The sequence below is a fragment of the Amphiprion ocellaris genome, chromosome 8, assembly GCF_022539595.1.
Source record: "Amphiprion ocellaris isolate individual 3 ecotype Okinawa chromosome 8, ASM2253959v1, whole genome shotgun sequence".
In the NCBI taxonomy this organism is placed as follows: domain Eukaryota; kingdom Metazoa; phylum Chordata; class Actinopteri; family Pomacentridae; genus Amphiprion; species Amphiprion ocellaris.
In genome coordinates, this window is record NC_072773.1 from 5,595,189 (window position 1) to 5,739,367 (window position 144,179).

Here is a 144,179-nt window from a genome sequence, read left to right on the forward strand (position 1 = left end):
TAGTATGATGCATGACTTCTGAAGGTTTCTCAGTGGCATTATAGTTAGTACTTTTAATCCGTCTTTCAGAAGGCTTGAATCACTAGTTTACAATCAATCAACAAGAAAAACACTCAGAGAGGGCAGTACTCCGTCAAGGCTGCTCAGTTGTTGCATCATTTCCGATGGACAAAATCTTTAGTAAAAAAATGACCTTACGCTGAGCACAGGCGTGCGTTATGCATGTGTACGTTATGTATAGATACCGAGTCACGTGACCTAAATATGTAGCAGGTGGCGGAATTTGATGGGACTCGGAAACACCCCTACAATTTAATCAATTGTTCCTTGTTTCAGTTCTGACGGACAAGTCCTGATAAGCCCGCGGCAGTGGATTCGTAGTCGGATCACAAATATGTGATGACGTAGTGTTCACTTGTTGTCATAGTTACAGTGACGTCATCTCGCAATACAGAAATCTTTTACAAATCTGTGGATCCAGACTATAAGCCACATCACTGCCAAAATCTAATCACTTGGTCCTTGTGGCATTTCTGACTTTTCCTGAAAATTTCATTCAAATCTGTTAGTATCTTTCTGAGTAATGTTGCTAACAGACAGACGGACAGACAGACAACAGACAGACGTACGCTGATCGTCACAGAACTGTGTTCCTTGGTGGAGGAACAATGAATCACTGAGATTTTAACAATTTACTGTTTTAGCTACACTTTCACGGCTGTCATTAGCATCGTTTTCAGATGCAGCAGCTCTTCTAGTAAAAGTCACAACAGAAATCTTAAACGGTCAGACTTAGTAAAACTTTTTCTGTCGCTTTAAAGATGACAAAGTCAGAACAGCTAGCGATCACATCAAGGGATGGCCAGGAAGAAGTGATATATTAAGCTAATTGCATGACTTCTGAAGGTTTCTCAATGAGTCACTTCATGATTTTCACTTTAATGTGCGTTTAGTGCTTCTAAAATCTAGTTATGTATTAACAATGAATGATGAATGAATTTACCAGTTACAGTATTTGGGGCACTTTCGCTTACAGTCATTAGCGGCTATGGAAAACTCACCGTAGACTTTCCTTGTTCCAAACAGCAGACAAAATTAGTAATACAGTAGTTGGTAAAGATTATAAGGCCCTTTTTGTTAATCTGACGGCATCTGGACGTGTCGGCTTCATGTTTGAATGAGCATACTGGTAACTTTCTTGTAAAAATCGCAACAGAAATCTTAAAGTTGGGCTTAATAACATTTTTCTATCACTTTGAACATGACTAAAGTCTGAATCTTCAAGTACTGTGCATCAATCACATCACTAATACACAATACGATGATCAATCAGTCGCTTCATAATTTGTACTTTAATGTGTCTATAATGCAGCTCAAATCGCTAGTTTTGTAACAACAATGAATCACGCAAACCCACAGAAAACTTCTGCAGAGAATTTTCCCAACTACTGTTTTATTAGCATCATTTCCAGATGCAACACGTCTGCTAAACCCACCATACACTTTCCTTGTTCCAAACAGCAGTAAAAACAGTAATACACTAGCTGCATGGCTTTCTGTTAATCTGATGCGTGTCTGAACATGTCAGTTCACGTCTGAATTAGCATCCTGCTAACTTCACAGTAAAGTTCGCAACAGAAACCCTCATAGGTCATTTCAACTTGAGAAAAGTCTGAACTGCATTCAATCATATCAGGAGATGGACATGCAGAAATGATGTATTTGAAGCTGTGTCAAGTGATTTAGGGAAGACATTTTTTCCACATTTCAGCACCGACTTTGGTCCAGAAAATTTCTCAAATTGCTTTTTTCATGCACTTTGCTCTGCAGTTTCACATCAATCACAAAAAAACTAGAGAAGCACTAAGAGAGCGCAGTACTTCGCCAAGGCTGATCATTCCCTCATATGGCATTGTCAGAAATGCAGCATTTTTTTTTTTGAAATGCAGCATTTGTTTATTAGTTATTGATGATCAGAAATCTCAGCAACATAGATTGTGGCCATTTAATATATATGTATCCACAAACAAAATGACCTTGTGCTGAGCACAGGAGTGTGTTATGCATGTGTACGTTATGTACAGATACCAAATCATGTGACCTAAATATGTAGCAGGTGGCGGGAATTGATGGGACTCAGAAACACCCCCACAATTTAATCAATTGTTCCTTCTATCATTTCCGACAGATAAGTCCCGATAAGTCCGCAGCGGTGGATTTGTAGTAGGATCACAATCATGTGATCGTCAGCAGGCAGCTGATGTAGTATTCGCCTGTAGTCATGGTTACAGTGATGCTGTGCCGCTATCTCACAATGATACAGAAATCTTTAACAAATCCGTGGATCCAGACTATAAGCTGCATCACTGCTGAAATCTAATCACTTGGACCTTGTTTCATTTCTGACCTTCCCTGAAAATTCCATCCAAATCTGTTTTTGAGTAATGTTGCTAACAGACAAGCAGACGGACGAACATACGCCAATCATCACATAATTCAACCACGTTACTTGGCAGAGTAACAAATAAAATTTTACTCCAATGAAAACCAACCACCTCAGATTAATGAGACTCACAAATAAGAAAACCAATCAAAAAATGTCAACAGGAACCAAAGTTCAGTTTGTTGCTTCCAGCTGTTTGTAGGAATCTTTCCTCTGAGTTTATTTAAGCTGCAGAGTTTAATCATGCATGTATAAGAACACTGTGGACATCCACCCGTCTTCAATGAACAATAACATTTCTGTAATATAATGTTTAAGTAGAGACTTTATTTATTTGGTAGTTGTAAACTGTTTTTTATTGGACATTTTAATGATTAACTGACAAACAAAAAAACAGCACTAAAATTCAAAGATAACATACATTTTTAGCAGATTTCAAAATTCTTTGGAGACCAAAGACTAGAAAGCTGAAGCTAAAAGGAGAATGAATATTGAAAAGAATGTTAATGTCGCTCAGTAACTCCTGGACATGTAAATAAGCCACTGTTTGCTAACACATTCAACTTTGTTGCATGAATGAATTTCAGATTTTGTCTACAGTGCCAAAAATCAGTAGTACCCGTTTAAATGACTAAACTGTTTAACATCCCAGAAATTTGGTGAATCATAGGAAGTGGTTCAAAGCCCTGTACAATCACCGTGACTCATTTATGTATAAATGGAAACAAGACTGCAGGAATGTTTGCCTCACTTTCAACAGCAAAACAAACATGACAACAAGGCAATGGAATGTGTATCCTCTTAAAATAAACTGTACCGTTCACGATCTGTTGCAGGCATATGGCCACACACTCTCCACAGAAGACCCATCAGTGCTCGTTCTGTGAGAAAATGTTCCACCGCAAAGATCACCTGAAGAACCACCTGCAGACGCATGACCCCAACAAGGAGGCCTTCAAGTGCGAGGAGTGTGGGAAGCACTACAACACCAAGCTGGGATACAAGCGCCATGTGGCCATGCACTCGGCCACGGCGGGCGATCTGACCTGCAAAGTGTGCATGCAGAGCTACGAGAGCACGCCGGTTCTCCTGGAGCACCTCAAGAGCCACTCGGGGAAGTCCTCGGGCGGCGCCAAGGAGAAGAAACACCCGTGCGACCACTGTGACCGTCGCTTCTACACCAGGAAGGATGTGAGGCGGCACATGGTGGTGCACACGGGCCGAAAGGACTTTCTGTGCCAGTACTGTGCCCAGCGCTTCGGCAGGAAAGACCATCTGACGCGTCACGTGAAGAAGAGTCACTCGCAGGAGCTGCTGAAGATCAAGACGGAGCCTCCGGATATGTTGGGTCTGTTAGCCTCAGGGTCTCCACCCTGCTCCGTGAAGGAGGAGCTCAGCCCCATGATGTGTGGCATGGGGCCCAACAAAGACCCCATTATGGGCAAACCCTTCCCCAGTGGAGCCCCCTTCCCGATGGGCATGTACAACCCCCACCATCTGCAGGCCATGTCTAATTCTGGGGTGGGTCACTCACACCCGTCCCTGATGCCCGGTTCCTTGTCTGCAGCTATGGGCATGGGCTGCCACATGGAGTCTCCTGCATCTCTTCACCCACACTCCCACCACCACCACCATCACCACCACCACCACCACCACCACCATTCCCCTCCACTGCCCCCACACCATCAGCCTCCGGCTCCCCAGCAGCAGCACCAGCCCCAGCCAGCCCCCAAATACCAGCTGGGATCTACCTCATACCTGCTGGAAAAGCCCTTGAAAGTGGAGATGGAGAGCTTCCTCATGGATCTGCAGAGCGGCTTACCAGGCCCGGTTCCCTCTGTGGAGCCCCACACTGCTGCCTCGCCCCCCAAGGACGGACTGGAGCCCACCTCGGGCCTGGCGGATGAGCTCTGCGGGGATCCCCTCCTGTCCAAGAGCCCTGTGGTGATCGCTGAGTCTCTGTGTGCTGCTAACATGGACTTCTCCCACCTGCTGGGGTTCCTGCCCCTCAACCTCCCTCCCTACAGTGCCCCCATGAGCACAGGAGGACTGGTCATGGGCTACACCTCATCCGCAGCCTCCTCCTCTTCTTCCTCCTCCTCTTCCTCATCTCTGCACGCTGCCGAGCCCCACGCCGCAGCGGTCGCCGCGGCAGCAGCTGCCGTCGCCACGGCACCTCTTACCTCTTTGCAACCGCAACCTCAGGAGCAGCAGAGCTCCAGCGGGGGTCTGGGCCTCGGACCCCTGCACCCCCTCCCACCAGTGTTCAGCTCCAGCCTTAGTACCACCACACTGCCTCGCTTCCACCAGGCCTTCCAGTGAAGCGCCACTGCCCAGCCAACATGGCCTCCACAGCAGCCCGGCTCAGCTAATGGATGCTTTGGGTTGTGATTCTTTACAGGAGCCTGAAGAAAAAAAATTGGAGAATTAGAGTAAAAAAATAAATATAATTGAACACTTAGAAGCCTTAAATGAAAGTGCGCACAAAAGCTTTTGATTGAGCCTTAAAAGGAAGTGAAACGCCTTTGAGCAAAACGGAAAAGGTGAGAAAAGAAGTTGAAGCAGCTTTTATTTGGGCTTTTTTTCTCCTTATCCTATAGTTTTAATGATGTATTAACCCATGTTTTTTTTTAAATTTCCATTTACTTCCCCTTTTTATCTCTTCTCTCCCATCCCCTATTTAGTAGTATAGAGGGCAGGATCAGTAGGCCAAAAGGCGTGGTACTGCATCAGTAATAATGTAAAGAAAAAAAGAAAAAGGAAAAAAAAAATCAAAGATAATTTTTAGCGAAGATTATCTGTCTTGTTGTGACCCAGAGAAAAAAAAATAGTTTGAAGTGGATTATTTTGTTTTACTTTATTTTTTCCTTTTCCAAATGTAAGAACCTGGTAGAATGTGTCTCATCTCGATATTTCGAACCACCCACGCTAACACCCTAAACTGTCCTGTTTCGTACAGAGAGGAGAGAGATCAGTGAAGGAACGAAGAGATGAACATGAAATCTAAAAATTCTCTACACGATGGCAGACGCAGAGCCACCAACCCCCGCCTTATCAAAAAAAGTGCTCTTCAAACAAGAAAAAAAATATATTTAGCTGATGTGCTCCTAGAGTCGGGTCAGTTGGATTTAAAATAGCTTAATAAATGAAAAACTGGCTCTTATCGTGTGATTTGATAACCTGTCTGCTGCCAAACACACACGCATTTTTAAAGAAAAGCAAAAAGAAATGTGAAAAAGTGTACTTCACACTTTTTACTGTTCCTCAAGAGAAGCACTTTTTTTGTGTTTGTTTTAACAGAAGGCACTTCACCTTTTGTCTTCCTCACTCTTCTTCCTTCACCCATCTTCCTTCCAATAGTTACCTTTAAAAGTTCCGACATATCTATGAAAAATATCTTTATTTTTTTTTTGGGGGGGGGGGGGGGGGGGGGGGGGGGGGGATATAATTCAAAAACACATCTTTGCGCAGTCTTTTTGAAAAAGACTCATCGTCATCATGGTAATGATGAACCCTGACATATGTGAATGGCAAAAAATATAAAATAAAAAACAAGCGAATTACAGTGACAGATGAGGAAAAAATGTGTTAAAGAATGTTATTGCAGTGTACGAAATATCTCAAAAATGAATATTATAATTGCTTTTATCTCAGTAAGGTGTATTTTTTAGGTAGACGTATTAAAACTATGATGTTTTTTTGATGTCTGGCAGGTTTACATTTGTGTGTATCTTGCAAACATTTTTTTTTCTTTTTGTTGATCAAACAAATGGATGAAGTATTAGCTTTTTCCCTGAGCTTTCTCTCATCATATCCAATCTTTACCTTTACATGTACTTGAGTTAGTGTAGTGGAATCAGAACTGTGGATGGGAAATATTTATAGAAGGCTGTTAGTGGTGTGATAATCGATTAGGATTTGAATTAGGTAGATTGTGTCATTGGGATGCTGACATGGATGGACGATGAATCTCTGGTATATATATATATACACACTACAGTTCAAAAAATGTGGGGTCACTCAGAAATGTCCTTTCCTTTCTGATTAATTTAATATAACATTAAATTAATCAGAAATAGAGTGCAGACATTGTTAATGTGGTAAATGACTATTGTAGCTGGAAACAGCTGATTTTTAATGGAATATCTCCATAGAGGTACAGAGGAACATTTCCAGCAACCATCACTCCTGTGTTCTAATGCTACATTGTGTTAGCTAATGGTGTTGAAAGGCTCATTGATGATTAGAAAACCCTTGTGCAGTTATGTTGGAACATGGATAAAAGTGTGAGTTTTCATGGAAAACATGAAATTGTGTAGGTGACCCCAAACTTTTGAACAGTAGTGTATATATAAATATATAGATATGCACTAAATTGCCAGTTTATTAGCGACACCAAAATGCCTAAATGTTAAGTTTTTGTTGAAACACCTTAAGGGAGATGCAGATTCAACTGTATGATCATTTTCGTGGTCATATTTCGTTGCAGTCTAACCTCACGGATAGAAACTAGGTGGTCAAAATAATGGAAATATGTGCCGAACAGCTGAATCTACAGATTTCTCAACTTGTCTGAACAAAAACCGAACGTTCTAACCTCCATTAAGCTGAGATTTATTGCAGAACTGGTGCATTAGCATCCGCTTTAGCTCGCTGTTTTTAATTAACTGGCTACCGAGTGTATAACCCCAGCGCAGCGATGACATCCCGTCCGACTTTTACTCCGAGCTCTGCGGTTCTGGATGTCTCGGAGTTCTAACCCTTCACCACCAGCCTATAAAGACCTGAGCCCAAAGTTAACCTAAGCCTCAAAAGTCAGACAGGTGCTTCTAGTCTTGAAGGACGATCCTGAAGGTTCATTTCAGCCGCAGGATTTAAAACTAATGCGTCTGTTGTGTCTCTGTGGTTCATGTTGACGTACTTTCCACCAACGCTGTAAAGATTCAGGAACCAAAACTTCCTGCAGCTTTTTTTTTTTTCACAAACACGATTAGTTGTTTGAAGGAAAACACAGAAATTAGCCACCTGGATTGGCAATTTTGCAAACTTAATTCTATTCCAGTCACCTTTATACATGTGGTCATGCTGCTTTGGAAGCTGTGAATAGCTTTAGCATGCGTTTGCGTCAAAGAGATTGCAGAAAAAAAATGACTTTTAACTTCTTGTAACAGCTTTTACTGACTGTTTAAGGAGCTGAGAGTTTAGTCTGGCCACTGTTGGATTTGGTGGAGGTGAAACAGCATCTCCAGGATGTTTGTCAAAGCTACAGATTCATTAGTTGTAGTTCTACAGCTGTTAGATTTTCCAGATTTACCATTTTTAGTTCCCACTTGCTGCAGATTTACTTTCCTTTTCAGTTTCCATGACATTTTTCTGCCTCCATCCTGAGTTTTGAGAGCTGAGAGTTAAATCCGGCTGCTGTTGGATGTTGTGGAGGTGAAACAGCATCTCCTAGATGTTTATCAGAGCTGCAGATTCATATGTTGTAGTTCTACAGCAGTTAGATTTCCCAGATTTAGTTTCCTTGTCAGTTTCCGTGACATTTTCCTGCCTCAATCCGCTGAGTTTCAAGAGCTAAGAGTTCAGTTTTGTCACTGTCGGTCTTCCAGTTGATGTTGTGGAGGTGAAACAACATTTCCATGATGTTTATCAAAGCTGTAGCTTCATCAATTGTTGTTCAAAGGCTGTGAGATTTTCCAGATTTACCATTTTAAGGTCCCACTCTTTGCAGATTTAGTTTCCTTGTCAGTTTCCATAATATTTTTCTGCTTCCATCCTAAGTTTGAGAGCTGAGAATTAAATCCAGCTGCTGTTGGATGTTGTGGAGGTGAAAAAGCATCTCCATGATGTTTGTCAAAGCTGCAGATTCATTTGTTGTAGTTCTACAGCTGTTAGATTTTCCAGATTTAACATTTTAAGGTCCCGCTTACTGCAGATTTAGGTTTCCTTGTCAGTTTCCATGACGTTTTCCTGCCTCCATCCACTGAGTTTCAAGAGCTAAGAGTTAAATCCGGCTGCTGTTGGATGTTTTGGAGGTGAAAAAGCATCTCCATGAAAATAAATTTTCCAGATTTACGGTTCCTGCAGATTTAATTTTTTTGTCAGCTTCCATGATATTTTTGTCTGTCTTCTGAATTTCGTCTTCCATTTGCTTCCATTAGCTCCTCATCTGTGCACAACCGAACATCGCACTATGACTTGTCTGGCTTTAAACTGGGTGATCCTTCATTGCATTTAGCCGTTGAGTCTCCAGAACGTTGGCAGGTTGAGCAGGTTTCCAATTGAGATTTGCAAAATTTCTAGCTGCTAATTTCTGAGTTTGCTTGACGAAACATGTAAAGATCAGCTTTTTTGGAAAGCTAAAGCTGCGTTTACTGCCCAGATACTTGACGTTCTACTTTGTCTTGTGGTATCTGTGGAGCCGAGTTGTAGAGTGCAAAGGTAGCATGATCCATAGAACCACAACAGACACATCGATGGTGAAAACAGGTTGAAATGAGCCTTAATTATCCTTTATCGTTCTGTCTGACCAACACTGACAAATCTGCATGTTCATCACACATTTTTTACTAGCTCGCTTTGTGCAGCAGTCTCGTTCCGGCAGTAGAAAAAGACTTTCATCGAGCTCCACCCAGCACAAAGTGAAAAACAAAGAAAGAAATAACTGAAAAAACAAAAAAACAGGAAAAAACATAGCACATAAAAATGAAAAGTAAAACACGTATTGCTGCTTGTAGCTACGGTTGCTGATGGACGCCAACTGTAGACCACTAGAACATTTCAAAATTTTACTTTTTTTCGTTGTTGTTTTGCAAGATGGACAGCAAGCTGAAACATGCACAAACCGAACCGACAAAGTGTTCATCTGGCCCCCTCTGTACTCCTCCACAACCTCCTCCTCTTTCAGCTGCTTCGTAGAGTCAAAGGAAAAGGGTCTGAAAAACGTGGCGACGTCCGGACGAATGCGCTCTCCGAATCCCTGCTGCTTTGACATTCAAAGCATCGCTAGGGTGGGACACATGGAGCGACCGCACGACTCCTGGCGTCGCCCTCTAGTCATATATTTGTTTTGTTTGTTGTCATATGATTTATATTATTTTCTGTTTGTATAAAACAGGACCTCGAAAAAAACAACACAACACATCACCTCATTTTTTTTTCTTTTTTTTGTTTATTTTTCTTACCAAAACCTCGGGAGAAGAAATTTTTGCACAATTGCTTGTTACAAAATGCTACGAGTGTTATCCGATTTTTTTTCTTTCTTGTCTTTCTTTTTTTTATACTGTAGGATATGAAACCCTGACGATGAGCAGCTGATGTGATAAAAACCCCTTTAAAAAAAGCAAAAAAATGAATCCAAATAGGAAGGCAGAAGCAGCTGAACATTCAGAATCAGCCGGCACTGTTGTAGAAAAGCTTCCCCACACAGTCTGACTGTTCGACTTCATCACTAAAAGGTTTAAAACTAATTCGAAGCTTATTTTCACACTTCCCCTTGGAAGGTCATTATTTTGTAGTGACTTTTCTAAAAACGATCAAACTTCTGATTGATCCTAAAAGCTATTGGCACCTTTTTTGAGACTTTATAATAAAATACAATTTAAAAAAGGCAAGATTCAAATTTGATCTTTATTATGAGCTTAAAAAAAGGTTGTTTTTAAGAAAAACCCTCTTGGCTTAAGCCAAAATTTGTAGCAATCAAAGTGAGCATTTATATTTTTGTAACAAATACTCATTAAGTCCTTAAAAAAAAAAGAATAAAAATGGAAGTTTAGGAAAAGCTTTTGGCATGCATTAAGTTTGTCCTCCCTGGGTTTCTGTGAGCTAATCTGAATTCTAGCACTTTCAACCTTTAAAAAGAGTATTTTTTTCTTTTAAAAATTTCAGCTTATATGTTCATATGTTTTTAATTTTGTATTGATCTTGTATATGTATGTGCCATTAGTTTGATGTGTAGACTTTATCAACCTTTGTGTATTTCTCTGCTCCAAAAGAATAACAGTATTTTTGATATACTTTTCACTAATATCCTCCTACATAAGAGCCCCCTGCCCCCTTTTTCCTTTCAGAGGTTTTTTTTTTCTGTGTGTGTTTGGGAAACCAGCTTTGCCTTTTTTTTCTCTCATAAATTTAATCAAACTCTACGGCCGTGAAGAGGACGGCAGCAACCGAGCTGTTTTAAATTTTTTTTTCTTAGTTTTTTTTCGGAGGCGGTGACAAACTTGACCGTTGTCAGCAGCCACAAACCCGACCACAGCTGAGGGCCTGTTGCGACAGAGACCCATCTGCAGGCCGTTTTTAGACCACGTAACTGAACAAAAATGAAGTCCGGGGCAACCCCAAAAATATAGCACTTAAAGCTTCCAGCCGTGGTCACAGGGCAGGTTTGGTTTCTGCCAGAAGGAACAACTCCATCCTGTTAACGTGTAAGAATAGTGCCAAGCTGCTGCAACAACCGTCGTTTAATCCCAACGTGGCTTTGAATCGATGCCGCTGAGCTAAATGTCTAGAAGCTAAAAAAAAGGCAAAAGATAATAACTGAAAATTGATTTGTTGCATCAAAATTATGAGGCACAAAGTGAGACAAAATGGGATTAACATAACAGAATCAGGCTTGAAATCACATATTTCTGGTAGTTTAATATGATTCTAGACTGGATTTTAAGCTCTGTGACATTACCAAATCTGTTCTGTAAAAGATCTGGACAAACAGTAAATATGCATCATTTTTTTAACCTTAAATCTTCTTAAACTTTCAGAATTTGCTGGAGAAACCTCAGATTTTTAAACTTTTCTTCAGCATCACACTAATGCAGTGACTTGTACACCCATTGGTGCATTAAAATAGAATATTGCATATTTATAATATCACCTGTTTGACTTATTCTATAAAAATACAGGCTAATAATTGGGCTCATGAATGCAGCTAACATTAGGTAAATTGGTTCCCATTTGTACATGAAAGTTGAATCGTGACTCGGTTTAAAATATATTGAATAGAACTACAAAGAACAACGGGTTTGCAGGAAAAGGAAGTGATTTCAGATGGAATCATTCCCTGACAGCAGGTGAAAATTTACTTAAAAAAGATCCAGACTGGATTAAAATTACTGTCACAGGTTATATTAGGATCAACCCACCTCCTCTAGAGATGTAAATCCTTTCTAAATTAGAATCTGAATGTAACTAGGCTAAAATATTACGTTAAATCTGACTTGCTGTGTTTCAGTTTGGAATAACAAATAGCAGTTATACAGAAGTGCATTGAAATTACCAAAGAAAAAACATAGGAGAGAATACAAAACAATGCAGTGTACCCTGATCTTGTAATTATGACTCCAATGATGAGGAAAAACTCCATGTAATTATCAATTATTTCTGCTTTAGTGGACAAATTAATGGCAAAGCTTGATTTATGTAATCAGTGAGCCCGAAAATCAATGTTTTCCTCTTTTTTAACAAGGTGTTTTGAAAATGTCACACTAAAAGTCTCCACCTGTGTGTAAAGACGTAAAATTTTAGGAAAAAGAGGAATTATTGTGATGACAGATCGAGGAATGTGCACTGTTGGCTGCAAATTGAGCCTGTTTTTTAAAAAAAAAAAAAAACATACTTGTTTTTCAAAAAAAAAAATCTATGCCAAATTCGCAATGACCGCTTCTTTATTGCCGTGCTTCACATCATGATGCTGCCACCACCGTGCTTCACAGTGGGGATGGAAAGCCAAAAATAAATTGGCTACAATTCAATGTTAAAAAACAATTAAAAGGGAAATCTTCCAAATTGAATCAATACTTCATATAGGACTGTAGCCACTCGTGTCCGTCCCTCCAAAACAACTTTCACTGAATTACTTTAAAACTGAAGAAAACTTAAAAACACAATAATTCTAAGGCAAATTCTGAAGTGTTCCAGTTCCTGCTGCATCAGTTTATTTGACATTATCTTGAAACTGTGAGCTAAATTATGAAATTAAGTCTCCAGTTTTTGTTTTCTATGTCCATGCTGTGTGTTTTTACTTACTAATAATCGCAATTAGAAAATGTGAATCTTGACTCAGGTGGTCAAAATGGCCACTTTTTACCACAAGCTTGAGTCAGTAATTCAAATTTAACTTCTAGCATTTTTTAATTCTGACTCACTTTGTCAGAACTTATGAATTGAGATGTTTTTTAATGTCATAATTTAGACTTTCAGAAAAGAATGTCTTACTTTTTGCATGCTCGTGTCTCATAATTAGTATTTTTGCTATTTTTTTTGGCACAGATGGGCCTTCATAGTAAAAGCTGACGTTAAATCAGTCCAATCGCTGACCTCCGACAGCAACGTTGCTGTTTTCCTTCCTCTCGGCTGTAGCTCCATTACCTCGACCTGCACCTACTAGGGATGCACTTATCCTCACCTTTTCCTCTTTACTAGTAGGTGCAGAACTCACACACGTATTTTTAAGGGAATTTCTTCATCAGTTTAAACCTGAGAAAAGCTGATTTGATTTTAATAATGCTCTCTTTTTCTCTCTTTCATTGCCCTCTTTTTTTTGTTTCGCTTTTAGTAAGAAAATAAAAACCCTGGGTACTGTCTGGTGAAGGCAACATCCACATGTAGTTTTATATATTTCTAGCTCAATGTAAGTCTTGCATTCCAACCTCTTTGTGTATCTTGTTTAGTGACATAGCCCATTTTGTTTTTATCACTCGATATTTTACAGCCACCTCTGGATTAAACAAGGTGAAAAACAAAAAAAAAAAAGGTGAACGAAAAACAGACTATTTGCATCTTTAACTCACACTATGTTATATAGCTCGGAGTTTATCGACTACAGGGAGAGTTCTATAAATGATGTGCTTTGGAGAAAGAAAGACGAGAAGTCTTGCTTCTTTTTTTTTTGTTACATATCTCACATGCAATCAGTTGCTGCAATGTTAAAGTGACAGATTTGTATATTGGTTGATCCAAAGAGATGATGAACACAACAGAACTATTGACTTATTGTACAGTATAGTGTATCTTGAGTTGTCATGTGTTATGTTGAAATGATTAAAAGACAAACCAGCAGTTTCATACCCTCTTTGCAATCTTTTTTGGATTTGGAAGACTTTCTTATAGTTTTTTCCCTCCGCAAAACATAAAAATCCATTAAAAATACTACCATATCTGTATATTATTAAGTAATATTTTCATTAGTAAGACATTAAACATGGCTTTTACTTCCACTTACAACACTGTGGTTCTTTCCTCAGCACTTTTAGCTGCTTTGGCAGTGTGAGGGAAATATTTAATGATAAAAACTTCAATTTTTTTTAGATCAATTTTAAGACTTCAGTGGCTCAATAAAAACATTTTTGGGGAACTTTATGTAGAAAACAGTCTTATCTGGCATTTATTGTAGACAAAACAGAGACAAAACTCAGAAATACTAATTTTAGTTGGAGTTCTTTGAGTCATGTTAAGTTTACAGGCATTCTAGTTTCATTTAAACAAATTAGGATTGTTTTCTTCTTTCATTGCAATGTTTTCTACCCCAAACTGGATGATTCTTTCAGAGGAAGAGCTATTTCCTGCATTCTTGTGCATTTTTATGCACATATTTGTCCTTCTCTGCATCAGTTTATGGTGAAAATAATATGAATGACTTTAAAAATAGAGTTTACAAAGTGCTTTACAGACAGGCCAGAACAAAAACAGAAGGCCAGTCATGCAAAAAAATACATTTAAATAACATAATAACAAATAAAATAATGAAAGCACCCAATATTCATCCATCCATCCATTTTCTTCCGCTTATCCGGGGTCGGGCCGTGGAGGCAGCAGATGAAGCACAGGTCGTTCCAGACGTCCCTCCCCTCAGCAACACTTTCTAGTTCTTCTTAGGGGGATCCCAAGGCATTCCCAGGCCAGATGAGATAAGTAAACCAATAGACCCAGCGAGTTCTGGGACTACCCTGGGGGCTCCTCCCAGGTGGATGTACTCAGAAAACCTCCAAAGGAAGCCTCCCCAGAGGCATCTGAATCAGATGTCCAAACCACCTCAACTGGCTCCTTACGACGCAAAGGACCAGCGGCTCTACTTTGAGCTCCCTCCAGATGTTCGAGCTTCTCACCCTATCTCTAAGGCTGAGCCCAGCCACCCAACAGAGAAAACTCATTTCGGCCGCTTGTTCCCGCGATCTTGTTCTTTCGGTCACTAATCAGAGCTCATGACCATAGGTGAGGATTGGAACGTAGATGGACTCGTAAATCAAGTTGTATCGAACCATGACGGTTTGATACAGCAGTTGGTGTTGCAGTTGCTAGCCATTACTTGATAGGATGGACATGTTCCAAGATGACGATGCTAGGATTCATGGGGCTCACGTTGAGAATGAGTGGATCAGGGAGCATGAGACGTCATTTTCACACCTGGATTGTCCTCCACAGAGTCCAGACCTCAGCCCCAGTGAAAATCTTTGGATGTTCTGGAGAAGACTTAGTGCAGCGGTCCGACTCTCCCATCATCAATAGAAGATCTAGGTAGAAAATGAATCCAACTCTTGACAGAAATAAATGTGACACTGCAGAAGCTTATCAAAATGATGACACAGTGAATGTGTACCATTCTCAGAGCTAAAGGTGGTCCAGTTAAATATTAGTGTGCGACTATTTTTTTGGACAAAGAGTGTATGTATTTTTGAAACACCAAACAATCTTTTTCCACTGGTTGAACTTGTAGGAACAAACTCCAGTCCATCCATCACTTTCAATTAGAAAATGTCTTTTTTCCAGGAGACTAGAATAGTTTGACCAGCTGCAGCATTGTTGTCATTCACCACCTTATTAGAAACAGGAGTCAGAGTAATATTATGTGTACTTTACTGTATGTTAGCTACAAAAAGTGGAGATTATTACATATAAATTACAAATTGCTGAAATATTCACAGTATATATATGAAGGTATCTTTAAAGTAACACAGTTTAAAGGGAATTTCTCATGTAAACAGCAGCTTAGAATGCCATCCCAGAATATTTGTGGCCTGTCAGACTGGTGGTGAGTCTCATACTGGACCAGGGTCTGGATTATGTCTCAAAGCTACCCCAGTGATCCTGCATACATAGCTGAGTGTCAAGACGGCCCTAATTATAGTACCATGGAGCTAACCTATACTTACATCAACTGGGGCTGACTCTCACACATACACTTATGGGATGCCAACTGTGCCATAACTCAGGAATAGAAACTCTTCTGGTTTCGTCGAAATTTCTTCGGGGGGAACCTGGAGAGCTCGTAAAGCGGATTTTAAAGCAGCGGGACGCCACAACACAGAGTTTGTCATGTGATCTCAGCCGACCAGACAGTGAACGTTTCAGAAACAGAGAATTACAAACCGGTAATTAACACTTTGACAGGTGCACATAGACATAACAGGCATCTCCCACAAAACTGGACTTGTTATGTCCCTGATATACATGTAGATGCTGGTGGAGTGAAGCCACAAGTTGGAAGATTTACTGCTGAGACCATACAGGGTATATAAAGATGGATGGCCACCATTTATCCATCCATTTTCTTGTTAGGGTTCAGAAGAAAATGTAGAGTATCCAGGGTTGGATCTCGCAGTTTAAGCAGGCCTATCCACACATTTCTCTCCCCAGCAATGTTTTTCCAGTTCCTCCTGGTTGATTCTGAGACCTTCCCAGGCCAGATCAGATGCTGTCCCTCATGGTAAGTTCTGGGTCTACCCCTCATCCTCTAAACGATGCTACATTTCATTACGATTCATCTCATGAATATTTAAAGACAAGTTGTACTGCCACTGGGGATAAAATTCTGGACTGTATGTGTAGAATTAATGGATGGCCATGCCTTTCCCCACAGCAATGTATTCCAGAACTGCCTAATTGACCCCAAGGCGTTCCCTGGCCAGATGAGATATGTGATTCCTCCAGTAAGTTCTGGGTCTACTTTGGGGTCTCCTCCCAGTTGCATGTACCCAGAAAAGGAAGACACCCAAAAGGCATCATAAATAAATATCTGAACCACTTCAGTTGGTTCCTTGTGATGTGAAAAAGAAATGGTCCTCATCCAAGCTCCCTTCACTGGATGTCCGAGCACCTTACACTATCTGTAGTGGTTCATTTCCACAGGTGTGTTTTTTGATGCAAGAAATCATGTTGCTTTCCAGCATTGGATGCTTGATGGGTGTATAACTCAGCGGTGTACGATAGATGATTTATAACTGGTTTTCAACAGGAATCAACACAGGATTTACCTGCAAATGGCCAGTTAAACATCATCTGCACCTAACTGGATGAACGTGTCACTTGGTGGTTCTCTATTGCCGTATTTAAAATCAGATCAACATGGCAGCTTTACCCAAAAACGTTCTCTTTTATTATGAAGGCAGTTCAGCAAAATCTGTTCCTGACAATAGTTGAGGCAGGGAAAAAACAATGCAGTTGCTGAAACTGTCTTGGTTAGTTAAAAAGTTTTTTGGAATTCCCGTGAGGTGTTGGACTTGGCCTGACGCTCCTTGTTTGCCTAAAGTAGCCAAGACCTCAACTTTATACATATGAGGAGTGGGCAACACAACACTAGCAGAATGTGTATTTCACATAGACAAAGAATGGGAACTGTTGAAGTGACGGCTCCTGTGGACACGTAGCGCAAGGCTGAACGAAACCACGCTGCAGAGGAAACTCACTTCAGCTGCTTGTAGCCTCATTCATTCAGTCACTACCCAGAAATCATGACCAGAGGTGTAGGATAGAACAAAGACCAACTGGTAAATCAAGAGCTTTAACTTCTGGCTTAGCCCCCTTTTCTCCATGACAGACATACCATACCTGCTTCCCTGCCACCAAAACAAAAAAAATGAAGCCGAAATATTGCAAACTTGTTATTTTGTGCTGGTCATGCTATTTGACCATTGTCTGTGCATTAGTGACCAGAAGGGGATTTCAGGGGACGGATCGTAAAATCTGGCCCACTGCACAACCGCTCAATAACAGTACAAGTACATATTACAGATTCATTTCTGGTCTGCAAACCATCAAACTGTATATTTGGGCTAAACACATTACGAGCGTGCATCAGGTTTGGCCAAAAGCTGGATGGTGGGGTGGGGTGAGTCAGAACATGTAGGAACATCTGGTCGGTTAATCCCAGTGACCTAACTGGGATATAAAGATGCAAGAGTTCTGCTAAGTAAGGTGGATCTCGCTACGTCTAGATACCAACTCCAGCGAGCGCAGCACACCATAAAAAAAGCCACTTCGGCTGCAAACAAATCAGTTGTACTAGAGGACAGGCAGGTCCTAACTCTTACCATTTCTCCACATATGTCTCGTGCTTGGCGATCATGAACAAAGTAGATAAAACAGCAAAGCAACATAAAACACCACTCCAAGCTGATGTGACGGCGCCATGTTGCTTCCTTCACAGCATGCTAACATTTGCTAATTAGCTGAAGTACTTCTGAAGGATTTCTTGTAGATATTCAAAAAAACAAAAGATGAATTATCATTTGGAACGATGATGGTGCTAGATGAAAAGTCAGAGGAATACCAAAGACATTTTATCCAGAAGTGAACATTAAAGTGGACATAAAATTTGTAATATTTCATTCAACACCATGAATGTGGACCTCAAGACGGCGCCAGAGGAAGGGTCAGGGAATCAGCCCCAATATTTGCGATTCCTTCTCTGAATGACAACAAATTAACAATCCATTAAACACTGAAAAGTTGTGCTGCTACTGGGGATAAAAAATTCTGGACTCAGTGGAGAATCAGTGGATCGGCCCTTCAAAAACACATGGGAAGCTAATTTTCATATTCAACTTTGTCATCACTTTATTGTTTTGCCATTATACAGTTTGTAATTGGACATTCTGTAAAAGAAACAAAGAGAAAAGTAACAGAAATTAGGTTCCTTTTGAAAGTCATCATGAGCATCATGCTTTTGGCTAAAACGATGACAGGAATCATTACAGAGAGCGCCACAAACAGCGAAACGCAACAAATACAAAGCCGTTTTCTTTTTTTATTTACATTGTAAAACCCTCCATCATACATACGCACGCATGACTCGGGCCTCTTAAAAGTCTGTCTGTAAAAAAAACTCCCCTGGCACGAGAGGAGCGTCGGTCTTTACATAAGAAAGCAGCCAAGAGTCAGAGCTGTGAAACTCTTTGACATAATAGAGAAGGTAGAGAATGGAAACATATCAAATGGTAACGGTCCGCTCTTTTTACTAGGGCAACGTCTGGGGTTTTACCAAGCAGTCATTTCCTGCAAAAAGTGGCGGGGAGAACTTAAAATATTTGGGCTTCATCTCACTTTCTTCAATCAGCTCATTCATAGCTTAACAAGTGTGGGAATAATGAAGGAATGAGGCTATTCTGGCCCTGGAGAATCAGGGCTGCTCTAGGCACCTGTCCCTCCTCTCTACAGCCTCGCACTGAAACATCACCTGGACTTCTGTGCAAAAATGTCTGCCACTAAGAAAAGCATTATGTGACGCACTTCAGTCATATCCTAAAGTCAGTCCAGAGTGACACAACTGCAATAAATACGCTCATGAAGGGCACAGAGAGTCGTTTCCTGCATGCTGTGTGGGTTCACTCTTTCACTATAAAACTACAGATTTGTTTAGGAACTTGTGATGCTTGATGGAGAACGAGTAAGATGTTGGCCTGTAACACCCACCATTAAATACAGTATACTGCCAATATATTTTAATATGATGCCGTATACAGTCTGCTAGCCTGGTATTCTGCAGGTTTTAACTGTCTCAAGGCAGCAGAGAATGAGAACTGACCTGTACATGAGATACAGAATGCAATGAGACCGATGCTGATCTGCCTGTGTTGTCTTAGATGGATTATTTGGACATTCTGGGACACTTCTGTGCTTTCCTGCTGAGCATTTGACGAGAAGACTGACACCAGTCGTGTCTGTAAGTTAAGTAAGAAGCTACTGTAAGCAACTGGCTAATTTAGCTTAGCATAAAGGCTTCCAAGTCTGAACATTAAATAAAAAGCTAATTCATGCAGCTGGTTAGCTTAGCACCAAGACTTTCATGTCTGTACATTAAGTAAGTAGCTTCAGCTAGCAAATGCCTAACTTAGCTTAGCATAAAGGCTCCCATGTCAAAACATTAAATTAAAAGCTGTTGCTGACAGTCAGCAAGCTAAGCTTAGTAGGAAAACACACATCTGTTCGCTAAGTATGCGGCTGCGGCTCGCAGCTGGCTAGCGTAGTTCAGCACAAAGGCTCCCACGTTAGACGGTACAATAAATAAAAATATAATTCTCGCAGCTGGTTAGCTTAGCAAAAAGATGCTCATGTTTGTTTGATAAGTAAGAAGCTGCTTAGCATAGCACCAAAACACTCACATCTATACACTAAGTGAAACTAATGTCTAGCAGCTGGTTAATTTAGCTTAGCATAAAGGCTCGCATGTCTGCACATGAAATAAAAAACCTAATTCTAGCAGCTGCTTAGCATAGCAAAAAGACTTATGGCTAGCTTAACTTAGCACCACAATGCTCATGTCTGTATGTAAAGAAACTACAGCTAACAACTGCCTCATTTAGCCCAGTATAAAGGCTCCTATGTCAGTACATTAAATAAAAAGCTAGCAGCTGGTTAGCTAAGCACAAAGAAAGAAAGAAGAAGAAAGAAGCTACTGCTAGAAGTCAGCTAGTTTAGCTTGTCACAAAGGCTACAAATAGAAGCCAACCAACCTGGTTCTGTCTGAATGTGAAAACCACATCTAACGGCAACAAGCTACGTCTTTATCATCATTTAGTTCCCTTTGGACAGAGGTGGCTTATCTGCCTCCATGATTTTAATCTATGCTAAGCTAAGCTAACCAGATTCTTATTCAACCACTAAGTGGAATCAATCTTCTCATGAAACCTTTTTCCAAGAAAGCCAGTAAGTGCATCTCCCAAAATGTCAAACTAGTTCCTTAACGTTCTAACTGTGGTTTAACTGGATTAATATATATTATTCTGCTACAGTTAAATACAGTGGTTGTCTATGGGAAGCCCTTAACTTGAGTTGCCTGTTGAGCAGTTTTTTTTCCATCAGGTTCCACCAAGTTCTAAATGCATTCTAAGTTTATAGCTGAAAAATTTATACAATTTGAAAAGGAAGGAAACATGAGCTGTGATGCACAAATATGGGTATCAGGCTACACGACACACAGACTGTACAGATCTAATAAGAACACTGTGGATTACATTTCAACGCTCTGCATCCCAAAACACTGTCAAAATGTCTGCCACCACCAGCAGCAACACAAAGCTGATCTCAGCTGGCTTTCAAAAAAACAGTTACACCCAAAAACGTATCATACATCAGGTTCAAACTAAAAAGAAACGAGGCATTAAGAAATAACCTCTGCAATTTGCACTTTCTTTCCATTACTGCATAGTTCAGCAGGCTCTGCTAAGGCTACACTGACGGTGTGGTTAATGAGCGGAAAAACAGTTGTGTTGTAGACTCTCAGATACAAAAGGTTCCTCCTCCTCTGTGAACCCGATGCTCCATCCACTGCCGTGGGGCGTCGGGTTCAACTTTAGTACCATTTACAGCCGTTCTCTGTCATTTACAGCAAATGGAGCGATGATCTGACATGAATAAGAGACCCACTGTTCTGGAAGGAGAAGCTAATATTTTGATTATAGTTGTGGTCATTGCGGTTACACCAAGACATGGAAACTGAAGTAAAAAATAATAGAACATTTAATTTATCCTTTCTTGTGTTACAATGCAGAACGTCCCAGCAGAAATTTCCATCCATATCAGTTCAACACAACAAACACCACAGTTAGACCCCCCGATCCTTCCCTGATGTGTGAAAGTCTCTGAAACGAAAAGTCACATCTGAAAACAGACAGTGGAGAGAGAGTAAAGACAGAATTTATGTGAGGAAATTTAGAGGAAAAATTGCCTCCCAGCAGATGATTGAAAGAGATGAAGTCACAGAGAAATCCTGCGATGACGACAAAACAATAATCTTAAAAAAAAAAAAAAAACCTGGATAAGTTAGACTCAAAACACAAATGGAAAAAAACTAAATGTGCAGAAACCATCGTTTGACAAGCTTTGGCCCGCTGCGTTTGTGTGCAAGGTGAGACGACAGAAGACATAAACGTCCCGGCAGAGGAAGGCTGCCTCTGGGTCTCTGTCCCGGAAAGGGTGAAGAAGCAAAAAAAATAAAAAGGGGTGAGGAGGGGGAGGTTTACGGGGGAGAGAGTGTGAGAGAAACGGCCGGTTTAACCGTTTCAGCGGGTCACGCAGTAAAACACACACCTCTCGATCCCTCTGCACATGAGTCAGTGCATGTTGGACATGAAGAATAAAAAATATATATTTAAAAAAAACTGAATGTGAAATAAAAATCAAAAAAACCCAAACAACGAGAAAAACAGCGACAACTCAGTCAATCTTGACTGCAGCGTAGATTTTCCTGATGAACATGTAGGCGGCGTAGAAACCGATTGTGCCCGTTAGCAGCCAGAAGGACAAAACCATCAGCGTGGTGTAACCAAAGTACAGGAGGGAGGGGATGAACTCCACGATGTCCAGCTGGAAACACAAGACGAGGAAAGAGTAAACACAACCAGCAAGTTAGTCTTTATTTCTACACACTTACTGGCAGAAGTCGTAGATAGACAGATAGATAGATAGATAGATAGATAGACAGACAGACAGACAGACAGACAGACAGACAGACAGACAGACAGACAGACAGACAGACAGACAGACAGACAGACAGACAGACAGACAGACAGACAGGTAGATACTTTACTAATCCCGAGGGAAATTCAAGTATTCAGCAGCTTACATACAACAACAAAAAATAAATAAATCATGCACTTTCTTTTGCAGCAGAATCCAAGAGGAATTGTTGTGGGTGAAACTGTTTGTTGTTGTTGTTTTTTTTTTTTTTTTTTTACCTTGTTGACAAAGTAGAAGATGGCGTAAACAAGGACATAGAATGCTGAGCCTCCCGACACCAGGAAGGTTCTCCACCACCACCGGTAGTCCTGATGGTGACCAGACAGAACACAACAACACATCAGTTTTCCCTGCTGGATTAAGCTATAAACACACATCGTAGCCGTGTCCCGATTCAGAGGCTGCATCTGAGTTGTTAAATGAGACGGTCTGAGCCTACGACGGATTTCTTGTTTGTGTTGTCACATCCTGTTGGCAAGCAACCTGGACTGCAGAATTTTTATCCCGAGGACAAGGACAAGACGACACTGTAATTTTACCTGATTTTGTTTTGAAATATTTTTTGTATACTTTAAAAACTTGAGGTGCTTGCACTATAGGGTTGTACTAAAGTTTCTGAAGGGTTCAATTTAAATTGGTTATTGTGATGTTATGCAACATTATGCTACAATTTAAAAAACAATTCAACTATTTAAAAAAGAAAACAAAAAAAGATTGCTTGAGAAATATAATGTGCATCAGTAAATGTGTTCTTGGGGTTTCCAAAGAGATATAAAAGAAGAAGGTTTGATGTAAACAGAAATGTAGCGGGTTAATAAGTTAAATAAGTTGTTTTTTCTATTGTTGTTTTTAAGTTTGTGTAATTTATTTTATTTTTTATTGTCTTTATGATACTGTGCACATCTGAAATAAATCACATAAATAAACACAACACAAAAAACCCACTTTCCATGCAGCCAAAAGAGAACTTTACATTAAAGTCTTCACTATTTCTGGTTATTCACACTCTTACCTCTGCACAGAGCTGGAAATAAACCATGACGATGCTGATCTGAGAGCAGGACACCACCAGGATGATGAAAACCAGGAACAGGAAGCCGAAGAGGTAATAAAACTGATTCTCCCAGATGGCCTGTAGGTGGCGACACACACACATTGATGCTGCTGTTACTGAGACTGTAAATACTGAAGCCACACATCAGTAGATTCAACTGGAACTTCTTACATTACTCAGATCTGAGAAAACAGGCAAACAGCTGCAGAGTACTGAAAGAAGTAGCAGTAGTAGTACTGGTTTTTAATTGCAAATATTTAGACAGCAGGAAAATAAACCACTGTTAAGTCATGCTAACATCATGTGTTTTGTTTGGATCCAATAAAATACAACAACTTAATAAGTAAGATGCCAAATTGCTGAATTTAAATGAACATTTATTCAACACATGTATTGTCTGCATTTGCTGAAACAAATCTACAATTCGTTTGCAGTGGATTTATTTGCATCAACTAAATAAATGTCCACATGTAATCACAAAACTAAACTTAAAGTTTTACTGCACGTTGCAGATGCACTTTAAGATCAGGAGGCAGCATGTCTTAGTTTGGCAAAGAATTAAAAATTGTAAACTCACAACAAAGTAAGAAATTTTTTTTTAATATTAATTTAACCTTAATGTATTATTCATTTAAACAGAAAAATATTGTCTGTTTTTTTAAGAAAACCCTGCTCTCTGATTATTTCAAATTTTAAAAAATATCCACAAGTAATCAAAAACTAAGTAAATAACCATTGAAATATAAAAAATAGTAAATATGAACACCCTTAAATGTTACATTTGCTTTCAAAACAACAAATCTCAAGATCAACATTCCTTTAATGTCATCTTCCTAAGTATTGGCATACAGAGTAAAATTAAAAAATGCTCATCACCAACAACTAAAATTATGTAGCGGATGTCTAAAAATAGCAGCAGGTTAACATTTAACAGGTAAGAAGGATGAAAAAGTGCATGATGGAGATCGTTTTAGATAGCAGCAGGTTATTACAGTCACTGTAAAAATTGCAGCAGTTTAAAATTAACATGTAAGAAGAATTTAGGACTCACTCAAACATGAATAATGTCCTATGATTCCAGCAGAGGCTGTATGCTCATTTAGAAGGCTTTTTTAAGGACCACAATTCCCAACTATTGTCACTAAAATGCTGGCATAAATGCAATTAGACAGTAAATACTGACTATGTTGTTACAGCGGCTAAATAAATATATTGGGCTTTGAAAATTTAAGTCCCACTGCTGGAGAATGGTCAGACACAAGGAGGAGGGCTAGCAATATTCAGCATACAGTTTAGTTTATCAAAACTATAAGGGCCAGAATTCACCTTAAAGTCCGTTTAATCAGTTGTATTAATCAGTCGACTGCTAACTAAGAGACGAGGTGATCTGACGAAGAACAGTGCATCGGTACTTACACTGAAGATGAAGAAGAGCTCGATGAACATGGCACCAAACGGCAGGATCCCGGCCATCAGGATTCTAGTGGAAAGAAAACATCACATTATCAGGAAATTTAGAGTTTCTGTCACACAACAATTCTGATACTGGTGACAGTAAATGTTGGGTCCAACTCTCACCCCACAAACTTGTTCATGTACCAGCGCTGCTCTGGGACCTGCCGAGGGATCTGGTTGGTGCGCACCGGGTTGTCATACGGCTGTTTGCGGAAGCCGAAGTAGTAGCCCAGGTAGACCAGCGGCATGGAGATACCGAACCACATGCAGAGGAGGGCTAACATGGTGGTAAAGGGAACCTGAAGTCAGACAGAAGAGAATTATGAATAGGGCTGCAGATATCCATTATTTTGGAGTAAGATTTTCAACTCTATCCTTTGACTAACAGGAAGCCAGTGTAGTGAAGACTCGCTTTAACATGTTAAAAGTAGAGGTAGACCGATATATCGGCCGGCTGATATTTTGGGCCGATATATGGACTTTTTTCAATATCGGCCATCGGCCAATATTTACAAATAAAAAGCCGATTTGTGATCAGGCACCCGTACGGGCAGCTGCCGTGACCGCTTTTCCCTTAGAAGGACCCCCGGCACTCAGAGAGCGAAGCATGAGCGGAGCGAGTGAGCCAGGCAACAACAAGCCTCGCTCCACACCTGCTTATTTGGTAAAAAAAAAAAACAAACAGGTAAGAGATTTGTTTCTTGGTAAGAGAGAAAATGCAATGTTGATTTAGCCTTTAAAAGTCTTTACTGTGTGATCATCAAACTGTAAAAGTTAGCTGTTTAAGTTTTAGCATCAGCCTCAGGCATACAAGCAAGTGAGAAAGTGAAAGTAAATCTGTGGATGCACTGTGTGTGTGTGTGGTGCGCGCCTATGCCCAGAGCGAGGCTGCTGCACGTCCCTCATCTGCACACCCAGCGTCCGTATGTTTATATTATCTAATTATACTAGCAGCCCCCCCACCCTTAAAAATCGGCTTCTACAATCGGCTTTAGATATCGGCCATCGGCTGAAAATTTTTTTTAAAAAATCGGTATCGGCATCGGCCTTTGAAAATCCCATATCGGTCGACCTCTAGTTAAAAGCGAATTAAGTTGGGGAGTCTTTCCTTTAAATGTGGTAATGCAAGTACAACTGCGACAGTTCGTAAATTAATGCCACTTTTACAACAAAGTAATGCTGCCGTCTCCTCATTTGTGTATCTGTGTGGTGGTACTCACCGCCCCAGAGGAGTGTTCTCCCCAGATGAAACAGTTGAGGATGAAGCAGATGCCAAAAACCACTGCAGGGTACAAAGTCGCTGTCTGTGGGGAAAGCAAAACAAAAACAGCTTCAGCCTCTTTTCCTCTGCCTACACTCGTTCATTTAGACGTAGAAAATGAGAAGCCATGACTGCAAAACTCCAAATAAACATATGCGGTGTTAAAGATAAGAAAAGGAGACTCACACAAAATGCTCCTTTCTTCCACCGATGGCCCTTCAGTGTGCGGTACAGTCTGCCGGCAAAGTAGCCTCCAAACACACTGGAGGAGAAACAACCACAAGCAAACAAAGTGTAAAATCAAATAAATGCACTATTTAGAGATAAGCTACCTCTGGGTTCCTGGCATAAGAAATACAGCAAGTTGAAATATCTTCAGGAGACAGGGCACAGCAAGTGGTCACGTATTTATAAATTACTCCGTTTCGACCTGTAGAGCTTTTCTGCTGTCAAAAAAAAGCATGATGCCAACCATAAAGGATAATGAGTGGTAAAAATACATTATTAAGATGGCTATATCGATAAGACACTGTTCCAGCTTAGGCAACAAACAAATCTGGAGTCTTAAAACTGGTCAAATTGTGTATAAAAAGGGCAACAAGTATTTACAATCTAACTGTTTTGCTTTGGTTTGTAACAATTTTATTAATAATTATAGCATTGCATCTTGTACTTTCTCCATCAGTACAAACATGCTTGAGTCTTGACTGATTCATAGTTAATCTGTGAAGAAAGCCAGGAGTGCTGATTTATGTCTCATGTCTTAGCGGCACAATTGGTCGGTCTCTTACCCCATAAACATGAAGAGAAAGCAGGAAGTGGTCATCAAGGCTCCTCTACTTGATGGAGATAACATCCCCAACATGGCGACAACTGTGAAAACACACCAGAGGTAGATGATAAACAATAACATCCGTCTTGTGTTGATATGCTGAATATAAAGCCGGAACCAACAGGTGATTAGCTTAGCTTAGCATAAAGACAGTTCAGCCTGGCCTTGTCCCTGTAAAGCGGTTTGTAATTAACCTCAAATTTTAGTGTTTTTTCACTACGCTACATTTTCCTGGACATTGGCTCATGAAAATTAATGACACACAGCTCATGAAATAAGATAAATAGTGCATATAGCATCTGTATTAGCTTGATTTTGGCAGTTAAAGACATTTATATGCATGTCACCATTTAGAAATTTATACCACTTCACACAAATGATAGCTAGTTGTTTCACATTTCACACTGTTTTTGGACATTTAGGCATCTTCTCTTTGCTGCTTTGTACTCCATAAAATGGATAATAAGAGGAACATGAGAAAACAAAACTCACAGATGACGATGAGGACCATGCACAAGAGCTGGATCCCTGAGCCCAGCAGGGAGCTGAGGATCATGGGATACTGAGGAGGTCTGAAGACGTCGCCGTGGACATTCTTCCAACCCGACTCCTCCATGGTGTCTTCCTGTTTAGAGAGGACAAAAAAAAAGAAAGCACAGTCAGGTGGGTGACATATATTGATCATCACAAACCCCAATCTTTTGCATTTCAGCTCACTTTCAAGATGTACTTATAGTTTGTTTAAATTAATGTGGGAGGCTGAATTAATGTTAGTATTTATAATTTAGAAGCTACCACTTAACGCTCTTGTATTTTCACTTTCTAGACTAATAGCAAGTGATCAAAAACATAATCCAGAAAAGCACTCAGAGAGCACAGTACTCCACCAAGGCTGTTCATTCCCCATATGGTGTTGGCAGACATGCAGCCTTGTTTTTTTTTTAGAAATGCAGCATTTGTTGATTAGTTATTGATGATCACAAATCACGGCAACATAGAATATGACCATTTGATGTCGATGTACCCACAAACAAAATGACCTTGCGCTGAGCACAGGTGTGTTATGCATGTATATGTTATGTACAGATACTGAATCGCGTGACCTAAATATGTAGCGGGCGGCGGGAATTGATGGGACTCAGAAAAACCCCCACAATTTAATCAATTGTTCCTTGTATCATTTCCAACGAAAAAGTCAGAGAAGTCCACAGCGGTGAATTTGTTGTAGGATCACAATCATGTTATCGTCAGCAGCCAGCTGACGTAGTGTTCACTTGTCATAGTTACAGTGACGCCGTGCTGCTATCTGACAATGATACAGAAATCTTTAACAAGATAACAAGATCCGTGGATCCAGACTATAAGCTGCATCACTTCCAAAATCTAATCACTTGGTCCTTGTTTCATTTCTGACATTTCCTGAAAATTTCATCCAAACCTGTTGTTCCGTTTTTGAGTAATGTTGCTAACAGACAGACTAACAGACAAACCAACGCCGTTAGTCACATAACTCTGTTCCTTGGCGAAGCAACAAATTCTTAAATTGTAGTTATGTCTAATTTCAATGACTGCAAATGATAGAAGATAAACCTAATAAGATTCCAGAGGTAACCGAAATGATTTGATAAAAATCCAAACATATCCATGCACTGATCACTGGGACTTCGGAGCAATGTGGATAATTATGAAACAATCCATGGGAGCACAAGTGCAGGAGTATGTTCCCTGATCAATCACAAAGTCCAAAGAGTTTAACGTCAACATCTTGTGCTCTGTGTTACTCTTTTTTCAGTAAAAAGTGAATGAAACATCGCTGAAGTCAGATTTCCCCACACTGGTTCGAGTCCATTCATCTGTCTGACTGCATGACTGCATGTTTATCCCTCTTTACTTACCAATTAAACATTGTCTTCGGCGTTAAAGTGACCTGAGGTTGGTGTTTTTTGGCTCCCAAAGCCAATTTCCGTAGCAGTAAAATCAATGAATTCTGATCTAATCAAGCTCTCACAGATATTAAGGGAACTCTTTAGTTTGTCGGGTGTGTATTTTCTTACTATGTCATCCTCTCTGTTGTAGTTTGCGATGTCCTTCCTCAAGGTCCTGATGATGATCATACTCAGAATACCTACAGGACAATCAAGGCAGATAATGAGAAAGGTGTCAGTCAGATAATAAGATTACACATTCACATTAGGGCTGAAGAGTTCATGGATTTAGAAGTGCAATTTGAAACGATGCAATTAGCAAAAATCGCACAGGCTGCATTTCAGGATATATAAGCTGTGGTAAATAAATGACATTAATCCTGTAATTCATTTGTTTTTTTTATTTGAGCACACAGACTTTCAGGGAATGTTAATGCTGCACATTGATATATACTACATGGTTCAGGCTGTGATTTAGCCGATATAAACCCAGCTGATTATTTAATAGCTACCCTTGTGCATTTTAGAGCATGTTTGACTCAGAGTTTCAACTTTAGTACTTAATTGTAATTTATTCCTATTTATCTTTTAATCTATCTTATACTTAGATTTATATTATTTGGCACTGGTTGTGGTTAGCAAAGAAAGAAATTAAAAGTACAGGGAAACATGTTTAATTACTGTGCCTACGACAATTAACTTTGAACCTTGAAACTTATTATGGGCTTTTAGGTTATTTATATAGTTATTTATCACTGGTCTATTAGATTGCAAAATGCTACTTTTTCCTGATGCTACTGGACCTGGTAAAAAATTGTGTTCCGTCATGTTTTTAACATCTTGGAATGACAAACTTAAATGAATTGATCAACATAATACAGGTCAAAAGTATTTAATCCAGCGAGACTTTTCTTGTAGTAAACTTAACTGTTAATTGATATGTAGCGCTGTAGGCTCCCTTTCAAATTCTTACTAGTTTACAGCTACTATCATAATCCCTCTAGTGGCGGGTATTAAAGCCTAGTTGACACTTAGGAGGTGACAGAGGAGCTGTGGAGGATTTGTAAAATCTTGGCCGTACCTGACAGGAAGAAGACAACCACCACAGAGTTGACGATGGAGAACCAGTGAATCTGGACATCGCTCATGGTTAGATATGTGTCCCAGCGAGACGCCCACTTCACCTCACTCTCCTGCACAGAAGAAACAAATCTCAGATCACCTTCCTCTATATTTGTTTAACCATATATCATACAAAAAGTCAAACAGCGTGAAAAGTAAATGAATCTTCTCATCTGATCTTGCTGCTTGTCATAAAGCCTCTAAATGTTTTTTTTAAAAATTAAATTATACATTCATCAGTCAGAAAGAGTAAAAAGAATCATAGCAATTTCAACCCTGTGACAGTCAGAATAATCTGTAAATTCTAGTTCTGTTGGGAAAAAATAATCAAAATTTGAGTTTAAATTTCTTTTTATTCAAAATCATTTTTTCTGAACATGTTGTATTTAAAAATTTGCCAGAATACATCATTTGCTTTAAACAGATTTAGCAAAAAAAAACCTAAAAAATTCTGCATTCTTCAGCACAACCAGAAAGTTATGATTGACTTAGCTGCGACCGACAGTCACTTGACAAAAATTATTCGACTGAACTGCAGGCAGTGCTTACACAGAACAGATAGGAGACAAGTGTAGACACACAAAATGCAAATAAGTTAATATTTATAGCATGTAGAGCCACCATTTTTGGGAATATGTTGATGGCGGCTTTTTTCAGTTTTTAAAAAATAAACATCATGGAAATGCAGTTTCATTTTTCCTTGTTTTTTATGAATAATAGCATTATAATTGCATCACACTACAGAGAAGACATTTGTAAGTTCTCTCTACTTCTAGTCATGCTTGTTCTGTTTCCAGTGGTGCAGGACTTTATACAGCAGTGAAGGGAAAAGTGACAGGAGCATCAGAGGGTTAATAAATTGTATATTGTACAAACTGAAAGTATTTGGACAGAAACATTTTCTTTTGTTTTAAATTTGCAGCATTCTCATAAGGACAACATTACTTATCGTCACATTTTTCCTGTTTAAATCCTGGTGGATTATTCAGGTGACAAATTGATCTATCCAGTGATTACAAGATGTTTCCTATCACTGACCTCCCAGTGCACCGAGTAGGTGAAAAGGACTTCATTCTCTTTGGTCGGGTCAATCTCCTGGGGGGCAGAACCGCTGGCCTCAGGCAAAGTGCAAGTCTTCTCTTGCTCCATGGCCTTCAGATCTGAACATGAACATAACAGAATAAGTATGGCAAGAAGCAAGTGATCATTTTTACTTTACTTTCTCCTACTTAAACAGTCATGACAGGTGTGAAACATTGTGCAACCTGTCAACTCAAAGTGGAGGCTTGTAGAAAAAGCTGAAATCTTAAAGAAAGAACAGGAGTAAGCATTCACACACAAGTGAGGCACTCAGCAGGGTGGAAACAATCGGCGGCTGCAGGGTTGTTACCTGGGGCATAAAGACGGATGCACACAGCACCTGAGGAGGAACTGGTAAAGCGGGTGAGACCATGCTAAAAAAAGAAGTCGTGAGATCTGCGGCCAACTGTGCAGGACTGATTCATCTACAAGAGTCATGTAGCAGCCGGTGAGATGCAGACCTCAGAACGAGCTGAGAGACTATTCAACCTGTGTTAGCATTAGCTTTAGCCACGGAGATTGGCGAAATTCACGAGTGCAGTTAACTTTTTCATGTCCGTCTGTGAACAGTTGTCATCAGTTTTGCAACCGGTCAATTGTAAATAAGGTTCAAGGCAGATGATGGTGCTAATTAGGGTTTTCTAGCTACGGTTAAAATACCAGTTAATTCATTCTGATTCGCAAATATGGCGAATGGTGGATGAGTAAAAATGGTTTATAGAAGGTTATTGCTGATGCGTTGTTATTTGCATTTTATTTATTTATTGGGTTTGGAAAAAATTGCACTTCATGCACTTTAAAGAGATAATTTTAAAAAATCTAAGTTAAAAAGTATAAATATGTTGAAAAGTCTGATAAAAAACATTAAGAGTTAACATGTTAAAATGTGATAAAGATAGTCCTTTTTTGAAAAAAAAAAAATGCAGGAAAATCCTTGTGGTATATGATTGGGCTAAAATTAATTAGTCATGCCGTAATTTGTTTTGTTCAATTTCATTTTATGTGAAAATTGGCAAACATAAATTGAGAAAAATAACATTTGTCAATGAGATGAAAATGAGTTGAAATAATGTGAACACCGTTCCTCTGTGTTGCTGTTTAAAGGTTTATCACCTTATCAACTTTTTTTTTTTTTTGAATGGAGTCCAGCTCAAGCTCGGATAGATGAAATCATCCTTTTTCAAGTGGGGTAACTGCACATTAATTCTCAATTCATCAATGAAAAATTACTGGTCATTGAAAGTGGTAGAACACTTAACACAAACTCAGGTTGTTCATAAAGAAGGTGTTGACACCAACCTTCTACTTTGACACTTTGGGGTACGACCTCAAATCGCACCACTCTGTAGTCGTGAATCTCCCCCTCCTCCAGCTTCTCCCTGTGGAAGTACAGGACGAAGGACAGGTGGTTGTGTAGATAAAACTGTAACAGAAGAAAGAGAAGACAACAAATGAGTATCTTTCATTTACACCGATCAGCCACAACATTAAAACCACTGACAGGTAGCAGTGAATGAACTAGATTCTGGACTAGACTGTCATGCAGAGACGGAAGATGATTTAATCAACAGTTATTCTATTTGAGAAAAAAATAAAAAATAAAATGTACACACACACACACACACACACACACACACACACACACACACACACACACACACACACACACACACACACACACACACACACACACACACACACACACACACACACACACACACACACACACACACACACACACACACACACACACACACACACACACACACACACACACACACACACACACACACACACACACACACACACACACACACGAGATTTTACTGTCTTATTTTTCATCTGGACCACATTAAACCAGATCCAGATCAAAAACCAGTGAGTTCAGGTGGGTCAAATCTGGACTAGATTGTCGTACAAAGGCTACAGACTCTTTAAAACAGAAATTTTGATGTGGAAAATCATTATTTTATGTGTCAAAATGTAAAAAGATGGAGATTTTAGTAATTTTTTTCCATCTGGACCACATTAAACCAGGTCCTTAGGTGGGTCAAATCTGGAATAAATTGCTGTACAAAGGCTAAAGACTCTTCAAAGATTTTAGTGTGTTTCTTTGCTTCTGGACCACTTTAAATTCAGGTTCAGATCAAAAATCTTTGTGCTTGGATGGGTTGAATGTGGAGTAGATCATATTTTTGTGCCAGAACAGTTGGTACGGGTACAAACCCGGTCCATAGAGGCCTATCCAGGAACACAGTGAACCCAAAGGATCCACTGCCGATGTCCTAGACCACACAGGACATCCTTAGAGGTCCCATGTTTATGCAGCAGTGATCAGAGGCGTTTTTAATGTGCAGGTGGTTTTAATGTTGAGGCTGATCGGTGAATATGCACATTTATTATTTAGGCATTCATCCTGCTGACAGTTTTGCTATTTAAAATTCATGCATATTGTGTCAGAGGACGAGTCGGAATCTTCCACCAGTGAGTTTAGTTTAATAAGGCTTTTCCCACCAGTTTGGTTTGATGCTGCACCAAACCACAGTAACGTGTTTCCACTGCAGCTTCAGTAGCCTCTTAACCAACAAGTACCACTCTTCTCCCCTGTCCTCAGTGTGCCAGAGGGTGAACTTTTCAGCCTCTTCATTTTTAGCTCTTCTGCAGCATCTATCTAAACTTCTGTGGTTTGGAGGTTTAGTTTCGGTTTTCGTGTCCGTTTGTACTTTCAGTTGGCGACCGGATTTTTAGGGTTTAATGATTGTTTTCAGCCACATCACTGCTGATGATGCAAACTGAACCTTTCATACATTGGTGGCTCACGCTAAAAGTGGTGGTAAATTTTTATTACGGAGAAATTAAAAGAATTGTAAGTGGCATTTCATTACTGTTTCACGCAAGCTAATCTACTTTTCCATGTAGTGCAGAGAAACACACTCACAGCTAAACTGGTGACTGCTATTCAGAACACAAAGCCGTTCCACACAGTGGAAAAACCTCACAAGGCTGTTCATACAACAGATAAATGTGAGACTTTTTAGGACCTATTTTATATATGCATTGCCGAAAAAGTACAAAAATCTGCATTTTTACTTACTGTACCTTCCAACAACCAAAATTTCCAGCTGCCAAGTGCCTGGTACAGCAGGTAAGTTAGTGAGGAGAGTGGATGTACAAAATGTACCTCAGAGTCTTGCTTGTTAAAGTATTTTTTCATACCTAAAATTCCAATCCAAGCAAAAAGATGCTAGCTAATTTCCAAAAGAAAGGGCACAAAGGACAATTTTTTTTTAACTGCCCAGGGTTTCCAATGGGACTGTTAATAGTAGTTACTACTCCACCAAAGAACGTGGCACAGTTATGTGACGATCAGTGCTGGTTTGTCCGTCTATCTGTTTGTTTGCAACATTACTCAAAAACGGACTAACGGATTTGGATGAAATGTTCAAGGAAGGTCAGAAACAACACAAGAACCAAGTGATTAGATTTTGGCAATGATGCAGCTTATAGTCCGGTGAAATCTGATCTGTGAATGTAGTAGACAGATGAAAAATGCACAGATAAATGAAACATAAAAAGTTTTGCTGGTTAAGTTCATGTATATGTCTATTCATTGGTTCAGCAGCCAACCAAAATTTTTTGAATTGAAAAACATTGCTTAATATGTCAAATACTGCTATTTAACAAAAATGAGATTAATCACAATTAATTGATTAGATTAATTTTTGTTTATCGTGTCCACCACTAGTAGCTTCTCTTTCAAGAAGCGTAAAGGGATGGATAAAGGGCAAAACAGGAATCTGCAGCTAAAGTGTTCTGTTTACTCTTCATCTCTAGACAACGTATCGGGAGATACTGGTGGAGATAATGCATCATATTTACCTTGTTGTTATCAACAAAGCCCATTCTGTAACCATGCTCGAACTGGATGTCTTTCACTATGTCCTTCTTTTGCTCTTCCTCCCCTCCGACTTCTCTGTTGGGGTAAAATTCTAACCTAGTGGCAACTGGAAGGTTATCTGCAATACTGAAATGAGAAACAGGAAGGTGTTCAGTTAGTTTTAATGGCACATTTAAGATAAATAACCCAAAATGTTATAGAAACAGGTTGAAAACCACAGGGGGGAAAAAGCATGACAGTGCAATTTACTTTTAGAAATCAGTTTTGTCTGAGAAATTAAAAATATATGTGGTCTTATTAGCATTCAAAAGGATCCCCCTTGCTATCAACAATGAGAAAGGATGCTCACAGGTGAACATAATACTCCTCCTGGATCCGCTCAGCGATCAGCTTACTCTCTTCCATGCTGAGCTTCTTCTTGCTGCAAACCATCTCACACTTTTTGTCCTTGTTCATCTCGACATTGTAGAGTGTGTTCACAATACGGTCGCCACGCAAGACCTCGCCTGCAAAAAGAATCATACAAATCCAGAATTTCCACATATTTTAAATAGCGAAACGTGGGACAAATTAAGCGATATGTTTAGAAAAACTCAAAGCAGTCCACTTACCCAGATTCTCTCCCTTGTAGAAAACAGATTTCGGCTTACAGAAAGGCAGGGAGTAGTATTCATAAGGAAGCTGGGTGCGGGAGCTGGTCAGCTTCACTGCCTGAAAATCAAATGGATATACATGATTTCCTGAAATAGCAACATGCAAAATTACACTCACACAACCTGTATGACTGACACTGGAAACTGTACTTCTACTGTGGCTTTCTAAACAGAAACATGAAGAATTTATGTTTGCAAAGGAGTAAGAAATCTTGCCTGTTGGACAACTGGAACACAATTCTACAATTTCTACAATTAAATAAATTGTATTTATATGTAGAGTTTGTCAAAAATCAGCCACGTGTCTGTACAAATAATATCAATAAACTCAGCTCATTTCCAGGTTGTAGGTCGTGTTAGTATTGAAAAATATAGTTAACATATAGTTAAAACTACATTTAACATTGATTCATTGAAGCTACCACTAAACAATGCTGTAATCACAGAACTAAACAACAGTTTTTGTCATAGTTGTTTCTCATTTTAATTACTGTCAAATGAAGAAAGGAAAATTTGACAGGATTCCGCAACTGAAAGGATTTGATAAATGCTGTCAAACTCCAAACATAGCAATCCTAGGATTTGGCGATAACAGGTGAATTCAAAAAGTGGAAATATTATTAAATCCATGCACTGATCATACAATACATTTTTATAGGTAAAGGTACAAACAAATAGCTAAATAAAGTCACTGAGATGAAAAAATACCCAAAAGACTCATATTTAATCCACACATGTCAATTGTTAATGGCATGACATGGCCAGGTTTAATTATGTTTTAACAGATTTGTGTAGGTCTAAGGTACTTCTCAGTAAACCAGGATCAAACCAGCGGTGGCGTGTTTGGTGAGCTTAAGTTGGTGTTTTGGTGGCAAAGATAAGTGGACAAACTTCAAGGTCAGTTTCATTTTGGATCCACTTCCACCCAGATTCATTAACAAGGAGAATGACTCTTTTACTGAACATTTAATCTATTCTTGTTATTTTTTATTAGCAAAGCCTGATGTCTCAACAGAGCGACTAACAGCTTCTGACCATTTCTTTTGTTGGTTAAAAAGACAAACGAATGACATCAACTAGAAAAAAATGTTCATGGTAACCGTCTCCAGTGAAACTTCAGTCTGTCGGTTAATGTGTTCTTTTGGAAAAAGCACATTTTGTCAGTTTTTTAGTGAAAAGCTAGATGCATCACCCTACAACAGCATGTGCTCTGTGGTTTTGTGGTTTAACATCATGGAGATTCTTCTCAGCTGATTGTAACACATTGAATACACAAGACTCTCCGTTACACCTCCTTCAGCAGTTTGAACTTATTAATCTTCTAGAAGTAAATCAAAACCTGAATTATTGTGTTTATATATAGAGTTGCTGAAAAATCAGCTGCGAATGTCAGTACGTGCAGCTGATTTTCACATATCTGAACAAATAATACCAACAAACAAGCAACATTTCAGGCCTTTTGTAGCTTCGCTCACTTTCAAGTTGTAGTTATAGTTTGTTTAAATAATTCAGTACAGTCAATTATTTTTAATATGTACAATTTAGTAGCTACCCCTTAACACTATAGTACTTCAGGTTTCTAGACTAACAATAAGTGATCAAAAACAGTAGTTACGTCTAATTTTAATTACTACCAATGATAGTAGATGAACTTAAGTAGATTCCATGGGTAACCGAAATGATTTGATAAACGCTATAAAAATCCAAACAGCACCCACAGGATTTGGTGATAATGGATTTTAGGGTGAATTCAGAAGCCTAGCTACTCTTAAATTCATCCACTGTTCACTGGAGCAATGTGGACAATTACGAAACATCCCATGGAGCATTTTCCCTGATCAAACACAAAGTCCAAAGAGTTTAATGTCAACATCTTGTGCTCTGTATGTTATTCTTTTTTTTTTGGGTAAAAAGTGAATGAAACGTCGCTGAAATCAGATTTCCTCACACAGGTCGAGTCTATTCATCTGTCAGACTGTATGACTGCATGTTTATCCCTCTTTACTTAACAATATATCATTGTTTTTGGTGCTAAAGTGACCTGAGATTGGTGTTTTTAACTCACAACACTTGACACAGTAATGGGAGGTACAGGAAACTCCACACAGAAAGGCCCCTCTTGGGATCAAACATATAAGTATGTAAGAAAAATGCTGGTAAATTCTAAACTGCCATCTCACAGAGCTTATAAACAGCAAAATGAATTTCAGTCTTACCTTAATATCTACTGTCTCTCCATCACGGAAGTCCCGAGGAGCGACTCCGGGAACATAGAAGGTTCGGACCACAGGCAGCGAGGACAACAGCAGCAAGGCCCACCACGTCTCCTGCAACCCACAACACTGAAGTTAGACCACACAGTACAACATAACATCTACATCTGTTAGATTTCACAAATTAAAATGACTGTACACAACAATGCAGTGCGGTCTAAACCTCTGTTGTACCAGAGAGAAGAGAGGACGACATATGCTGAGCACCAATAGCAGAGTGTGCATTTAATCTCTCGAACAATAGAAAAGAATACAACAGAATAGAAAAGAAATACTTTGTTGATTTTGTTGTTACTGTAGCAAGCAGAAAGAGTAAGGTGAACATCACCACAATACAAACTAGAAAAGCACTAAGAAAGTGCAGTACTCTGCCAAGGCTGCTCAGTCGTATCATTTTCGACGGGTAAGTCTTGATGAGTCTGCAGTGGTGGATTGTAGTAGGATCGCAATCATGTAGTTATAGTGACGTTGTGCTGCTATCTCACAATGACACAGAAATCTTTAACAAATTTGTGTGAATGTCAGCCTGTGCAGCTGATTTCCATGTAGATCCAGACTATAAGCCACATCGTTGCCATAATCTAATCACTTGTCATTTCTGACCTACCCTGAACATTTCATCCAAATCCGTTAGTCCATTTTGAGTAATGTTGCACACAAAAAGACAGACTAGCAGATGGACAAATGGACAAACGTATGCCGATTGTCACATAACTGGGCCGAGTTCCTTGGCGGACTAACTAAAAAAGCACTCGGAGAGCACTCCGCAAAGGCTGTTCATTCCCCCATATGGCATTGTCAAAAATGAAGCAATTTTTTTTTCAAGATGCAGCATTAGTTTATTAGGTATTGATGATCAGAAATCACAGCAACATAGAATGTGGCCACTTAATATAGATGTCCCCACAAACAAAAAGAGCTTGCGCTGAGCACAGGCTTGTGTCATGCATGTGTACGTTATGTACAGATACTGAATCGCGTGATCTAAATATGTAGCGGGCGGTGGGAATTGATGGGACTCGGAAACACCCCCACAATTTAATCAATCGTTTCCGACGGATAAGTCCCGGTAAGTCCGCAGTGGTTGATTTGTAGTAGGATTGCAATCATGTGATTGTCAGCAGGCAGCTGACGTAGTGCTCACTTGTTGTCATAGTTACAGTGCTGCTATCTCGCAAAGATACAGAAATCTTTAACAAATCCGTGGATCCAGACTGTAATCCACATCACCGCCAAAATCTAATCACTTGATCCTTGTGTCATTTATGACTTTCCCCGAAAATTTCATCCAAATCCATTTTGTCTGTTTTTGAATAATGTTGCGAACAGACAGACAAACAGACAAACCAAGGCCGATCGTCACATAACTCCACCGCATTCCTTGGCGGAGTAATAAATAAGAAAAATATACTAAAGTACAAAATGCACAATCAACTGTAGAATACACTATGATTAAAAATGTACTGCGGTGTACTTTTAAGTATAAAAATGCAGAAATTAAAGTCCTGTAAACAGCAGTGCAACATTTGCAAGTAGCGCAATGAGTGCAACGACAGCAGATAAACAAATAACCTGAAACTACTTTGAACAAAAAACAAAATAAACAAATATGAAACTACTTCCTAACAGTCCCCTTTCATGATGTAAACACACATAGATGTCTGTAACCGGTTTACACTTGGCCAGAGAAAGCTCTGCTGCTTTTTTTTGTCAAATCAAAATGTACCAAAAAAAAATATGGCAACAAAGGACAACTCTTCACAACTGAACGGAAACATATTCAAAGCTCATACATATTTAAATCTACTTTGGTTGGCAAAATGGACAAATTCAAATTAGAGTATTAGTGCAGTAATGCAGCAGGGTCACATAAAGCCAACAAGCCAACAACTACATCATCGTGTCAAAGCAACATTACAAACAAAACCAAGATGTTAAAACTGCTAAACAAGGGATGGATGAATGTTTACAAAGCACTGTATGTTCTCCAACATGCATTTTTAATTCAAAAAACTATGACAAAGCTGCAAATACGCTTGGAAGGTTCTCTGTCATACAAGTCAGAGCCTGTGAAAGGGAACTGCAAGGCTCCAAAGCCGAGATGAAACGCTGTGCAGGTGATTTGAAGCTTGAACCTCACATGACATCTAAACTAGTAGGAAACAAACAAGAGCCCTCCTCTTCAAACCTTGTCAAAAACTAGTTGTAATCAACACACGATCCAATACTAGAGGGGAGATTTTTTTTTCCAGCACAACAAGAATCCATATCATAAAGTGAGAGCACCTGAGAAGACTGACAAGAACAATGCTGCTGTCCTGAGGGATGTGCAACAAAGTCAGTCTGACGTAGATGATCTTTCTTTGTGTGAACTGGCTTGACGAGACCTAAACCCCCAACGAGAGACAATCGGTATCACAAAGGTGGTTATTAGGTTTCTTTGTCAGTCGGGTTCTCCTCGTCGGACTCTGTGTGTGCTTACAGAAAAGGGCGCGTTCGATGTGTCATGTGAACCAATAGTACGCCACGTACGTCTGTTAAGAGGAACAATTTGTTATAACAGAGAGCTATGAGGTAGGGATCGATCAAAATGAGTTTTCTGGGGCCGATGCTGAAGATTATTGGTAATCAGGAGAGGCAGAGGACAGATATTTGCAGCCGATTTACATTAAATTAAATTAAGGATGCTCTCATCTGCTTGTGTGGGAACAACTGAGATTTATCAGTTTGTCTCATGCAGTTACATCTGCTGTTCTTTTCTGTTTTCTTAATCTTTCACTGTTCTATCACTGTTATTGCCCACTTATGTCCAGATCTTAAAGCTTTATTAATTACTGTTATCCAGACTCTGTTTCAGGTTAATCTGTGGCTGCCTTCTAACTTAGCCACTAGTCATTAGCGTAGCTTTAGCCACTGTGACAGAAGCTAACTTCCTGGTTCGAGGCTTGAAGTAGCATATTTCATTTATCAACAATCAGAAAATAAAAACACTGATAACAAAAATCAGAAAAATGTCAAAAATCTGCCACAGTACTCTGCATTATGATAAAAAGCATGTAAGGAATGCTGCTGAAAACTTGTTAGTCATGTAAATTAATATATGTATTTTCCGATTCAGTGTACTCTAAATGTAGCCGCTTATTTTTAACATGACAGGTGCATATTAGAGCTCCTAAACAGAGCACATTTAATTCTGACATGCAATTATGGAGATGCAAATGTCACTTCAGTTTACGACTTCATCAAAGTGAAAGTATAGTTAATAATTGATAAATACCAAGAGACTAACTAATTTTATAATCTGTGTTCCATTAGCTGCAGTACCAGCAGTATGAAATACAGTTGGTAGCAAATCAAGTCCAATCATAAAAAACATATTTATGCATTTTCCGCAGCACTAACTGAATGTATGCAGGTTCCTAAGGCAACGTGACACACACAGTTTACCAACTGTAACTGTGCGGCCTTGTTCAGTGGCATTACTAAAGTACAGGTCAACAGGTTTGCAACCTCTTCTGCTTAAAGAACACTATCAGGAAAAGAACTGCTCAAAGGGTGACACTGCTTCTAGCAGATTTGAATCTCTCACTTTGAACAGAACCCACTCTGGAACATGTTAGCTGTGCAGGATAACTTGACACACTGACTTTAGGATCAACATACCATCATGGTAACCTATTAATCTTGAGTAGCAGTACACCTCTCTGGAGGTGTACTTAAATCCAATCCAAAAAAATGTAAATAGATTGGATTTATATAATGCTCCTAAGCCCTTTCATTCACCCTCAACAATGGTAGCGACAGGCACCGTCTGGACATACAGCAACCTAAAATCGTATTTCGTGTCCACATGCTGAAGTGGCCAAGGACATTTCAAGAATAACAGGAGGAACTGCATGTTAAACTTGTTGGACAGCCCTCCTCCTACTTGTCTTTTCTGACATAATGCAAAAAACAACAAAAAAACATATTGTGTTTATTTTGACAGTTGTTCCAAAACAGAGATGTATTTAAATGAATGTGTATATTATGTATAACTGTTATTTACATCATATGACAGGTATTGTTGCTTGGTCTACATCATATTCTCCTTATAGGAAGAGAAAATCTGTACAGTTTTTAAAGAATTCCATGTCAGAGTCTAGCTTTTATTTGTGTGATACATGTCCTAGTATTGCACATTTGCTGAAATGTGGTTGAAAGTTCTGGAAAAGTGCAGTAAGGTGGGACCTTGATTTGATATACTGATTTTAGAGGACTGTTTCTGTTTTGGTGCTGTGAACTCAAACTTTTTATTGTAATTTAAAGGATGAAAACAAGAAATGTGGTTGAAATTTTAAGAAACAGTAAGTCAGACCTTTAGGATCAAACTTTCTCCTGATTTAATGAACATGTTAGACTTTTAACAGGTTCATCTGCAGGAATTCAATGAATCCACCTTTTCAAGTGTGTTTCTGGTTTAAAGTCTTCAGGTGCAGCACTTTATGGAGGCACTGTGGGGCAGCTGTCTTTGATCTGACTCAAAGCACATTGTACATTACAATCTTAGTGGGAATGCCAATTTTTGCATTTCTTTTCCACTGGAGAAAAATCTAAATGAAAATGTGACTTTTGCTACAGTCTGAACAAAACAATCATGCTCTCTTATGTCTGGAGAAAATGATTTCTAGTCTTTATAGCACCACAGTGCTGCATTTAGAATGAGATGTGGTGCCACATTTTGCCTTCATTGAAAAATTGCAGCTCCTGGAACTTGGATATGAAACTATAGGTCACATATCAATAATATTTGGCTTAACTGTTCAACTTCAATAACAACAATTACCTTTCTCTCACAGACCATGTGAGCTTTTGTGGTTTTTCAAAGATGACTGGGGGCCACATCACTAGTGTCCGGATGTGAAAACTTAATAAAGACCTGTTTATCCACAAAAAGTCTAGCTGCAGTTGCTGTCAATGGCACTTTTACTTCATGCCAACTGAGCAGAGGAGAATACTTTTAAAGCACGTGGTTTCATTTGGATATCAAACCGACACTTGCTGCTGCTACATGTCAGAAAGCATAATTCTGATTTTCTGATTTAATACTGCAAATTAAGTCCATCACTTTCACAGGCATTGCGAAATTTGAAATGGAAGAGAGAGAAGTTAGCAAGCATGGCTACTAATTTAAGCTGCATTTATGTTATGAGCTGGTACCCACACAGTTTAATCATGAAAAAATATATTATTTCACGTAATGTTTGTATTTTGCAGCTGATCTTCTGTTGTCATTTTAACACCTATTAGCGCTATTAACCACACCGGTAACAGCCTCAAACCGACACTGCCTGACAGAGATGTTAACAGCTAACGTTACGCTAAAGTCCACCGGGCCGATTTATCCCGATCGTACAACAATTGACAGTCTAATAAACGAGTGCGTGGATATTTGCACTCTGTAAATACAGTTTAATACACCAGACAAATGTTACAGATGAGTTTTACGAGCCACAGCTCCCTGACAGTCAAGCTAGGTAACGTTAGCATGCTAACTCAGCTAGCAACATCGTCAACATTCAAACAGTGGCGAACTCTAGTCAAGGCGTCCCCGGTTAACGTTAAAATGCAGTTCACCGGCTGAAGGTAGAGCTCTACTCTGTCACATTTACAACTCGGTGTCTGACTTAACCGGAGAAGAAAGAACGCACAAAGAGCAGTTTGAAGAAAAAGAGTTCGCGTTCCCACTTACCATAGCCGCGGCCGCCATTTTGAATACGTGTCATTAGTGACGTTGCGGAAGTAGCTCGCTGTGTTTTTTTTTAACGGAGAAATTTATTTTTTAATCCGACACACCCAGAAATGTAGTGAAAGTGCTCGACTGATAATAAAAGTACTGCTTTTAGAATTTTATTTTAGTAAAAGTAACACACTATTATTAAGAAAATATTGCTCTTCGGAAAATGTAGTAAAATTTTACTTTCGTAAATGTATTTATTTATTTATTTATTTATTATCATCATATTTAGTGATTATGCTTTTTTTATTTCTTTTGTTTTTGGTGAAGTATTAACTCTAATAATTTATTATTATTATTATTATTATTATTATTATTATTATTAGTATTAGTATTATTATTATTATTATTATTATTATTATTATTATTATTATTATTATTATTATTGTATTCATTCTTTTAAAAACATTTTAATATTTTTGTTCAGTATATATTCTTGGATCATTGCTACTCCCATATTATGTGTATTATTTATTTATTTATTTATTTTGTGGTTTGTTGAAGTAGAGCTTGCATTTATGTATGCTCAACAAACACATAAATGCAGCATGTCATATTTAATTTTATCAGTTCTTTTTTCACATAGAGGAATGGGTATTTGTTGTTCCAACACATGACATCTCTGGAACAGAATGAACAGCATGAAAGAACCACATAGAACTATACTGGAACTCAATAACACACACTTTTATACTTTTCTGTTTTTATATTTTAGTTCTTTATATATTCTTGGATGATTATTGCTTCTGTGATTTGCTTATTATTTATTTTATTTTTTATTATTTTTCTGTTTTGTTGAGGTAGAGATTATTTTAACTACACTGGACAAAAACATAAATGTAGAATATAATATTTTCATTTATCTGATCTTTTCTTTAAAAAAAATAGGGGAATAAGTATTCAAATTTAACAGAATCTACGTCATGAAACAACCATGTACAACTATGTTGGAAGTCAGAAACAAGTCACACATTTGTGACGCAGATGATTTTCTAAAATATTTTTGTTCAGTGTATATTCTTGGATAATTGTTACACCTGGCTTGTGTGTAATACTTATTTACTTTGTATTTTGTTGAGGTGCTTTTATCTACACTGGACACACATATAAGCACAGCATGTCAATAGACTTAGGGAAATAGTTATAAATATAAGTTCTATTGTTGTGATTAGAAAAACATTAAATTTCACATACTATACATAGAAAGCTGTTGAGCTGTTCAACTGGTGCCAAAATTTTGACCGTTGAGTTATGATATGATCAGTTAGCATGACTAGAACACAAACATTTCTTTGACTATTGACTATAAAATGCAGCTTTATTCAAATGACACGAGGCCACGGATGACAAAAGAAAGTCAAGGATGGTGTTGGCTGCTGGACCTGGATGGACGTGTCTGCCAACATGATCCTGACCACCAAAATGTCCATCAACTTCCCCGAGCGCTTCAGGAAGAGCCTCCACATGCAGCATCAACAACCTCATTATTAGTGTTTATTTACTGTGATTCCTTCTCTATGACTGATCTTTGTCTTCCTACTATCATTTCCACTACAGTGCATATTTGCATGTTTTAGGATGTCCATTGTTGTCCTATGTTTTAAAAAAAAATGCATGGAATTTATAATTTTTATTCAGTACTTTTGTATATGACCAGCTTTCTGATTAATTTCTAAAATTAAGAATTAATCCTCTCAGTCAACTGAATGTTTGCAAAAAGTTAAGAAAATAGCAAGAAGTTTAGTTTAGTAGCCCAAATAATGGAGCAAATTTTAAAATAATTATAATAAATAGAAAATCATAAATTAAAGGCTGGAACAATTAAAAGGTTGGATTTTTAAATAGTAATAATAATAAAAAACTCAATTAATGAAATTATTAGCTAACTGTTTCAGCTCCATTTGGATGTACCGCTGGGTAAGCAACATATTTTATAAATTCTTCATTTATTGGAAGGCATAATCTGTAAATTAATTAAAGCTTTTCACACATAATAAAGGCTAAGCAATTAGAAATTGTGTCCAGTTCCATGACTAAAATTCACACAATCAAGCAAAAAAAGTCATTATTATAAATAACAGGGTTAAAAACAGTAGAATATATATGAGTTGCTATTATATATAATAATAAAGACACATTTGGGTATTTTCTTAAACAATTTATTGAAACATTTTTAATGACATTTGCATTGAATAAAGCATCTCACAAAATATGCCGCTGGTTTAATATTGATGAAGAAAAACACAAAAATATTCTTAACCCTATTAATATTAGCCTATACAGAGCTGAGTAAGGATTCAAACAAACCGGTTTATGAAAGAAAAAATCTCACAGTTTTTTTCTCTGAAAGACTGATACAGAATGAAATCTTAAAGTCTAATACCAGCTTTGGAATTTTAGGATTTCGGTCCAATAAACACACTGAAACTATTCCACTCAAAGCCATGAACATTGTATTGTTATTACTATGTGATATTTTTTATGCCTGTTGTGCATTAACTGTTAAACTATTTCCAACTTTTTAGAAAAAAACATTTTCCAAACAGAGTAAAACAAAAATGCAGCTTACTAAATAAAAAGATAGAAAAAGCTTTTACTTGTAGGAAGACAACGAGCCAGAAATACGTGTTTTAAAATGTACCTTTTCACTGTTTATTTCAATAATTTAAGTAATAAAGGAAAGACATGTAAGAATCAGCAAGCATTCTTAATTAAAGACCCTGAATACTTGCATCTCTTCATGTGTATCAGCGTATATACAGATTTATATAGAATATATTGTACATGTTAAATCTGGAAGAAATAGAAAATTGCTGCAGAAGGCACTATGGAGGAGGAATTCTGAAACAAGCCACAGCGTCATAGAAAACATCTCTAGAATATAAACAGAAGAGGATTTAAGCATAATCGGTCTTATATGTTGCAGTCTGTAAAGTTCACGACACCTTCTTTCCTTTCAAAATGTGAATTCCTGCACACAGGGTCAGTTGACAATCCGGTTTCTGGGTGAGCTGTGAGTCGAATCGGAGCTCACGTTTCACCATGAACATCTGTGTTGTGGTTGAAATCTGCACAATGTGTGATGGAGCACAACTACTGAATCCAGGTGACCTACAATCAGCTGTCTGTGAATATTGTGTTCAGGGAAATGCTGTTACAGTATATGTACTGCATCTAGAACACTTTTAAAGCATGTTAGGGCCTGCACACAAGCTATAGTTGGGGGGCAAAAGTGGATTTTTTTATTTTTATTTTGGGAAAATCTAAAATCCTGTCTCCACCTGCAAATTTGGTAGAAGTCTTAGTCAAGCTTTTCCTCCCTGTGAACAAGCCACATTATATCTCCACTTGCACATAATGACAGAAGAATCTGCCAGTACAATCTTCAAAATTCCCCGCACCTGCAAAACTCGAAATTGAAGCCGATTCATTATCTGCAATTATCTCTAGTCAGAGAGATGTTTTAATTTTTTTTGGCCTTTTTGCAGCTTTATTTGACAGTCACAGTGAGAGGAAGACAGGGGGAATGACCTGCAGCAAAGGGCCATGGGCGAGAATTGAACCCACAACAGCCGCATGGGGACTACAACCCCAATTTATGGGCCACCCACTCAACCTGTTGAGCTACCTGGGTGCCCTTCAGAGACATATTTTAGATGTTAGGCCACATGTTTTCTGCTCATAATGTTGGGGAGCTTCATGCGATCTGAAATATACCGAATAAGCTATCCCTCTGTTCTCATGTACACACTTGCACATCCTATTATCCATCCATCCATTATCTATACACCGCTTTTTCTTGATTAGGGGGCTGGAATCTATCCCAGCAGATTTAGGGTGAAGGCAAGAGACACCCTGGACAAGTCACCAGTCTATCTCAGGGCTACACATAGAGACAAACAATCACACTCACATTCTCACCTACGTACAATTTAGAGTTACCAATTAACCTCAGCATGTTTTTGGACTAGGGCTGGGCGATATGGCCTAAAAAAAATCGATTTTTTCACAAAAATCCCGATTCACGATTTATCCGATTTTTTTATTTTTTTGCCCCCTACCTAATCTCTGCAGGCGGAGTCCAGTCTACTTCATGCAATTGAGCTGCAGCCCTCTCCAGGTAAACACACCTGCTGGTCCGGTTGCGGTGCGTTTCCAGCTGTGATCAGGTGTGTTTACCTGGAGAGGGCTGCAGCTCATTTGCATAAAGTAGACTGACTTCTACTTTATGCAAATTACATGCAGCGTGCAGAGATTCCACGTATCGTGAAACTGTCCTCAAACTTCTAAACTAGGCGTCAGTGACCTAAAACGAGGACAGATTCAGCTGCTGCACAGATTATTTCTCGCCTCAAATGCTTTCAGAAATACTTTTCGCTGACGTGTTTTTTGAAATAAAAGGGAAATTTTGCGGCCGAGCCGCTGTGTTTATCCGACTTGTCTGCCGGACTGTCCAGGTGAAAGCTCGGTCATGTGACCACGTAGCGGCCTGCTGTTGGTCCAGAGCTGTCATGTGACCATGTTGTGGTCCGCTAGTGACCGCCCGCCGTCCGTGTGATTTTCAGATGCGGTGCGTTGCCGTGCGGGAAAATCGTTAAAATGTCCTCATTTAAAGGAAGGGCACCCAAAGAGAACATTAAGTATTATATAGGACCTAGTTTCTGACAAAATAGCTGTTCCACCCACCAATAACTTGTGTACAGTCCCTATGTGATAAGAGCATTGAAATAAGACAGACAGATAATAAAGACACTACATATGTGTGCTCTGAACTGCACCGCTGCTTGTAGAAACTGGCCTTCCTGCTGCAGTTCATATTAATGGAACAGCACTGTAGCGGAAGCCTCACGGCTGCTGCTGATACTGGCTCTCCGTGGCTGTGTAGAAATCCTCCAGGACACTCTGCAGGTAATCAAAAGTGGGTCGGTCCTCGGGCTTGTTCTTCCAGCATTCCAGCATGATTTCATAGAGTTCGGTGGGACAGCTGTCCAGGCGCTGCATCCGGTAGCCCTTCTCCAGGGAGCGGATCACTTCTGGGTTGGTCATCCCTGAAAAACAGCAACACATGGCTGAGCTGAAAGAGGCTGCAGAACCAGACTGACGTAACAATCAAGGGAAGCTTTTCATGAGTCCACTCTTTGTTTAGCAGTTGGTCAATTTTCCCATTTGGTCCAGATTCAGATTTTCCTTCTGACTTTGGTGATCATCTATCTTCCTCTCTGGCGCCACCAGCAAGTTGAAATTTGTAGTTTTAACTAGGTATCGACTGATTATTGAGGCTCATATTTAACTTTTTTCGATTATTAATTGTGACAATATATACTCTCCTTCAAAAGTATTGGAACAGTGAGGCTAATTCCCTTATTTTTGCTGTAGACTGAAAACATTTCAGTTTGACATCAAAAGGTGAATATGAGACAAGAGATCAACATCTCAGCTTTAATTCCCAGGCATTTACCTCTGGGTCTAATATACAACTTAGAAGATAGCACTTTTTGTTTGAACACACCCATTTTTCATGTGAGCAAAAGTATTGGAACATGTAACTGACAGGTGTGTTTTGTTGCCCTGGTGTGTCCTATTGCCTTTATTATTCAAACCATAAATGAATGATTCCAGAATTGGAGGACATTTTACATCCCACCCATCAAATTTCAAATAATCCATGTAAAAAAATACTAAAACATGCAGTTGCTGTGTTAATTTCCTTGTCCTGATGTCAGTGGGTCACGGGCTTGATGCAGTTATTGCAACTAAATATTAAATCTTTTTCACTTTAATCTCATTTAAGTCCGTCTGTTCCAATACTCCTCCTGTCTCATATTCATTTTTTGATGTCAAACGCAGATGTTTTCAGTCTACAGCAAAAATAAAGGAATAGGCCTCACTGTTTCAGTACTTTTGGAGTTTTAAAACAGTGAGGTCGGTGACACACTACGTCAGCTGCCTGCTGACGATCACATGACTGTGATCCTACTACAAATCGACCGCAGCGGACCAGGAATTGTCTAAAGATTTCATCTGTCAGAAATCATACAACGACTGAGCAGCCTTGGCGGAGTACTGCGCTCTCTGAGCGCTTTTGGTGTTATTAAATGTTAGCATGCTTATTATCTAATCACTTGGTCCTTGTGTCATTTCTGACCTTCCTTAAAAATTTCATCTAAATGTATAAGCACTGAGGCACGCTCATTACTAGTCCTCTGGCTTATTTGGTGATCTGCTCCATTTTAACAAGCCAAATTTTGAATGTTTCCAAAACCTTAGTTTAAAACTGTCAAAACTCTTAGCTGTATTTACTCCACCAAGGAACGCAGCAGAGTTATGTGACGATCGGTGTTGGTTTGTCTGTCTGTCTGTTAGCAACATCACTCAAAAATGGAAATAGATGAAATTTTCAGGGAAGGTCAGAAATGACACAAGGACCAAGTGATTAGATTTAGGCAGTGATGCAGCTTATAGTCTGGATCCATGGATTTGTTAAAGATTTCTGTATCATTGTGAGGTAGCAGCACGGCATCACTGTAACCATGACAACAAGTGAACACTATGTCAGCTGCCTGTCGACGATCACATGACTGTGATTCTTCTACAAATCCACCGCAGCAGAACACGAATTGTCTAAAGACTTCATCCATCGGAAATCACATGACTGAGCAGCCTTGGCGGAGTACTGCCCTCTCTCAGTGCTTTCAGTGGTCCTTGTGTCATTTCTGACCTTCCCTGTAATTTTCACCTAAATCCGCCAGTCTGTTTTTGAGTAACGTTCACATTCAGATATTTTATTCATGCACAGAGTAAGATAAGTATATGCTGCCAAAGCAGTTTACAGCAGATGTACATGAAAGGGAACCCCAGGGAAGCAAAAGTGCTTATAATTAGGGGACGCTAACAGTTTGCTAACAGACAGACAGACAGATAAACCAACGTCAATCATCACACAGCTCCATCATGTTCCTTGGCGAAGTAATTACCACTAAACACAAATTACAGCTGAGAGTTTCACCAGTTTTAAACTAAGATTGTGGAAACATTCAAAATTTGACTCGATAAAACAGAATAGAAATGAGGACTGTAAATATTAATACTACTTTAAACCACAGGACAACCTAAACAAACCTGTTGCCGACTGATTATAAGTGGAAAGTTCTACAAACATTAGTTGTTTTTTTTTTTTTACCTGGGTAAGGTGTTCGTCCATAGCTGATGATCTCAGTCAGCAGGATGCCAAAGGACCAGACGTCAGATTTGATTGTGAAGGAGCCGTAGTTGATGGCTTCAGGGGCCGTCCATTTGATGGGGAACTTAGCTCCTGGTTGTTGGGGAAAATCGAAAACGCAGTTAAAATAATGACATTGTTATCGAGAATTTAGTCATTTAGCTCCGTCACTGTCATCTTCACTCTCTGCCTGCTTTGTCTCTCATGTTGTATGAAAATGATTCCATTTTAAATCATCAAGAAGCTTCTGCTCAACCATCTCTGATTATCTTGAAACTTTTTTAAAATGGTATGTGTGAAACTTGGTTTGAAATGTCAGATACCCTCCTATCACTGCCATATTCACTTTGTTGAAACCAAGGTTTACAATAATGAACAGTGCACTTTACAACCACTGCTGCTGTCGGTTATTTAGAACTGCTGTAGTTTTCTTTTTCTTTCTATTTGGTTAAGGAGTATCCACAAGTAAGACTTTCATTGTACAGCTTAAATAAACCTCTTGAATCTTGGGATCATTTTAGTTTTGTTCATTGAAATTTGAGGTTGTTTGAATGACAACATCTCAGGAAGCAATAAAGGATAAAAACCTGGAATTTTCACTGTTATTTCTCATCTCTATCATGCTCTTGACTAAAAATCCACAATATTGGAGATTGCGGAATTAATGACATGCTAATAGTTCCTGAAATGTTGTCACTTAAACATAGTATCAGATTTCCACTTGCCATAAAAGACGCAAGAAAAAAAGGGATTATCTCTGAAAGAATTTACATGCATCACGCTAAAATTTCACAAATAGCTCGATAAACATTCATTTTTTGCTAGAAAATAAAAATCTGGAAATTCAGAGATGGTTGAGCAAAGATTATTTAAAAAAAAATCATGATTTGACATGGAATATAAGTAATTTCCTCTCAACTGATGAAACTCTTGCTCCCTTTTCATCAATTTTGCATCTATTTTTGCTCTACCCATTCTTTTAGAAAACCATTTGATGATGTTAATTCCAGCGTTTCATGTGATTCACTGTTTTCTTCTTCTTCTAGCAGCTAAAAAGGTTATGCTAACAGGGTTGTTGTGGGACACACGTTCCATGCATAATAATTATTGTTTAAAATATTATGTTGATTTAAAAAAATATTCCCACAATTACAAGAGACACCAATAAAAAAAATAATACCAAAAACAGGAGATTTAAATTTTATTTTAACTGTTTTATATGAGATTCAATTTGGTCATTATTGGGGTGATACAACAGAAAGATGGCATTTTAGGGGGAACTCCAGACTTATTTGGTATTATTAAAATATTTCCAAACATTCTTTTCTCCTGTTTTTTTTAGATTTGGTCTCAGGACAAGTAATTTACACAACAACTGCATGTTTTAGTATTTTGTACATGGATTATTTGAAATTTGATGGGTGAGATGTAAAATGTCCACCAATTCTGGAATGACCCACATACATCATGCTAAAATCCCACACATACATCTATAAATATCACTTTTTTTTGCTATTAAACAAAAATTTGGAACTTCATAGATGGTTGAGCAAAAATTGTTCCAAAAATTTTCATGATTTGAGATGGAATGTAAGTAATTTCCTCTCAACTGATGAAACTCTTGCTCCCTTTTCATTCATTTTTATGCCTTAGTTTGCCAGTAGCAGTGGATAGAGAATCGGGAATTGAACCGACTACTCGCTGCTCAGGGGATTTGTACATATGTAGCATCAAAACAACCAGTCAGTAATCCATTTTTCTTGAAACCATCTTTCTGACACCACCTGGATACAAAACATGTGACGGTAAACACTTGGTCGTACCTTCTCTGGCCGTGTACTCGTTGTCTTCGATGATTCGAGCGAGACCAAAGTCAGCAATTTTGCACACTAAGGCCTTATTGACGAGGATGTTGGCGGCTCTCAGGTCTCTGTGGATGTAGTTCCTCTGCTCAATGTAAGCCATTCCCTCCGCAATCTGGACACAAAGAGTTCAGTGTAATATGGTTTACAAAAGTGGATATGAGTGGCTGTGAAATGCTCGGATATGTCGCTACAATACACATGAGGATTTATTCATGTGTACTTTTTCTGTTCAGCTCCTTTGTGTTAGTGCAGGATAAGATCTCTCTTCTATCTGATGAATAATTCAATCAAAACATTTAACCTCCTTCCTCTTCACTTTCCTCTTTGCTTGACAAGCAGGCTGTTAGCTGCCTTATTAACTTGCAAACTCATTCATATTTTATTCTGCTTTATTTATTTACTTGTTTATGTATTTATTTTATTTATTCACTACTATTAGTAGTATTTCTTCTAGCCTTGTCTTTATTGTTTTACCTTCTATTTTCTTTTATTCCAGTTGTTCATTTTCCTTAATTTGATATGGAATTTTTGGTTCTTTTAATATTTTATTTATCTGGTGTTGTTGTATTGATTCATTCCGAACATCTTTAACCACGTTTAACTTGTATTTCTCTGGTCTTTCTCTTCCAGTTTGAACTAGATGAACTTGTGTTCTTCAATTTCCATTTCTGTTGTTTTAATATTCCTAATTATCCTTCTTTTTCTTTCTTGTGCTGTCTGTAAACCACGTCGTAAACTCTGTTTTTCAGATGTTACATAAAAAAAGTTATTATTGTTGTTGTTAGTGTTGTCGTCGTTACATTATTATTGTTATTATTATTATTATTGTTATTGTTACTATTGTTGTTACTGTTATTATCATTATTATTGTTGTTATCATTGTTATTATTATTGTTATTATTATTGTCATTGTTATTGTTATTATTGTTGTTACTGTTATTGTTAGTGTTATTATCATTGTTATTATTATTGTTATTATTATTGTCGTTATTGTTATCGTTATTATTGTTGTTTTTACTGTTATTGTTATTGTTATTATCATTGTTATTATTATTGTTATCATTGTTATTATCATTGTTATTATTATTGTTGTTATCATTGTTATTATTATTGTCATTGTTATTGTTATCGTTATTATTGCTGTTACTGTTATTGTTAGTGTTATTATCATTGTTATTATTATTGTTATCATTGTTATTGTTGTTATTATTGCTATTATTATTCTTGTTGTTGTTGTTAGTGTTGTTATATTTAGATTTAGGCGGCTGCAGGTTTTTTTTAAAAAACAAGGCTGATTGGGCCTCATCAGAGCAGGTGACAGAAAGGCAGCTAATAAAGGTAAAGGACATTCATGCTCCCCAGAGGATGGGTCATAGTGGGTTTAGTGATCCCTTTGATTTTTCCTGGTTATCCAATAAGATATCTTAACATGTGCTGCTCAGATTGGTCGGATTTTTTTTTATAATCTTGCTCCCTAGATGATGTATTCTGATGTCTCTGGTCATTTATTTTCTTCTAATTTATGGGTTTTGAATGAAATTAATCAACAACTGCTGAATGGATTGCAATGAAATGAGATTTGATGAACCATAAAACCTTTGTTTCCCCGACTTTTCATTTTTTAATCTTCAACAAGTCAGAAATGTAACTTGTTCAATACTTCTAATATTTTAATTACTAGAAAACAATAACATCACATGACTCTGAGGACAATCACTGGTGGACACCCTTTAAAAAGTATTCATTGTTTTACTGTTCTTGTTTTAAACTTAAAATTCTTTTATTGACTTTAAAGACTGAACAACTGAAAGAACTGAACTTATGGAAATGAGGTGAACATTAAAATAAGACAGATTCATTTAAAACCAAACAACCAGTGGATCTGCTGTCTTGTGTGGAATAAATGACTGAATAAATCTCACCTGAGCAGAGAAGTCGATGAGCTTTGGAAGCTGGACGCGATTTCCTTCGTCACTCTTTATAAAGTCTAATAAACTACCTGTAGGAACAGACAAAATCCATTAACAAACACAAAGGACTGCTTGTGGTTAAGAGGGTTAACCATCATTCAGTAATTTAATCTATTTCAAATGTTTTAGCTATTTTATTACAACTATCCATATTAATCATTATCCATGAAGTTCAACTATTAATCTATAAAAATGAAAGAATAAAATAAATAAATTATTGGTTGAGCTGTTTTGTAATTTTTGCACAAACCTCATGTCAAATTCATACACAAAGAAAAATTGTATCTCTTGGGACAAATGGACAAATTTAAAGCAGCTGCCTCAAAGTGCAGCAATGACTGACTTTCATAATCAAGAAAACAGCAACTGTGCAAAAGTGCTCTGCATAGATACACTGCCCGTCCAAAAAAAAGTCTCACATTTTAAGATTTCATTGGACCGCCTTTAGCTCTGAGAACGACACACATTGGCCGTGGATTTATTTTGATAAACTTCCGCACAGCATTTTTTTCTGACCAGAGTTGGATTAATTTTCTGCCATGAACTTATATTGATGATGGGAGAGTCGGACAAAGTCTTCACCAGAACATCCCAAAGATTCTCAGTGGGGCTGAGGTCTGGACTCTGTGGAGGTTAATCCATCTCATGCTCCCTGATCCACTCATTCTCAATGTGACCCCATGAATCCTGGTATCATCATCTTGGAACATGTCCATGTCATCAGGGAAGAAAAACTCCATTGATGGAAAGACCTGGTCATTCAGTATCTTCAGGTAGTCAGCTGACCTCATTCTTTGGGAACATAACGTTGCTGAACCTGACCAACCCCAGATCATAACTCTAACCCCCACAGGCTGGTAGACACTAGACATGATGAGTTCATCACTTCATCTGCCTCTCTTCTTACCCTGATGCCCCCATCACTTTGGAACAGGGTAAATCTGGACTCATCAGACCACATGACCTTCTTCCTTTGCTCCGGAGTCCAATCTTTATGCTCCATAGCAAACCGAAGCCTTTTTTTCTGATTATACTCACTAATCAGTGGTTTTCTTAGAGCTACAGCTGTTTAGTACCAGTCCTTTGGGTTCCCTTCACATTGTGCGTGCGGAAATTCTCTAACTTTCACTATTAAACATAGTCGTGAGTTCTACTGTTGATTTCCTACGATCATCGAAGAGTTTGTTCCGATCACATTTGTTCCTGGAAGATGATGGTTCTCCACTATCCTTCAGGTTTTAATAATGTGTTGGACGGTTCTGAACCTGATTTTAGTACTTTCAGAAACCTCCTTAATTGTTTTCTTTGCTTGATGCAGGCCAATAATTTAACCCTTCTGGAACAGATCAACATCCTTTCCATGACCACAGGATATGTCTTCCAACACAGTTGTTTAAGAAATGAGAAGCTCCTCACTGCATCAACTAGGGTTAAATAAGTTGCTGCAGCTGAAACATATTCATCACTGCAGCAATTATCCACTGGAAGGCTCCTATCTATTTGCTTCTTTAAATCCAAAGCTTTTTTTTGAACAGACAGTGTATTTAACCTGCACATTAAACACAAACAGACGCTCACCTTTCTCCATAAACTCAGTGATGATGTAGATCGGCTCCTCCTTGGTCACCACAGCATTCAGTCGAACCAGCTTGTCGTGCTGCAGAGTCTTCATCAGGTTGGCCTCCATCATGAAGGCCTCCACCGACATACTGCCAGGCTTCATGGTCTTCACCGCCACCTTGGTGTGCTTATTGTACGTAGCTTCAAACAAAAGCAGTAGCTACGATTAGCAGGTGTTGGTTTTATCATCATCTCCATCACCAAGTGGATTCTGCAATGATTCATCTCACCCATCCAGACTTCTCCGAACTGTCCTGCACCAAGCCTCTTCTCCAGCTTGAGTGAAGATCTCGGGATTTCCCAGGCGTCCTTCTCCCACGGTTTCTCAGGTTTGGGGCTCAAGCATGGGTTGGTCAAGGATTGGCAGAGGCCATCTCCCTGCTCTGAATGTAACAGAATAAAATGTCATGATTTGATTTTGTTACGGATCGACGGTCATGGACAATAGTTTGTTACTCCTGTAACTCTGAGGTTTCTGTAACGGGATGATTGAAACATAAAATAATCATGCATTTTGGTGTTCTTTCATAGATTGTTGCAGGACTTCTGGAAATATGACAAAATATGCTTGGTCAAAAATATACATACAACAACTCTAATTATTGGTTAAGTGTTCTTTGGCAGTTTTCCCTTCAACTAGGCACTTTGGGTTTCCATTCATGACTTGTAATTGTATCTTTGACCCTCCTCTTTACAGATTAGGAGCGGTTGAATTGAATTGGTTGTCTTTCTGACAGACTACACAGTCTAAAACCTTCATTCTAGCCTGATTTAACCATTTCTTTAACACGTCTGATGTGTGTTTGGGCTCACTGTCTTGTTGAAACATCCAACTGTGTCCAAGACCAACATTCTGACCAATGATTTTAGGTTTTAATCCTTCTTCTTCATTGTTCCATTGACTTTGTTTAAAGCTCCAGTTTCAAATAGAGCATGATGCTGTCACCACCATGCTTGATAGTAGGTTTGGTGTTTTTGGGGCTAAAGGCCTCATCTTCTCTCCTCAAAACATATTTCTGATCAGTTTTTGTTCCATCTGACTACAGAACTTTCCTCCAGAAGACCTTTTCTTTGTCCATGTGATCAGCAGCAGACTTGAATGGAGCTTAAAGGTTCTGCTTCTAGAGGAAGAACTTCCTTCTTCATGGATCCTCTCAGCTCATGTTGATGTAAAACCCTGTGGACACTGACAGCTGTGTTCCAGCAGCTTCTCATTCATTCAGACCTGCTTTTTGCTGATTCTTGGTTGACTCTTGACCATCCTGACCAATCGTCTCTCAGCAGCAGGTGATAGTTTGTATTTTCTTCCTGGTGGAGGCAGTAACACAACTGGACCATGGACTTCATTTTTACAAACAGATGATTTTGGATCTGAAGCTGCTTTGAAATGGCTCCAAGTGACTTTCTGACTTGTTCAAATCAACAATTTACTTTTTCAGATCTTTGCTGAGCTCCTCAGACGTCTCCACTGTAGTATTAGTGTCTAATGAGTGGATCTAATGGGTTCTATTTAAATTGGCTCAGAGGAATCAGCAGCTATAGTCAATCGTAACCACTCAGGAGAAGTTAAGAGGCCATGCCACTGAGAAATTTTGAGTAACATAACTGTCTACATAATTCGATTTGCTGTATGCATATTTTTGACCCAGCAAATTTTGTCATATTTTCAGAAGACCTACAATAAATAAATATGTTTTCGTGTCACAAAAATGCATGTGTTTTAGCAATTCCGCCATAGAAAATTTTGAGTTATAGCAGTCACTGAAAACTGCCATGAAATACATGATGTTTACAAGTGTATGTAAACTTTTGTTTACAACATCTAGTGGTCCGAGTTAACATGTTTCTATGTGCGTGGATAATGTTGGTGCTGGTACTAATTAGAGAGCAACGCAATCTGTCCTTCAGTCTGTCACCCTGATGGTCCATTTGGCTGAGGTACTAAAGTTGGCCAGCAGAGAGCGCTGTGCACCACTATGAGAATAATATGAGTTTGGTGGTGGAACACAAAGTTACCATTACATGAGTCCAAATTGCACAAGATTTCCCTCTTAACGATTGCTGAGAATTTCTTGAGAATCACTGAAGGAATACTAAAAGAAAAAAACAGAACCTTTCCAATCATAACTCACTCTTGTAATGGCTGACAAGCTCCTGCAGGGTGCTGAAGGTGATACGAGGTGAGATGTAGAATCCTCCGTTGTCCAGCGTACGGATCTTGTAATGTTTGACTGTGTCGCCGGACTGAGCATCGCTGTCCCGGACAGACAGGGAGTAGCTGCCTGTGGTGAAACAGAAACAAACAGTAGTTCTCATTTCATTCATGGGGGATTTCTAAATGCTGATACCAGCTCATTTTTTTGAAGATGCAGCATTTTAAATGTCTGACATTGTTTATGTTAGGAAGCTACAGGTGTCCAGTATCTTTCAAAGATGCAGAAAAGCCTTTGGGCCTGTAGACCATCTTTATTGAAAAAACTACTTTCCTTTCAAAAATAAAGACATTTCTAAGTGACCCCAAACTTTTGAATGGTAGTGTAGCTTGCAAGCCTTAAGGACATGATTTACCTTGAGAAAGCTCATTACACAGCCACAGAAGACAACTGGTTTCATCAACTGAATAAAACTTCACATGACGAAAAAACAGAACATATATAAAACAGGACTAGAGTCCCTATAAACTACTTATTTGAAGTATCTGACCCATATTCACGTTGTAATTTATGAATTCATTGACAGAAACATTCACTTTTGGTCACTTGGAGAAGCTGTGAACACACCATGGCCACTTCTTCACGGTTTTAAGTTGATTTTGGCTAACGTGTCAGCAAAAAGTGACCTATTCACAAGTCTAGTAGACACTGAGCAACATTTATTTTGGGTCAAGTGTCTGATAACCTGACCAAAATAAGAATGTTAGTCACTTGTCCTTTTAACTCTGCAACAGATCTTGAGAAAATCTGTTTTATCTCAATGAATCACTATGTTCACCAGTTGGTCACTAACTTGGCCAGCAGTGTAGAAAACATGAATTTGTTTTTTGTGTGTGAAAGCAGCTACAACTTGAACAGATGCTCATGAGATCAATCAAAATATTGAATTTGCTGCCAGTAAACCTAATGCAGTGACTTCAAAGATGCTCAAAAAGCGTCTACAGCCATTGAGAACTGCCCAGTTTGGATGTAATTTTTAGTGAATTTGACATTATGAGCAGACATCTATAAGAACAGCGGTAAAGAAAAGTTAATAACATTAATATTCTGAAGACAAAACTGCTGGTGAGTTTAAAATTCATGTTGGCTTTTTTTTAAATTAAATTTCCAAAATGACACTATTTATCAAACCCAGAAACTGTAAAAAGAGAGAATCATCAAAATTTTTAACTATTCATCTGTGACAAGCTATTTAGTCAAGAAACTTAACCTGATCTAAGCTTATAATCATAGAATTTCATCAGAAACACTTGATTCTACATTTTTTAATCAAAAATTTGCCAAAAATTAACCATTTACTTTAGCTAAAGTCTGTAAAAAAAAAAAAAAATTAAAATTCGGCCCTCTTCAGTGCAATTAAGAAGCCATTAGTGACTCAGGTGTGACCAACAGTCATGTGACAAAAATTCTGGGAATTTTTAGCTAAATTAGGTTGAACTGCAGGCTGCGTTCACACATAATGGAGAGGAGACAAGATTTAAGTATATATAAAGATTTTCTAGGATTTTTGGCAATATAACTTTATCATACTGCACAGAAAACATTTCTAAGTTTACTCTACTTCTAGTCATGGTTGTGCTGTTTCCATAGAGGTGCAGGACTTTTTATTGCAGGTAAAAATGAGTATGGGTTGAAAATGTGTGTGGGTTGAAGTCACTAATCTCCTAACCTAAGCAGCCCGTAGTACATGTGCTTGATCTGGCTACTCATTTCCCTTTATGACTGCTTAAACTGCCACAAGACGAAAACAAAGAGTGTGTTTTTGACTGTTTCTTGACTTACCCTTGGTGGTCTCACTGTCTCGGATCATGAAGGATCCCACTTTGTTCCCAGGGGCAAGCAGCTGCCGCTCAGCATCTTTCCTGCTGACGCCCTTGAAGAACCATCTGAACAACAGGAAACAGATCAGTCAGCAACGAAACGTCTCAACGGCTCTTCTTGTCCCACTCATATCATGTGCTCTGTTTCCTTCTTCATTTCCACTACAGAAAGTGTCACCTAAGCCCAGCATGTGATACTACTGCTACTACTACTAGGTAAAATACACCACTACTACTAGAAATGATACCAACAATGTAAACTAATGTAACACGATTCCATCTGACATCTTCTCACGAATCAGAAACCACAGTTTACCCCAGTAATCTAGATGCAGCTGTGGACTGCAGTTTACATTCACTAGTAAAGATCATCTATATCATGGCAGTCTTGAGATTCCTATAACTCCGATGTTTCACATGTCTTTGTCACAAAAAACAATCGTCTTTCATGGATTTATTAAAGGCTTACTGGAAATATGACAAATTCTGCTGGGGCAAAAATATACAGTTAGAAATGCTTATATATGGTTAAATGTCCGTTAGCCGTGTTAACCTCATTTAGGTGCTCCTGGCTTCCGCCCACAAACTTCTGGTTTATCTTTGATCCTCTTCTAAACAGCATTGGTGCAGTTACGTTAAATTTGTTGGATTTCTTAATGGGTTTAAGTCAGGACTTTGGGGAGACCAGTCTAAAACCTTCATTCTAGCCTGACTGAACCATTTCTTTACCACGTCTGATGTGTGTGTTTGGATCATTGTCTTACTGAAGCACCAAATTGTGTCCAAAATCAACCTTCTGGTGATGATTTTAGGTTTTCTGAAGAATATGGAGGTAATCCTCCTTCTTCATTTTTCCATTTACTATGTGTAAAGCTCCAGTTCCACAGAGCATGATGCTGCCACCACCATGCAAGGTGGTAGGTTTGGTGTTCTTAGGGTTAAAAAAAGACCCGCCATGGACAGTCAGAAACCAGTCCTAAAAAGTTCTAAATCAAAAATCAAAGTCAAACCTAAATCAGTCCAAAAAATGCTCAGAACCAGTCAGAATACAGTCTGAACCCAGTCCAAAACAGTTTTAGAAACAGTCCAAAACCAGTCCTAAAAAAAGTCCAAAACCAATATAAAGCCAGGACAAAAACCAAACCAAAAATACTTCTAAAAAAAGTCCAAGAGGAAGACTGTCTGCATTACCAAAAGTGATCATTCAAGTTGCTATATGTATATTTTTCACCCAGCAGATTTTGTCATATTTCCAGAAGACCTGTAATAAATAAATAGTTTGTTTTTTTTGTCACAAAGATTCTCGTGTTTCAATGATTCCCTCATAAAAAGGGTTTTAGGTGTCATTGGAAACTGGAGACTGCCATGATACATACATAGTCTCTACATGTATGTAAATGTTTGTTCCTGACTATAAATGTGTTTTTAATCCACTCACTCTTCCGCTTCCAGAGTATCTTTGGCTACATAATTGCTGGGGATGTAGCCTTCCTTGCCTGTGCTGATTAGCATGGCTCTCCACCACTCGCCCGACCTACAGAAAGCGAAGACACACAATCAACAAAAACACGATAAACCACAAGCTTTACATATTCACAGACTATATCAGACTAAAATGAAACAGCCAAGAATAAATGTGTTATTTTGTCGCTGATCAAACTCGACGTACTCTTCTAAGATTTTGAGCTTGTCGCCCTTTTTGAAGCCGAGGTCTCCTTCATGAATGGCCTCGTAGTCGTACAGCGCCATGGCAATGCTCTCTCCTACAGAAAACAAAACAAAGCAGGGAAAAAAGACTGATTGATATGTCCATTTGTGTATTGTCATGTGAAAGCGACCAACATGTAAAGAAACATTAATATATTTCATGGTATGTGACTGAGTGTGTTGTTTTTTTTTTTTCCACTGCATGTAAGTAGTGAACAGAGCTTATCTTTGTTACTAACGCTGGGTTCCCCATACGTACTTTGACTATGTGACTTCCTCATATGCAGGATAATAATAGCAGCAGGGCGGGTCTACTGTGAGCTGAAGCCTGTGTGGTAAGAGGGGCTATCGTCTGCACCCACACTGACATGCTTTTCCTCTCTCGAGCTTTGTTTTTGTGCCTCTAACCGGCACTCGTGCTTTTGAAAATGACATATTGCTCGCTGGTAGGTTAGAAATATATTTGCAGTTGGCTGAACTTGGTGCTTTTTTTATGACTGGCTTTAATAAAAGGTGCAAAATCAAACAGTAATACGGAAGAATTCAGTAAATAAACTCACCATCTGAAGAGTTTGCATTGGAAAGCATTTTGGCCTAAAGAGACAAAGACAGAAAGACACATGAAGGTGTTGATTCTTCAAATAACAATGAAAAAAAACCTTCTTTCAAAGCCTCATTAGTTATTTTTGAGCTACTTTCTGCCAGTGAATGCCCTGAAAACAAAGCACAGCCATGGAAAACACTCATTTACACATCAAGCACACAGGAAGCAGGATTCCTGAGGAGTCATTCCTGGCTACATGAAAATTTAAGTCAAATATTTTTCACCCTCCGTAGAAATATTTAGCGCATTTTTGCTAAATCTTTAACTTTGTTCAGCGTCTGAATTGGTCTGTCAAGCTTTCTCATTTGACCCTTTGAACAACAAAACATGCAGACAATTTAATTTTAATGGTAATTATTTTTTGAATAATGAATTTGCATGTTAATTTCATAAACAGTGCAGAAATTATATCATTTATCAGACCCGGAAACTTTAAAAACTGTACAGCAGTTTTTGAAATTAACAATCGACATAAAATTCAAATAAAAAAGGCTTTCTCAAAGAGGATGCTTGAATTAGTCAGGTTAATCTCTATAATTATTAATACTGTAGGGCAGGGGTGTCAAACATGCAGCCCGTGGGTCGACTTTGTAAAGTGTAAAAGTGACAGAGAAGACATCAACTGCAAATTTTAAATTTGTAAAACTATAAAGTCAAAATAATTTCTAGACCTTGACAAGTTGTTCTGATCAATCATAACGTAAAATACTAGATTGCTCAATGTTCTTTTGTCATCTTGTGTCTCATTTTGTCATATTTTGTCTTGTTTTTGTTGAGTTTTTTTGTCTGACTGTAGTCGTTCGTCTCATGTTTTTGTCATTTTGTATCTACTTTTTGTTGTTTTTTGTTTCCTTTTTGTCTCGCTTGTGTTTTTTGTCTACTTTTTTGTCATTCTGTTTCTCGCTTATGTCATTTTTTGTGTCATTTGTTTCCTTTATGTAATTTTTTTGTCTTGTTTTTGTAAGAAACTGTTGTATTTTATATGTAGGTCTGTTTAATGCACATTAAAAAAGATGCATTTTTTTAATGAAAAATGGGTGAAATATCCTCATTGAAATGTAATCTGTGAGAGGTATAGAACAGCATTACACTAGATATTGATAGAAATGGTTAGTAATGGAGTTAAAAATGAGCTGTTCAAACAAGCCGACTCACTCTGACTTTCATTCCTCTGCAATTTTTTCTTCTGTTTTTAAAATTGTTATATTACCTTCTTTTAAACTCTTTACATCTTTAAGTTTTATGTTGTTAATATGTTCTAACTTTGTTTACTTTGTACGATATCCTTGGGTAGTTTGAGACCCACCTATAAATAAAATGTATTATTTATTCCACCAAAGAACGCGGGGAAGTTATGTGACAAGCATTGTACGTTTGTCCTTCCGTCTGTCTGTCTGTTCGCAACATTACTCAAAAACAAACCAACGGATTTGGATGAAATCTTCAGGGAAGGTCAGAAATGACACAAGGACCAAGTGATTAGATTTTAACAGTGATGCTGTTTATAGTGTGGATCCACGGATTTGTTAAAGATTTCTGTATCATTGCCAGATAGCGGCACAACGTCACTGTAACCATGACAACAAGTGAACACTACATCAGCTGCCTGCTGACGATCACATGATTGTGATCCTACTACAAATCCACCACTGTGGACTTATCAGGACTTAGCAGCCTTGCGAAATACTGCACTCTCTGAGTGCTTTTTTTGTTATTATTATTATTATTATTATTATTATTATTATTATTATTATTATTATTATTATTATTATTGATATTATATAAACAATGTTGGGATTTTTTGGTTCTTGACATTTTTGAATAATTAAACATTATTGCTGGTCCTGAGAAACAAACCTAACGGGAGGGTTAAGACTAAAATTCAGTCAGAATTCAAGCATTTGAAGAGAAGGGAAAAAGGAAGAAGTTTATCTTATCAGACTTAAATAATCAGTCTGTAGTTATCTTTACTTTAGGTGCCTCGTGATGTCAGAAATAGTTGCTTATTTGAACTCTCTAACAGTTCCAGGGGTAAAATAAGCTGAGCAGACATCAGACAGACGGAGAGTTGGTAGACATGGACGTCGATGAGATAATAGACGTGTTGCTAAACACTTTTGATTCTAAATCTTCTGCCTGAGCGCTCCGGTTCTGCTTCTGTCATTTCCTCTTTCTGCACCGAGAGTGAAAGAGGTTTTTACAGTCAGCACACAGGAAGCAGTGGCCAGAGGAACAACAGACGTTCTGCTGCTCTCAGGCTACACATCGGCCCGACCAGTACGAAAACACACAAACACCAATGAACACAAATCTATCCTCTTTTACCTTCAGAGAGGAAAAAAATGGTTAAACTGTGTGCTCTTTTATCTTTCACACCCCATTGTACTTTTCCTGTTTCTGCTTTTACAACCAGTAGTCTTCCTCATTCTATATTTAAAGCCAGGGCACTTCTGCAGGTGCATTATGTACATTTACTAAAATAGCATATTAGTTATAATGCTATGCTATTTTTTTTTTTTAACTCTGCTACATTAATCTGCAGGCTGTAGTTACTTTTCAGATCACATTTATTCTTTTAGATCAAGACTTTAAGCATTAAACCGACATTTCGTCAGACAGAAGATCAAAACAGCTAAATGTAACCAGGTTTCCCCTCAAGAAAGCAAAGACAAAATAAAGGTGAAAAAGAGCTCGTCTTTCAACAGTTACACAGTTTTTTTTGTTTTTTTTTTCTCACTGTGGTTTCATTTTTCACAGCAATATAAACTTCTGCACTTCTATGGAAACAGAACTACCATGACTAGAAGTAGCGAGGACTCAGAAACACTTTCTAACAAAGTTTGAATGCCATAAATAATTAAAAAATAATTAAAAAACAGAAATTAAATTTATTTGATTCTCTATTTTACAAAAATTAAAAATAACAATCAACGTGTACACCATTTTTCCAAGTTCCCACACAAGTTACCAACACTGGAAAAAATAGTGGCTCTACATACTGTCAATATTTTACTATTTACTTATTACTGTATTTACTGAATTTTTGTCACAAGACTGTTGGTCACAGCCAAGTCGCTGATAGCTTCACGGTTGCATCAGGGATCACAGAATTTTTTAATTTTTACAGAATCTGGTTGGAACAAAAGGCTTATTTGTGGCAAATTTTAAAATGAGACATGTAGAATAAAAGATTTTGACGAAATAGCACAATTTTGAGCTCACATTTGGCTGTTTTTCCTGATGGAACCACAAACAAATGGTGATTATTTCGAAGACTTTGATGATTTTTTCTGTTTTTACAGTTTCTGGGTCTCATAAATGGTGTTATTTTTCTAGATATTTTAAAAAGATAACATGCTTTTGGGATCAAAGTGTTAATTGTCTTATCTTATCTTGGATTAAAGCACCAAGAAGTATTAGATATGAAATATTTCTTATAGTAATATTGGCAACATAACTAGTGTTTTCGATATTTCAATTGACTCCTACTTGTAAAAGAGTATTTTTATTTTGCTGTTGTTTAAAGTAAAGTAGAGAATCTGGATAATACTTCACAGTTAATTCTGGTTCTGTCAGAGGTTTCTTCTCGCCACTGTGCTCCTCAGTTGTTTGGTTTCTCTTTTTAATATTCTTGATCTTACAGTGGGATGTGCCCTGAAATGATGTTTGGAAGTGGAGCTATATAAATAAAACTAAACCGAAGTGAAAAGATTACACTTTATAAGTAAGAAAGGTGTAAATGATTATTCAGACTTCTATCAGTCACCACGTTGCTGCTTATAGCTTTGCTCCCAGAGTTTCCAGCGGTGGGATCTTTGACATAGTGATTAAAGCCTAAATGCATTAAATGCATAAATATGTGTCTATGTTTGCTCCTGACTTCCTGCCAACTCTGTTTTACACTGCTGGTACTGCAGCTAATAGAACACAGACTAGAAAATCAATTAGTCTATTGGTATTTCTAAGAGAATATTAAATTTTTCGATTAGTACCATTAGTTTCACTTTGACTTGACCAAAATTCAAAGACATATTCTTCATTATGGGATAGTGTCCAACCTAACTGCACGTCTTGAGAACCATGAATTAGAATTCATCAAATAATTAGAAATAAGTTATTGAGAGTAGTAAGAAAAAAAAGTAGCAGTGAACTAATATATCAACTTAAACATTAGCAGACTGACCATTAGGAAGTTCAGGAATGTTCCTTTATGCTGGTCTTGTTGTCGCTGTTTTTAAACCCTAACTCTGGCTTTAATACTCTACTGTATATGCCTGAAAACAAATATTCTATCCACAGCTGGTGAAATTCATTACAGCGGGTAGGCATCACAACTTATGTATGATCTAGATAATACTTCAGAGTAAGTTCTGGTTCTGTCAGAGGTTTCTTCTCGCCACTGTGCTGCTCAATTGTTCGGTTTCCTTGTTTAATATTCTTGACAATACAATGAGGGGTGTCCTGAAATGACTGATGTTTGGAAGTGGAGCTATATAAATAAAACTAAACTGAAGTGAAAAGATTATACTTTATAAGTAAGGAAGGTGTAATGATTGTTCAGACTTCTATCTGTCAGAACGTTGCTGCTTACAGCTTTGCTGCCAGAGGTTCCAGCGGTGGGATCTTTGACGTAGTGTGCCGTCTGCGCTGGGTTCAGCAGCTCGTTGTTGCCGGTCCCTTTGCCAAAAGCCTCCTGCTCCTTCTTAGAGCCCACACAGCCCATGATGCCTTCTGCAGGACGACAACAGAGAAACAGCAAGATGTTAAAACTCTGGACGTCAAAAGGAATAAAACACACTTGGATGGTCAAACCAAAGCCTCCAGACCTCAGAGTGACTTGATATGAAAGAAAGAGTCGGTATGTTTTGGTGAGATTTATTACTGAACAGAAACTAAATGTGCAGAATAAGAACATATTGGAAAAAAGATTCCTGTCTCATAAATGGTGACAAAATGATATTTTCAGGCTTTCGTTGCACAAACCTAGTTGAGATCCACTACAAGACCTTATACTGGCTGTGAACTAGTTCCAGTTACTCTGCTTGCACATAATAAGTAAACAATTAATTTAGGAGATGACCTTTGAAAACACAAAGAGACACCACCAGTAGTGAATATAATCTAGATCCCTTCTGTATTGATGTTATTTGTAATAATCATTCACGTATTTGACATTTCCAATCAACAATTGCGGAGTTAATACCAAACTTTAATTGTTCCTCCCATAAAATAAACAAATAAATCAATAAAATCAAAGGTTGTTCATGCAAGCAGCATAGTGTGACCCATAATTCAGCTTTTTTGTAACAAGAACTCTAGCAACCATAATTATTATTACGTCAGCAAAGGAGGAAGTGGAGTGTCATAAAGTTAAAAAAGGAGGTTGGGGTTGATGGATGGCTCAACATGTGATCTTAACATGGAACACAGCTGTTCCAGTTCTACACCAACAAAATCAGCATCTAACCCACATGTTTCATTTATCTAACCATGACCTGTTTAAACTTGTTTCAACCCAAAACTTGTTGATTTTTTTAACCTAAAAAAAGAGCTATTTTTGTGTCTATCTGGCACGCCAATTCAGTAGAGGCTTCCCTGAATTGTACAAATAAGTTTGGGGGAACAAATCAACAAAAGTAATGGGGTATTAAAAGTACCAAAGGAGTCTACAAAGGAGATTTAGTGGGTTAGCGGGACTTGTTGAGCCTAAAGTCAGAATTTTTAAACTTACTAGATCACCACGGTAACTGATGTTGCACAGCTAGATCACCATGGTAACTGATACTGCACAGCTAGATCACCATGGTAACTGATACTGCACAGCTAGATCACCATGATAACTGATGCTGCACACCTAGATCACCACAGTAAATGATGATGCGTGGCTAGATCACCATGGTAACTGATGATGCACAGCTAGATCACCATGGTAACTGATGCTGCACACCTAGATCACCATGGTAACTGACGCTGCACAGCTAGATGACCATGGTAACTGATGCTGCACACCTAGATCACCATGGTAACTGACGCTGCACAGCTAGATCACCATGGTAACTGATGCTGCGTGGCTAGATCACCATGGTAACTGATGCTGCACAGCTAGATGACCATGGTAACTGATGCTGCACACCTAGATCACCATGGTAACTGACGCTGCACAGCTAGATGACCATGGTAACTGATGCTGCACACCTAGATCACCATGGTAACTGACGCTGCACAGCTAGATGACCATGGTAACTGATACTGCACAGCTAGATCACCATGGTAACTGACGCTGCACAGCTAGATGACCATGGTAACTGATACTGCACAGCTAGATCACCATGGTAACTGACGCTGCACAGCTAGATGACCATGGTAACTGATGCTGCACACCTAGATCACCATGGTAACTGACGCTGCACAGCTAGATGACCATGGTAACTGATACTGCACAGCTAGATCACCATGGTAACTGACGCTGCACAGCTAGATGACCATGGTAACTGATACTGCACAGCTAGATCACCATGGTAACTGACGCTGCACAGCTAGATGACCATGGTAACTGATGCAGCACACCTAGATCACCACAGTAAATGATGCTGCGTGGCTAGATCACCATGGTAACTGATGATGCACAGCAAGATCACCATGGTAACTGATCGTGCGTGACTAGATCACCATGGTAACTGATGCTGCACAGCTTGATCATCATGGTAACTGATGGTGCATGACTAGATCACCACGGTAACTGATGCTGCACAGCTAGATGACCATGGTAACTGATGCTCCACAGCCAGATCACCATGGTAACTGATGCTGCACAGCTAGATGACCATGGTAACTGATGCTCCACAGCCAGATCACCATGGTAACTGATGCTGCACAGCTAGATGACCATGGTAACTGATGCAGCACGACTAGATCACCATGGTAACTGATGGTGTACGACTAGATCACCATGGTAAGTGATGCAGCACGACTAGATCACCATGGTAACTGATGCTGCACAGCTAGATCACCATGGTAACTGATGCTGCATGGTTAACCTGCTCCAGAGGAGGTTCTGTGCAGAGTATGAGATTTATTTTGACTGTAGTAATACAATTTCAGCAATTTTTTTTACTAACAATATTCTCTACAGACAATGGAAGTTCTCAGCTTAGACAATATATTATTTCTACACATCTGCTAAGCTGAAAGTTAGTAATCCCACTGACAAAAACCTGAATACATTTGGTTGTTTTTGTAGTAAATGCATAAATATGTTTCTAGTTTCAAGTCTGTTTTACACTGCGGATACCAAAGATAATAGAGCACAGATGAATCAATTAGTCTAAGAGAATATTCAGTTTTTCAATAAGCCCCATTAATTTCACTTCAACTTCGACAAAAAACTAAAGTGATTTTCATGTATTCTTTATTTTATATCAGACCTAAATGCTCTTCTTGGGTATCATGTTTAAATGTAAGAAGTTTAATGTGTAGCCATCATGTTAGAAATAAGCCGTGTCACTGAGTGTAGTAAATAAAGTAGCAGTGAATTAATATATTAACTTAAACAGCAGCTGCTGGGGCTGTTTTAATCCCTAACTCTGGCTTCAGTACCCTACTGTATATGCCTAAATACAAATATTGTGTCCACAGCTGGTGAAATTCAACAGCTGGCATCACAAGTCAAGTATCAGCGCTCAGTATCTTGTTAACGCTTGTTGTAGAAACACTGGTTAACAGAGTAAACCTGCAAAATGTGGTGCAAAGAAGATGCTAAAATTAAAAAAAAGTTTTGCCATCTGATACCACAAGGTGTGAGACGGAGATGAAGAAGACGAAGTTGCTTTGTCCTGTTTACAGGCTCTCTGCTAAATTTACTAACCAAAGGTTTTTAACATTTCAGTGTAAAGGATCCTGCTGCAGGTTTTACCATTTCCACTACCATTTGGATAATTTTCTTCTCAACTGCTTTTTGCATTGCAGCCTGTAGGGATGTAATGTTTGATAACCTGATTTGCAATAAATATGATTTGTTAAATACTTTAAATCTAAACCAACAGTGAACATGACTCTGAACAAGACAGAGAAAAGTCAGAGGAGGACGGAGATGAAACCAACATAGATCCAAATAGAAGTAAACTCTGATCTGAGTGACTTAAAAGTACTATAAGCGCTTTACAACATGCTTCTCATTCACACATTTGCACACCAGTGGTGTCAGAAGTTCCATGCAAGGTGCTGCCTGTCATCAGGAGTAAGTTGTGGTTCAGTGTCTTACCTAAGGACACTTTGACATGTGTGAAACCTTGAGATTAGTGGACAACCTAGTCAACATCTGAGCCACAGCTGCCCAGTGTTCAGGTTTATATTTGAAGTGGAAGCTCTGAATCACCTCGTGACTCTGTGAAACAACCACAGAACGTTGGGTACAGACGTCATCCTTGAAAACGTAGATGTGATTGTCATGTCTGCCATTTTAGAAGAATTTACTGAACTACGCTGCCATTCAGAAGTTTGGGGTCACATAGAAATGTCCTTGTTTTTGAAAGAAAAACAGTTTTTTCCAATGAAGATAACATTAAATGAATTATAAATCCAGTGTAGACATTGTTAATGTGGTAAATGACTATTGTAGCTGGAAACAGCTGATTTTTAATGGAATATCTCCATAGAGGTACAGAGGAACATTTCCAGCAACCATCACTCCTGTGTTCTAATGCTACATTGTGTTAGCTAATGGTGTTGAAAGGCTATGATGATTAGAAAACCCTTGTGCAATTATGCTAGCACATGAATAAAAGTGAAAAATTATATTGCCTGGGTGACCCCAAACTTTTGAACGATAGAGTATATTCAAAAAGTATATTCCTTATTTCTGAGATCATTCCATAAAAGCTTACTAGGAAAAGACGATTAATGAAACTACGATTAGACCCTCATCCTCCTCCAACCCAAACTTCTCTTCAACCCTAACTTGTACGTTCATCCTCTCCAGTTTGCTTCTTCCCTTTCAGTTCTGGGACCTCCGTCAGCTCAGTCCCACCTCACCTCACTCTTCCTTCTCTGTTCTCTATTGTCTCAGTTGTCTATGCTAACATGCTGCTGTTACAAATTAATTTCCTAATAAGGATCAATAAAGTATATATTCTATTCTAATCTGTTCTATTCCAAAAATCAGACAAAAAAGTATATAATATTTTTACCTCAAGCACTGTTTAAGAGCAGCTCAAATGAAACACGTTACTGTTTTTGCTGACCTCCAGTGGTTTAAGTTCTCCACTATTGCAGAAATGTACTGTAGCATTACTGATATGTGTGGTTAGAAGCTCAACATTGTACATTTCTTAGTACACCTCTCAGTGCTTTTCAATCTGGTGTTTTGTCGTCTGATTTCAGAAGTCTGTTTGAGTTACTTCAGGTTTAAGTCTGACTTCATAATTAGAGGACATCGTCATGGTAACTTATGCTGCACATCTAACCTGTAGCAGAGTGACAAATATAAAATCAATACCTACTAATTTATCATTTCTTCTAGAGCTCATTGTGCAAACCTAAACCATTTTCTTTGAGCACAGATATGACAGATTTTATTTTCCTCTTGACTGCAAGCAACACCAAACCTGTTTCAGTGTATTGGTATTTGTAGAGCGATTTAATCCCATAACTAAACCACTAAACCCGTACTTATTGGAGATTTACAATAAACAAACTTGTTTTGAATTATCTTTCAATATTTGTTCTTCACTTGCACCCAAAATCCAACCAGAGCCGCAGCTGACAGAATGAGGCTAAAATGGTCTCACATAAGAGACGCATAATTCAATGGAAACCTATTTACAGTCAGACCTGCTCATGCATGATGGTGCAGAGATAGGAGCTTATTGACATTTTTTACCAGCATTCCTTGCTGCTGTGGCTGCAGCAGTTGCATTGCTTTTGAGTTATATTTTCAAATCCTCGCACGCTTTTAGGATTACAGATTGTTCTTATTTTGAGAAACGTGTAGCTGTAGACCTGTTCATGTCTCATCATCTGGTGCACCACTTATGTGAGGCGCTCATAGTCACATTTAGAAAGTTTGGTTTGACTAAACGAGCTGATAATCAGGTTCATGTGACCAAATATAACAACAAGAAAAGCCCTCAGAGAGCGCAGTGCTCCACCAAGGCTGTTCATTCCCCCATATGGCGTTGTCAGAAATGCAACATTTTTTTGTAGAATTGCAGCATTTTTTAATTGTTGATGATCAGAAACCACTGCACCATAGAATGTGACCATTTAATCTAGATGTATCCACAAACAAAATGACCTTGCGCTGAGCACAGGTGTGTGTTATGCATGTGTACGTTATGTACGGATATCGAATCATGTGACCTGAATATGTAGCGAGCAGCGGGAACTGATGGGATTCAGAAACACCCCCACAATTTAATCAGTTGTTCCTTGTATCATTTCCAACAGATAAGTCCCGATAAATCGCAGTGGTGGATTTGTAGTAGGATCACAATCATGTGAACGTCAGCAGGCAGCTGACGTAGTGTTCACTTGTTGTCATGGTTACAGTGACGACGTCGCGATCTCACAATGATGCAGATCTAACAAATCCATGGATCCAGACTATAAGCTGCATCACTGCCAAAATCTAATCACTTGGTCCTTGTGTAATTTCTGACCTCTGAAAATTTCACCAAACCGTTTGTCCGTTTTTGAGTGATGTTGTGTACAGAAAGACAGACAGACAGACAAACCAACGCCGATCGTCACATAACTCCACCGCCTTCCTTGGTGGAGTAAAAAGACATCCTGAATATGTTGAAGTTGCTTCGTAGTACAAGCCCCAGGTTTTAAAGAGTATTACTGTACATTAGCTGCTACAAATGTAAAACACAAGTCAGCACGTTTAAGACAGAACATTTTAACATTCAAAAAATGTTTAGAGGATGTTGCCAGATTACATTCCATGATAACAAAAGAAGAATGTTCTCTGAACATAATTCAGAAATGTTCCAGATCTTATCGCGGCCTCAGAAGACAGAATGTGTTTTTATAAAACGTTCCTGCAATTTAAAATATTTACAAAAGTGGAACATTTTGCCTGAAATATTCTGAGGATGTTTTAGGGATGTTGCTGTTGAGAATGTTCATGTACAAAACATTCCTACAATGATAACAAAGGATAAATGTTCCCAAAGCAACGTTTGGAAAATGTTTTAAGAACATTTTTTAGAGCATCTTTAGTGCAGTTTATTGTACCTTTAAGAAGAACATCATGGGAACTAATAGAAAACGTCCCACTGAAAACATTACTAGAATTAATTCTATATAATGAAGTGATTATCATTATTATGATTGTTATTTCTGAGACACTCTGTATCACCTCTTAACAGCTGCATTATTTCAAACCAAAAAGAAAATCTCAGTGCAACCTTTCCAAAGCGTCTTTAGAGAACTTTATCCTGCTTTAAAGAAGAACAGTCTGGGAACTAAAAGAAAACATCCCTCTAAAAACACGACTAGAATTTTGCAGAACTTTCTCAGAATGTTTTCAAAACAAAACAAAAAAACTGCATCTGGGATGTTATTGCAGCTTTTTTTCTGTCAGTGTTGCTGTTAAGGTGCTTTGAAATGTTGCTAATGTTGGCTGGAGGAGGCGTGAAAGCCGCGAATCACACGATGCCATTAGATGTATTCTTCTCTGCTGAGAAAACAAGGAGCTCAAACAGTCGTGACTGCATGACTTCTACCATGTTGTTCTGTTTCTGATGACTGAGTAATCGTTTTTACAGAAGCTGCCGTCTCTTTTATCAGTTTGCACCATCGAGATCTTCCAAGAAGCTCTTTCAACATCACAGTATTTCCACACAAGTCCCCTTTAATTCACGTGTACCATCCAGGGAATGCGTTGCTTTCTTCCTGTATCTGTATTCCTACATCTGCATGTTGTATCCATGTATGTAAATGTTTTGCAGATAAACGGAACGAGGTGAAACTGGAGTGAGAACAAAGAGGGAGTCTGATGCTGAGTTTTATAACAGCGAGCATATAAAGATAGAGACGACATGTCAGAATAAGGCTTTCAGTTTGATCTATCTCCACAGGGAGGAAGTCGTGTTTATTATCACGACATGCACAACAGATCTAATGTGATTTTTTTTATCTGCTTCACCAGTAGATGCAAAACTTTTAATGTCTCTAGAAGTATTTTTTTAATCTGTTCTGCAAACTATATTTACAGTAATCATTACCGTACCTGCCCCCTCCTATACAGCAGTAAGCAATGGAAAATGTTTCATTTGAACGTTTAGACACAGGAAGTGGGGTTTTAGAGGTCAGAACTGGTGTTAATGTGTTTGCTTCCCCTTTTCGCTCCTCTCTGAACCTTCTTCCTCTTCAGATATCTAATTAAATAATGGTTCAGAGTTCACTGGACAGTTTTACCTTCTGTGTGAAACATAACATAACATAACCCTCTTATGTATGTTTTACTGATCCAGAATGGGAGTCAACGCTGGTCGGATGGTAAAACGTTGCCATAGTTTGGCTCAATAGAAATGCAAGACCACAACGACTAAAGAACTGTTTCTTTCCCACCTGCTGTCAGGCTCTGAAACAGATTCCTATAATCATCGACTACCTCATGACAGTTTGCTGTCTATTTTCATCTACATGTCAGAAGAAAAACACTTGACTAATGGCTTGGCTAATAAAAGGTTTGCTGCAACTTCACATTACAGAATCATTTGATTATCAAATAATAACCCAGAAAAACAGCTGGAAATCATGAGATGTAAGAGAATATAATGATATTTCAGATTTCTGTGGCGCAGTTGATGTAAATTTTGGTTTTATGTATTTATTCGAGATTGTTGTGTCTAAATATGACCACTAGGGGAGCCAAAGTTGAAAATTCAACTTCCAGTTAAGCTAAGCTAGCTAGAGTGGTATTAATATTCCATGAAATTTAAAGTATTCTTTTAAATGTCCAAGTCCACATCTGAGTTCTTTCGCTCTGCAGCAGCTCATGATGTTGTCAACGATGAATAGATATAAATTTGAGATTTATACCATTAATGTGCAGCACACACTAAATATTATGTGCATGAAAACTTTATACTTCTTTATTATCTCAATGAATATTAAAATGGAAACAACCACTAATTTCTATCAAGAAATTATATTTATGATAGATAGATAGATAGATAGATAGATAGATAGATAGATAGATAGATAGATAGATAGATAGATAGATAGATAGATAGATAGATAGATAGATACTTTATTAATCCCGAGGGAAGTTCAAGAATATCTCGAATTCCCAAAGGAAACTATAAACTATAAGTTTATCCACACATCATTGCACATTTTTGAATATATGTGTTGGAGCTGTACTGACATATATTATACGATTTGGTTATTGGCATACTTTTTACTAGTAAGTAATAACTGAAATACTAAGTTAAGTCTGAGGTAATTTAGAAACTGTACCACCACTACATATGTTGTTGCCAGCACTGACAAGTTGAATTTTCAGCTATTAAATGTGCCACTTAGCATATATCTTGGTCTTTTCTGGGTGAAGAGGTTTGTAATCCTGGAAGCTACGGTCTCAGGATCGTAAACTCATAGGGTAGGGTTTTTCTTAGAAATCTGGCCTCAGATGAGGACCAAAACAATAACCTGTACTGGAAGAGATCCCAGTGGAGGCAAATTGAAAACCTCCTGGAACCAAGCTTCAGAGAGGAGCTTCTAGTGGCTCAACCAACATAAGGATGACCATGAGGGTTGGTCGCCATGCTTGCTGGGTAGCAGTCGAAGGTGAGTATTTTGGAGAATACTACTACGGAAGTAGGTTCATGGGGTGTGGAGAGATGATATAGCCCTAGTTAAGAGCTGGAGGATGTGGCTCAAGGTTTGCACATTTGGACTGATTCTGGATAAATGATGGTGGATAATAATAAAACAAACAAACAAAAAACACCAACTATCCATCCAACCACCCAACCAACCAACCAACCAACCAACCAACCAACCAACCAACCATCAACCAACCAACCAACCAACCAACCAACCAACCCAACAACCAACCAACCAACCATCCATCAACCAACCAACGAACATCCAATCAACCATCCATCCAACCAACCATCCACCAACCAACCAAACCAACCAATGAACATCCAACCAACCAACCAACCAACCAACCATCCATAAACCAAGCAACAAACATCCAATCAACCATCCATCCAACCAACCATCCACCAACCAACCAACCAACCAACCATCTATCCAACCAACCAACCATCCATCAACCAACCAACAAACATCCATTCAACCAACCTGCTCTCCGGCAATGTTTTCCAGCTCCTACTGAAGGATGCCCAGGTGCTCCCAGGCCAGATGAGATGTATGATCCCTCCAGCGAGTTCTGGATCTACCTGGGCTCTCCTCTCAGTTGGACGTACTCAGAAAACCTTCAAAAGGCGGAATTCAAAGCCCAGATCACCTCAGCTGACTCCCTTAAATACGACAGACCAGTGACAATAGTCCAAGCTCCCGCTGGATGTCCGAGGTGCTCACCTCGCGTCTCGGACCGAACCCAGCCACCTAACAGGAGAAGAAACCTTCAAATTGTACCTCTGAAACTCACCAATTAACACAATTCCTTATTTGTTATACCCAAGCAAAAGAAACAATAAATAAAAGAATCTGAAACCAGCACAATTTTAACAGGACACTTCATAATTACGACAAAACGTCAGGAGATCTGAAGATTAATTCACACAGGAAGAGAGTTAAAAGATGTTGAATATGACTTTAAAGTCTCAATAAAAGGGTTTTTATTCTCTGTGTCTGTTGTGATTGTAAATTAATCGCTAGCAACAAATACTGTAAGTCAGAAATACAATATATACATAGATGATTTATCCTGACTCAGGGTCGGTTAGATTACTGTGATTAAGGTTGACTTACTAATTGCACATAAACCTGCATCAACTGTTATCAGAACCCATACATATATTCCGCTGAGGCAGTTCATTCCCCCATATGGCATTGTCAGAAATGCAGCATATTTTTGTAGAAATGCAGCATTTGTTTATTAGTTATTGATGATTAGAAAACACAGCAACATAGCATGTGACCATTTAATATAGATCTACCCACAAACAAAATGACCTTGCACTGAGCACAGGTGTGTGTTATGCATGTGTACGTTATGTACGGATACCGAATCGCGTGACCTAAATATGTAGCAGACGGCAGGAATTGATGGGACTCAGAAACACCCCCACAATTTAATCAGTTGTTCCTTGTATCATTTCCGATGGATAAGTCCTGATAAATCCGCAGCGGCGGATTTGTAGTAGGATCACAATCGTGATCGTCAGCAGGCAGCTGACATAGTGTTCACGTGTTGTCATGGTTACAGTGACGCTGTGTAGCTATCTGGCAATGATACAGAAATCTTTAACAAATCAGTGGATCCAGACTATAAGCTGCATCACTGCCAAAATCTAATCACTTGGTCCTTGTGTCATTTCTGACCTTCCCTGAAAATTTCATCCAAATCCGTTAGACAGACAGACAAGAGCTGATCGTCACATAAGTCCGCTGCGTTCCCAGGTGGAGTAATTATGTCAAAAGTCATCCCTAAATAACAATTTTTGCTAAAGTTCTTTGGAACGGCATCCATGGTGCCAAAAGGAACAATTTGGGGTTTATTAAAGTACTTTCAGTTCAGTAAAGTTGCATGGAACCATTTTCTGCTCCAGTTAGCACCTTTATTTTTCTGATTGCACTAAAGATACTAAGACTTCATGTTTATCTGTGACTTTAGCGGCCACTAGTGGTTATTACAGCATACTGACATCATAAATTTCACTTAATTTTCCAGGACAGCTTTGGATCATCTTGGTTTATCTCTCTCATGGTAAAACGTATAATAACAAACTGAAAAAACTGCAATTAAATCAGCAAACAAAATCAATAATAGTATTTGTTTAAAGTTCACTACAGTGAAGCTGCAGCAGCCTAAAAAAGGTTCACAGCCCTGACGAGCAACAGGATGATGTTTTTTTTGCGAATGAATTCGATTTCTAATTTTTTAAAAAGGTAATAATGTGACTTTTCTTCTTTATCGGGGTACAAGCTACACAGTTATACTTTAAAATAAGTCCTGCACTGTTCACTAGTAGTCATCTAAAACCGTAGATGTTGGCAGCCATGTTTAAAAACAGTCACTGTGTTTCAGAAGAGCAGTGATGGTCTGAGCACATGTAGGTCAAATATACTTAGAAATACACATCTAAGTATTTATTTTGATCATAGGAAACTATGAGAGGGTCAGTGTATTAAACATGAGCTCAAACTGCATCTAGTAGGGTTAAAAAAATATACAAAGTTGAAAGAATTTCCAATGAAGAGCAGAATAATAATAATAGAATTAAAAAAACAACAAACCAACCAACCGACCAACCAACCATCATCCATCCATCCATGCATCATCATCCATCCATCCATCCGTCCATCCATCCATCCATCCATCCATCCATCCATCCAGCCATCCAGCCAGCCATCCATCCATCCATCCATCCATCCATCCATCCATCCATCCATCCATCCATCCAACCAACCACCCAACCAACCATCCATCCATCCAACTATCCATCCATCCATCCATCCATCCATCCATCCATCCATCCATCCATCCATCCATCCATCCATCCAACCATCCATTCATCCATCCATCCATCCATCCATCCATCCATCCAACCAACCATCCATCCATCCATCCATCCATCCATCCATCCATCCATCCATCCAACCAACCAACCAACCATCGATCCATCCAACTATCCATCCATCCATCCATCCATCCAACCAACCAATCAATAATTTTAGCCTGAAACCACCATAAAATGTGGGTCACAATAAAACTTTTCCATCTTTTAACATAGTGTGTTTGTATAAAGGCTTGGTTGAGGTTTATCTAAATATTACCCACCATGCAAATGATGCTGTACAGCCATAAATCCACAAAACCAGAACAGGAAGCTGCATTCATTCGGCACAACGATGCTTTTTGATTTTAAATGAAGCCATAAACACGCAATTCATCTTTATAGACGTTCTCACTTCACCTGTTCCTGTCCATATTATGTTTTAGATGAATTCCTCATATTTTCCTGCCTCCAAACTACTTTTAAATCCTAGCCAAGACTCCATCTGGGGACAGAATCAGGAATAATTCATGTTCTGTTATAATGGGAAGGACTTTTTTTTTTGCTTTTACCTGCCTGGGGCCACAACAACATCAGCTGCTGCTTGGTTCAGCAGCAGCAATAAAGAACAGGCCGGAAGATTTTCCACATACATCGTTATTAAGTCACTTATCAACAGGAAAAAACTCACATAATGCCTCACTTTGTTCCTACTTGGACTTCATGTCATAAACATATTAAACTTTATAGATGCTGCAGCTCGATTTGTGCATCTTTGTGCTTCAGAAGAGCAGGAAACGTTCCCACAACATCTGCTAACATTAGGTTCTGTTAATATTTTCAATAAACTTACTGACCTAATGTTTAAAATAGAAATAAAATAATGTTCCTATAATGTTAAAAGTGAACTAAGGATGTTTTAATTGGATGGAATGTGTTTTTTTAAAAAAGGTTCTTGTAGTTTGAGTTATTAACAGGGTTGGAACATTTTGTCTGCAGTGTGGGAAAACATTACAGAACGTTCCCACAACCCTGGCTAATGTTCTCTACACATTCTAATTGTTGGGTTTTTTTTGAAGAAAAATGTGTTAATACAATATTATTTTCCCGTCATGTTCCTAAAAGGTTTCTATGATGTTTTAAGGTCAATGTTCAGAGATCGTTGTCAGGAATGCAGATGATGTTCGATGAAGAACGAAGGAGGAACGTTCTCAAACCAACACTGAAAAAATATTCTTTAGATGTGATTGAGGTTTCAGATGATTTTTGTTTTTTTATAAAACGTTCCTGTAATGTGATATATTAACAAATATTTAACAATCTGAGGATGTTTCAGAGAACACATTATAGAATGTTCTTCAGTGAAATGTTCCCACAATGTTCCATGATAACAAAGAAAGAATGTTTACAAACCAACATTGAACAAATGTTTTCCAGATGTTATCGAAGCCTCATAATGTTTTTTAGACAGAACGTTCTTGTGAAGTGATATATTCAAGGTTGAACAGTTATTTGCTGAGGTACCACATTACAGAACGTTCTTCTATAGAACATTCCCACAATGATGACAAAGGTAGGATGTTCTCAATACAACATTCATAAAATGTTGTCCACATGTTACTGAGGTCTTACATAATTTTAATGAAATGTTCCTGTAATGTGATAAATAAACAAAGGTGGAACATTCTGCCTGTAATGTTCTAGGGATGTTCTTCACAGAACATATTACAGAAAATTCTTCCAACAAATGTTCCCACAATGTTCCATGAAAACAAAGAAAGAACTTTCTCAAACCAACTTTCAAACATGTTCTCCAGATGTTATCGAGGCCTCAGAGGACAGAACATTTTAAAACGTTCCTGTAATGTGATATATTCAAGGTAGAACACTTATTTGCTGAGGTACCACATAACAAAACATTCTTCTATAGAAAATTTCCACAATGATAACAAAGGAAGGACGTTCATAAAATGGCAAAGGAACAACAACATTCATGAAATGTTCTCCAGATGTTATCGAGCCTCAGATGATTTTAATGAAACGTTCCTGTAATGTGAAATATAAACAACGGTGGAACATTGTGCCTGCAGTGTTCTGGGGATCTTGTTCAGGGAACATATTATAGAATGCTCTTAAATAAAATGTTCCCACAGTGTTCTATGACAATGAAGAAGGAACTTTTTTTAGCGAAATGTTTTTGTATAATGTTCTGTATTAAAGGTGGAACATTTTGCCTTTTGTTGAAGGAACACATCACAGAATGTTCTTCTGTAAAAACGTTCTATGATGAAGGAAGGACGTTCTCAAACCAACATTCAGAAAATGTCAAGATGTTATCGAGGCCTCACAGAAAATTTTATAACATTCCTGTACTCTGATATATTAAAGGTGGAACCGTTTGTTTTTTGTTGAGAGATCACATCATAGAACGTTCTTTTCAGATGGCAGAACCTTCTTTATGTTCTTAACGTTCCTGTACTGCATGTATTAACAAAGGCAGAACATTCTGGCTGCAATGTTCTGAGGATGTTCTATAAGCTCTATGTTCTTCTATAAAACATTCCCATAGTGTTCCATGATAACAAAGGGAGAACATTCTCAAGCCAACATTTAAAAAATGGTCTTCAGATGTTATCGAGGCTTCAGATGATTTTAATCAAACGTTCCTGTAACCTGATAAATAAACAAAGGTGGAACATTCTGCCTGCAATGTTCTAAGGATGTTATTCAGGGAACATATAGAACATTCTTCCCATGATAACAAAAGAAGAACGTTCTGAAACCTACTTTCAAAACATGCTTTCCAGATGTTATCGAGGCCCCAGAATGTTTTTTATACAGAATGTTTTAAAACGTTCCTGTAATGTGATATATTGACGGCAGAAACATCCTCCAAATGCTTTAAGAAGAACGTGTTTAGAACATCTTCAGTCTTTATCCTGCTTTGAAGAAGAACATTCCAAAACATCACTAGAACTTTGCAGAACTCTCTCAGAATGCATTAACCGTTAGGATCTCTACCTTGTTATTCTTTATGACACCTTTTTCTAATTTTCCATCATTGTATTTAAAAGAATTGTTCTTTTATCTGGTCTTTTTTTCATTTCACAGCCTTGAAAACAGTCACTTTGCATTTTTACTGCACAAATTGTCTGAACATGACACAAATAAAAAGCCTCGAATCTCTCAAATCTTGAATGTTTTCGAACAAAAGAATTTCTAAAAATCTATCTGGGTAGTTTAGTGCAGTAGGTGTTGTGAATGCAGGAATATTTGATTAAATATTAACGACAATTATCACTAAAATAAATAGAAATTGTTCCAAATAAGGCAACTTTGAGTTGTACAATGAAGGTTGAACAAAAAAAAAAAAAAGGTTGTGTTTATTTTCTGGTATTTTATGGAGCAAATGATGTGTTGCTTAAATAAAAACAAAACAAAACAGACAAATCAATAATTGAAATTGAAGTTTTAGTTTAAAAATGAATTTACAGTGCCCTGTTTATCATTTTAAGTTTGTCCAGCTTAGAAATGTAAGTGAATAATTAGTTTGAATGCCACCGAGTGTCGTTTCTTACATTTTATGAGTCAACTTAACTAGTTTTGCATTTCTAAAGCTCAAAAAATGACTTTGAACTAATTATTCACTCACATTTCTATGTTCAACACAGTTAAAATGACAAACAGGGCAAATTAATAACCACAAGTGGAAGTCTGCAGTAAAATAAATGAATTTACAGCGCACTCAGAATCATTTTAACTCTGTTCAACCTAGAAAATGAAGCAAATAATTAGTTTAAATGATGAGTTCAAACTTGTTTTTGAGCTTTGAAAATCTAAAACTGGTTAAATTGACTAAACTCCTCGTGAAAAGTTCAACAAACTTAAGAAAACACTCTGAGTGGAAACAGAAATTTGCATTTTCTCAGTATTAAGAGTCGCTTCTTCAATTGTCAGGAGGAACTTGAAGCTGCAGCTGCTGAAGACATTTTGTTCCAGATGATGATGATGATGATGATGCATTCACTGACTCTATAGTGTCAGGATGCTTGAAATGAACTGAACCAGAATATTTAAATTAATCCAACAATAAAAGATGAGTTGATTCCACTATGTAATCCAGTGTGAATTAATTTTTTTCCTTCTATTTGCGACATTTCAGGGGGAAATGAGGCCGGTGTGACCTCAGCACTGATGCAAGATAAGAAGCTGCATGTGGAGTTTTATCACTGGTCACCAGTATGATGTAATATCGGCATTTCTGCAGCGTTTGCTAAGACTTTCTCAGTAAGACTCGCTGGGATTAACACAGAAACATTATTAAAGACACACATGTCTTCATACACTAACATATCTATTATGCAACTCTGCTGGTTTTCATGTTGAGCTTATAGACACTGAAAGAACAAAGGGGAGAACTGAAACTAGTCGGTTCAGTCTGGATGGACAGTCTAAAAATAACTAACACACACAGTTAAAGACTAAATAAAAATGTGGAAATACTTGAGACTTCTAGAAAAAAAAAGAAAATAAAGATGCAGTAGAAGGTAAAAGTGTGTTTATCCACCTGTTTGCGCCACTTTCACACCTTCCTGCCTCCTTTACATATCATTTGTGATTCTGCAGGCGGTGGCCAAGTCAACTCAAAGACCTTGAAGTTCCTCTTTTTGGACCTGAGCATCCTCTTTGTAAAACTTCTTCTATCACAGGCAAAGAACTCTCTAATTCTACCCTAAATTCAATTCAAACTTTCATCTTCTCTCTCATAGACATGTTTCAGACAGTTTGGCTTCTTCCTCTCCACAAACCAACATTTAAAAACAAAACACTCACCGCGTTTTAATCTCCCACTCTCAGACTCTCTGCGGATGTATACGATCTTCTAGATTCGGATAAAAGCGCCCAAAATAGTCCTCATTGCTTTTCTGGCGCGTCCATCCCGCGCTGGTCCGGCTGTGTTCGGCTGGAGATGCGCACAGGGCGGCGGAGCTCAGCGCACTGGACTCGCAGGAGGAAGTTCGAGCTGTGCGCATCACGACGCACTGTGGAGGGAAAAGAGGAACCAGCAAACGCCAATCACACTCTTGGTTTCACTGGCTGAATCAGCCGCAGCCGCTTCTTTTTCCGTCAGCTGTTTCTTTTGGCTGTGAGTTAATGAAACGGAGAGGGGCCTCATGCGTAAAAAACGCAGCGTAAAACATTCAAGATGTCCACAAAGCTGAAAAATGTTTTGGTTTTGAATCATCTTCCTTATTTACAACTGAGGTTAACGTCCAGTTTAGCCACCTTCTTGTCATTATTCTGTGTTTAAAATTGGGTTAATGCCTGATGGAAGAGTGGTTGGATGGAGGGAAGGATGGAAAAACGCTGTGTAAAACATTAAAGATGTCACCAAAGCTGACAATTGCTTTGCTTTTTAACATCTTCCTCATTTAAAATTGATGGTAATGTCCAGTTCAGAAATTTTTTGTCATTATTTTGTGTTTAAAATTGGGTTTATGTCAGGTTGGCGAGTGCCTGGATGGAGGGAAGGATGGATAAACACCATATAAAACATTAAAGATGTCCCCAAAGCTGACAAATGATTTACTTTTTAACATTTTCCTTATTTAAAATTGATGTTAATGTACAGTTCAGTCACTTTTTGTCATTATTCTGTGTTTAAAACTGGGTTTATGTCAGACAGAAGAGTGGCTGGATGGAGGGAAAGATGTAAAAATGCTGTGTAAAACATTAAAGATGTCACCAAAGCTGGAAAATGTTTAGGTGTTTCATAATTTTCCTTATTTAAAATTGATCTTAATGTCCAGTTCAGCCACTTTTTTGTCATAATTTTGAGTTTAAAATTGGGTTCCATGTCAGGTGGAGGAGTGGCTGGATGGAGGGAAGGATGGATAAATGCTGCGTAAAACATTAAAGATGTCACCAAAGCTGACAAATGATTTCAATTTGAATCATTTTCCTTATTTTAAATTGAGGTTAATGTCCATTTTAGCTGCTTTTTTGTCATCATTCTGTGTTTAAAATTGGGTTCATGACAGTTGGGGGAGTGGCTGGATGGAGGGAAGGATGGATAAACGGGTGGACAGGTGAGGGACACATTTGCATGATGTGCCGGGCAGCTGAACAGGTATTCAAATGATGGTTTGACAGCTATCATGCTCAGTGAGTCCTTGTGGCGGAGGCGTGGGCGGTTCAGCCTCAGGGCCTCAGCAGCAGCAGCAGCTCAGCATTAACACACCAGAGAAATCTCTCAGCTATAATCCTTAATCAACATCCAGGATTAGAAAAGAAAGTTCCCTCTGAATGGGGGCCGGATACGAATGAAACAGATGAGGACAAACAAGAGAAATCTAGAATGGAAGAGCTAAAGAGTTGAAAGATGTTACAAGAATTTTTAAACAGTCCCAACATGATGGATAAACATGTAGAATTTGTGTTGTCAAGCTGTAGGTGAGTCATTTATAAGCATCAGTTTGTATTCAAACCTCAGTGAGAGACGAGTTTCTCATTTACCAACATGAGGATCCAGTTAGTTTAATTATCACAGAGCTGTAGGTGTATTTTAACCATCAACATCTCCTCTGACCTCCTCAGTTTGTGATGCTTCATGCGCAAAAGAATAACAAAAAGACTTGCAAGGAGGCATCTGATCAAACATGGATGAGATCAGTTTAAATGCACTTTTTACTGTTCCTGTATTCTGTTGCTATTTTCCATATTTGTAGTTCTTTGATGCTTTTTGGGGTTCCCCCGTGACCACAGGACAACTATGGCAACTTTGCAACCTTAAACTCTGTTGTAGACACATAGAATATGTCAATAAATCAAGCAGATTATTGGCTCATCAATTAAAAAAACAAGCATCCTCCAGACTGATTCATAGCATTAGAGATTCCACTGGCTCATTTCTCATCACCAACCCAACTGCCATCAATACAATTTTTAAATCCTATTATTCCTCTCTCTATGAATCGGAATCTCCACCTGATCCAGCAGAGATGACCTCTTTCTTTAAGAATCTCAATGCTCCCACTGTTGATCCAGATGTGGCTAATGGGCTTGATGCTCCTATTACTTTGCAAGAAATTGCAGCAGCCATTAACTCTATGCAAAGCAACAAGGCCCCTGGCCCCGATGGATTTGGTGTTGAATTTATAAAAAATTCACAGACAAACTAGCACCACTTCTCCTTCCAATGTATAATGAGTTCTTTGATCATGGTTCATTGCCCCCATCCTTAACCCAGGCATCCATAACCCTTCTTTTGAAGAAGGGAAAGGACCCTGAATCTTGTACCTCTTACAGACTTTTGTCCTTACTGAAGGTGGATGTTAAAATTCTAACCAAAGTGCTGGCAATTCGTCTGGAAAAGATTCTTCCTGCCATCATATCAGAAGAACAAAATGGTTTTATCAAAGGACGCCACATCTTTTACAACGTTCGTACACTTTTGAATGTCATTTTTTCCCAAAATTCTTCTCACCTCCCTGAAGTTATTTCGATCGATGCCGAAAAGGCATTCAATCATGTCGAGTGGAATTATCTCTTTGCTACACTTAATAAATTCGGATTTGGTGATAGATTTATATCCTGGAATAAACTTCTTTACACCTCCCCCCAAGCTAGCATTCACACAAATGACACACACTCTAGTTATTTTACGTTATTTCATGGCACTAGACTGGGGTGCCCTCTTTCCCCCTAACTATTTGCCCTGGCCATTGAGCCACTGTCAATTGCTTTGAAATCTCTTCCCGTCTTTTGTGGAGTCTCTCAGTCTGATATTGAACTCAAATAGTCACTCTACGCAGACGACCTGCTTTTATATGTATCCGATCCACTAACCAGCATTACATCAATACTATCCCTGTTAAAGATTTCTGGCTCCTTCTCCGGCTACAAAGTCAATCTTCTTAAGAGTGAATGTTACCCCATAAACTCTTCTGCTTTATTACTCAAACAATCTGATATTCTCTTTAAACTTTGCCTGTCGGGGTTTAGATATTTAGAGATTAATGTGACCCACACTCTACCCTCTCTTTATGCCACCAATTTTTCCCCACTGGTCAATCAGTTGAAGGTAGACCTGCAGAGGTGGAAATCCTTACCACTCTCGCTGATAGGTAGAATCAACGCAGTGAAAATGTCTGTATTGCCTAAATTTCTCTTCCTCTTTCAGTGTATTCCTTTGTTTCTACCCAAACTTTTTTTCAAATCTCTTGACCAAATTACCACCACCTTTCTGTGGGGCGGCAAGACTCCCAAGGTGCGATATTCACTTCTGCAACAACTTAAATTTAATGGGGGTCTTGCATTACTCAATTTTTTGTTATATTACTGGGCAGCACACATTCACAAATTCATATATTGGCTTCAGGCTCCAGGGTTATTATGGTGTAAATTAGAGGCTCAGTCCCTCCCTTCGTCTTCCTTAACAGCCTTACTCTTCTCCTCCCTACCATTGAATCCCTCTAATTTTACAGGTAATCCTGTGGTGCTTTCCTGCCTTAAGATTTGGTTACAATTCAGGCGCCATTTTAAATTTGTGTCACCATCCACCTATTCACCCATAACTAAAAATCATTTGTTTCCCCCATCATTAATTGACTCAACTTTTATGATTTGGCATCATTGAGGAATTAAGCACTTCAGGAATCTTTATAAGGATGGTATCTTTTACACATTTTCAGATCTGAGGTCAGACTTCTCTTTACCTGCTTCCCACTTGTTTCGTTATTTCCAACTCTGACATTGTGCTTCTACTTTGTTTCCGAGCTTCCCTTCCCTTCCTGCTAACCAGCCATGGGATGATCTTCTAACTTTGAGACTTAGTCAAAAATCTCTTATATCTAAGATATATGGCCAATTAATGACATTTGATGGCGGTGGGACTGCTAAAGCGCGGGTTGGTTGGTCGCGAGAATTGGGTCTGGATCTCACGGATGAGTTGTGGGATAAAGCTGTCCTTAGCATACGGTCTAGTACACCTTACGCTAGACTAAAACTCAATCAATTCAAAGTGCTGCACAGAGCCCACATCGAAATCCCGATTATCTGAAATCTATTCGAATGTTGCAGACCTATGTGACAGATGCCATACCTCTCCTTGTAATCTAAGCCATATGTTTTTCTCTTGCCCTAGGTTACAGAAGTTTTGGAGTGATTATTTTATAATCATGTCTAGGGTTCTGGGAAAAATATTGTCATGGGCCCATTCATGGCAATATTTGGGCTCTCTGTCAACTCCTTGCATGTTAGCCCTATACAGTCAGATGTATTAGCTTTTACATCTCTTTTAGCGAGACATCGTATCTGACTTTCATGGAAAGCTCCCAAACCTCCATCCATCTCCCTCTGGCTTAAGGATGTTATCTTCTTTCTCAAATTGGAAAAGATAAGACACTCTGTAAGAGGTGCTTCCTCTAAATTTGTTCATAAATGGCAGTCCTTCATAGATTACTTCAATGCCATGCAAACCTTACGCCTGGATTGATCCTCCTTACCCCCCCCTTTAACTTTTTTTTAATTAGATAAATTTTTTTTATTATTATTTATGAATTTATTCATTTTTTTCTTTCTTTTTACTTAATTTTATTTATATATGTTACATGTTTAACTTTCACTATTTAACTGTACAGAGACTCTGTTCCATTGTTCAGGTCGTTGACCCCCCTTGTGAGGGTCTGGTGTTGTTCTGTAAGTTGGGGGAAAGAAAAAAAGTGGGAATTATAAAATATGTATAACCTCTTTTTTTCTCTGTATCATTATTGTTTTTCCACAAAAAAGATTAATAAAAATAAATAAATAAATAAATATATTGACTTGATTGGGACATCCTTAAGTTTAAAGTTTAATGGGAAAATGATCACTGTTGAGGAACTTGTTCTAAAACATCTTTAGTTTTGGTTCTCAAGGGGAGATAGTTTCAGTTCACATTAAAATGGACATCATAAGAGAAAAGGGAAGCAAGAGGTCATTTCACTTTGGAAGTGTTTAAATTTCCATCAGTCATTTCCTGTTGGTGAAACGCAACCTGCAAGCTTGGACAAACCTTCGATTTCTTGGACAGAGTTGACGAAATGCTTCGGTGTGTTTCAGACGTTCGACTCGGTCACATGACTGAAGCTTTAATGTCTTAACTGGATACTTTTACAGGAGCTGGTTTCCTAAAACGGCATCGTGACAAATGTTCAACCGCTCAGCTCTGGTTGATCAACTCACCACAACTGTTTTGCATAATGTCCTGAACACAGCGTCAGCCGTGATGTTGCTTCTGTTTCCCAGAACACTCATCATTGTTCAGCCTATGAGAGGCCTTCAGTGAACTGGTTACACTACAAAACACAAGAGATGAATCAGACGGAGGCATCACTGAAGAACAGAAATTTATTTCAGCGTCAGAAAACAGTGCATTTATAGAAGAATTTCTAAAAAAGAGAGAGAGTGCTTTAGTATTCTTAAAAAACACAACAGAGCAGTATTTAGCTTGACAGATGAGCCTTCTGTGGAAGTTGAAGCACTTACAGTAGCACACATTTTATTTAAATGACATGGAAAAGGTCGCTTTGTCCTCTGACCATTGACAAAGTACTGGACTTATATCTATATTATACCATTAATGGAATATAATGGTACCAGAGAGGCATAATAGAAACAGTACAGATCAATAGAACAGCATTAGGGGAGCACAGGATGGGGCTGGGATGTTTTACGCACAGGAAAATTAAAAAAAAAAAAAAAAAAAAAGTGCACAAAAGAAATGAAGAATTTGAAGGAATCTCACATTCTGATTCTACTTATTTATAAGCGCATCTATAGTTATTTTACACATTTAACGGACTTTCTCTCTGCATTTTGTTGCCTCGATTCACCCATTTGTCACAGCTGAGAGTGGAAAGTTAATACTTGCACAAATGTGTACATTCTGAAAAAAGAGGAAGAGGAACATGTTTTTTCTTTTCCGTCTTTCTTTGCCGGCCGCGTATGACGACTAAAACGGGGAGGAGGGAGGTGTTGCTGTAGTAAAAAATAACCAGCAGCGGTGCCAGGAAAAGTTGCACTTTTTCGGCTTTTAAACAGAAAATGTCTGTAAATGTTAACCAGCAGATGAGAAGTTGAGAGGGGTTTAACTGTTGCAGAGGGACTGGAAACAGTTCTGACTGATCAACACCTGAGAATGCACTGGACAGAGCAGTTAAATCTGATAAATGTATTATCTACATGAAGACTCTGAGATGTTGTACTCGTCTTCAGTTTGGCTGCTGTTCAGAGCTGCAGTTTGATTAAAAAAAAAAACAAAAAACAGACTGATGGTGTTGCAAAATGTGTGAATTTCTGAGCTGGTTTCTCCACCCTGCAGCTCGACAGAATGTGTTAACACTCACAGTAACGTCCACAACAGTGAGCCCCGGCAAAGGTCGAGCATTTGGAGATGTTAAAATGGTCATTAATTTCATTTTACTGTAGTTTTGGCTTCAGGGACTAGATGAAAATTGACTTTGTGCCTCCTAATAATCGACACTAATGTGATGTTTACGTGGCAAACGCCTCTGGTTCATGTGAAATCAGACATTGCAAACGTTGTTAACCTGAAAATCTGCCGAAATCGCAAGAGCTGAACACGAGGATGACTAAAATACAACCAAGCAGAACACAGAGGCCTCCAAAAATAACTGCTCTTCACCGGGAAGCTTTGAGGAAGTAAAACAAAAGGCATCTCTTGTCTTAATTGAACCTGAGTTTAATAGTTGTGGCTTTTTTTTTGACTTCTGTTTCATCCCGTATGTGGAATCTACCTTTATTTTAAATGTTCACTGTGAAAACCTCTTTAAAATCTCATCAATATATGCATATTAAAGCTGCTGTACTTCATATTTTCATGTAAAAACTGATTAAAAAGGCTATTTGTATTGCAAAATGAGTTGTTCCTTAGAACAAACTTTTATATATCATCAACTGCAATTCCCCGGAGACTTTTTTTTGCATCTTTAGCTCGTTGTTTTGGTTTTACATGCCACAGCTTTCATAAATTAATGCAAATCAATGCTATTTTTTGCTCCGTTGCTGCTGAATGTGTAAAAGGAAACTGTTCAAGTTTGTGTTTTCTGTCCCCAAATAGCCAAACATCAGTAAATGCAGGTTTAGGGATATTTTTAAAAAACGTTTTCTAAAATTCTGGCCTTTAACTTTTTTTTTTTTTTTTTTTTTAAATTTACATAAAATACAGCCCTAAATTCAGTTTAAACAGCTGTATGAACAGAAATGTAAGCAAAAAACCACAAAGGAAACATGTCAGATGAGGACAGTTGAAATGCAAACTTGAAATTTAATCACTAAAATCACTTTCCAGCTCAATAGCGACCTCTCAAATAAGGTTTTTAAGAACTAAAGTTGCTCTGATCGATGTTTTTATATCAACTTTTGATCAAATTACATATTAAACTTCAACAGATTTGTTTTTTTCCAGCATCCATTGATTGATTTCACAGCTCACATCTTTACCATTTTGGTTCCTATAAATGTAAGCTTAATGGAGCATTAAAGGAAACTGGTGGAGAACAAAACAGAGCTAAAAACAAAGTGAATATCTGGCTTATTTTCAGCAGATAGACAGAAACATGAGTCAGAATTAATGCAAATGCTGCTTCTTGTCTGCTGGGTGAGTAACTTCCAGCTGTATTAACTTTATGTGATGTTTTATGCTGTGTTTACAGCTGATTGATCAGTTATTACAGCTTTATGGGAATCATCGTCTCCTAGCTCGAGCTCTTCTCCTCGTTTCTCACCGTGATCTTGATTTTCCCGTCCTGATTCCTGTCTGCAAGAAAAAAAAAAGAAAATTAAGAATTTCTTTCTCTTTTTGGTGCAAAAGAAAGCACATTCACACTGTAAAATATACAATTATTTTGAATAATGTACCGTTATTTTACAAATTTGTCCTGTTTTGGTAAATGAAGTAAATAAATACATTTGTTAAACACTGTGTATCTCCAGAAATTTAAATAAACATGCACCACTGAGAGAACAGAGTGTTAATGCATGAAGCTTCAGAGACATGACTTGATTGGAAGGTCATATTTAAGACCTGAAGAACAAAATGAAGAAGATGAAGTGAAAACTCCCAGAAATACTCACTGCCAGAGTCGGAGTCTCTGTCGGTTTCTGTCTCCACCGACGTCCTCTTCCTCTTGCAGCCTCGGCTACTTTCTCGCCCTGAACTGCTCTCGTTTTCGTCCTGATCATCGGAGTTGGTCTCCGGTTCGTCCTCTGGTGATGACGACTGTGAGGAGGCAGAGAAAGCACAATGAAAATGAAAATAAACTATCAGCACGAATTAAACATAAGATGGCAAACATCCCAATTGTGGATTTATAACTGCACAAACTATAAAAGTCCCCCAAAAAAGAGCCTTTAATAAATCAGATCACTTAAAAGAAATGTTAAAATCCTACACTTATAAAGGTAAATTATATAAAACTATCCAGAAATATATCTGAAAATTCAAAATCAGATAAAAAAAATAATGTTAACTGATCAAAAACATTACAAAACAAACACAAAATAAAATAAAATGCTGATATTGAACGGGTTGATGCTCCTTCACTGTATTTGCTTTGTTACCTTCCCATTCGATGATAAAGATTCCTGCTTCTGCAGAGCAGAATTCAGAGTCTCCAGCACGACTACTGTAATAAAAACACGACACAAAGAAATGTTATTATTCTATAACAGGGGTGTCAAACATGTGGTCTGCGGGCCAAAGCCGGCCCACCAGAGGGTCGAATCTGGCCCCGCAGGACGACTTTGTAAAGTGTAAAAATTACAGAGAAGACATGAACTGCAAATTGTAAATTTGTAAAACTATAAATTTAAATAATTTCCTGACCATGACAAGTTGTTTTGATCATAAAGTAAAATATTAGATTGTTCATTTTTGGAATATTTTGTCTTGTTTTTGTTGTTTTTTTGTCTTTTTTATCTGACTTTTGTCGTTAGTCTCATGTTTTTGTCATTTTGTGTTTCCTTTTAGTCTCGCTTGTGGTTTTTTTTGTCTGTTTTTGTCGTTTTGTTTCTTTTTTGCCCTTTTTTGTCACGTTTGTGTCATTTCTGTAATTTTTTGTCTGGTTTTTGTCCATTTTTTGTTGCTTTGTAACTTTTTTGTGTAATCTTTTGAGCTTTTTTGTTTTGTTTCATGTCGTTTGTCTCATTTTTTGTCACTTTGCTTCTTATGTTTTGCTTTACTCATTGTGCTGTTGCTTTTGTCATTTTGTGTTTTCTTTTTGTCTAGCTTGTTGTTTGTCTACTTTTTGTCTCATTTGTGTCATTTGTGTAATTTTGTCTCGTTTTTGTCCATTTTATTGTCACTTTAAAAGTTTTGTCTAATTTTTTGTCTCTTTTTTGTTTTATTTCTTGTTGTTTGTCTCAATTTTGTTGTTTTGCATCTCATTTTTGTCATATTTTGTCTTATTGTTGTGTTATTGTTGTTTTTGTTGTCTCTGTAAAATGCTATATCATTCGGTTAAAAATACCTGTGAATAAATGTTTTTTCTCTTTGTAGACACTCTGTGATCTGGAAGTTGTAATGTGTAAATGATAAACTGAGGCATGATGTTGAATTGAATTGAATTTATTTTTCTGAAGAAATTTCAGGTTGTTCATGATGTTTTGTAAAAAATATAATTCCTTAAATGTGAACATTTTTGCACTAAAACAAAGGAAATTTGGAGTTGTGATAATTTATAGGTTATTATGCTGTGATTTTACTGGTCCGACCCACTTGAGATCAAACTGGTCTGAATGTGGCCCCTGAACTAAAATGAGTTTGACATCCCTGTTCTATAAGCTGCATTTCTATTTAAAATAAAGCAACATTTAACCGAATTGCAATAAAGTCTAAATGTTTTTATTGTTATGACAACTTTTTTCCCAAAACACAAAGACTTTTTTGCAGTATTTTGAGATTTAGGATGGCGATGAATCTGCTAACACAAGTTCTTTACCTGGACGTAATGATATCGTCAGGACGGGCACCTTCTTCCCATTGCTTTGGTCTGTTTTTCCGTTTACCTCCTCATTCTGCTCCTGCTCTTTGGCCATCTGCAGTGACAGCAACATTATACCATACGTTAATTTCATTTTGGGGGGTCTAGTAGAGCATCTTTGCACATTTTAATGTTCAAAAATTACTTTATTTTTCTCATACTATACAGTAATCTGACTGAAGCGTTCCTGAAAAGCCCAGTGTACTCTGATTGGTCAGCTGGTCCAACTAAAGCCAGCTAACGTTGGTTTTATACCAAAAGACTATAATACTTCATTTTGGTGCAGTATCAGCACATTCGTAGCTGTGGATTATGAATATTCCTTAAATGTTCAAACTATCCCCGTCGCTGCTGTAAAAATAGAACTTTCCTTTATGAGGAAATGAAGATGAAGCTGCTCATTATTCAAGGTCAAATTAGCCGTTCAGCAGGAGTTATGCAAATGAGGTACATGATGATGCTGATAAGTGCAGGAAGTAAAAGCCTGGGCTTCAAACGAGGTGTTTCCGAGTGGAAGACAAGTCCTTTCACTATGGACTTTGTAAGTTTATAGATCTGTCACTGCTCCAAAATGCAGCTCAATTCCTAATTTCAAGAAAAGAAAACAACCCCAAAAAAGCACAACATGGGCTCTTTTTTGTTGCTGAAAGGCATACCTTGTGGTTGTGGTCGCTGGTCGGCTCTTCTTCTTGCTGTTTAATCGGCGTTGTACAGGAGGATGAAGACAGGACAGCAGGTGAAGGAGATGATACTGGTGGATTTACATCCTTGTCAGGACTCTTCTGCAGTTTTGATCCACTTTGTAGGGCTAATGGTGAATCCTCTCTCGTTGTCTTGCTGGATTTGGATTTCCCTCGGTCGGACAGGTCCAGTGGTCCATCGAATGCTTCTCCAGAGACCCTCTCGATCTTCAAAGGTGGTGTCTCCTTCTTCACCGGAGGTTTAGTTTGACTCTCCGCAAAATCAGTCAACTCCCTCAACCTGAACACCACCGTCGGCTCTTTGTTTGGGGGCTGAGAGGCACTTTGCTTCTGCCAGGGGGAACCGAAACCCGGCCGTCGAAGGCTGGCCTGTTGGCTGGTGGGGATCAGGTTGGGGAAGCGAGGAAAGTTTAGTTTCGGACACGTTTGAATCAGCGGGTTGGTTCCTGCAGCCGCCACGTTGACCCAGTCGGAGGAGTCAGAAAATGGCCAGGGGTGGGAACCCGAGGAGCTCTTGGTGGGTTGAGGACGGCAGGGAACCGGAGCATGAAGAACATGTCTGCTGGGCTTCACATCTCTACCAGGGGATGAGGAGGGGGAGGAGGAGGAGGAAGAGGTCTTAAGGTGAGCTGGAGGAGGGATGGAGGAGTGCTGGTCCAGAACTTCAACACCTTGAGATCTAAAAGGTGAGGAGCAGAAGTTCATAGAGGTCAGTGCTGGGTGGGTCTGCATTCAGGATTCTCGACAGTATCAAACCTGAAACTCAGTATCATTTGCATTTTTGAGTAATCGTTGTTTTCAAATCACAAATCATAGAGGCCATCAATGATTATTGGTAAATAATTACTGTAATTCTACATTGTATTTTTACATTTTATAATCAGAATGAGGAGAAATTTTGATGCTGAGGCCAGTGGAAGACAGACGGAGCTTCAGCTTCTCTAAAGGATTTGGAGAGGGTGAAGAATGAGAAGTCCATATGTCAGGTGGCAGATGAAGATCGACAGAATGACTCTAACCCTTAAATGCAAGTGACTGGACCATACAGTCTTCCATAAGTTGGTCAAAAATGACTCGTGTAAGAATCAGTGTGTTTTTATGCCGTGTTTGTCATTTTGGTTAAGAAAAATCATTTGTATTATCTGTTTTTATTCTATTTTGGTCCACAAAAGATTAATTTCATGTTTGAAATATGTATTATTTTTCACTTCATAACAGATTTTGTACATTTTGATAAATGGAAAAGAAGAATATTACACAGAACAGCAATAGAAGAATGTCAACGTCCATTTTGTTGACATATTTCCACTCTTTTCCTCCAGCTGTTGCTGCTCTTCGTATATAACAATCTTCCTTATCAATGACACTTCTGACATAGCATGTCTGGTCCACAGTAAATATATTCCTGACAGCCACAACTAATAAGAATCACAGGTTTCTGAGATTCTATGGGAAATGCATGCGGGTCATTCTTGACACACTTATGGAAGCTTGGGGTAGTAATAAAAATGTTGTGATTTGTTAAAAATTATAAAAGGTAACTTAAAAATTTAAATGGAATGATATCAAAAATATGTTTTTTGAGGAATACCCGGAATATGAAAAGATAAAAACTTTTCATTACAAAGATATTACAAGAGAACAACCTCACTGGGTCATTTTTGAACCACTTATGAATCTAAGGGTTATATAGATTCATGGACCAAAAAACGATGAGTAACCAGAACAGGACACAAGAGAACAGGATCTGCCCACCAGGTCTTGGATGAAGAAATGGAGACAGATCTTTCATTATAAAAGGTTCAGTTTAACTTCAACATAATTGATGGCACAATTTACCACGACAGTTTCTCCAAAGGCTCAATTTGACCCAAGTTGAGACAATAAAACACTTTTTTTGGAAAGTCATATTTTTAAAACAGTTTATTTTAGATCCAAACCAATTATTCCCAGGGATGCTCCACATCCTGAAGAATATGTACATGTTTTATTTTCACACATTACTGTCAGGCCTCCACTGTAATGATGCCACAAGTAAAAAAACAACTCATCTTACCCCATTCTGTCCTACATCCCAAACCTTCACATGAACCATTGTTCCATTGGTTCATGGATGTGAACCAACAACAGCCTTAAACCTGAAGAGATCTCTGACTCATTAACTTCTTAGAGACACCTGTAAACCACTGAAGACGAGTTTTCCTAGGTCATGCTGAGACATGCACCCTTTAATTTTGGTCTTTTAGGTGAAAGCAGGTTGGTTTTGTAATTATTTGCATGTCAAGTCTTTGCTAACATCTGGATTTGTTGGTGGTTTGAGGGATCAAAGCTGCATTTGGATGCAGAAATAGTTATTTTGAAAAATCTTTTTCAGTGCACAGAGTCACTGATTTGTTCGATGCACCTATTACTTGGTCAGTTTTGCAGTTTTTTGTTCAGTCTCACCTCCTGTCTCGGGTCGTGTTGTGTTCCACCTTCCAGGGCGGTAAACCGAGAGGCGAGAGTGGATGAGGCTTGTAGGACTCCTGAGTGAGTGGACAGAATCAGGACAAAAACACAAAAATTAACACACTTGTGGCTGTTTTGTCAAATAAATGGAAAATAATTTGATCTTTTAAAGGAAACCATTCTTCAAGCTGCTTTGCTTAGCTTAGCACAAAGAACAGACACTTCATATTACTGTGGTGATTTCAGTTCTGTTCTAGAATCAACATGTGCAATATAACATCTGTACACCACAGAATATGTGCAATTTACTTCTCAGGATATCTATTTTTTAATATTTTTTTTAAAATACAAAGTGCTTTTTTTTAATAAAGTGCATTCATTTTATTTTTATAATGTATTTTAAAACAACTTTTTATTTAATTTTTCTTTGTATATCATGCAATATGATCCTAAATGCATCTTGCAGGCAACAATCTGCAGTTTTATCCTAAACCTCAGCAAGAAAGTTCACAGAAGCATTAAACATAAAATGAGAGTGTGTTTGATATGCACATGCACCAGGGAAAATATTTTTAAAAATGCATTTAAATGTTCATGTATTTGGGAGTAATCTGATGTCCAAACTCACCAAATGGCTTCGGTTGGTTCCTCTCTGCTGCTTCTGCTCAGTTTCTGTTTGATCAAATCCAGAAATGCAGTAAGAAAACAAGCATCACAGCCAATAAACAAGCAACCAAACTCTTCTTCCTCACCTTCACTTCTTTGTTCCATCTCCGTTTTCACTGCAACATCACCATCTGCTGGCTGGTTTCCGGCTCTGCTGGTCGCTGGATTAGTGATGAGGGCCACTGGTCCGGAGGATGACGGAGAATGTTCAGGAGAGCTGTTTGGTTTGACCTCTGAAGCGCTGCTGCTGGAGGACTGATTGCTGGGACCTCTGCTAAATAACACATTGTATTACATGTGTGAGAAACTGTTTTTAGATTGGTAGATGTTATGGATTTGGTCCTGAAGGCAAAACATATGGACACAGAGTAGTCAATCAAAGTTTACATCCACTTGTAAAGACCATGTATACTACCATTCAAAAGTGTGGGGTCACTTAGAAATGTCCTCATTTTTGAAAGAAAAGCAGTTTTTTTTTCAATGAGGATCACATTAAATGGATGATAAATCCAGTGTAGACATTGTTAATGTGGTAAATGACTATTCTAGCTGGAAACAGCTGATTTTTAATGGAATATCTCCATAGAGGTACAGAGGAACATTTCCAGCAACCATCACTCCTGTGTTCTAATGCTACATTGTGTTAGCTAATGGTGTTGAAAGGCTAACTGATGATTAGAAAACCCTTGTGCAGTTATGTTAGCACATGAATAAAAGTGAGAGTTTTCATGGAAAACATGGAATTGTCTAGCTGACCCCAAACTTTTGAACGGTAGTGTATATCATGGCAGTCTTGACTTTCCTAAGACTCCTATAACTATGAATTTCCTATAATGGAATCACTGAAACAAATAACAATCGTACATTTTGGTTCTTCATGGATTTATTAAAGGTTTTCTGGAAATATGAAAAATTCTGCTGGGTCAAAAATATACATACAGCAATTCTAATATTTGGTTAAACATCCTTTGGCCATTTTCACCTCAGTCCAGTTCTTTTGGTTTCCGTCTACATGTTTCTGGTTTATCTTTGACTCCTCATGAGAGATTTGTTGTAGTTTAACTAAGTTTATTGTCTTTCAAACACGGATTTGTTTCTTCAACACAGGTTCTTGATGGGTTTAAGGCTTAAACCCATCAAGAACCTGTCAGAAAGACAACAAATTTAGTTGAACTGAACCAATTTTGTCCAGAGAAGATGCAACCAGAAGATTTTGGACGGAAATCAAAAGCACCTAGTTGAGGTGAAGACGGTCATTTAACAAAGTATTAGCATTGCTGTATTTTTGATCCACCAGATTTTGTCATGTGTGCAGAAAACCTTTAATAAATCTACGAAAGAACCAAAATGTATGATTGTTGTTTGGGACAAAGATTCATGTGAAAATTCAGAGTTAAAAGACTGATTGGACACTCAAGACTGCTCTGACATACATGGTCCACAAGTGTACGTAGTAAACTTTTGATTGTAAAAGGCATGAAAAACTACTCTAAAAGTTAAAATGCAACTATATGCTATACAAGCAAAGAATAAATACAATTCATATTTGTGCCTCATTGAGAACTACCATGAGAAATCCTTTAATAACAATTATTACTCTTAAAATTAGAAGAAAAAAAAGATGCTCAAAGGCTCCTCAAAGTCAACTCTTTATTCCTTATAACCAAATGTAAAATACTCACTCAAGTGCTGCTTTTAAAGTCCTGATCTCATCTCTCAGCCTTTTGTTCTCCTTTCGCAGGTTGTTCAATTCTCCCACTGCAACAAAAAACACAATCTACAAATCAGGACACATCCCTAGTTTTATTGGTAATTTTTTGTATTTTTTAGTAAAAACCAAAAGAAAACATGGATGATAAAACAATCAAATGCCAAAAAAGCAAAGAAATTAGGGAGTTAATTCTAATAGGGATGCAGACCCTGTAAGAAACATTGAGATGGATGTGTTAATGAATCAGAAATGCAGACGTAAGGTGAATACCGAGTAGAGAGATGTGGTGGAGGCCCTGGATCTGTGAGGCCTCGAATTCCTGCTGCCTTCTCTTGGCCACCTCCTGAGTTACTGTACATCTGTCGCACAGCCCCGCCCTCAGCCTACAGAAAAACCACATACCATCAGAAACATCCAAAACATTCTGGAATATTCACTGTCTTCTGAACAACAATAAAAAATAAAACATCCTGTGAAGTTAGAGGAACATTTAACCATAACAAAAGACCATTTTTAATGAAAATTTTCTCTTAAAAAAGAAAAATTGAATTGTAAATGTAAATACGCTCTGGACTGTTGGGGCAGCATCATGGCTTGGTTTGGTAGCACCAGCAGCTGATGGCGGCTTTAATTTCCATTTTACTTGAAGTGGTTCTTATAAAGAGCTTTAGTAAAACACAACTGCACTCCTCATTTTGATTCTTGAAGACTCCCATCTGCGATCTTCCTTCGGTTCCACCTGCCTGAAGGGGAATCTCAGGTATTTATAGTCGTCCTCCAATGACACGGGTCATTAAAGACCAAAGACTCACATCTTAACTTCAGGTGTGTCATTGTGAGACTGCCAGGTGAGGGACGACTGAAGGTGTTAAGGTTGGTGAAACTGTCTGGGGAGGTACACTACCGTTCACCCAGACAATTTCATGTTTTCCATGAAAACTCACACTTTTATCCATGTGCTAACATAACTGCACAAGGGTTTTCTAATCATCAATTAGCCTTTCAACACCATTAGCTAACACAATGTAACATTAGAACACAGGAGTGATGGTTGCTGGAAATGTTCCTCTGTACCTCTATGGAGATATTCCATTAAAAATCAGCTGTTTCCAGCTAGAATAGTCATTTACCACATTAACAATGTCTGACTGTATTTCTGATTCTTTTAATGTCATCTTCATTGAAAATAAACTTGCTTTTCTTTCAAAAATAAGGACATTTCTTAGTGACTCCAAACTTTTGAATAGTATTGCACCTAAAGACTGCATTATAAGTACCTGAAAAGTGGTGTTGGAGACCCTCTCCTTAGTTTAAAGATAGTTGTTCTAGTTTGATGATCCCTTGGTTTCTATCTAAAACCATCTGTCTTCTGTCTCTTACACCCAAACACAGTAATGTTAAATATGTAGTCCAATGCAGCGAGGAGTTCACAGATCTGTATATTAATGATGTTTTAGACCTTCTTCCTTTACTTATCTCTCAAATCATTGGGTTTCTTGATCCAGAACGTTCTGTTTTCAAACAAAGTTGTGTTACTCTCCACAACATTGGCTATCGCTACCCTAGAAATTCTAATAACATTCTAAACATTTTAATCTGACATTCAAGTTACGTTTAAAAAATATTTGTCCTTTCACATAATGTTCCTTTGGGGTTAAACGCTTTATCTGGAACATTCAGAAGATAATTGGAGGATGTTGTCAGATTATGTTCAGTGATAACAAAAGAAGAGCAAACCAACACTTAGAAAATGTTTTCAAGATGTTATCAAGACCTCAGAAGACAGAATGTCTTCTGAGATTGTCTAATGTGATATTTGTGTATTTGGAACGTTTAGTTAACATCTTTAGGTTCTACATCATGCTAAGTTGTACTAGTTTTTAGTTTTACCAATGCTGGAGGATCCAGGCTTCTGCTGCTGGACTCATCTGGTTGGATTTTGCCAAAAGTTGGTCTCGATGAAGCTCCAGGTTTTTATACCAGAGCTGCCTGTCGGACTAAACCAAATACCTGCCACGTCTGGGGGGGCAGGGATTATTGGATTTAAATATTACATATTTCATCTGACTTAGGCTGGGTATTTGGATATAATTAGATTTTTAAAAAATATTATTGCTCTGATGAAGAAGGCCAACTGTGCGGTTTTGTTGTTTTTGTAGTTAGTTTAGTTGTTGGTGTTTTATGTTTCTCCTGTTGTGTTAATTTGATCTGATCAACCAGGATGCATAGGCCTTCCTTTAAGTAGTTTGTGTGGTCAAGTATGAGTTTTGAATGGTTGGTGCAGTTGTTTTACGGAGCCTTTGTCATCATAATAACCCTATTTTAGTTCTGCTTGTTTGGGTCCAGAACTCGCTTTTCACTTTTTCACTAAAATAAAACCCTTTTTTCAAATCCATCTCTGCATGTTTTCTAGCTCAGTTTCCTCACAAAGCACAAAACAAAAGTTTGAACAGGTTCCTTCCTCTTTTTCTGGTGGTTTATAATTTGAGAGAAAGCAGAACGTAGCGTCGGTACCTGTTCTCCAGAGTCTTGATGTTCTCGGTGAGCAATCTCTGCTGCTCTTTCATCTGCTGGTTTCTGGTGAACAGCTCCTCCATTCGCTTTGTATCGCTGGAAGAAAATGCAACATAGTTGGATTACAAAAGGATCTTAAGACATATTTTGGTTTCTTTTAGTTTCGTAGGAGTTGATATAGTCTAAAAAATGTCTCGTATTTAATGTTTTACTTCAGTAAAAGCATAGAGTTTGATCTAAAAGTGCCTATAAAGTGACAGAATATTTAAAACTTTGTGCAGAATGGCTCGTGTTAAAGTTGCATTACTCTTGTTGGATTAATATCGATGCATCACGACATAAACTGCACATTAATGCTGGCTGTGACATAATTTTTAACTGCTTTATAAAATGTTTGATAATTTCCTCTAAACAATATGTCTAAGTACCTCAAAACTGTATGTAACTGCAGAACTTGAGTGAATGTCCATAGCAACTTTCCTCCAGACATTCAATAGACCTCGAGGACAAACAGTAACTATATATTAGGATGACGCACATTTCATTGCAGCCGAATCTACAGTCTCAGATGGTGTACTTTCTCACGCACACTGGGATGAATTGGAGTGTTTTCTACATGAGAGAAGCAGGGATTTGGTGCAATTTGTGGCTGGAAATTGGTGCATTTCCAAATCTTAAGGTTTGTTTTCACTGTTACAGAAATTTCACCAGGAAACAGGAACCTTCAGAGGAACCAGCATCTGAAACACCGTCCACATTAATACAGGTATTTTATGAAACGGACCTTTTCCTTTCACATTTGAGCCTCTCATTTACAGGCCAACGAGCATGTTAGCTCATTTAAACAGCTTCTAAAGTGAAGATTTTATAAAAACCACTCTGTATTCATACAGACCTCCTCCACTGCTCCAGATCTATGTCCCCCTCAAAAAGACTGATTAATTTTCCCTTATGCCACTGTTAAATTTGTTGGATGACCTCAAGGCCTGGGTGTCTCTAAACTTTCTCAATTCTAATGAGAAAAAGACTGAAGTGATGGTCTTTGGTGGCACCTCTGTGACCCCCCCCAATTGATCTGGGTTCCTTGGCACAGTACACCAAACCTATCGCTAGTAATCTCTTCATATGGGGGTTTGTGGGTCCTCCATCGTTGGTCTCCAGTTAGTTCAAAACGCCGCTGCATGTCTTTTAACTGGCACAACAAAATTTGAGCACATTTCACCGATTTTAGCTTCACTCCACTGGCTGCCCATCCATTTTAGAATTCATTTTAAAATTCTTTTTGTTGTTTTTAAATCTTTAAATGGTCTTGCCCCACCATACCTCTCTGAGCCTCTACACCCCTATATACCGAGCCGATCTCTCAGGTCAGCTGACCAGCTGCTCCTCAGGGTGCCCAAAACAAGGCTGAAGCTCAGAGGGGATCAAATGTTTTCTGTTGCAGCTCCAAAACTTTGGAATGAGCTGCCACAGCACATCAGACAGGCCTCCTAACTGTCTAATTTTAAAACCTTTCTTAAAACCCACCTCTTTTCTTTGGCTTTTCATGCCACGTAGGTTTGTTGTTTCCATGTGCACGTATATTATATCTGGGATGGGCAGTCCAGTCTGTTTAGTCGATACATTGTTTATGTTTTATTGTGTATTTTGCTTTTATAAATATATATATTTTGATTGATTATTAGTCCTTTTTAAAGACTTTAAAGAAATATCGCCCTTCAATCCTCATATCAGTCAGGCTTTTAATGGAGAACCACAAAGAATGCTGGTAGAAAACTAGCAAAAGTAGTGAAAAAAATAAAATAAATCAGTGCAGGCACTTATTTCTAACTGACAGCTGCACATTAAAGCTGTTATATTTTATATATTTAAACTTAATATCGCATTGAAGTGCATTTAGATCTGACACTGTCCCGTAATTAAGGAATTTTTCACCAAATCAAAGTGAAATTAATGTTGCTGACTGAATATTCTCTGTTATAATCAGATCAGCTGGAGTAAACGGACCAAACATAAAGAAATATTTACGCTATTTCTGCATCACTAACTCAGGCTGCCATGGCGACACGATGCATACAGTATGTGATACTGTAACTTCATTCAGTGGTTTTAGTGATGTACAGATCAATAGAATCTGTATCACTCCTAGAGAATCATCAGGAAACCAGTGGTTAAAGGGAGACGCTTCTTATAGCCTATTAAAGTTCAAAACTCCAGATTACATCTGCAGCATCAATTACCATGGAGATTTATCGGCTTAAAACAGAGACTCTGACATGGAAAACTAAAAATTTGAAGTTCAACAAACATGCTAACACATTAGTCTCGCTTCACAATTCAGCCTTCTGATCTGTTATCTTTAAAATAAGCTGCCCTAGAACAGATTAGACAGTCAGCATGAGTTACCATGGTGATGTAGCCGGTAAAAGATTAACCATCGTTGTAGTCGGGAAAACTCATAGTTAAACCTGTAGTTATCTAGATAACCTGAAATCCTGCTCAGAGCTCTGATCATTGTAGCACCAGATGGAAACTTTGCTGAATGTTTTGTACTCAGCAAGCTTTGAAAATGGCGGCACATTGTGTTTTAACAACCTGCTACAGGGTTTAAAGGGTTAATAAGTTAATATCATGAGGCCGTGCTGAGTGGAACAATGTCATAGTGGCGATGGGGGGATTTCTCTTGACTCAGACTTTCCTGCATTAACTTGTAAAACTCATATTAAGGCTGTTAAACAATCCCTTCTCCTTTAGCATTTCTTTAGTTCTGAGGAAAAATTGAAAGTTTGGTGACTCAGCTCCAGACTGAGCGACTTGTTCCGACATGAGCTGAACAAACAGCAGCTCCAAGTGCAAGACCGGAGTTCCACCTTCCATCCTTGAGTCCTGCCCCGGATGAACTTTTATCTCGCTAAACTCGAACGTCTCGTCTAAACACGGCTGTCCGGAGACGTCAGGAATGTCAGGAACTCACTCACCAGCCCTTCTTGTTCGACAGCTCCTGGACTTTCACCTGCCACCCTGGAAGTACAGAAATAAAGACAGGCTCGAGTCATGGAGAACAACAAGGAATGCTGGTAGAAAACTATCAAATGTAGTGAAAAGAAAAAAATCAGTGCAGCCGCTAATTTCTAACAGACAACTGCACATTAAAGCTGTTAAACTTTAAAACTGCTGCTCAGGAGGAGCTGAGATGAAATCATTCTTGTTAAATTAAGGAGCACATTCTGTATATTGTATAAAAATTGAAACCCTTATTCGGATTTTACTACAGAAACAAGTCTTGCTTTTCTTTTTGTGTGAAACAGAAAACTTTTTGCCTATTATTGACTATGGAGATGTGTTGTATGTAAAGGCTCCTAATAATTGTCTTAGCATACTGGATAGTGTGTACCATGTTGCACTGACATTCATCATCAAATGTGGTCCCCTTACTCACCACTGTGTGCTCTACTCTAAAGTTAACCGGACACCTTTAAGTGCCGACGTCTCAGCCATTAGTGTTTATTCACAGAACCATTCTGGGTATCGTTCCTTCCTATTTGTCTCATCTTTTAACAAGGAAACATGGAAGTCACAATCTCCAATCTATGCACACTCTGCAATTTGTCATTCCAAAGTCTGATCTGAACTGGCCAAGAAGGCCTTTATGTTTCCTAATGTTTGAAATAAATAACTATCTAAACTTCAACTTCAAGCCCTTGTTCCACTGAATGAGTTTAAAGCTTTGGTGAAATCATTACAGTCTACCTTGTCTGTGTGCAAGTGTTATATGTGAGCAAGTTTTAATGTTAATTTTATTGTTAGTTATGTGACGATTGGCGTACGTTTGTCCTTCCGTCTCTTTGTCTGTGCACAGCATTACTCCAAAACGGACTAATGGATTTGGATGAAATTTTCAGGGAAGGTCAGAAATAACACAAGGACCAAGTGATTAGATTTTTGCAGTGATGCGGCTTATAGTCGGGATCCACGGATTTGTTAAAGATTTACGTATCATTGCGAGAGAGTGGCATGACGTCACTGTAACTATGACAACAAGTGAACACTACGTCAGCTGCCTGCTGACGATCACATGATTGTGATCCTACTACAAATGGACCAGACTTATCCATCGGAAATGATAAAAGGAACAATTAATAAAATTGTAAGGGTGTTTCCGAGTCCAATCAATTCCAGCCACCCACTACATATTTAAGTCACACAATTCGCTATCCATACAAAACGTACACATGCATAATACATGCCTGTGCTCAGCGCAAGGGAATCTTTTATTAAAGATTCATCCGCTGGAAATGATACATAGACTTAGCAGCCTTGGCAGAGTACTGAGCTCTTTGAGTGCTTTTCTTGTTATGTTATGTGACGATCTGCATTGGTTTGTCTGTCAGTCTGTTATTCCGTCTGTGCACAACATTACTCAAAAACAGACTAACAGATTCGAATGAAATTTTCAAGGAAGGTCAGAAATGACACAAGAAGCAGGTGATTAGATTTTGGCAGTGATGTGGCTTGTAGTCTGGATCCATAGATTTGTTAAAGATTTCTGTATCATTGCGAGTTAGTGGCACGGCGTCACTGTAACTATGACAACAAGTGAACACTACGTCAGCTGCCTGCTGACAATCACATGATTATGATCCTCCTACAAATCCACCACTGCTGACTTATCGGGACTAATCTGTTGGAAATGATACAACAAGGAACAATTGATTAAATTATGGGGTGTGTCTGAGTCCCATCAATTCCCGCCACCCGCTACATATTTTGGTCACGGGATTTGGTGTCTGTACATAATATACACATGCATAACACATGGCTGTGCTCAGTGCAACGTCATTTTGTTTGTTGGTACGTCTATATTAAATGGCCACATTCTATGTGGCTGTGATTTCTGATCATCAACAACTAATAAACAAATGCTGCATTTCTACAAAAAATGCTGATTTCTGACAATGCCATATGGGGGAATGAACAGCTTTGGTGGAGTGCTGTGCTCTCTGAGTGCTTTTCTTTGTTTTATCTGTTGTTTTTTGTTTTTATTGTGACTGTGCTGCTGCCCTCTTGCCCAGGTCTCCCTTGAAAAGGATATCTGTGTTCTCAGTGGGACTAACCTGGTTAAATAATTGTTAAATAATAAAAAAAAAACATTTAAAAATCTTATTTTTGAATCATTTCCACTCACCCTCCACTTCCCGCTCGTGAACCTCCCTCAGCTTGTGCAGAAGGTCATTGAAACACTCCATCGCAGCTGCAGTCGCCTTCAGGCCTCAAACTGACTGTGCAACAAAAGAAATACAACGTTTTGTCATATTTTTCATAGATTTAAGGATTTATTTCCTTTAATTCTCCAGTAAAAGCTCAACTGGACACACCTTTAAAAGTCAGAACGTGTTGGTGCTCAGAGTGGAAACACAGTGAATCAGTCAGAAGTGAGGCGTTATAGCCTAAAGGCTGCAGCAGCGTCTGAAGATCTGCTGCTCAGCTTGCTGCTCTTCACATGTAGCAGCAAATTTTTTGTTGTTATATCGAGGGTGATTGGAGCCGGTCGGACCGGTCCGGCAGGTCTGCAGTTGGTGGTTTATGAAAAACAGCTTTGATAGTTGGAGCATGCGAGCACAGATGCAGCATTTTTGAAGACTGTGTGGAAGTTAGAACAAAGAAAGAAAGCTATTGTAGACATTCTGTCAATGAACGTCACGATTTACAGCCTGAACCTGGTGGATTAGCTAAAATATAAGCCTATGAAAGGCTGAATGAAGGTTTAATTACTGGCAGTATTTCCTCAAGTATATTCCTTTTAACAAGCCCTGCTTTAGCCTATTAATATAATAACAATAGCAATAACTTTATTTATAGAGCACCTTTTAAAAGCAAAGTTTATAATGTACTTTACAGACATTAGACCAGTCAGTAAAAACAAAAATAGAAAGACCAGAGAGGTAAAAGTGTAGAAAAAGAGTTAAATCTGGGAGAAGATTTTAAAAATAAATCAATAGAACAACACCAAATAAAATAATAAAATGCCACATACAAGTAGGGTGAAAAAAAACTAGAAGACAAGGGATAAAAAAATAATAATAACAATAAAATAATTTAGTAATCAAAATCTATCAGACAATAATAATAATAATAATAATAATAATAATAATAATAATAATAATAATAATAATAATAATAATAATAATAATAATAATAATAATAATAATAATAATAATAAATAAATAGAATAGATCCATAAATGAAAGGTAAAAGAGAATAAAATTAACAATAAATGAAATACATAGAAATCAAATAATAATAATGACAACAATAATAATGGTAATAGTAAAGAAATAAAAATGATTGATAAAAAATAAAGGATAAAAGAGAAGAATTGTGTTAAAAATCTAATAGATGATGATAATAATAATAATAATGATAATGAAAATAATAATAAAGAAAGAAAATTCATATGTAATTAAATTTAAGATAAAAGATAATTAAAAGAACAATAAAATATTACATAAAAATCTAATAGATAATAATAATGATGATGATGATGATGATGACAATAAAAATAATAATAATAATAATGATGATAATAAATAAAATATATATGTAAAATATATGGGATAAAAGAGAATAAAATGAACAATAAAATAATTGTGTTAAAACATCTAATAGATAATAATACTAATACTAATAATAGTAAATAAATAAAATAGGTGTGTAAATGAATTAAAGGCAAAAGAGAATTAAATGACCAATACAATAATTACATGAATAAGATCTGATAGAAAAATCATAGCAATAATAATAATAATAATAATAATAATAATAATAATAATAATAATAATAATAATAATAATAATAATAATAATAATAATTATTATAATTATAATTATAATTATAATTATAATTATAATAATAATAATAATAAACATCATCCCTTTGAGTCTATTATCCAACTCTGTTCAGTGTGATAATTCTTTGTGTTTGTTTTGTAATGTTTTTGATTATTTAATGTTGTTTTATCTGATTTTTTTCAATTGAAGCCTAACCAGATTCTGTAAAACAAATAGTTCTGCCCTCCTCACTGCAACCATGAAGCCATTAGTGACTCTGCTACAACCAACAGTCACCTAATATAAATTCTGAAAAAGTTTTGTTGGCTGAACTGCAGGCAGTGTTTATAAACGACAGTCAAAAGACAAGTATAAAAGGAGAAAAATGGCTTTGTAGGGGGAACGTCAGACTTTTTTGGTTCTTTTCTCTTAGATTTTTTAGATTTGCTCTGAGGACAAGTACATTTAGACAAAAACTGCATGTTTAAGTATTTTGTACATGGATTATTTTAAATTTGATGCGTGGGACGTAAAATGTCCTCCAGTTCTGGAATGACCCCAGATTACCTGCTGAGGACTTATTGTTTTTATCCTCAGAAAGAGGAGTTAAATTCCCACAGTGCAACTGTACAAACACACACACACGATCACTTGCGGCACAAACTTGCGGCACAAACGCACGCAGTGAATGACTAGTATTGAGTGTTTTTATCAGCGCGTCTTCGACTCCTTCGACATGTCAGGATATGTCAGCGGAGCGGCTGTTCACATCACCGGAGCAGAGCAAGAAAAGACCTGCCTGCCTTTATGTGCTGCTATCTCCAGATCACTACAAACACACACACACACACACACACACACACACACACACACACACACTAGAACAGTTTAATATTTGTGCGGTTACCTTGTATTTCCAGTATCCTCACCCTTAAACTCAAACTCTAACTGCACCACACTTGTTTCCGCTGTTGACACACAACATCTTTACGAGCGAACACAAAGATGCAAAGATAACACAATAACACACATTTCCCCCCAATGCAGCGTCACTTTAAGCCTCCCTGGAGCTCCTTAAAATTATTATCAGTGGAACTTCAGACCTCAATCGCACAAAACCAGTTGATCCAGATGTTGGGTTAATAATATAACTGGAGACTAGCAAATTATCTTCTTTATTTGGGCTGTTACAGCCACAAAAAGTCATGAATTTGGTGCAAATCAAGATCATATTCATGCTTTTTCATATAATACCTACAGTTTGTCACAAAAACAGCTCATAAATACGTGTCTCCTCCCATCATTTCAGAAGCTCTTGGCTGTTTAACCACACCTGAGTTGCTCAATCACACAATATCAGCTCATCCAGATGTTGGATTGATAATATAGCCAGAGCTGAGCAAACTACCTGATTGATTTTAGATGTAAGAACAACAAGAAACAACAGACTTGGTGCAAATAATGATCAATAAATAAATCACACACAAGCCTATGGAGCAAAGAGACATAAAATGACCATGAAGAGACACAGAATTACTATAAAGAGACACAAAATAACCACAAAAGACACAAAATTACCACAAAGAGACTAAAAATGACTATAAAGAGACACAAAATGATGAGAAAAGACACAAAATGGCCACAAAGAGACTAAAAATGACCACAAACAAACCAAAAATGACCACAAAAGACACAAAATGACCATGAAGAGACACAAAATGGACACAAAAGACACAAAATGGCCACAATGAAAATGAAAATGACCACAAATAAACACAAAATGACCACTGAGACTAAAAATGACCACAAAGAGACACAGAATGACCACAAAGAGACACAAAATGACCACAATAAACAGCTAAATGACACACACCAATTCCAACAAGACTTAAAATGACCAAAAAGACACACAATGATCCCAGTGATACACAAAACAACCACAAAGAGACTCAAAATGTCCAAATAAAGAAGCAAAATGAACACAGTTACATAAAACAATCACCAAGCAATACAAAATGACCACAAAGAAACTAAAAATGACCACAGAGACTCAAAGTGATGATAAAGAGACACAAAATGATCACAGAGACACACAATATGTAACAATACGACACAAAATGATCAAAAAAGTGGCAAAATGAATACAGAAATATACAAAATAACTAAAAAAAGACACAAAATGACCACAAAAGAGACAAAATGATCATGAAAGGACACAAAATAACCATAAAGAGACACAAAATGAACACAAAATGACTACAAAGAAACACAAAATGTCCACAGGAAGACACAAAACGACCAAATTAAGACACAAAACCCCACAAAATTACGCAAAATGACCACAGTGAGACTCCAAACGACCAAATTAAGAGGCAAAATGAACACAAATATACAAAATAACTATGAAAAGAAACAAAATGAATACAAAGAGACCTATAATGACTAAAAAAGACAGTCAAAATCAAAACTGTGAGACAACAGTGAGAGGCAAAACAACACAATTCAATCACTAATAATCGCAAAATAATAACAAATACACCAAACATGGCCCAAATTTTTAATTGTAATTTCATAAGTAGATCCTTAAAGTCTGATCTAACTTGAAAGTTTGTGTCATATGATCAAATGACTATATTTTGTTAAAATCCAAGCAGCAGCAGATTTACCCCACATTATAAAGAATCCTGTAACATCTGCTTCAATGGTCCTCATACTGAGACTATAAGCAGATAAATGCTGTGATTAATCGTGACCTCATTAAACTTTGTGCTCATTTGCATAGAGTTCATGTTGTAAATACGTCCTACAGCAACATTATGTGCATTAATTCCACTCTCTGACCCTTTAAATCCAAACATGAAGGCTTGCCTCCACACATACCTGCAGCTCCTCTCCACACCTGTCAGCTGCTCTATCCTGGTCCTTGGGCAACAAACTCCCCTCATCCGGCCGGGGCCTCCCACCGCCGGTCCCTGCAGAACTCCTGGATGGGCCGAGCGGGTTCAGGAGAATGGAGTTCAAGACGGGAGCTGAGAACGGAGAGCCCGGCGAGGGAGAACGCCCCGCCACCAACACCCTCCTCCCCTCGCAGCTCTCCACCCCACAGAACCGGTCGGAGCAGTCGTCCCCTTGAGGAACACAAACACTGAGGCCCGGGCAAGTTCTCCCTCGATATTCCTGTTCTGCTGAAATCCCACATAACCGGACAAACCAGTTCCATAAAGCCCTGTGTGGATAGAGGGACTGGGAAACTGAATTGCCCGACACAGAGGACTGTGAGTGTGCATTGGAGGGAGAAGTTTCAGTGATTTCTACATGATTCTTGACCCTGTTTTCCTTAAAACTTTACAGCTCAAGTGTGATAATAACCAGAGTGTTTGTTGTTCTGATTTTAAATCTATAAATCAGGTGTTTTTAAATCGTTCGACACGTGGGTGTGGTGGAGGCGGTGACGTTAAATTTGATGGCAAATGGCAAACAATAGCGATGGCATGTTGATTGTCTCAGAAACCAGACACGATGTTAAACTTCCTCCTTCCACAACAAGATTCTTCACCTCTAAGTGCACCAACATGAGCTCACGTGATTCTATTGTCTGAACTCATTAGTGTAGCAAAGTTAGCTGAGGGTTCTCGAAAACCGTGGCCAGAAACGAATCTCAAATTTATGTAACTTTTATGTGCAGATGATGTCTGATTTTAAAAGAAACCAGGATGAGTGTAAGATCTGGTTCATCTGTTCCGATACTGAGATTAGCAGATAGAGAGGGATGGAAATATTTCATGAGAGTAATGACTACAAAGACACACAAAAAGACCACAAAGAGACTTTAAATTACCTAAAAAAAAGATACAAAAGACCACAAAGAGGCTCAAAAAGACTCACAAAAAACACAAAAAGACTACAAAGAGACGAAAATGACCACAAAGAGGCTCAAAGAGATCGGAAAAAGACAGACAATGACCACAAAGAAACACAAAAACACACAAAATGACCACAAAGAGACTTAAAATAATGGAGACACAAAATGACAACAAAGTGACAAAAATAATCACAAAAAGATTTAAAATAAAAACACAGAGAGGCAAAGAGATCACAAAGAGACACAAAATAACCACAAAGAGAAACAAGATGATCACAAAGAAACACAAAAAGACTACAAAGAGGCTCAAAAAGACCAGAAAAAGACACAAACTGACCACAAAGAGACTTAACCCCTTGAAGCCAAGATAGCGTATAGCTTCCCCCAACTCATAAATATTCAATACGTACTTCAGAACCTTTTGCAAGCACTGGTTTCTGGTAGAACTGGTCAGAGTGGGACCAAATTATTATATATCTGTTATTATTATTATATATCTATGTATCTATGTTCTGTGTGTAATAGATACATTAACAATCTCCACTTATTTTAGCATCAGCTGGAAAGCAAAAACACACAAAAAATGTTTTTTTATTTAATTGTAAATAAATTCAGGGGTCGAGGGGTTAAAATAATGACAAGGAGACACAAAACGACCATAAAGATGCAAAATGACCACAAAGAGATACAAAATAACCACAGAGATGTAAAATAATGTAAAAAACACACAAAATGACCACAGAGACACAAAATGACCACACAGAAAAAGACAAAGAAGCTCAAAAAGACCAGAAAAAGACAAAAAATTACCACAAAACACACAAAATGTCCACAAAGACACTAAAACAACCACAAAGTGATACAAAATGATCATAAAAAGATACAAATTGACCACATAAAAACATAAAATGACCACATAAAATGCAAAAAGGCTGCAAGGAGTCGCAAAATGACCCCAAAAGACACAAAATGACCTCAGTGAGACTTAAAAATACCACAAAAACACACAAAATGACCACAAAGAGACGTAAAATAATGCCAAAGAGATACAAAACGACCACAGAGAAACACAAAATGAGCACAAAAAGACACAGAATGGCCACAGACACAAAAAAATCCCACAAAGAGGCTCAAAAAGACCAGAAAAAGACACAAATTGACCACAAAGAGACTTAAAGTAATGACAAGGAGACACAAAAGGACTACAAAGAGATACAAAATGACCACAAAGAAGCTCAAAAAGACCAGAAAAAGACACAAAATGACCACACAGAAAAAGACAAAGAGGCTCAAAAAGACCAGAAAAAGACAAAAAATTACCACAAAATACATAAAATGACCACAGAGACAGTAAAACTACCAAAAAGTGATACAAAATGACCACAAAAAGACACAAACTGGCCACACAAAACACAAAATGACCATATAAAAATGCAAAAAGACTGCAAGGAGTCACAAAATGACCCCAAAAGACACAAAATGACCTCAATGAGACTTAAAATGACCACAAAAACACACAAAATGACCACAAAGAGACACAAAATAACCACAAAAAGACACAAAATGACCACGAAGAGACTTAAAATAGTGACAAAGAGACACAAAATGACCACAAAGAGACAAAAAATGACCACAAAAACACACAAAATGACCACAAAGAGACACAAAATAACCACAAAAAGACACAAAATGACCACGAAGAGACTTAAAATAGTGACAAAGAGACACAAAATGACCACAAAGAGACAAAAAATGACCACAAATAGAAACAAAATGACTATAAAGAGACACAAAATGACCACAAATAGAAACAAAATGATTATAAAGAGACACAAAATAACCATAGACATAAAAATAACGATAGAGACCCAAAATGACCACAGAGACTAAAAGTGACCACAAAGACACAAAATGACCTCAGTGAGACTTAAAATGACCACAAAACACACAAAATGTCCACAAAGAAACACAAAATGACCACAAAGAGACACAAAATAAACAAAGGAAACAAAACATGGCTCATATTTTAAATTAAAATTAAATTAAAAAGTGTTCTAAAGTCTGATCTAACATCGATGTTTGCGTGTAATATAATCAAACTTTCTAGTTTTTATTGATATCCAGGCAGCAGCAGCAGTTTTCTCTCCTGTTATTTACACAGACTGACCTCCAGCAAACCAAGCTTTAATCCACGTTTACAGACTCTTTAGTTTGAACAGAAACCAGGTAAGATCCGGTTCAGCTGCTCTGATACTGAGACTAACCCAGAGAGCAGCTGACACAAGTATTCCTGCAGTATGAGAGGAATGAACTATGGACTCACAGCACGCTGACACTGATTTGTGGCACATTAATAGTTGTGTTTGTGGTTTAATTCTATTCAGAGCAGCTGCCGGCTGCACGGCTGCTTGGTTTCTTTTTGTGCTTCTGCAATTAGATCACAAAGTCACAGACGATAGCGGCTGACTGTCAAAGTTTCTGGTCGGAAAGGAAATCAAGTGATTACAGAGAGAGAGAAAGAAAGGAAAAATTCTAAATGACCTCAAAAAGACACAAAATGACCCCAACAACACTTTAAACAAACACAAAAAGACACACAATGACCACAAAGAGACCCAAAATAATCAAAAATAGACTTAAAGTGAACACAAAAAGAAACAAAGTGAGCACAGAGACACAAAATGACAACAGAGAGAAACAAAATAACCATAATGAGATACAAAATGACCACAAAAAGACTAAAAGTGACCACAAAGACCCAAAATTACCATAATGAGACCCAAAATGACCACAAAGAGACACAAAGTGACCACGAACAGACACAAAAAACATAAAGAGACACAAAATGACTACAAAGAGACAAAAAGTGACCACAAAGACACACAAAGAGATTAAAAGTGACCATAAAGAGACACAAAATGACCATAAAGAGACACAAAATGACCACAAAGAGAAACAAAATGGCCACAAACCCATGCAAAATAACCAGAAGAGACACAAAATGACTACAAAGAAACACAAAATGACCACAAAGAGACAGAAAATGACCACAAAGAGATACAAAATAACCAGAGACACAAAATGACCACAAATAGAAACAAAATGACTGTAAAGAGACACAAAATCACCATAGAAACCAAAAGTGACCACAGATACTAAAAGTGAACACAAAAAGACATTAAGTGACTACAAAGACACAATATGACCATAGAGACACAAAGTGACCACAGTAAATGGCAAAATTACACAATTCAATTCCAAAGAGACTTAAAATGACCAAAAAGACACAACAAACAATGAAAGAGTGAGATTACAAAGAATAGCAAAACAACCACAAAGAGACTGAACATAGACATTTATTTAAATTATAATTCTACAAGCAGCACATTAAAGACAACACTGACCTAGAAGTTTGTGTGTGATTTGGTCAAATGTTCTAGTTCTTGCAGAACTGCAGATAACCTGAAATAAATTCCCTCACATGTTGGTGTAGTGTTGACCTCCGTCCACTAGAGGACGCTGTTGGACCTTAAAGCTGCAGGAGAAGGTGACGGATTAAACCTGAACATGTTGAGCTGAAACTTCTCAGGTCAAGTCTGTGATTTAAACTGTACAGATTTCTTCTACTTCTTCCCTCAGAAGTCAAGTTGAACGTGTTTAAAGTCTTTAAAATGGTGAAAAGGCATTAAGAAAATTCTAAATAAAGAAAGAATTGAAAAGCCGGGTTACCACAAAGATACACAAAATGACACACTAACCTGGAATAATACGCAAAATGACCACTTAAAGTCAAAAAAGGATCACTGTGAGACTCAAAATGATGACAAAAACATAAAATGACCACAAAAAGACACAAAATTAACACAAATGACTAAAACAGATTCATAATGATAATAAGACTCAAGATGGTCACGAAAATACACAAAGTGACCACAAACAAACACAAAATGACCACAAAAATACTCAAAATGACTACAAATAGACTCAGAATAACCACCTAAACTCACACAATAACCACAAAAGGACAGGAAATGACCACAGATACACAAAATGACTATGTTGAGAGGCAAAATGGCCAGAAAAAGACAGAAAAATGATCACAAAGAGACATAAAATGACCACAAAAACACAGAAAATCACTACAAAAGCACATAAAATGACCACAAAAGGCATGAAATGACAACAAAACCACAAAAAGACAAAATGACCATAAAACACATAAAATAACTACAAAAAGACATGAGATGACCACAAAAAGACACAAAATCACTACAACACATAAAATGACAACAAAAACCACACACAATAACTACAAAAAGACATGAAATGACCACAAAAAGACAAAATTACCACAAAACACACAAAAATAACTACAAAAAGACATGAAATGACCACAAAAAGACACAAAATAACTACAAAACACATAAAATGACAACAAAAACACACAAAATAACTACAAAAAGACATAAAATGACAACAAAAACAAAAAAAGACCACAAACAAACACACAACATGGCCACAATAACTACAAAAAGAGGCAAAATGGCCAGAAAAAGGCACAAAAATGACCACCAAAACACACAAAATGACCACAGAGACACAAAATGACTACAAAAATACACTAAATGATCTCAAAAAACCAAAAACTGACCAAAAAGAAACACATAATGACTATAAAAAGCATCAGGAAAATTAAAAATAAACTACATTTCAGGATAAACAATTTTCCTGAGTGTTACTCTGAGCAGCTGATTGTGTTCAGTTCAGCTTCCAAGTCGATGGAAAGTCCAATATTTATTTTCCATCCAGTTCTGGGCTGATAGGGAGCACAGCGGCTCAGTCCGATGTGTTCAGCAGCACCGAGCCGACAGCATGAGTAACACAAAACAAACACAAAGCTGCAACTACACAATCCTATCAGAGCTTTTACTGTTTTACTGGGTGAGTCTGTCTCAAGGGCCTCTGAGGACGAAAACTAGAGTCACGTCTGGATGAGGAGACCGTCGGTGAAGCTTCTACTGCACCAGAGTACTGGAAAACTGCTCTAAACTGCCAGAAAATCCACTTCTCCCAGCCACCCTGAACGCCCCACGGTTACTGCATAAAATGTGGCGCTTCACTGTAATCAATGACTGTAAAACTCTAACAGTAGTGTGCAGTTTTTTTGTAAAATATGGTGAAAAACAGTAAAATATGATCCTTTTTTGGACATAAAACAAAAAAAAGTGAATCAAACAAACAAAAATGTTTGCACAACAGTTCTTGAAGCGCAGTTTAACAATATTATTGCTGACTTTATAACTTACTGACATCCTGAGATCTGTCTTTTTGGGTGATTTTTTTCTATATTTTTTGCATTTAATGAAATTAGTTTCCTCTGAATTCTAAAATGTTTTCAACAGAATACACTGCTGTCTTTTAGAAATACAATAATTAACAAAAACTTGCTTCATCCTTTATAAATTGTTATTGTTTTTTGATGTTTTAGCGCTATATACATATTTCTAAATGTAAAACAGAGTTCTTAATTCTGGATGGTAAATATTAAAGACAGGTTATTTATGGTATATGTCTGAAATTCTACATTATAAAAGACAAAAATGTTGTAATTTACAGTTACAGGTAATGATAATTACAAAGGTAACTCTACATAATACAGTAAATTATTGAAAAGTCTGGTTATGTTTGTATTCAATAATCAATTGTAGTAAAAGTAAATGTCCCAGATTAAGCAAATTACCACAAAAACACACAAAATAACTACAAAAAGACATGAAATGACAACAAAAACACACAAACATACTCAAAATGACCACAAAAACACAAAACAAATGACTCATAAAGTCCTGTTTAAGAATATTATAGCTAGCTTTGTTTGCAACTTACTGATGTTCTCTGTCTTTTTGGGAATTTACATTTGTTTTGCATGTCAAACTTTCCATCTCAGCCAAGTGTAAGAAATCTTTTGGCTGTATTTTTACATTACATTAATGAAAAATTTCGGTAGAAACACACAACCTTTTGGTTATATTTTGCTAGTTTTTCAAATGTAAACTTTTTTTTGCTCCAATTTTGCTTATAAACAGGTTTACAGAAACACAACTGCTGGTTCCTACAAAGACTCAAAATGGCCACTAGAAGACACAAAATTACTACAAAAATGACCACAAAAAACACACAATAACTACAAAAAGACAAAAAATGACCACAAAAACACACAAAAATAACTATAAAAAGACATAAAATGACCCCAAAAAGACATTAAATGACCCCAAAAAGACATTAAATGACAACAAAAACACACAGAATAATTACAAAAAGACAAAAACGACCACAAAAACACAAAAATTACCAAAAACGTACAAAATAATTACAAAAAGACATAAAATTACCACAAAAACACATTTTTTTTGCTAATTTTTTCCACACAGAGTTCAGTAGAAACACACCTGAGCCAGTGTTAGCAACCCTTTTTGTTATATTTTTATAGTTTTTCAAAATTTGCTTCTAAACAGGTTGACAGGAACACACTGCTGGTTCCTATAAATGAAACATTCCAGGTTCAATAATAATACATGTTGCTGTAGTATAATCCATAAAAACATCAGTAAGAGACACCGATCAGGTGTTTCAGCAACAAGCCCACAAACCGCTTGTTTTTCTGTCAACACGAGCAGGAATTTGCAGTCGTTCTCAGACTTGTTATGATTCTCCTCCTCCTGCTGCTGCTCATATTTATGATCATTACCTTGACCTGCAGCAGCATCACTGAAACCCTGAGGCCTGTAAATCACTGCAGCCTCTCGCTCTCTCAGCGCTACATAAACAGCATTTAACAAACCTGCTGAGGAGGCTTCAGCTCACCAATCACTCCGACACTGTCGCTGCCTCTCGGGGAATAGTAAGAAAATGTTTGGATACTCGGTTTGTTTTCACTGTCTCAATTTATTGACCTAATTCATGTGTTTCCCATACAGCAGGGCTACGAGAGCGCCGCTGGAGTTATCAGAGGAAACATTCCCGGAGGGAGAATGTGTCTCTCTGAAATCTTCACTGTAACGTTTTGTATGATTTGTTCTGACTTTAAATCAAGCTCGGTTTGTCCAAAGTGAATGAATCTTACTCAGGGTCTTGCTCAAGGGCACTTTGACTGGATGGATTAGTTGGACACCTGATTTAACTTTTTGCTGCTTTGCTTTGGAGCAGGACTTTCAAACATGCGGTCCGTGGGCCAAAACCGGCCCACCAGAGGGTCCAATCCGACGCATTGGATGACTTTGTAAAGTGTAAAAATTACAGAGAAGACATTAACTGAAATGGTCAATTTGTAAAACTATAAATTTAAAACAATTTGCTGATGATAAGTTGTTTTGATCATAAAGTAAAATACTAGCTGGCTCATTGATTTTTTTGTCATTTTGTGTCTAATTTTTTAAGATTTTGTCTTTTTTTGGCTGACTTTTGTCATTTGTCTCATGTTTTTGTCATTGTTTCCTTTTTGTCTCACTTGTGATTATTTTTACTATTTTTTGTAGTTTTGTTTCTCGCTTTGCCATTTTTTGTCTCATTTTTGTCAGATTTTGTCTGACTTTTGTCGTTTGTCTCATATTTTTGTCATTTGTCTCATGTTTTTGTTGTTTTGTGTTTCCTTTTTGTCTCGCTTGTGATTATTTTTGTCTCACTTGTGATTATTTTTACAATTTTTTGTAGTTTTGTTTCTCACTTTTGTCATTTTTCGTCTCATTTTTGTCGTTTCTCCATTTTTTGTCGCTTTATTAGTTATGTCACATGCACTCAAAATGTGCTTTGAATCATTCTGTGCATAAATATTTGGACAAAAATGTTTTTATATATATATATTTATTTACTTTCAGATCTCGTTAAAGCTGCCATTACAAATTTAGTTCTATAAAATTCCTAAAGTGATTAATTTGATGGTCAGTGACAGGGAAAGTGGCAGAGCATTTCTAAAGACTAGCTGAAAACACACACACACACACACACACACACACACACACACACACACACACACACACACACACACACACACACCCACACACACCCACACACACACACACACACACACACGCCCAGCAGATAAGACATCAAAGCAGTGGGCAGATTTACAAGACAGTGCGGAGGGCCTTTAAAAAATACTGCTGCATAAATGTTTGTGCAGCTCCATCCATGTCAGGCACTAGAGGGAGGAAACGAGGCTGAGCAGCGTTAAATGGTCCATGGTGTAGATGTGTAAATCTGAGCTGCTTAGTGAGGCCCTCACAGCTGACAGGTGCTCCATGGAAGTCTTTTATGATGGAGGAGCTGCTGAGAGCCAACATTTACTCTACTTCCTTCATCTAAATAATGCAGTTTAATTCATCCGACATCCTCCACACAGATCATATGAAAGCACTAAATACTTTCCATGTTTATCCCGATTACTTTGCACTACTTTATGAAAGTTCATAGAATTTCAAAGTAAATGTCTCATTACTACTTTGACACCAAAGGTTGTGTGTAATAATTTTATGTACTCAGAATAACAAAACGAAAGGAGCTGTTCAGCCGACACATAGGAGATTATGGAAGCTCTTGTAGAAAGGAATGGTTTGGATTTATTTTGTATACGAACACAGAGCTATGCTGAAGTAAGGTGTGTCCACAGGAGCGTTTTTCCTCGCATTTTGAATACGCCGCATCTGAATTTTGCCTGCGGTGGGTGTGCACTAGTGGGCCACTAGGTAATCACATGACAGTCGCTTCAGACCTTCAAGGTACGTGTCCACAGGATTTGTTTTTCTCGCATGTAAACGCGTCGCATCTGAAAAGTCCGGTAGATGCATCAGGCCAACATGGCAGCTTTCTCTTTTATTAAAAAAACAGTTCAGCGAAAAGTATTTCTGAGAGCATGTGAGGTGAGAAATAAGTTGTTGAATTTGTCCTCGTTTTTGTTGAACGACGGCTAGTTCAGACGTTTGACGAAAGTCTGCTCGCCGCACCAAATTTGCATAAAGTAGAAGTCGAGTCTACTTCATGCAAATGAGCTGCAGGCTGCTCCAGGGAGACACACCGGAACGCAACTCGAAACACACCGCAATGGAACCAGCATGCAATGCGGTGCGTTTCACATTGACAACGAATGGGATGCGAGAAATTGACAGATCCTGTAGACATGTACCATCAGTCCAGTAGAGGTGTCGGACCAACATGGCGGCTTGGTTGCAAACTTTCTCTTTTATTACAAAAATAGTTCAGCGAAAATAAGCTTCATCCTCTTCATTCAGTTTGTCCTTCTTCTCATGGGTTTGCTGTCTTTCCATAGTGAACCTCTGTAGGATTTTGTCTTCTGGTGCCATCTTGGTGTCATACTAGTCAAAATGTCTGTCCGTGAATTTGCTGGACTTGGTTTTTCTGTTTGTATTCCTTCAGGCAGGTCTCTTTCCTCTTAGTGATGGCTTTGGATCTGGATACAACTGACAGACCCACATCATGTTTGCTTTTTCTGCTGAGAACATCAAACTTCTTTCTGTTGATTTTCACCTGAATCTGTCCTCATTTTAGTTCAACAACGGCTAGTTTAGATGTTTTCCGAAAGTTTCGCGAGGCGACAGAAATCTGCTCTCCATGCCTCATATGCATAAAGTCTTCTACTTTATGCATATGAGCCACGGGCAACTCGGGGGTGATGCGCTGCAACATAGCTCAAAATGCACCGCAACACAACCAGAATGCGGCACGACATCTATGACACATCATAGAGGACTTTGTAAAAGCCACAATGACAATGGTCACTACAGTATTAAACAGTAACAAAAGTAAACAGCAGTTCCACTAAATTGATTCTCTTATTAAATACTGCATCAGCAATCAACATTTGACTAATTTGTTGTACAAACTGTGTACATTATTGTTGCCCCTTGCTGTTGACACATGATACTTGACATAAAGATGACTGGTATGCTGCATGTGCCACTGGAATACAACAAAACCTATATAATTGATGCAGCTTACATCAGCACCTGCTGGCCAGGGGTCATTAGTTGTCACAGAAGACTTTGTCATAGTGCCCCTTTACCAGGTACACCCCAACGCTCTCTGCTTGCCAACATGGAACAGCCTCCTGATGGTAGCTAGAGTATTAAATATTAACTGTAGTTCCAATAAATTGCAGGATTTTTCTAATTAAATATGGTATCAATCAACATTTGACTAATTGATTGTACAAATTAAGCACATTGGACATTTATCCTTCACTGATATTGCTACTCTATTCTGTTGACACATGATACACAACATAATAGTAACATGCATATGTGCCACTGGAATACAAAAACTCTAACTGATCTCTGCTGGATTTTGACCACATGTGCTAGTTGGAGGTCATTATGTATCACTGAAGACTTTGTCATGGTGCCCCTTTATTAGTTAAACCCCCACAATGCCCTCTGCTTGCCAACATGGAACTGACGACCATCTCTGCCAGGTACTACAGCTAGTCTACAATATTTAATGTGTGCATTGCCTTGGAAAATGGTATCAAAACATAAAACAATTTAATGACTTGAACTGGATTGGAAATTTTTCTGAACTTGTGCAATCATCCTTTTACTTTTACTATTAGGATAGAGCATAATGTGGGATATAATGAGTACAATGATATATTGTCTTCCAAAACAAACACTTTGTTTATTTATTTAAAATTTAAAAAGCCATTCTTGTACCACCATGAAGATTAGCTGTCTATCAGTTTGTGCAGTAAACTATGATGATTTCAGTACAAATACAACAACAAAAAAATATAAGCCTGCTTGAAAAATATAACAAGATGGAACTGTAAATGTGTTGTTGGAGTTTTTTAAGAAGTACAGGGTGTCCATAAAGTCTCTTTACAATTTTAAGAATTTATTACAAAGGCAGTTGATGAGATATCTTAACTGGATTTGTTTTATTATAATCAGTGTTTATTAAAGTTTGTAATCACACTGAAATTGTGTGTTTCAGGCATCCTGTTGGTGAAAGAGGTACTGTTAAATGAAACCCTAAAAAATGGCTACTCCTCAAAAGAAGGCAAAATGTGTATCATGGTTTATTGAGACAAAATTGGATGTGCAGACTCAGCAAAACTACAGGACTAAGTATGGAAGAGATCCACCATCACGTCCTTCAATTCATGCATGGCACAAGAAAATTACGGAGACAGGGACAGTGTTGGATAAAGGAAGGAGTGGGCGACTAACAACATCTGACACTGTTTCATTTAACAGTACCTCTTTCACCAACAGGATGCCTGAATCACACAATTTCAATGTGATTACAAATTTTAATGAACATTGATTACAATAAAACAAATCTGGTTAAGATATCTTATCAACCGTCTTTGTAATAAATTCTTAAAATTGTGAAGAAACTTTATGGACAGCTACATGTTTATATATAAACATGTAGCTGGTAGGAATTAATACCTTAAACTTCATCCTACTCATTTTTAGGCATGATTTTAAGTTCTGCTTTTTGTTGCACAGTACAGTTAATCCCACAACCCAGAAATCTGCTTCCACTTGGATATAAAACTCCATCACATCCCCAGCGTGAGTCAGTTTCAACTCCAACTGCAGTCAAAGACCTCATCAAAAATCAAATACTAAGAGTTCCAATTAGCCAGTCCTGCTGATATCCAAATCCGTGCACGTGGAAATCTTCATACTTACCGCCCCTTTCCTGATGCGCGTGTGCATGAGCTGGTGTTTGTGTGCACGTGTCTCTAAACCTTGGTCATTGGACTCAGACGGGTCATGGGTGTGGGAGACTAAAGCAGACGTTGGATGAAAGGTTGCAGCGTTGGTGCTACTATTATAACACGTATGCTGGATCTGCGCCCATGTTTAGACACTGTAGCCTAGGAGACACACACATGCAAAGGTGCAATATTTCACCTTTGAACACTGTAACTGAACTATTATTGCAGCACAAAATGTTAATCAGGTGCAGCAATAAAAATACTCTTTTAATATGACTAACTGCCTCTTTTCTTTTTTGTCCTGTTTCTGAATAGATGACTTTTTCAAAAAGTTTAACTTAAAAATATCTGGTTTTTCACGAAAGCAAATAACACCAGGCAGCTGCACAGTAAGTCCATTCAGTGCTACGGACACATTGCTTCGTGTGACTTTGTATTCTGTTGTTTACGTGGGAAATGTTGGACAACAGCTGTGTGTTAATGCGTCCTTTCCAGTTTTCTTTTTAGCAAAAACACTCCATGTCTTACTAACCCTTGAAATGCATTACGTCACTGACGTGGCACATATTAGGGTATGTTGTAATCTTCTATGATGTGAGATACAGCCAGGGTTGGACTGGCCATCTGGCATACCGGGCACTGTCCCGGTGGGCCGGTGTCTAGTGGGGGCTGGTCAACAGGTTCCCCTGGACCTGTAATCAGTAAATTGTAATGGGATTTTAAATTTGACGGATGGCTTCTATTATCCTGGTGCAGCTTTTCCAGTGTTTACAGCATTGGTTATCAGATCAGGAAACACAGACCAATTATGTACAAGTTCAGACATCCCACGTGACCCTACTCAGCCAGTGAGGTCTCTGCATTGCAGCCGTTAAAGTTTAGCGGCTAAACCAGTGTTGCCAACTTAGCGACTTTCCCGCTAAATTTGGCAACTTTCCAAAGTCTCCTAGCGACTTTTTTTGTCAAAAGCGACTGGCGACATATTTAGTGACTTTTTCTGGTGTTTTGGAGACTCTGGCATGAAAGTTCGAATCGTTCTGCAGTTAGTGTCCTCAACAAGCAGCAGGTGCTGCTGTGAGCTCCTCCCCTTCACAAAGCATTACAGGTGGTCCATGTAGGAGCCCCGCTGCAGTCCCACTGTCTGATTAGAAGAGACCCACATCGCTCGGTGTCCAGACGGCAAATGAATCGCGCATGCTCAAAACCACTGCAGATCCCGTCCTTGCTTACAGAACGGAACAGAAATGAATTTTTTTTTTTTTAAAATAAATTACTGCATTTGACTCACACAGCCTCTGGTTCAAAAACATATTTTTGGTGTTTTATCCTTACTTTTTGTCTCTCCTACAACGTTATTCCTCTGTCCTACAACGTTGATTACAATTACATGCAAACAAAAATTATGCAAATTAGGTGATGACGTAATTTAGCGACTTCTAGCGACTTTTAGGACAGCCAGTAGGTACTTTCCTTATTGAGGAGTTGGCAACACTGGGCTAAACATCGAAGCTCTGCGTTCAGAAAACAGTTGAGAGGCGAGGGACAGACAAGAGGAATAGAGGAGGATAGACAATATAGAAAGACAAATAACGCCACACTGAGAAGAAAGTAACCCTGCACATGCTGACTGTGTTCGGCTAAACATACAGCTGCGAGGAAACTTTCTCAACTATGAATATAATCAAAACTAAATATGGTTCCTGACTGACCAGTGAGCTCTAGATGTGTTTGAGAACGACCCTGACACCATTCAGACCACGATTCAAAATACTGGCAGCTGCAGCTCAGTTCTCCCGTTAAGCAGCAGGGATATAAGGGAAGTGATGTAAATGACAGGAAAAAAATGTAAAAGTGTTCAATTGTTTACATTTTTGACATTTAGTTATTGTTAAAGATGTATATAAGTTGGTTCAGGTTGTTCAGTCATTATTTTTCACTTTATTTTCAGCTGTACAGTTATATTAAAAATTATTTATTAATAAATGTCAAAATTTTTTTGGTCTCTAAAGATGTTTTTGAATTTTTGTTCTGAAAATCCAACTTTTCTGTCAGTGTTTGTCCTTGCATTCAAAAATTTGTGCTTGATTCAGTCAACCGATAATGTTGTGGGCCAGTCTGAGCCAAAAATGCCAGGGCTGATTTTTTGCCCCAGTCCACCCCTGGATACAGCCGAAATAAAACTAATGAGGCTGTTTTGTTGTGTATTAGTGCATGTTCAGATCACAGAGCTAAGCTTTCAATTTTTAGAATGTAAATGCTAAGCTGGACTGGCAATCTGTCCAGGGTGTCCCCCTAAGTCAGCTGGGATAGACTCCAGCCCCACCGCAACCCTAGTGAAGATTACGCGGTGTAAAGATAATGGAAGGATGGATAAATGCTAAGCTGCATCACTGCCAAGACGAGGAAGAAAAAATAAACTATCACCTGCTGCTGAGAGACCATTGGTCAGGATGGTCAAGAGTCAACCAAGAATCATGAAAAAGCAGGTCTGAATGAATGAGAAGCTGCTGGAACACAGCTGTCAGTGTCCACAGGGTTTTACATCAACATGAGCTGAGAGGATCCATGAAGAAGGAAGTTCTTCCTCTAGAAGCAGAACCTTAAAGCTCCACTCAAGTCTGCTGCTGATCACATGGACAAAGAAAAGGCCTTCTGGAGGAAAGTTCTGTGGTCAGATGGAAGAAAAACTCAGCAGAAAAATGTTTGTAGGAGAGAAGGGGGGGCTTCAACCCCAAGAACACCAAACCTACTATCAAGCATGGTGGTGGCAGTATCATGCTCTGTGGAACTGGAGTACAGTCCGGACCCCCCGCCTGCTTCCGTGAATAATCCACCAGCCTTCTGGAATCCAACTAGGCCGCCGTGTTCCGACAGTTCCCTGGATTCTCTCCGTCAGCCGTGCCACTCCTGCCGTCGCTGCTGCAACCTTTGCCCTAGCCCTCCAGCATATTAGCTCCCTAGCCGGCAGTACAGCCCCAGCACGAGATGATGCAAGGTGACTTAGGGTGGTTAAGGCCTAGGTCTGTATTAGTTTGTTAGACTAGTTGCCGGTGAGGTTTCCGCCAGAGTTTCTTGTAGTTTTTTGGTTTAATATGCTTGTGAGTTTTTTGTGAGCATCAGTTGCTCCTCTGCTGCAGTTCTTCAGAGTTTTTTAGTGAGCAGTAGTTGCTCTTTTGCTACGGTTCTTCTGAGTTTTTTCTAGCGAGCATTAGTTGCTCTTTGCTGCGGTTCTTCTGAGTTTTTCTAGCCACCGTAGTCGCTCTTTTGCTACAGTTCTTCTGAGTCTTTCTAGTGAGCAATAGTTGTACTTTGTGTAGTTAAACTATAATCTGTTGTACTTGACTTTATTAGGAGCTTAGCTTTCCTGCCCAGGTTGTGCCTGCTGTGGGTTAGTCACCTGTGTTTAGTTTGCTGTACTTTGTTCCGCCTATCATTAGGGATGTTCTAGCTCTTTAGAATTTAGTTTTCTGTATCCGTTTCTCCTTAGGGTTGTCGTTTATAGGAAAACATATTTCCTATATCCACTTGTTTTTGTAAAATAAATCTTTGTATTTGCATCTGTCTGCCTCCCTCTCTGTTCCTTCACCTGAGCTCAGAAGAAAAAACTAACAGAAATGGTTCAATCAAGCTAGAATGAAGGTTCTAGACTGGTCTCCCCAAAGTTCGGACTTAAACCCATCAAGAACCTTTGGGCTGATGAAGAAACAAATCTGTATCAGAAAGACAACAAATTGCTTGTGGATGAAAACCAAAAGCACTTAACTGAACGCATTTAACCAAATATTACAATGCTCTATGTATATTTTTGACCCAGCAGAGTTTGCCATATTGCCAGAAGACCTTAAATAAATTTATGAAAGATATATACATACACCGGCCTGGACTCAGCTGTGAAAGACATAAACTACTACTGTAAATGGTGGCGATTTTAAAGGAGTTTGCAACAACAGGAGAGTTAAAATGCAAGCAAATATGGTTGACATTTGGTGAGAAATTGTTGCTTAGTGTCTTCTAGTATCAGACTGGGTAGAGAATTTTTAATGGTCCATGTATTGGAGTCACTGCAGTCTTCAAAACAGCAAGTTCTATTATCAAGACAGGGGGCAGTACAATTTCAAAACTAAAGCCAGAGGAACACGTTGAGTACTGTCATTGCATAGTTGACTGTGTGGTAACCTGCATATGACAAATAAACGATAAATGGCAGAGTCTGACCTTATGGGAATTTTTATGTCTATGGTTAATCTCACTTTGCTGATTGTTAGGTCAGTTATGCAACACTCCCTATACCGTACGAACCCAAATAACCACAGGATTTTGAAACAAACCCCTATCTGTATCCAGTATGACACTGTGTTTGTATTCAGTATCTTACATTATGCAGCCATTGAACATCTCCTTCCTCCATTTGAGAAGGAAGAGCGTCCTTAAGACGTGACAAAATACAGACGTCACAAGCACTTTCAATCCCCTTGTATTGCTCGCTGAGAGGTAAAAAGCATGAGCGTAGGTGTACATATTAGTGTGACTATGAATAACGTTATAATCCTTCTCTATAGCTGAGCCAGCGAGCATCAGGAGCTGGCAGCGGTGTCCAGGCCACCCAGAACGATGAATAAATCTGAGACGTCAAACAGGCACAGAGGTAGGATAAATATTTCAAACTCCTGCAGGGCCGAAGAAGAAGAGAGAACCAATCGACTGTGTGATAATAAGAAGGGAGAGTAAAGTGAAAGAGGGAAGAAAGTGTTTGTAGATGAGTTTCTGTGTGGTGAACATGGCATGACACCACATATGTTGACATGAATGTGGGTGAACATGTGGGCGATTTTTGTTTTCATCACAGCTTCCCAATTAGTCTTTGTGTACAGTGGAAATACAGGAAAGAACCGAAGAGTTTGAAGGCATCACAAGGTCTGTCCTTGTGTAACAACACCCACTGTCCTTGGTTCAAGTGTAGATGGAGATCATTCATTTCAGTTCAGTTTTATTCATGTAGCGCCAGCTCACAACATATGTCATCTCACTGCACTTTAGATAGTAATGTTAAGATCTTACAAATTCTGAACCCAACAAATTCTAGAAACCTCAAGTAAACCTGCAGTCTGAGAGCAAAGGGCTCTGTTGGAATGACATGGTAGAACAAGAAAAGCACTCAGAGCGCAGTACTCCACCAAGGCTGTTCATTCCCCCACATGCCATTGTCAGAAATGAAGCATTTTTTTTGTAGAAATGCAGCATTTGATTATTAGTTATTGATGATCAGAACTCACAGCAACATAGAATGTGTCCATTTAATATAGATGTACCCACAAACAAAATGACCTTGCGCTCAGTACAGGTGTGTGTTATGCATGTGTACGTTATGTACGGATACCAAATCGCATGATCTAAATATGTAGCGGGCAGCTGGAATGAATGGGATTCAGAAACACCCCCACAATTTAATCAATTGTTTCTTTTATCATTTCCCACGGATAAGTCCTGATAAGTCTGCAGCGGTGGATTTGTAGTAGGATCATAATCATGTGATCATCAGCAGGCAGCTGACGTAGTGTTCACTTGTTGTCATAGTTACAGTGACGCTATCCTGCAATGATACAGAAATCTTTAACAAATCCGTGGATCCAGACTTTAAGTCGCATCACTGCCAAAATCGAATCATTTAGTCCTTGTGTCATTTCTGACCTTCCCTGAAAATTTCAGCAAATCTGTTTTTAGAGTAACAAATGAGGCACGCTGATCTTCACATAACTTCGCTGCGTTCCTTGGCGGAATAATTAGTTCTGTGTTATGACGGGTGCATGAGGCTCAAGAGCAGGAAATGAGAACAGGCAGATGTATGGTTTAGAAACACTTTTTATTTACACTCGAGGAAACACAAAGACTACAACTGGAAACCAACTACCGGAACAGGAAGAATAACTGATCTGTACTAGGCGGAACTGAACGTAGAACCTCTAGTGGCTAGGAGGACAAACTATCAAACAAAAACTACGGTTAACCCACTGTTGCCAACATCAAGGTAGGAAAACAATGAAACAGGGAAAAATACAAAACTACCTAATTCTAGTTCTACCAGTAACTGCACAAAAACCCAGAAACTAACCTACGAACCCATGTGTAAAAGCTGACAAGATAGTAACTTGCATAAGCGGTCTAAAGCTAAACTAAGTCTGACTTTGCTAGGTTTGGAAAACCTTACTGACTTTAGGGAGGGGGGAATGTCCACTTTGGGTAAGGCTCCTTTCAGTCCTTCAGGGGAAAACCTTTCGCTCCCGATGCACAGATGCAGAGGTGGTGAGTATGGCATCTGAAGGTAGGCTGGTGGTTTAGAGCCCAAGATGGTTTTGGCACATTCCAGGTGGTACTACATGTGTTCTCCTGTTGGTGGCTGACGACGGAGAGAATCCCTCAGCCAGAATCCATGGAGGAATGGAGGAGCAGACAACCGACGAGGGGACCAGAGGAGTCAGGTAACCAAAAGCAGGTGGAAGTCAGCACTTAACACAGAGAAACAGAGTTACTGGCAGAACTAGGAATATGGCACAGACTATTTCGGCTCACAGCATTAACTGGAAGGACAAAGACGGTCCGGCATCAGACGATGACTAGTCTCCGTCTTTATAGGAACACCGGAGTGGATGATTAGCTGGCCTCCACCTGCACGCAATCTACTGATTACAGATGTAATACACCTGGAGCCCTCCTTGAAGCCACACACACCTGAAATCAATGAAAGATATTCACATACACTGCCCTAGGCTGAAAGTAAAGGGCTCTGTTAGGATTATTTGGTACAATAAGAGTTTTAAGGTATGATGGAGCTTGTTCATTAAGAGTTTTATATGTGAGAAGCAGGATTTTAAATTCTATCCTGTATTTTACAGGTAGCCAATGAAGAGAAGCTCATATAGGAGAAATATATTGCTTACTGGTTCCTGTTAAAACTCTGGCTGAAGCATTTTGTATCAGAGAGAATTATTGGGACATCCCAACAACAAGGAATTACAATAGCCCAGTCTAGAAGCTACAAATGCATGGACTAGTTTACTAGATTGCTTAGGTGAAAGAAGGTCGTCCCACACACTTGGTTTGTGTGTGAGTTAAAGGACATATCCTGGTCAAGAATAACTAAGGTTTCTCACAGTAGAACTAGAGGTCAAATCAGTGCCATCCACTAGAACTATCTGAAAAACATCGTCCTTTATCATCCATCTGCATGTCTTTCTTTGCTCCTCTATATCCAAATGTCCACTATAGACACATTTTCTGAACCTAATGCTAATATAAACCTAGTCTGATCATTCTGTATTGCTGTGCAGAATGGTCTGGCCCCACCTCATTCAAAATTACGTTCCTGTACAATCAAACTGCATTCTCAATCACATTATCAGAGAAATGTATTTTCTGCCAAATTATGTTTGTAATGTACCACAAATGTGTTTCTAATCAATGTAACTCTATATATATACACACACAAATAGAAGGCACTGCTGATGTTTTCTCACAAACAAGTGGAAGATCACTGTTGTTGCCGTCAAATATTATCAAATGTGGCCTTTTAAAAATTCATCCAAGCATCTCCTGGAGTTGTATCCTCCCATTGAAGCAGCTTTTAGCTGATACTCTGGATTTAATCGACTTATCAGAGGCTATTTCAACTAAATCAACCTGCAGTCTTTGTTCACCTCTTAGAAACAGTGCCTCAGGTTTCCAGAAGAAATTTGCTCAAACATGGCAGAACTATGTAAAAGTGTTAGATTTTTCTTCTGAGCAAAGAGGAGTTTTCTCAGTGTCAAATCAAGCAGGTTAATGAACCCAAACACACCTGTGCTTTGACCAATGAGACCTGGCTGTCATGGACTTTCCTTTATGTTTACCTGACCTCACTCCCACTAAACATTTATGGGTCACTTGAAGACTGCGATGACACAATAAGAAACTCTGGAATAGTTTCACATCATGCTGGGAGAGTCCATAAGATAAGATAAGTAATCTCACAGTGGGGAAATTTACAGAGTTACAGCTGCAAAGAGGATATTGTAAAAACACAGGAATGAAAATAAAAATAATCAAGAAGTATATGTAAGTGCACAATATAAATAAGTAAACAAAATAGGGAGTGGCTGCTCATATTGCACACAAAAGACAGGAAATATAAGTATTGCACAGATTCATCCATGTGTAGAAAACAGATATAAATATTCCTGTTGATGTAGAAACTATAGATATTGCACAGATTCTTCTAAATGTAGAATATAATGATATTGCACAGGGTTATATATATAAATTGAAAAAACAATATTGCACATGGTTCTTCAATATGTAAAAAATATTAATAATGCACGGGTTTGATGAATGCATTGATGTTACACCAGAGTGAAAAAATATCGGTTTTATACTGTAAGCAGTTTTGGGTTTTTTTATTTTTATATATATATACATATATATATATATATATATATATATATATGATAAGCACAGGTTTACATACACCTGGAAAGACCATGTATATCATGACAGTCTTGAGTTTCCAATAAATCCTTTGACTCTTAATCTTCTATGATGGAATCATTGAAACATATCAATCATATCTTTGTCACAGAAATCCATCATGCATTTTGGTTCTTTCATAGATTTTTTTTTTTACAGGTCTTCTAGAAAAGAAGCTAAATACCCTTGTGAAGACCACTTATATCATAGTAGTCTTGAGTTTCCAATGACACCTAGAATTCTTAATTTTATATGGTGAAATTATTGAAAGCCATGAATCTTTGTTACACAAAAAAACAATTTACTTTGATTATTTTATACATTCATTATAGTTCTTCTGGATATACACTACCGTTCAAAAGTTTGGGGTCACTTAGAAATGTCCTTATTTTTAGAAGGAAAGCATTTCTTTTCAATGAAGATAACATTAAATTAATCAGAAATCCAGTCTAGACATTGTTAATGTGGTAAATAACTAGCTGGAAACAACTGATTTTTAATGGAATATCTCCATAGGGGTACAGAGGAACATTTCCAGCAACCATCACTCCTGTGTTCTAATGCTACATTGTGTTAGCTAATGGTGATGAAAGGCTAATTGATGATTAGAAAACCCTTGTGCAGTTATGTTAGAACATGAATAAAAGTGTGAGTTTTCATGGAAAACATGAAATTGTCTGGGTGACCCCAAACTTTTGAACGGTAGCGTAAAACAAAATCAGCTGGGTCAAAAATATACTTACAGCAACTTTAATTATCAGTTTTGTTGATGTAGACAGTTGTGTTAATCAGATTTCTCTGCAGCATGGCCTATTAACTTCTGAGTGATTATGAATGAGTGCAGCTCAAGCTTGGTTTTAGACTTCTTTTTGCCTTTTTGGACACAGTTGGGTGTTTCAACAAGACAATGGGCCCAAACACATCAAAAGAGCCAAAGAAATAGTTAAATCAGGCTAGAATTAAAGTTTTAGACTGGTCTCCCCAAAGTCCTGACTTAAACCCATTAGGAACCTGTGGACTGATGAAGAAATAATTCTGAGTCAGAAAGATAACAAATTTAGTTGGACTGCTCCAATTCTGTCCAGAGGAGTCAAAGATACAACCCATACATACTGTATATGTATACTGGAGATACATGGTTGTAGACGACCACTCACTGCACCTAGCTGAGGTGAAAGTGGGACATTTAACCAAACAGTAGCATTTCTGTATGTATATTTTTGACCTCACAGATTTGGTTATATTTCCAGAAGGACTATGTATAAAATGATCAAAATGTATTATTGTTTTTTGTGACACAGATTCATGAGTTTCAATAATTTCATCATAGAAAATTAAAAGTTATGGCAGTCACTGGGAAAGTACTATGATATGCGTGATCTTTACAAGTGTATGTTTATATATTTGGGGTTGTCCTTTAAACAGCCTTTATTTGAACCTGTCTGCTCAGGGGTTGTTTTCTATGTGACCTGATGTTTTGTTAACTGTTTGTTAGAGAGTAGTTTGTTGCAGGACTGTGTGAACCTTGTTGTTGAGTTGCTGCTGACTTCCTGTCTGTACCAGCCTGTTTCCTGTAAGCCTCCATGACAGGACGCCTACAGGTTTCCTCCTCTGGATAAGTTTGTGGTTCTGCTGATAAAAGCTACTGTGTTTTTTCTCATTCTCTAAGTCTATTTCTGTTTTACATTTTCGCTTCTTTGTCGCTACCCGACTCCATTTTTAGTCCACTTGCGTGCCGCTGCCAATAGAACAGTTTTAAATTGATGGCCATGGGAACCTAAAATGTCCACATCTATCTTCATTCAGGCTAATAGAGATGGACAGAGGACAGAGGGTCTGAGAGAGACACAGAATATCCATCACATGGGGGTTTCCAGACGACAGAAGTGTGGCCTGGAATGGGGGAATGGGGGGTTTTGACATGTCCAATATTAGGCATGCTTTTGTCAGATTTTTCTTCAGCGAGCTCCACTCTCACTCGGCCTCGGCAGACAGATGGCTTGGCCTTGGATGGAGTGAGTGTGTTCGAGTGGAGGCAGCGAGAAGCAGAAACTTTGCCCTGATTTATGCTCTGTTTCTAGGCCACAGCCTTCATGTAACACCCTACAACTCCACGTCTTCTGCACAGTTTAAGGAGTAATTGTTGCCTTAAACATATTACTCCTGTGAACCAGCCTCGGATACTTTAGTATAAGCTTCTGCACATATACAGTTAAGCCTCAAATTATTAATAGCTGTGCCAAATTTTGATTTATAGTGAATTCGTTTTTGACCAGTAGGTTTCTTCTGGTTGGAAATAGCAAACAAAACCAAAGCAGACACTGTGTTTGAGATTTTAATGATAAATTGAGGGGGTTAGAAGCAGAATGGTCTAACTCACAAAAAATCCAAACTGAGTTTTATATAATTTACATAATATTTTATGGTCTAGATTTTTATGGCAAAGTTGTGTAACCCACAACCCATTTATAGTATTCCAGTGGCGCTTTGAATGTTAGACCATTCTTGAAAATACAAAACTTTGAAACCATTTTTCTCAAAACTACAGAAAGTGGGTCAGACCACTGCTTCCAAACCCTTCAATTAGTTATTAGCATTTCTCAGCAATCAATTGCAAAGAATTTATTTGCAACCACAACCATCAAACAGTTCTTATAATTAACAGTCTTTCTGCATGTCTCTACTGAGATTTAGCCCCACTCCTCATGTGAGAAGATCTCCTGGTCTTTGAGGTTGTGAAGCTTTCTTGCATCACTGATCTCTGGTCAGTTAATCCATAGATTCTTGGTATGACTCAAAATGTTGATTTTGTTTTCTTTAAACCATTTCTTCACTACTTTGGTTGCATGTTTCAAACCATTATCTTGTTGGAAGGTCCAATGTTGCCCAACGTTTATGTTTTTGGCAGACTGCCTGATGTTTTTCCTACAGAATCTTAATAACATCCTTCTTCCTAATGATGGCATTTACTTTGACGAGGCTGAAAAACAACTAAAAAGAATCACATTCTCACTACCATGCTTAACTGCAGGGGTTTGGTGTTCTTGGGGTTGAAGCTTCTCCTTTGTTTTGACCCAAAAAAAAGGCCATGTCAACTCCATTTTCATCTTATCCGACCACAGAACTGATGACCAAAAGTTCTCTTCTTTGTCCGGGTGAGCTTCTTTGTGTCTGTCTTGGAAAAATAGTGTAATCCTTGGTTGGTGTCAATGGAGATGTTGGTTCGACCAGTTGTACCATCATTCTTGCCACTGCAAGTCACTTTTAGCTCCTATTGTGCCCTTTCAGAGTATTCACAGTGTGGAGACCTCTTGTACTTTAAGATGATACTTTTCACTTGAAAACTCTTGGATATGAGTTTCTTGTGAGCAGCCACAATACAAAACTCTCCCTCAGTGATGAACCCTAACAGCAGCTCACTACACTCTATGGTTTTATCTACAACTTAGAACTGACTAGTTACCAACTAGATAAGAACCGGTTGGAATGGTATAGAAGCTTGTTTCTCACTCAGCCATTCACACACCAATGGTGACAGGGCTGCCACCTTTAGGTTCAATGTCTTGCCCAAGGACACTTCAAGATGTGGAGGGGTAGGATTGAACCGCCAGCCTTGCAATTAGTGGACAACTCATTCTACCACCTTAAACTCTCAAATACAGAATTTTGCATCTTTAAATAAAACAAATCTATATAAAATTAACTGACTATAAAAAAATGCAAAAGAAACTGGGGAAACTTTTCTTTCTATTTATAAAAAAATGTATACACATATAAAGTGTGGGGATCTTTTGTCCACATCATTGGCTTTTTTGGTGTGTGTTTTTGGCCTTTGGCAAGATGTAGGACAAGAATAGAATAGAAACACTCTTTCGATCTCCAAGGGGAAATTCTGCTGTTACAGTAGCAAGCAAAAAGATTTGCCAAAATTTGTTTACTTAGCCAAAAATTACAAATAAATAAGTAAAAATATCCAGCACAGTAAGGTAAAAAAATAAGAAATAAGAAAAATCTACTAAAGCACAAATGCTCAGTAACTGTAAAATATACTTTGAGTGAAAAATGGACCGTATAGTGTCCAGGGCTCAAATGTACTATAGTAAAAATACGGCGCGAAATCAGGAAATGAAAATGTCCTGTAAACTGCAGGGCAAAAGAAAAAATAGAAATAATTCTGATTTGTCATCAACATCTCTTACCTAACTCTCTTTTGTCACATGTTTAAAAGAGACCTACTGGTCAAATGAAAGATTGCTATGAATCAAAACTTGGCGTCGACATCCAGAATTCTGGGCTAAACAGCAGAAATCTTGCCGCTGTTACCATTAATGGTTAACTATTGTATCTCTGAGCCTCTCCTGGGAACCCAAACTGGAAACTTTACTTGGAATTCCCAACAAAGACGGCCCTGCATGTCCCTGACTCCAGAAAAATGCTGTTTACTCTCCGGCTCGCCCTTCTCACCCTGCTGTGGCCCCATTGGCTGTCAGCGGGGCCATTCATCCTGGGAGGAGCCAATGAGCGATGGGCCCTGGCTCGGAGTTCAGCCAATCAACTCGCACAAAACGGTGACATTGAGAGAGATGCTGGGAATAGCTGGCCGGTGTTTATGGGCTCCTGCCTGGCTGACAGAAAGCAGAACCCCCTCTGACGGGAGGAGAAAAAAAAAGCAATTAGGCAATTACACCATCTAGTCCTATAAGGATCCCACATCACACTGTTTTCTTAGCCTCTTCGATAAGGGACGGCCGCCGCCAAGGCAGAGAGGATGGCAGAGGAAGAGGGATGGGAAGGGAAGAGGGATGAAGGAAAGGCTCTGAGAGGGATAAGAGAAGTAGAAGAGGGGAAAGTGAGGGATGGAGTTCAGAGAGGGCGTAACAGCACAGAGTCAGGAAGAAGGATGAGTTAAAGAAGAGGTTACATACTGAAGGCCTGATGGAAATTACTTCTCCGAGAGCTATTAGCCTCCAATGAACTGCATTTCACTTTGACAGCATGGTTTGAATGGAACAAAAATGGCTCAACTTCCCATTAAAGTTCCACCCAGACATCCATAACATCTGATGATAGCAGTGACATGAGGGTCAGAGTGATGCTTTACAGTTCAATACGCACCATCAAAATCAATCAGAGGGAAAAAAACGGGGTAGAAACTTTAATGATCTATTTATTGGCATTTAACCTTTATTTAACCAGGAAGTAACATGGGGCAAAACCAAAACTAGAACAATCAAAACACACAAAAATAACAGTTTAGAAGTAGGAACCACACTCTTCAGTTACACATCTTTTCACTGGAACTTCAAACTCTCCCAATCAGACAAAATAATGAAGCTGTGGTGTTTTCTGAAGGTTATTTCAGAACCAGAAAGCAAAATACAAGAAGGCTGCTCTACCAAGTTCAGAGAAAATCCTGGTTGTCTTGTATAGCAACCATTTAGATGAGCGAGAGTTATACCAGCTGTTGGTGAGTGAACGAAAACTACATATATATAAATAAATCAGATTCTGAGGCATCAACCCAAACATGGACGATTAAAAATTAAACTGAGAGACATTTATCCAGTGGTGATGGTAAGGGAAGTTTTCAGCCTGTTTTTTAATTTCATTTCGATGTTTTGATTTGAACAAAGGGCTGAAAAAGTGTCGCATGGACAATAGCAGCTAACTATACATAATATATCCTTCTGCTTAACCAAAGTTGGGTTGCAGTACGGCTATGTAAGGAATCCAGCAAAGTTTTCCAGCCCCTGTTGGGGGGGATCTTGAGTTGTTCACAGGCCAGATGAGATACAATCTCGCCGGTGAGTTCTTGGTCTATCTTTGTTTCTCTTTTACCAGTTGGACATGTCTGGACACCTCCATGGAAGGTCTCATCAGCTCAGTGGACTCTTTTTCACATGAAATAATCTACTTTCAGTTCTCTCTGGATGAATAAACTCGTCACTCTAAGGGTTTGCTCAGAAAAACCCTACAGATGAGGCTAATTTCTGCCATTCATCAACCAACCAAAGTTGAAGAAGGTAAGAACATAGAATGGATGCAATGAGAGCAATAGCAATGTCTGAAAGAGTTTCCAGAGGTAGTGAGGTTTGGTAACTATATATTACCCTGCCAAGTTGGGGTTAATTATTGGAAAAGAACTACTAAACACATCTATTCATGGCTGAAACCACCGGTTTCCCAGTTATGATGAACTGAGCCCAGTGATTGGCTGGATTACATTCAGAGGTAGTGTTTTGTTGGAATGAATGAAGTGTTTATGATCTTTATCTATGCCAGCAGTGGATGGCTGATACACAATTCTTTCAGGTTTAAGCAACAGAAGCTCTCTGGTTGGGTTTGGAGAACATTGAGGTCTTGATGTGCATACATACTTTGTGGACTTTCTCTGCATTAAACCAGAACGTAAATGTTCCACAACCTTAATCAAGTGCTGTCATTGCCAAACTACAACCACAGAAAGTCGAATACTGTCATACTAGCGGATATTTTACTGAAGGATATTTTGATATTTTGGCAGAAAGAAACTACATTGTGATTAAACGTTTTACTGATGCAGTCAGTATGAATCGCAGCTTGCTAAACGTGTTAATTGAGAACATTTCACAGAAGTGTTAACCTCCTAACGCACACATTTTTCAACTAATTATACATTATTTGGAAGCAATACCGCTTCAAGATTCAGTAGACCAGAGTTTCGGTATTGGTTCTCCAAATTTAACAAAGAAAATACATTTTCTAATATGGACATATGTTTTATTTTCCCACTTTGTAGATTTGAGAAACAGAGTAAACTTGTGTCTGTGTAGATTCTCAGTCATCCAGGTTGTGGTAATCATAGGAGCTTCAGTCGAAATCAAGTGGACCAGTTGATTTCTTCTGAACCTCCTATGATTAGAGTAAACTTGTCTGTTTAACAGGATCAAAATGGATTCTCTTGCTTTGTGTTTAATTGGGGATAAACTCGGCCTTTAAGACCAAAGTCCCAAGCTGGATTTAGCTAGTTAAAGTGTGACAACATGTTTATTTATAGTAGCTGTAGAAGAGTTTTACCTTCAATTATCTTTTCCAGTAAATTTTTGAGTTCAGTAGATATAATAGTATAACAGTTCATGTGTAATTAATAAGAAAACAAAAACAAAAAGTCTGCATGAAATCCCACTGATCAAGCACACAGTAACTCCTGCACACACAAGGATGTAAATCAATCCAATATAAAGTTTAATGCTAGAAGTGGGACATGAAATGCATTATTCAAAATGTTCGTATCAGGTGGGTAAAGAAAAGCACACTTTTAATTCACTTGTGTTTCAGTGTCTGAATGCAGGGCAAGAAGGGAGTCGCTCAAATTAACATTTTCTAATTCCTGCTGCATGTTTACTCAAGCAGCAGTGGGAGGAAAGCAAAGATAAAACTCTGCTCTTTCATTGGCTGCTCAGATAGGAGCTGCAAATAAGGAACTGTGCTGCAGCGTCTTTCTCTGCTGCCATGTTTCTTCACCGGTGCAAGACTGTGGCGTATTTCACAGCAAGAACAGTAAATGGAGGGCAGATGAAACAGGCTACTGCTCAGTTTAAAGCAGAGGTGTCAAACTCATTTTAGTTCAGGGGCCACATTCAGCCCAATTCAATTTTAAAGGAACAGTTAAAATCATAACATAATAACCTATAAATAACCACAACCCCCAAATTTCCCTTTGTTTTAGTGCTAAAAAGGTATGCTCTGAAAATGTTCACATGTAAGGAATTATCTTTTAACAAAACATTATGAACAACCTGAAATTTCTAAAGAAAAATAAGTTCAATTTCAACAACATTTTGCCTCAGTTTATCATTTATACATTACAACTTACAGATCTCAGTTTCTGGAACTGAATGATATAGTATTTTACTTTATTATCAAAACGGCAGCAGTCAGACAAAAAAAGACAAAAAAAAAGCACCAACAAAAACAAGACAAAATATTGAAAAAAATGAGACACAAAATGACAAAAGCAAGAAACAAAACAACAAAAAAATAGACAAACAACACAAGCGAGACAAAAAGGAAACACAAAACGACAAGAAAGACAAACAACAACAAAAGCAAAACAAAATATTTCAAAAATGAGACAGAAAAGGACAAAAGCGAGAAACAAAATGACAAAAAATTAGACAAACAACACAAAACAAAACAAAAAATAGACAAAAATTTAGACAAAAAAGTTAGAAAGCGACAAAAAAATGGACAAACAACAAAAATTTGCCAAAAAATTACAAAAGCAAGAAACAATATGACAAAAACATGAGACAAATAACAAAAGTCAGACGAAATAAGACAAAAAAACAAGCAGGACAAAAAGGAAACACAAAATGACAAAAATGAGAAACAAAACAACAGAAACATGAGACAAGTGACAAAAAAACAATAAAAAACTGACAAAATATTACAAAAATGAGACACACAATGACAAAAGAACAGTGACCCATATAGTATTTTACTTTATGATCAAAGGTGTAGAAATTATTTTAAATTCATAGTTTTACTAATTTACAATTTGCAGTTGATGTCTTCTCTGAAATTTTTACACTTTACAAAGTCCCCCTGCGGGCTGGACTGGACCCTCTGGTGGGCCGGTTTTGGCCCGCAAGCCGCATGTTTGACACCCCTGATTAAAAGAAAGTGTGGAGGTTTGATGTGATGCTGAGTCACAGAATCAAACCAGAAATCATTCGTCTGACTGCAGAGAGGAGCTGAACTCCCGGGTGGTCTGAAGGCATCGAACTCAATATTTCTCTCCTTGTATGTCGTCTTTGCTTCACACTTTGCTTCACTTTCTCTTCCCTCCTGATCTCCTCTCAGAAAACATGCCTCTCCCGACCAGCAGTAATATCCCAGATAAAAGTCATAAACAGTTTTTTTTTCTATCATTCGACTCTCTTTGTTTCAAAGCCAGTTATTCTGCACTGAAGTATCCCATTGAGAGACACATGCGGCCCTCAGGGAGCATTTCAAAACTAATAAACAATTGTCAAGTGAGAGTTAAAGCAGAGCAGCACGGACCACTTTAAAAGCACATCAAAGGCCTGGAGGAAGGAGAAGCCTGAGAATGATGAAGGTGGATGGATGACACACACTCATGAATACTCAACATTGTGAGCATTAAATACTTCCACCATAAACCAGTAAAGACTCCACTAGATGAGTTTACCATCAGCACGTTTTCAGCATATTTATGTTTTTATAATTATCTCTCAGATGTTATCAGTGGAGACGGGTCTATTATTCCCGTGTTGGATTCATATTTGAGCACGAGGAAGTTTTATCGCTCTGATACCGGCCTCGCTGTTTACCGTTCACACTCTACATCCGTATTCATTGCCGCTAATAGAGCCATTTCCTGCCGCCAATTTTTCACATTAAAAGCATTCAGCTGGCAAAAGAGGGGCTTTTATTGTGAATTATTACGTGTATTTGCCACTGAAGTCAACGCTGCATTAAAAATACATCTCCAGAGCAGATCGCGCTTAATTTTTTGCTTTGGAGTTTGTTTTTAAAATAGACTCCACCAAGTTAGAAATTCACTTTTGTTGCCTTTTATCAGACTCACAACCAAAACTGAAGCAACAGAAACAGAGACTATACATCACTACTCACCATACAGTGTGTTTGCCATAGTGCTGTTTGAATGTTAATTCACAGTTTTTACACCTTATATAGTGAATTTAGGACCTACACTGCCTGTCTAAAAAAAAGTTGCCACATGGATTTAACTAAGCAAATAGGTAGTAGCCTTCCATTGGATAATTACTGCAGTGATGAATATGTTTCAACTGCAACAACTTATTTAACCTGAGCTGATGCAGTGAGGAGCTTCTCGTTTCCTAAGCAACCATGTTGGAAGACATATCCTGTGGTCATGAAAAGGATGTTTATCTGTCCCAGAAGGGCGAAATTATTGGCCTGCATCAAGCAAAGAAAACAACTGAGGAGAGTTTCTGAAAGTACTAAAATCAGGTTAATAACCGTACAACACTTTATTAAAACCTGAAGGACAGTGGTGAACCATCATCTTTGAGAAACAAATGTGGTGGGAACAAACTCTTGGATGATGGCAGGAAATCAACAGTAGAACTCATGACTATGTTTAATAGTGAAAGTAAGAACATTTCCACATGGACAATACAAAGGGGACCCAAAGGATTGGGACTAAACAGCTGTAGCTCTAAGAAAACCACTGATCAGTGAGGATAATCAGAAAAAAGGCTTCAGGTTGCTATGGAGCATAAAGATTGGACTCTGGAGCAATGACAGAAGGTCATGTGATCTGATGAGTCCAGATTTACCCTGTTCCAGAGTGATGAGGGCATCAGGGTAAGAAGAGAGGCAGATGAAGTGATGAACTCATCATGTCTAGTTCCTACCAGTCTGTGGAGATTAGAGTTATGATCTGGGGTTGGTCAGGTTCAGCAACGTTATGTTCCCAAAGAATGAGGTCAGCTGATACCTGAAGATACTGAATGACCAGGTCTTTCCATCAGTGGAGTTTTTCTTCCCTGATGTTCATGGACATGTTCCAAGATGACGATGCCAGGATTCATGGGGCTCACATTGAGAATGAGTGGATCAGGGAGCATGAGATGGATTGACCTCCACAGAGTCCAGACCTCAGCCCCACTGAGAATCTCTGGGATGTTCTGGAGAAAACTTTGTCTGACTCTCCCATCATCAATATAAGATCTTGGTGAAAAATTAATGCAACTCTGGACAGAAATAAATGCTGTGACATTGCAGAAGCTTATTGAAACGATGCCACAGTGAATGTGTGTCGTTCTCAGAACTAAAGGTGGTCCAATGAAACATTAGTGCGTGTGACCTTTTTTTGGATGGGCAGTGTATTTTATAACAATAAGACATATTTTATATTTTCTATATGTTTAACTTGTGAAAATGACAACAGATATGAGCCAAAC

At 38.2% G+C, this 144,179-nt stretch overlaps 4 protein-coding genes across 8 annotated transcripts in view; 1 reads left to right on the plus strand and 3 right to left on the minus strand.

Moving 5' to 3' along the window:
* Positions 1-5,846, plus strand: part of plagl2 (pleiomorphic adenoma gene-like 2) — a 72,395-nt gene extending 66,549 nt beyond the window's left edge. The window contains exon 4 of the mRNA XM_023273338.3: positions 3,280-5,846. Within this exon, the coding sequence (XP_023129106.2) occupies positions 3,280-4,765 (1,486 nt within the window). The 3' untranslated portion in view covers positions 4,766-5,846. The remainder of the gene's footprint in view (positions 1-3,279) is intronic.
* Positions 5,847-21,154: 15,308 nt separating this feature from the next.
* Positions 21,155-43,503, minus strand: tm9sf4 (transmembrane 9 superfamily protein member 4). Its single transcript, XM_023273326.3, has 18 exons — positions 43,456-43,503; positions 37,668-37,778; positions 35,410-35,509; positions 35,148-35,304; positions 34,780-34,924; positions 32,200-32,323; positions 30,859-30,980; positions 29,780-29,891; positions 28,828-28,898; positions 27,266-27,398; positions 26,733-26,814; positions 26,128-26,203; positions 25,901-25,984; positions 24,804-24,979; positions 24,642-24,705; positions 23,184-23,303; positions 22,390-22,479; positions 21,155-22,018 (listed from the first exon to the last, which is right to left on the minus strand). The coding sequence occupies exons 1-18, from the start codon at positions 43,471-43,473 to the stop codon at positions 21,869-21,871; spliced, it is 1,935 nt and encodes a 644-aa protein (XP_023129094.2). The 5' UTR covers positions 43,474-43,503; the 3' UTR covers positions 21,155-21,868.
* Positions 43,504-45,643: 2,140 nt separating this feature from the next.
* hck (HCK proto-oncogene, Src family tyrosine kinase) lies at positions 45,644-84,229 on the minus strand. 3 transcript variants are annotated; one of them, XR_008602624.1, is made up of 14 exons: positions 84,052-84,228; positions 67,110-67,249; positions 62,475-62,508; positions 61,877-61,970; positions 61,646-61,741; positions 60,170-60,273; positions 58,307-58,456; positions 56,405-56,557; positions 56,133-56,315; positions 54,507-54,583; positions 52,543-52,696; positions 50,681-50,812; positions 47,740-48,548; positions 45,644-47,604 (listed from the first exon to the last, which is right to left on the minus strand). XR_008602624.1 is itself a non-coding variant. In XM_023273293.3 (14 exons), exons 3-14 carry the CDS (start codon positions 67,239-67,241, stop codon positions 48,346-48,348), a joined length of 1,512 nt encoding a protein of 503 aa, XP_023129061.1. In that variant the 5' UTR covers positions 67,242-67,249; positions 76,838-77,104; positions 84,052-84,229; the 3' UTR covers positions 47,617-48,345. The 3 variants fall into 3 exon arrangements, 2 of the variants coding, with proteins under 2 accessions (XP_023129061.1, XP_023129054.1); XM_023273293.3 differs by lacking the exon at positions 45,644-47,604 and adding an exon at positions 76,838-77,104 and having other exon boundaries at positions 47,617-48,548; positions 84,052-84,229; XM_023273286.3 differs by lacking the exon at positions 45,644-47,604 and having other exon boundaries at positions 47,617-48,548.
* Positions 84,230-89,588: 5,359 nt separating this feature from the next.
* rbbp8l (retinoblastoma binding protein 8-like) lies at positions 89,589-112,201 on the minus strand. 3 transcript variants are annotated; one of them, XM_023273313.3, is made up of 14 exons: positions 112,010-112,201; positions 107,488-107,581; positions 105,281-105,323; positions 102,303-102,398; positions 100,059-100,171; positions 99,760-99,835; positions 98,164-98,348; positions 98,040-98,083; positions 97,409-97,488; positions 94,919-95,642; positions 94,221-94,317; positions 92,842-92,906; positions 92,356-92,500; positions 89,589-92,038 (listed from the first exon to the last, which is right to left on the minus strand). In XM_023273313.3, the coding sequence occupies exons 2-14, from the start codon at positions 107,546-107,548 to the stop codon at positions 91,977-91,979; spliced, it is 1,791 nt and encodes a 596-aa protein (XP_023129081.2). In that variant the 5' UTR covers positions 107,549-107,581; positions 112,010-112,201; the 3' UTR covers positions 89,589-91,976. The 3 variants fall into 3 exon arrangements, with proteins under 3 accessions (XP_023129081.2, XP_023129072.2, XP_054869185.1); XM_023273304.3 differs by having other exon boundaries at positions 98,164-98,351; positions 112,010-112,200; XM_055013210.1 differs by lacking the exon at positions 112,010-112,201 and adding an exon at positions 107,678-107,857 and having other exon boundaries at positions 98,164-98,351.
* Between the last annotated feature and the right edge of the window lie 31,978 nt (positions 112,202-144,179).

What these genes read in the sequence shown, in the direction of transcription:
- tm9sf4 (XM_023273326.3), bottom strand. An exon ending in GAGGAGTATTATGTTCACCT is followed by an intron (nt 34,925 to 35,147) that starts GTGAGCATCCTT and finishes TTCTCATTTCAG; the next exon opens with TATTGCAGATAACCTTCCAG. An exon ending in CCAAAGTGTCAAAGTAGAAG is followed by an intron (nt 30,981 to 32,199) that starts GTTGGTGTCAAC and finishes GTTCATGTTCAG; the next exon opens with ATCTGAAGGCCATGGAGCAA.
- hck (XM_023273293.3), bottom strand. Translation starts at nt 67,241, where the DNA reads ATGGGCTGTGTGGGCTCTAAGAAGGAGCAGGAGGCTTTTGGCAAAGGG. An exon ending in GAACCTCTGGCAGCAAAGCT is followed by an intron (nt 62,509 to 67,109) that starts GTAAGCAGCAAC and finishes TTGTCTCTTTAG; the next exon opens with GCCAAAATGCTTTCCAATGC. An exon ending in TGGACGAACACCTTACCCAG is followed by an intron (nt 48,549 to 50,680) that starts GTAAAAAAAAAA and finishes GCTGTTTTTCAG; the next exon opens with GGATGACCAACCCAGAAGTG.
- rbbp8l (XM_023273304.3), bottom strand. Translation starts at nt 107,548, where the DNA reads ATGGAGTGTTTCAATGACCTTCTGCACAAGCTGAGGGAGGTTCACGAG. An exon ending in ATCAAGACTCTGGAGAACAG is followed by an intron (nt 100,172 to 102,302) that starts GTACCGACGCTA and finishes GTTTTTCTGTAG; the next exon opens with GCTGAGGGCGGGGCTGTGCG. An exon ending in GACGATATCATTACGTCCAG is followed by an intron (nt 92,907 to 94,220) that starts GTAAAGAACTTG and finishes TTTTTATTACAG; the next exon opens with TAGTCGTGCTGGAGACTCTG.